General features: G+C 42.5%; 3 protein-coding genes across 3 annotated transcripts; all 3 read right to left on the bottom strand.

Moving 5' to 3' along the window:
• Positions 1 to 8,717: 8,717 nt before the first annotated feature.
• Positions 8,718 to 62,948, bottom strand: zswim8 (zinc finger, SWIM-type containing 8). Its single transcript, XM_028603164.1, is given in 27 exon segments — positions 8,718 to 9,170; positions 9,415 to 9,593; positions 10,195 to 10,314; positions 10,400 to 10,573; positions 11,195 to 11,372; positions 11,832 to 12,329; positions 13,903 to 14,126; positions 14,246 to 14,535; positions 19,737 to 19,959; positions 21,262 to 21,417; positions 23,746 to 24,067; positions 28,156 to 28,280; positions 28,458 to 28,556; positions 29,474 to 29,657; positions 31,234 to 31,413; positions 32,417 to 32,548; positions 33,222 to 34,267; positions 34,270 to 34,556; positions 35,429 to 35,604; positions 36,876 to 37,077; positions 38,669 to 38,789; positions 39,181 to 39,262; positions 39,391 to 39,498; positions 40,783 to 40,955; positions 41,587 to 41,681; positions 46,384 to 46,537; positions 61,146 to 62,948. Coding segments are annotated over 27 exon segments (5,910 nt in total). The 5' UTR covers positions 61,324 to 62,948; the 3' UTR covers positions 8,718 to 8,966.
• Positions 62,949 to 75,408: 12,460 nt separating this feature from the next.
• On the bottom strand, positions 75,409 to 101,829 carry si:ch211-51a6.2 (neurotrypsin). The gene is made up of 14 exons (XM_028603816.1): positions 101,539 to 101,829; positions 92,331 to 92,370; positions 89,426 to 89,668; positions 88,951 to 89,089; positions 87,970 to 88,145; positions 86,192 to 86,339; positions 83,888 to 84,066; positions 82,051 to 82,192; positions 80,652 to 80,866; positions 79,375 to 79,516; positions 78,883 to 79,161; positions 78,281 to 78,403; positions 77,487 to 77,767; positions 75,409 to 75,965 (listed from the first exon to the last, which is right to left on the bottom strand). The coding sequence occupies exons 1-14, from the start codon at positions 101,608 to 101,610 to the stop codon at positions 75,646 to 75,648; spliced, it is 2,499 nt and encodes an 832-aa protein (XP_028459617.1). The 5' UTR covers positions 101,611 to 101,829; the 3' UTR covers positions 75,409 to 75,645.
• A 5,914-nt stretch (positions 101,830 to 107,743) lies between these two features.
• chchd1 (coiled-coil-helix-coiled-coil-helix domain containing 1) lies at positions 107,744 to 114,232 on the bottom strand. Its single transcript, XM_028603740.1, has 3 exons — positions 113,875 to 114,232; positions 111,443 to 111,561; positions 107,744 to 108,410 (listed from the first exon to the last, which is right to left on the bottom strand). The coding sequence occupies exons 1-3, from the start codon at positions 114,011 to 114,013 to the stop codon at positions 108,300 to 108,302; spliced, it is 369 nt and encodes a 122-aa protein (XP_028459541.1). The 5' UTR covers positions 114,014 to 114,232; the 3' UTR covers positions 107,744 to 108,299.
• Positions 114,233 to 130,404: the final 16,172 nt, after the last annotated feature.

The raw sequence follows: 130,404 nt of genomic DNA, 5'->3' as shown, positions 1-130,404 counted from the left end.
AGTCTGAGGACTCTCTTGATGACTTAAGCAATTTACTGTATACTTCTGAGATTGTCCCTTTAATTCAATTCAATTCAATTTTATTCATAGTATCAAATCATAACAGAGTTATCTTGAGACACTTTACAGTTTAGCTTGGGTATTGGGTGTTACCACTTCTTCAATAGCATTTAAAGCAGGGGGTTGGTATGATTGGTTCTTAGAATGAACAAAACTCCGTATTTGAAAATATTTAAACAAATGATTCCTGGGAATCCCAAAATTATCTTTCAGATATTCAAAAGGTGTGACGGTGTTGTCTTTAAAGAGATCTGAAATCCTCTGTAAATCAAGCTGTGCCCAAAGTTTAAAACCTGGGTCTGAATACTTGGTGTAAATCTTGCATTACCCCAGATAGGAGAAACATGTGATATATCCCTTGACTCTCCAACCATCTCTTGTGACTCATACCATGCTGTAATTGTGGTTTTAACAAATGGATTGATTGTATTCTGCTTAAGCATTTTAAGAGTGTTAGAGTATAGGTATCTGTCCAAAGATAGCTTTTGTTCCTCTATCTGGACCCATGGTAGATTTAAAGGATTAGAGAACCAAAAAAGTATGGATCTAACTTGGGCTGCTCTGAAGTACAATAGTAGGTTGGGTAACTGCAAACCTCCCCTATCATAATGTAGATATAATAAGGTTAAGCGGAGTCTTGGTTGTCTTTTATTCCAGATGAAATTTGTGAATGTTTGGTAGAGAAAGGGCTGGCGGGGGTGAAAGAGGAATTGACTGAAACAAATATAGAAATTTTGGGAGAATGTTCATCTTAATGGCATTGATTCTGCCTATTAATTTGAGGGGGAGAGACCTCCATCTATTCAAAGTATCGTTCACATGTGAAACAACGGGGTTATAGTTATGTGGGACGATGTTTTTTATTTGAGGAGTGAGAATAATCCCCAAATATTTAAACCCAATTTTAGATACTGTTAAAGGGTGTTGGACAACTGGATTATTTCTTTCTTTTTCATTGAGGAAGAGTATTGAAGATTTGGATTGGTTGACCTTAAATCCTGAGAATGTTTCAAAATGATTAATCATATTGATCAGAGTAGGCATTGTATTTTTTAGATCTGCCAGGTATAATAATATATCATCTGCAAATAATGAAATATGATGCTCTTGACCTGAAATATCAATTCCCTTTATCCCTGGATGATTAAGTATGGCTATTGCCAGGGGTTCAATAGACATCACGAATAGTAGGGGGGACAGTGGACAGCCCTGCCGCATACCACACAATAGATTAAAGGGTTCTGAAATTAAGTTGTTTATAACAATTTGAGCTAATGGTTCACAATACAGTAATTTTATCCATTGACAAATTTAGCCATATTGGCAGAGTGTATCAAATAAATAAAGGCATTCGACTCTGTCGAATGCCTTTATTTATTTATACTATTTATTTATTTATTTTATCTTTTTGGCATCCAGAGATAGTATGCAGTTGTCTTTTCGTGGATGATATTCAAAGCTCGGTGTATATTATGAAAGGCCTGCCTGTTCTTCACAAATCCATTTTGGTCATTATGAATTACTGTATGTTACAGCACTTTAGTTAATTTAACATACTTCTATTTTTATATTTTATAATTTATTATATAAAAAATAATTTCTACTCTTTAATGATCCCCGATGGGGAAATTACAATTTTACACTCTGTTAGAACACACTAGCCTGGATGCCAGCCGAACTTAGCCCCGCCCACAAAATTCGAGGTCGGGAAGTTTGGTCTGGAGTCGCTCCGTTGAGAAGCAATTATTGCCCGAACAGGATCTGTTCGGACCAATCAGATTGTCGGACAGATGATCAACAGTAACAGAATCAACCACGTCACCAACGCTTGGGTTGAATTTGTTGAGCTGTGTAGATTCCACCATCGCGTCTGTTACAGAAGATATCGACAGGCATTCATTTTAAAATCCTCAGCGGAGGAGCCTCAACAACTGCCCGAAAGCACAGTAGCGTTATATGGTGGAGAGACATAGAGAGAGACTGAAGAGAGAGAGCGTTATATGGTGGAGAGAGATAGAGAAAGACTGAAGAGAGAGAGCGTTATATGGTGGAGAGAGATAGAGAGAGACTGAAGAGAGGGAGCGTTAGATGGTGGAGAGACATAGAGAGAGACTGAAGAGAGGGAGCGTTATATGGTGGAGAGAGATAGAGAGAGACTGAAGAGAGGGAGCGTTATATGGTGGAGAGACAGAGAGAGACTGAAGAGAGAGAGCGTTATATGGTGGAGAGAGATAGAGAGAGACTGAAGAGAGAGAGCGTTATATGGTGGAGAGAGATAGAGAGAGACTGAAGAGAGAGAGCGTTATATGGTGGAGAGAGATAGAGAGAGACTGAAGAGAGAGAGCGTTATATGGTGGAGAGAGATAGAGAGAGACTGAAGAGAGAGAGCGTTATATGGTGGAGAGAGAGAGAGAGAGAGAGAGACTGAAGAGAGAGAGTGTTATATGGTGGAGAGAGATAGAGAGAGACTGAAGAGAGAGAGCGTTATATGGTGGAGAGAGATAGAGAGAGAGCGTTATATGGTGGAGAGACATAGAGAGAGACTGAAGAGAGAGAGCGTTATATGGTGGAGAGAGATAGAGAGAGAGCGTTATATGGTGGAGAGACATAGAGAGAGACTGAAGAGAGAGCGTTATATGGTGGAGAGAGATAGAGAGAGAGCGTTATATGGTGGAGAGAGATAGAGAGAGAGCGTTATATGGTGGAGAGACATAGAGAGAGACTGAAGAGAGAGAGTGTTATATGGTGGAGAGACATAGAGAGAGACTGAAGAGAGAGAGTGTTATATGGTGGAGAGAGATAGAGAGAGAGCGTTATATGGTGGAGAGACATAGAGAGAGACTGAAGAGAGAGAGCGTTATATGGTGGAGAGACATAGAGAGAGACTGAAGAGAGAGAGCGTTATATGGTGGAGAGACATAGAGAGAGACTGAAGAGAGGGAGCGCCCAGCGGCACTAGAACCAAGCCGTGAATCAGAGATATAAAACGTGTTTTCGCCGATCCATCTCTAGAAATGCGACTGTAGCGAGCATGTCACTATCACTAACGTTATCCACATTTATATTTACAAGAAACAAATGATATATCCAGCTTCAAAAAAATCTAAAAGTCGGAAGTTAGAACGAATGTACGCGAATGCATTGTGCAAAGAGTGGTTACTAAGGAGACGATACACAGTGTTGAGTTCCTTTGCTCTGATTGGTTGGAGGTCTATCCAATGAATGCAGAGGCATTTTTTTTCCTGGTTCGGTTGGAACCAAGGGGGTAAGCTTCGCTTCAGAACGCGCACCTCCGATGGCGCCATTTTGTTGCTACAAAGCGATCACCTCTTGTTAGCATTACACTGACCGCCATTTTCTTTTTACGTCACTTGACTGCGAATAATTTTACATCTGAAGCGTTTAAAGACTCTATTTGTCGGTTGTTTATTTCTAAAGAAACACGACAATGTATAAAAGGCTCCATTACCTTGTAGCTCACGTCATAGCTCCTTAGCAGACGCTTTTGTAAAAATAAGCTAACGATTGTGTCATAACCAAGTGACTTACTGTCGCACAGTAGAGGAATTACCGTATAGTACAGGAGAAGCTCACAGGCAGTTTGGACTTACATTAGCTGTTTAGGTTTAATTACTGATGTTAACTAGCATGTGATCAATAATTAGCCTGTGTCTATGTTATCTCCTTACATATACCTACACTCTCCGTCTCTGTAAGATTGGGAATGATTGAGATTTCTCTTGTCACAGCTACCAGAAGACTTCACACTTTCAGACACGTTGCTCACGTCACATTTACGTTGTCTCTGTCAGTTGGAGGCTGCTCAGTAAAGCTAGATATCACCGGAAAAGTGCTTCTAATATCCTTCACTGGTCTCCGTCCAGAGCAACGGGGTCTATTGGTCCATTATCCTCCTGAGAACCGAGGAAAATTTTGTTTTTCCTAATCAGATTTTTTTGTGATTCCATACCTGTTTAAGGTTAAAAAAACATCTTACAATTTAAATTTTTTTATTTTTATTTATTTAAAGAATGTCCACTGTAGTGGACAACAGGATCATTTGAGTACGAAAAAAGACAAATTTGGTAGATGTGGAGTCATTATTTACATGAAGATAGTCCTGATGTCCACTATAATTGACATTCATTAAATGGCAAATTTTTCAAAAGATACATAATGTAGTTTCTATCAGAACTCAATATATGATTCCGAACACCTTAATGAACAAGAAAATATATGATTATCATAGTAACAAAACTATAGACAAATAATATTTGACTCATCTCTTATCTTTCCATAAAATGTGCTTGTTCCTATGCTGTCCATTTTGGATTGAAAGAAAGAGGCGGTTCCCGGCCTCCCAGCCAATCAAATAACACATCACTGAAAAGCCCAGGATGTCCTCTGTACAGTACAGCAGGAATTAAGAGACTTGCACAAACGATTCCAAGGAGAGGAATGAAACTCAAATGTCCACTACAGTGGACATAAGTCAATGGGCTGGGTCTCAGGAGGTTGTCTATGGTTGGAACACGCCCCATAATCACAGCCCAATGGAGCGGTTTCAGACTCACATTCTGACTAGAATCGGAGTAGGACCACGACAAGCTAAGAACACACTACACACAGGCCTGAAATACACACACATGCTCAGGTCCTATACATGCACAAATGGAGAGATGTCAGAAAAGTGATCACTTTGAGGAGGGGTGGGGGTACTTATTACAGCGGGGATTCTGAGCAGGACTGGCCCGAGTGACGAGCTCGCGGCCGGGGCAGGCACCAGCCGGCTGTCGCCTCACTTCATGGAGCTTCCCACCTCCGAAAACTTTGAAGCAAATTGTCAATTTGGCATCAATTTTTGCAAGACTGCCTACATTCGAAATGTTAACAGTTCGTTTCTCACCTAAAACGTTGTCAGAAGTGAATTTAGTGATGAATTAGATGGCGAAAATTGTTAAAATTGTCCCGTTGTTGGTCTGTCTGTACCGGAAACCCAACTCTCGTTGACCTAGGCCCCTACGCTGAAAAGGGAACAGCGAAAAGACCCTGCCCTGAAGTAAAAGCTGAAAGAGGAACTTAAAAATCCCCAAATTGGTCCAGTCGGAACACGAGGAAAAAAAGAGTTCTAGGAAATTCATGTTCTAGGAACTGCAAAAATCCCTCTGGTCGGAAAGCGGCTTTTGTTCCCACTAGGGATAAAAATAATTCAGCAGAGGCAGAGATATATAGACCAGAAAGAGGGAAATCCTACGCATCCCCCCCCCTGACAAATCTCACCCTGGTAGTGGTTATAGTAGCAGCATAGAACAGTTGAAGGTATTTTAAAAGCTAAAAGATTTGGGGCTTTTGAGAAAACATTTAGGGCTGGAGCCCCAGAAGTCCGCTCCGCACCTGTATCAGACATATGTGTTGTACAGTGCTGGGAAAGAAGGGACATTTTGGTCCTGACTGAATGATGATGTGATAAATGATCCCATCGCTCCCTCTTGTGGCCACTGCTGAGATCACGCAGGCAGCTTCAGGACCCGTTGACCTCCCTCTAGTCTACATCTCGACGTTCCACTTCCAGGATTGCCCCGGGCCGCAGAAAATTCTGCCGGATGCATGTCTTTTCGCCGATGTCCGTCCCCTTCCCTTTGTCTTTGTGTTGGCGTTTTAACCTCCGGTGGATTTGTGAGGACTATGGTTAACTGCTCCTCAGATCTCTGCAGGGTAAATCCAGACAGCTAGCTAGACTATCTGTCCAATCAGAGTTTTCTCTCGCACGACTAAAACTACCGTTCTACGTACACCTTCCACCAGAACAAGTTCCTTTCTGAGACTATTTAGCAGAGGCACCGTGGCTCCGTGCGGAGGTTGGCTCCGTGCGGAGCTTAGCCCCGCCCAAGACGATTGTGATTGGTTTAAAGAAATGCCAATAAACCAGAGAATGTGTTTCTCCCATCCCAGAATGCTGTATGGACTAGCCAGACCTTCTTCTGCAGTGCTGTGGAGGAAGGTCCGGCAATGCGAGACTAACCTCCCACAGAATCCCACAAATCAATCACAGCAAATTAGTGTTTTGAATTATCTTTATTAAGTAAACGCTACACTTTTTCATATTGCTTTTATCTTTTTTTTATTATTATTCTTTTCACTCTAAATTAGAACCTTTTGCAATCAGCACATATAGAACTTTTCAATCAAGCTACACTTTTTGAGGAATACAAAAATATCACAGTACATTTTCTACTAAGTCACCTTCACCTGTGAGGTCAAGAGCCAATCAGAGAGGTGGGTTCAGAACCACAGCAGCTGCCTGGACAGAGATGGAACTTCAACATGTCTTAAAGGAACAGCACCATGTCCACGAGCTAACCACACTGAATAAAAGGGGGCCACTCAGACACAGGTCTGACCGAGTGTTTGGACTCACGTGCATCGCACAGCTTCCCAGAGCCAAACCTCAGCTGGGTCTCATTTCAGGGACCACTGCGTTAAAGTCCCGGTCTCTGAAGACAGTCTGGAGAGGGAGTCATTGTGGTGGCATCGCACAATCACAGCTGTAGCCTCACAGAGACAAGTGACCGGCCCAAAAAAAAAAATGTTGGGGCTTAATAAAGACCTCAAGGAATCCTCCAAATTCAAGCAGATGCCATTCCTAGCGGCACTGAATACCCTGACTAGCACATATTCAGTTTTGAAGTGTGAATTTGAAGAAGACGGCCCAAAAAAGGTGTCGTATCCACTGTGAGAGACAGTCCCAGATGCTTCCCATTGAAGACTCACAAACCAACTACTTCGATCTAAACACTTGGTTGGTTTCATTACTGCCCCTTGTGACTGATGGGGACAAAACAACCAATCAGAGTTGGGGGGTGTGGGGGGGAGGCTTTGCTAAACGCATTCATGTTTGGTGCACCAGAATGAGGCAAAGAAGCAAATAATACTAACCTGTACTTGGAAAAGCTAAACAAAGATATGATTTACAGTGTGTTCTATCAGCGTTGGTTTTTGGTTTCACGAGGAGAAGTCGGAAAGCCGAGGAGAAGACTGAGAAGTGGGGGGGCAACTCCACCACGCAGTGCACAGCTGCTTCCCCAAACTGCTCAATGGGATTCATCTTGGACTGTCCACGCATTTAGACCAGTCAGTGATGAGGATGCTGAAATGGGTTGGGGCTGGGTATGAATACTTGGAGTACACACTGATTGGTGTAGTAATAACTGGCGTCACGTAGGGTTGGGCATCGAGAACAGATTCCTACTTGGAATGGTTTCAAAAATTACGATTCCAGTGGAATCATTTCTTTATTGGAATCGCTTGGAGGATTTGGTTTCAAATCAGATCATCGCTTCCCAATTTAACATGCACGAGTTTTAGTTTCCATAGCGACCAGGCCCTTGTGGTGTTGCAGCCACGGAGCACAGTAAGCAGCACTCTGGTGTGGCTTTATTTTATGTTGAAAAAGCCCTGTGAAACTGCAACCCACCTTTGAATCAAAATCAAACGTTCCTCTTATTTGTGAAAATAGGCATGTGACCCGTTTCAACTCCACCCCTTAAAAAAAAAAAGTCAGAATTGATAAGAACCGGAATCAAAAGGAAGAATCAGAATTGGAATCAGAATGATTAAAATCCAAACGATGCCCCACCCTAGTGTCACCGAATGCTGGGCTTCTTGTCATATGAACATCACTTTTCTTAATGTATTTTATTTTAGCTGAAATGTTCACAGTTGTTGTGTTGAGACAGTTTACAGACTGAATGTGACAAATGTGGCTTATTTTGTTAAAGGTCAAGAAATATTTTGGAGAAAAACAGATGTACATTTAAGCACAAAAAAAAGGTATTGTGAAAAAAAACAAAAAAACATTAGTCACGTGGCCTTAAGGAGCGCCGAAAAAACTAACAAAGAAGAACAATGCATTTAAAATGGTACCCAGCCCTGCTGACACATCCAAACTAAAGCCTGATCCAGATGTTGGAACTGCTGGACACTGAGTGAGCCCTCGCTGGCCCGGCCCGGCCCAGCTTGGCCCGGCAGTGGTCAGGTGGCCTCTGGTTTTGGTCGGGAGCTGTTCTCATGTCACTCCTCAGGCAAGCCCCCCCAACAACAACAACTTCAACATTCTCTCATTCTCTTCCCGTTCCTCTCCGCTCACGTCATATTCTATACAAAGTATCAAAAAAGATTAAACAAAATACTGAAAAAATCCTCACCTGTACTCACAATATATTTTTTCTCATATTAAACCTTTTTTTTTGTTTTTTCTTGCAAATTTTCCTTTTTTCTCCCACACTGCAAAGATTCAGATCCATAGTGACACGCTTTCGGTGAAGGAGGCCTCACAGCCCCCACCACTCTGGACAGGAATGTTGCAGCATGAAAAGGAGCCACACGCGCTGGCTTCATTCAAAACAAAAACTAAACTAGAAAATACTGGAGGATGGAGGGTGAGAGATCCCCCGTCAATGTCTTCCGTTTCGGGCGGGGGGAAATGCAAGAGACGAGTAAGATGAAGAAAGGAAGGAGTACACTTTAATTCCACAGATACACAAACATGAACCATGATAAAACAGGAGTGAGGAGTCAGTGGAGGACAGAGGAGGGCAGGACGGGGACCTGGCTCCTCCTCAGAGCTCTGGGGGGGCGACGAACACACATAAAAAAAAAGGAAGTCTCTGTGGGTTAAGGGGAACAGGGGGGGCTGATTGTACTGCCTGTGTGCTGTGTTTGTGTGAGTTCCACGTAGCAGAGAGCAGGGATTCCTGACGGAACCAGACAGCGTCAATGTAGCCTGCTCAGTGCAGTGGCAGTAGCAACGCTGGAGGCTGGGTTGGGGGGGATAGGGGGGCGTGGGGAGCTGGATGGGACTCCTCGGGGCCCCAGGCCCAGCACACTCTCCCCCGTCAGCGTCCTGCTCAGGGGGAGAAGGTGGCCATCTCCAGGGAGATGCGCTGCCACAGCTCCTTGGTCTGCTTGCCTCTCTTCAGGTTCTGCAGCACGTCGTTGAACTGCATCATCCCCACGGGCGTCAGGCAGAAGGCCCCCCGGGCGCTGCGGATGATGTTCACAAAGTCATCGTAGTCGGCAGGCGTCAGGTGGATGAGCCGGTGGTGGATGTACTGCGGAGAGAGAGAAGGACAGGGAGGTGTGACTCTACAGGCAGCCTGGCTGGACAATTCAGAATAGGGCTGCACCATATCAAGAAAATAACTTCTTGCCATTATTTTATTCTATATCGAGGACGCTCCACTACCGGATTGTTCAGGTGCTGGTGGAATTTCCGGCGGCACCTGAACAATCCCGGTAGTAACAATCCTGGAAAAGGGAGGTGGTGGATATATAAACCAGTAGGCTGCAGAGTACCTGCAGGTAGGCCTGTTGGCAGCGCTGGACGAGCTGGTGGAAAGCAGGGGTCCGGAGGTGGGCGTGGATGTGGGCGGGGTTCAGCCTCTGCAGAGCCTCCATGATGATCTCCTGCAGGACAAACGGACTGAGGACACCTTTCGCCGCTCCGACACAGAACTGGTACACATAGTTGACTCCTGAGAGGACGGACGGGCAGAGAGAGGGAAGAGAGAGAAGCAGATTGGACATGTAGATGAGTGTAAAAGACAAAGAATTCACTTGAAGGTACCTACATAAGAGTGACATGACACGGTCATGAACGTGTCATGTCACTTTTATGTAGGTACATTCAAGTAAAGTGTTACTGAATTTTTGACATCCCTACAACACAGTACAGAAAATAAGCTCACAAACATACATTTAGCTAGCTAATCTAATATAGCTTATTTACACATGTTCAGCTGGACTCACTGGCTCGGCCAATCAAGAACCTTCCACCGTGGTCATGGAAGGATTCCCGGTCGCCTCGTCTCTAGGTTTAAGACCACTGTCTTTAAATTGGTATTGGTTTGTATAAAATACCTCATCGTCATGGTTACCTTTTCTAATCCAACGTGATGGAGTAAAAGGACAACCCAATGGAACTCGTTCAGCAGGCACAGACTTTCTAGCTGGGTTACTGGTGTGTGTGCTTCCAGCCATGCTCAGCTATGTACCGGATGCCTTACCATTTTACACCAGTTAACTAACCAATAGCCTCCCTCTTATTGCTGTCCCTTCAAGTATGTGCAGACTCACCTAGCCTGGCAGCCAGTCCCAGCAGCCATTTGACGTCCTCAGTGTACGGTGGGCTCCTGGAGAAGTTGTTGGGGTGGTCATTGTGAGCCCTCCTGCCCAGCATCTCCAATGCCAGCATGCCTTCACACAAGAGCACAGTAGTTAACCCATTGTACCACATTGGTTAGTTAAAGTAAAATAGAATCATAGGACACAAACTCCTCACCAACTCTGTAGGCAGAATGCAGGTAGTGCAGGCCCTGTTGGCTGATTGGCTGGCTGTGCTGCTCGTCCTCTACTGGGAAAGGAGGGCTGACTAATGAGCCGGGCTGGGAGGAGAGCGAGGGCAGAGATGTTGCCTGTATGGCCTGGATGGTGGGGCCCGAGTGGACGCTGCCCACTGTAAAACAGGACAGGCACATCCTACTGTTTAGCATAGACCAACACACAAACCCATCCTATGTACTATTAGGTTTACCAACTTAGGCTACATTTACATTGCTACATTTTGGTTTAAACGTTTCCCCCTCTCATTCCCCCTGCTCTAGAAACACTTCTGACCCGTTTTGGTTTGGAATCCAGACAGCTAGCTAGACTATCTGTCCAATCGGAGTTTTCTGTTGCACGACTAAAACTACTTTTGAACGTACACACGTTCCACCAAAACAAGTTCCTTCCTGAGACTATTTAGCAGAGGCACCGTGGCTCCGTCCAGAGCTTAGCGCCGCCCAAGACGATTGTATCGGTTTACAGAAATGTCAATAAACCAGAACATGTTTTTCTCCCATCCAGGAATTCTGTGTGGACTATCCAGACCCTACTCCACAGCAATGTGGAGGAAGGTCTGGCAACGCAAGATTATTTGGAGCTAAAAACACTTGTGTGTGCACAGAGATCGCTTTTGGCTCCAAAGTGCGCTTAAAAACCAAAACATAGCAATGTAAACAATACAATAAGAAGAACACTGATAATTGCTGGAGTTAAACACAGATGAAACACACACACAGCGTGTAGTCCTGACCTGCTACAGTAGTGCTCAGGGGCAGGCCGGTCTCAGCGTGGTAGGGATGGACGGCAATCTGAGTCATGGACGGTACGGGGACACCAGGGAAGGTCACAGCCGTGGCTGCCATAGGCGGCTGGGGGCCAGTGGCCACTGAGAACGGGTACTGGGCTCCGATGAAGGCTGGGTGCATTCCCTGAGGAGGCAGGCACGCACACACACACACACACACACACACACATTGAGTGAACATACCACTTCCATGAAATAGTAGTCTGTGTGGCACAAAGAATGTTTATTTGACAATCAATCAATTATAATCAAGAAAAATAATCAGAAGATGAACGAAAATCATCATTAGTAGCAGCTCTAAATGTACCTAATGTTTCGCCCAAATGTTGGACTTTATAATTGATTCTTTTAACAGGCGCACAGCTGAGTGAGTCAAACATGTCAGGTTATGTACACCGGCTGCCTGCAGCCATTTACATAGTCCTGAAGAACCAAACTGTAGTTATTTTTACATTCCAGCAGTGGACACATTCTTAGCTTTTTTTGTTGTTGTTGTTGTTGTTGTTATTATTATTATTATTATTATTGTAATAAAAAAAGACAATTCCACAAATACCCCAATGGTTGTGTGAAGAGTCCTGACCTGTGGATATGCAGCCCCAGCTACAGGGAAGACGGTGGGTCGGGGGACGTGCTGCAGAGGGTGTCCCAGGTACTGGGGGGTGCAGACGGTGGGGAGATGGGCCTGAATGGTGGTGTAGGGGTGGAGGCCCTGGCTGTGGGGGTGAGCCATGGCCTGGCCGGGCATGGCGTGGGACTGATAGATGGTGGAGCCCACAGAGATGACGGGGACGACGGCTGCTGCGGTGACCGAGGCTGTGACTGTAGTCACTCCCGCGGACTCCATGTTGGCGCCGGTGTCCAGGACAACACAGGTGGCCTCCGGGGGCCTCCTGCCTGAGCCCCCGTTGGCCCCACAGCGCCCAGAGCGATCCCGCTGCTGGGCCGAGCCCCCGCCCACTGACTGCTCATACAGCCAGTACCACTGGTGAGCCACCTCAAACAGAACCTCCGGGTACACACCTCCACCCTTGGCTGCTTCCTCCACCGCCATGCAGGCCTTCTCCAGCATCGCATTGTCCTGGAGGGACACCGGGACAGACAGGGAGAGAGCCGAGTGAAGAAGAGGAGATCACTGTGGGTTATGCATTTACTTTACTCACTACTAGGGTTTTAATATTTCTTGTTATAATACTGTTACTGCTATAACAGGGAACCTAAATGTAGTTAAAAAAAATACCTCTTGCAGCATAATCTTTGTTAAAACAACCTGATTTTATGCAACTTCAGTTGAATGTCCTCCCTATATTCGTCAATGACATGCACGCACGCAGTAATCCGCATAGGCTACTACAGGTGGGGTAATACATAACCCATTGCTATTATTAACCTATGTGTGTTAATTGTATAGCCCACTAAACATAGTAGATCAAAATTGGAATGTTTCCAAAATTCCCCAGCTAAACTTTCCATGGAAAGAAATATTAAAAATATCTCGTTTAATCCCATTAATTCACGTTAATTTCCATTAATTCCATGAAAGTTTCCAAACTGGAATGTTTCCAAAATTCCCCAGCTAAACTTTCCATGGAAAGTTTCCGGAAATTTACTGGAAATTTCCGCCCCTTTGCAACCCTACTCACTACAATAAATCATGTATTGTCTTCTTCACTGGTATCTATTTTTTTTTCCAACTTTTTTTTATTTAAATTTTCATAACATGTGACATACAGCAGTCCATGGTGAACAAAGCTTAGTGAAAACAGTGTGTCACTTCCCTCCAAGTCCCCTCCCCACCCACAAACCAACCCAGTTCTGGTCCAAAACAAACAGGGACACACACAACACAGACCCATGCACACTGATAAACACACACCAATAAGGGCACACAACATCAAAAGATAAAAGTGAAAAAGTTAGACAAATTAAAAGAGATACATGAAGAGAGGAGGTGAAACAAAGAGGGGGAAAAAAAGGAGGGGGGTGTGGAGGAGAGCAGCTGGCGTCGAGTGGAGCTGTCCAGAAGGAGCTCAATCCTCCAAGTCAGGAGATAAGCTGAGGGAGTCAACTCATTCTAGGAAAGGGTTCCACGTCTCTAGGAATGTCCAGATAGAGCCTTTCAGAGAAGATCTGAGCTTCTCAAGCTTCAAACTGTCCAACACCTCTATAATCCTATGGTCATGTGAAGGGGGGGCGGGAGAGCCTTTAGTTGAGCAAGATCAGTCTCTGGGCTAGCAGAGACGTAAACGCCAGAGCTCGCCTTAGTGCAACAGGGAGGTCAGCGTGTATACCTGGGTACCTGGGTACTTGTTATAATCAAAAGAAGAATGAGTGCAGCAGAAGCAGTTTAGTCGCCGCAAACAATGGAAAACCTCACAGAAAGAATTATACAACCTGCTCCATCCTCATTGAAGGCAAGAGTTTGGGCACATTTCGGCTTTTAGAACCTCGAGGGGAAGATGGAACTTGATAGGAATCATGCTATATGCAGGGTTTGCAAAGATTGTACAAGAAAAGTAGGCTATACAATCCATTTCCTACCTGCTAGTTAACTTGCTGTTAGTCTCGCATTGCCAGACCTTCCTCCGCAGCGCTGTGGAGATAGAGCTGGCAATGCGAGACTATTCTCAATGGTAAGCCCCCTCCCACAATACCTGCTCTTTGCACTGCACCAGGGCTCTCTGGATTTCATTAGGATTGAGGGCGTGAGCGTGAGGCAGGCAGCTCAGGGCCAGCTCGGCTGCTGCCCGAACCATGTTGGGGTCCCTGGCCCGCGATGCTCGGTCAGCAAGGGACGCCACCTCTGGAGGCGTGAGGTGACCGTCCCAACACTCCACCAAAATGTTGAGGGCAGCGCTTCCGATCTCCATGGCCTGGCCTGAGAGAAGGAGGGAAGAATACATCATGTGTGCAGGAAGGAAAGATATTAAGAAAAACCCTTGGTCTTTGTAGTTATGTCTAACTCTTTCTTCTTTCTCCCAACACACTCCTGCTCACCAGTGATCCAGGACACGTGGGAGGAGTAGGTCCTGGACAGCCAGTTTGGTGAGACAAAGTTGTGAAGGCCAAGAGCATACAGGCCAATCTCAAAGGCACACAGGTGCAGGTTTCTGTGGGGCCCTTGGTGGCCCCCGCTGGCTGACGGCTGGGTGAAAATGGAGGTGGAGGAGTTTCCTCCGGCTTTGATCAGCACCGTTTTGGCCAGCTCAAAGTAAAAATGGGCTGCTGCCTCTGATGGCTGGTTGGGCACGTGGGGGGCATGGCACTCTGGACGTCGCCCTTTGTACCTGAACACAGGGAAATATGAGACATGTGAATTAGAATGAATCTAAGTTGTTTAGAATAATGACACAAATAGATCTACTGTAAATGAGATTTAGATTTATTTATTTTTAGGAAAAACCTGCTCAACAAAGCAGACTGATCCTTCCAGGCAGACCTAGTCCTACTCCAACTGAGCTTTAGCTCATCTCTGATCTGCATTGCTACGGTTTGACCGTATCGCGCCGAGAGGCCTCATGCTTATTGTAGGCCTGTTTGGATTTTCTGTCGCCCTCTTATTTGTTACTCTGTCCATCTCCTTTGATTGGTAAAAAAGTAGTATTTTCATAATTTGCCCTCACTTTAAATGTCTTACAAATAACTGGACATTAGGGCTGGGCAATATGGAGAGAAAATCAAATATCACGACATTTTTGGCCAAATACATCGTTATCGATATTGCGGCGATATTGTAGGGTTGACATTTGGTGCTTTCACAAAATATATACACAACGCAACTTTTTATAAATAATCATCAGTAACGTGGCTTTAATGACTAAGGGTAAAGACAAATAATAGAACAACTAGAACAGTCCGGTAAGGTATCTAGTCTCATATCACAATATCAATATAATATCGATATATTGCCCAGCCCTACTGGACATCAAATTCAACAATTTACTGGAAGCATGGGAGCAGCAGACAGCCAATCTGAAGGGTATATAAGACTAGTTCCATCATATGGCCACCATCATATCACTTGTCAGATGACAAGATTACCAACTATACTGTCACTTTCTCTTTAATGTCACTGTGAACTGATGTGATCTGTGCTTTACATCAGAGGTCTGTGTTTGGCTCAAGTCAAAACATCACTTTTATTAAGGTGGATTTAGAGTTGTACATTAAGGGGTTATGTTGTAGCCGCGTAGCTATGCCGTGGCTCACGTGCACCTACTTGTGAAATAAAACACACGGGGGCTACAGCAGCTACAGATATACCACTTGGACACCACAAGAGCTGGGACTGGTCAGCTTGGGCTGCTTGCGTTTTCTCATACAAGTTTCTGATGCTGGAGGACATTGTTCAGAGTGATAAATCATTAAGGAAGTTAAAAAGGGTATCTACCGTTTTTTTCAACCTGGACCCTATGTTCCTATGTTTTTGTGTCTAAGTGACCGATGGGAACAACAATCTTTGACATTGGTCCAGTATTAAGTGAGATCACTGCAGTCGGTAGCGGAGAAACAAGCTACAATGTAAGTTAATAGGACAATTGTCCAGCTTGTATTTACCTTCACAAAAGTGCTTGTTTTGCCACTGACAGGCTCAGATTAATATTTTAAGTGTCTGACAACATTATTGAAAGGATTTCTAAGGAGGTTGACCTTTCTGTTAAAGAGTAAAAACATAAAAACAGCTGCGAAATTGCGCTCGCTAAACCCACCAGACTCCATGTAAACAATCAGTAATTTTACTTACTTTAAGTCAGTAAAAACAAAATAAAACTATGAAAAGACGTTTTGGGTTATCTTTCCACTTTAACAAATATCACAACTCTAGTTTTGGTTGAAATGAACACATAGTTTACAGATTTACATGTGAAAATATGTTGGCTCTGTACACGCTAAAAATATTGTTTTTTTAAATGGAGTCTGGCGGGTTTAGTGCTAGCGACCTCAGAGCTGTTTCTGGTTAAACAGAAAGACCTTAAAGAGGTCTATCTCTGTAGGGATCCTTTCCATAATGTTGTCAGACACTTAGAATAATAATCTGAGCCTTTCAGTGGCAAAATAAAGCACTTTTAGTGGACCACATTGATGCTGAACATTTGTTACATTTGAATTACATGGCTGTGGTCTGTGGCTGCTGGTTACAGCCGTCATGCTAAATACTGGACAAATTTCAAAGATTGTTGTTCCTATCAGCAACTTAGACACAAAAACATAGGAAAATAGGGTCCAGGTTGAAAATAACAGTAGTTACCCTCAGTAATATTTTCTTTTTCACTAACAACACATCTACAATACATTTCCATCGCAAGCCTTCTTCTCAGTGCGAACCCGGCTCTCTATCACAGTGAATGAAAGAAGTAATGAGACAAGGAGAAATTGAAGTTACCTGGATGTGACTCCAGTTCTATAAGTAGGTTCATAGCCCACCATCGCTCTGTATCACAAAGTCAATGAAAGAATGTAAACACAGTTACAGTGGGGAATAGGATTTTATACAGGATATGGCCAGATCATGTACGATACATCTGTCTATTGTTGTAGTGTTGACATCAACAGGTCAAAAAAGATGCTGAACTAGAAATTATAATAATAAAAAAAACCTATGCCATATGCATCTACAGCAGGACTCGTGTTAACCCCTTGGGTCACAGTATAAAACCAGCTTTAGCCTCCTTTATAAAACACCCTGCTGGGGGCCACAGGTTGACAGAGAGTTGACTGTCTGCAAGTCAGCAGATGCCAACTGATGAGAAATCAGTCGCTTGTAGACTTCTGTTCACAGACAGCCTTTGTTTTTAAAGGTCCCATGACATGGTGCTCTTTGAATGCTTTTATATAGGCCTTAGTGGTCCCCTAATACTGTACCGGAAATCTCTTTTATATAGATCTTAGTGGTCCCCTAATACTGTATCTGAAGTCGGTTATATAGGCCTTAGTGGTCCCCTAATACTGTATCTGAAGTCTCTTTTTTATAGACCTTAGTGGTCCCCTAATACTGTATCTGAAGTCTCTTTTATATAGACCTTAGTGGTCCCCTAATACTGTATCTGAAGTCTCTTTTATATAGACCTTAGTGGTCCCCTAATACTGTATCTGAAGTCTCTTTTATATAGACCTTAGTGGTCCCCTAATACTGTTAAGAAGGGAAGCAAGGTGGAGGGTGGGGTGTGGCCTTGACCAACTGCCACTTTTTCTCATTTGAAAGCCATGATGTCTCTCTCTCTCATGGGTGGGCCAAATTCTCTGGGCAGGTAAAGCAGAGAAAGGGGAGGTAACCTTGCTCCATATGACCTCATAAGGAGAAGATTCCAGATCGGACCATCTGAGCTTTCATTTCTCAAAGGCGGAGCAGGATGGTGGCCCAATGGTTAGCACTGTGGCCTCACAGCAAGAAAGTTCTGGTTTCGAATCCAGGTCGTTCTGGGCCTTTCTGTGTGGAGTTTGTATGTTCTCCCCATGTTTGCATGGGTTTCCTCCGGGTGCTCCCGTTCCCCCCACCATCAAAAACATGTACTAGGTTCTCCAGTCAGTGCCCTTGATCAAGGCTCTGGCTCAGATCTGGAGTTGGTCCCCGGGCGCTGTAAATGGCTGCCCACTGTTCCCTTGAGGGATGGGTTAAATGCAAAGAAATTAATTTTGCTACATGTATGTGTATTTGACAATAAAGTACCTTTACCCAGGGCTCGGTTTACACCTATTACAATTTCTAGCCACTTGGGGGACCATAGGCAGGCTGGGGGAACTCATATTAATGTTAAAAAACCTCAGTGAAATTTAGATGCCATGGGACCTTTAATTCAATCTGCTGTGTTGTTGGTAATTCCAGCAACCCAGCTAGTGCTTTTACTTCATATGTCATAAGCCCTAATCGCATGGGATTAGTATTACCTGGTGACCTCTAGTCATTCATAATCATTATCTTAATCCTGTGCGAAAAATCGGCACTGTCTGTAATTTGTAAAGTAAAAATTCCCCCGCAAATGACCTACCATAGTTCGCCGAACACCGAGGTCCTGTGATAACATTAGTGTCGTGCGTATCGACGTGTCTGTGATTTGGCGGGGTCCTATATCAGTTTTTCCAGGTTTTTGTTTCCTGTGTGCCTTGTTATCCACCATACACGGTAGGCCTGCACGATATATTGTTATAAAATCGTGATCTCAATTCACCCTGTTCAGATTTAACTTTTTAAATGACTTCGGCCTTTATTTTGGTAGGACAGCTGTCACAAAGTTCAGGGCTTCCCCCTCAGCCAATAACAAAGTTATTTAGTCAGGCGTTTCACTCGTCGAGCGAGCGCGGTAGTAGAAATAAACCAAATGGATATTGATGAAAACCCAGGTACTAGTGACGAGAATCAGCCAACCACTCAGTCTCAAACATGTTCCAAAAAAAGGCCTGCATTCGGTGGTGTGGAAGTATTTTGGATTCAAGCAAGACGACGAGGGTCAGTACGATGTGATTTGCAAGGCATGCTTTGCCCTCGTTGCAGCACCACAAGGTAACACCACCAATATTCAGCGCAGGGCGTTAAACTTATGTTTTTGGTAACCTATTTGAATGGCCAGTTGAATGTTAATTCTATGAAAGGCAAGCAGTTAAAGAGTGTGCTAAGAAATCATTCTGTTTTTGATACTGTACTTAAATTGGCAACTGACAAACTCCATTTCTCTAGAGACTGAAGCTGTAGCTGCAGCATGTTGATTGACATGTTTTAATTATGTAAAGACATGTTCAAGGAGTCCAGATAGAGCCTGTATCAGGGCCGTATGTGTCATTATTTTTGGTAGCCTACTGTACTTAAAAGGCCAGTATGTACTTTATTTTCTTTATTCATTGAAGCCTCTATGTTTACAGGCTTGTGGTGATGTGCTCTAGGGGTCTATGTTTGGTACTGACAATTTGTTTTGTTTTGTCATGGTTCATGTGTGCATTAAACATTACACTTCGTGAGAAAAATATCGTGGCAGAGAATCGTGATATCAATTCTAAGCAAAAAAAATTGTGATTCATATTTTTCCCTGAATCGTGCAGGCCTAGTACACGGATGTGGGATAGCCGCCATTCATGGCCAATCTAGTCTGGACCAAAGCCTGACCAGAGACCTCCGTCCCAGAGTCAACGTGCTCCCCGCGGCTTCGCCTGAGGGCTGACGGTGATGCTGTGTGGGTGCCGGCGCGGCAGGGATAGGGGATGCACGCCTGGTAACCTCTACCGGGCCTGGCCCAAAAAGAAACGGAACCTCGACCCAAAGTGCGGTGCGGTGGACTCGACCTGGCCATCCTCCGTTTGCCTCTGGGTACACAACTCTCGTTGTACAAATAAGTCAGTAAATCAGGGTTAAATCCCAGGCTCCGCTTATCCCGTGCAGACGCGCCCCACGAAACTCAGGGGTGGGGGGTAATTTCTAAATCAAACGAGGTCCCGAGATGATACTAATCCCGTGCGAATAGGGCTTACGTGACCTGATGAGGAGGAAGGCTGTGCTTACCTGCTGGTGTCGGTGCTCTTGGCCCTGGCCCCGCCCCCTGCCCTGCGAGAGCCGCTGGAGGAGGAGGAGCCCAGCGAATCAGACGATGAACTGCTGATGCTGTCACTGTCTTGGCCCCGCCCCCATGATGTCGCTGCCCAGCCGCCCCGGAGCGGCCGCCGGCTAAGGGTGGGGGAACTGTCGGAGGTCGTCTCCGGAGCGCTGCTGTCGATACTCGCCATGCCTGTCCGAAACAACATGCACATCACATTTTTGGCCGATCCGATTTTATAAAATATTAAATATCTGCTGATACCAAGTCCTGATCCGATACTTGTGTTTGCCTAGATAATAGAGCTGCACTCCACTTTTTTGTATACAAAAATAACTAAGTTAACAACGCAACTAAAATAGGTCTTCAAACAAATTCATTTAACTTAGTGCAGCTAGCATTTTTGTAAAACTTGCATATAAAATCAACTTACGTTCTGCCGCAAATTGTGCTCAGCTGATAATTCAGCAATCAGGTGACTAAATGATCGGAGTGAATGCCGATCCCTGATCAGTTAAAAAAATGCCCATATTGGCTCCAAACGGATCCATCCCTGATCACTAGTGTTTGTGCAGGTTCATTCTGTGGATGTGTAACGGTTCCAGAAATATGACCTAGGCCAAAACATCATGTGGATGTACAGCAAGGATATCTTTGGTATCCCCAAGGGAAAATTTCTAGCACAGCCAGCAGTAACCAGCAGGCAAACAATAAGAAATAAGTACTATATAAAGATCACATTGAGTTATGTAAAAGGGCCAATGGCAGCAGGGACGAATCAGTTCTTAAGTCTATTAGTCTGCAGTCTATTGGCATCTTGGCGGATTGTATCTGTGGATTGACTGGATCAAGTCCCAAAAGTAGGACTCAGTTACAGTACAGGCCAAAAGTTCGGACACACCTTCTCATTCAATGTGTTTCTTTATTTTCATGACTATTTACATTGTAGATTCTCACTGAAGGCATCACAACTATGAATGAACACATATGGAATTATGTACTTAACAAAAAAGTGTGAAATAACTGAAAACATGTCTTATATTTTAGATTCTTCAAAGTAGCCACCCTTTGCTTTTTTTGATAACTCTGCAAACCCTTGGTGTTCTCTCAATGAGCTTCATGAGGTAGTCACCTGAAATGGTTTTCACTTCACAGGTGTGCTTTGTCAGGGTTCATTAGTGGAATTTTGTCCCTTATTAATAAAAAAAGGAAAGGGTGGCTACTTTAAAGAATCTGAAATATAAGACATGTTTTCAGTTATTTCACACTTTTTTGTTAAGTACATAATTCCATATGTGTTCATTCATAGTTTTGATGCCTTCAGTGAGAATCTACAATGTAAATAGTCATGAAAATAAAAAGGAAACACATTGAATGAGAAAGTGTGTCTAAACTTTTGGCCTGTACTGTATATTGATTCTCTGAAAAAAGTGGAGGTAGTGCCAGTGTGAAGTTTGTGCTCTGTGTAAAGAATATAGAGATGACTGAGTTTACCCGTGTGTTTCTTCTTCTGCCGGACAGGTGAGCCCCAGCAGCGCTGGCTGTATCCACAGCGCGCCCCCAGCGCCAGACGACTGGGCACGGTGGCCTCCGGCTTAAATGGAGCCGTTTCATTCTGCTGGTCACTGGATGTAGGAGGCCCATCTGACACTGCAAGGAAAGAACATGTACAGAGCTCTTTTACTATCTAGGACTGGGCAATTTATCAATATTAACATTATTGTGATATGAGACCAGATATCCTCTTAGACTGGGATATCGTAATATGGCAAGACATTTCCTGGTTTTACCCGCTGTGTTAAAGTCAAGTGATGTAATATTGGGAACTTACCAGACTGTTGAAGCTGTTCTATTATTTTACCCAGTTAGATGGACTCAGACAGCCTGCGTAGGCTGTCCGATGGTCCGGCAAAAACGCAGGTCTTTCCATTTATTTTGAGTGGGGGTAGTGTATTTAGGCTGCGGCGGGGGATGACGCAGGAGGGAAACTAAAAAAAACGCAGCGGGCCTGCGGCGAAAAGTTGAGACCGACTCAACTTTTAGAGAAACGCAACGCCACTTCACTCTGCGCGGGCGATCAGACTTGTCGCCGTGTTTTGAGGCGGTGTGAGAGTCCCGTACAGGAAACAGGAAACATCACTGCCTCTAGCGCTGCCGCAGCCAAGTTTTAAAACATTACGAGGGTAAAAAACGAAACAAGCACTTAACTGCCGGGGAGTTTGTATAACAGCTCAATGTTTCCTACAACAACAAAGCATTCACTCCTCTCTTATCTCTCTCTCTCTCTCTCTCTCCTGTGAAATTAAGTTGCCTTCAAGTGCGGTCGTAAACTTGTGCTTTGTGCTTTGACAGGATGTCACACAAATGGGACGTTTTATTGATTGCCGGATCGCTTTTTGGTCTGAATGCACCGTAAGTCATTACGTCCACATACTGATGATTATTTATCAAAAATCTCATTGTGGAAATATTTTGTGAAAGCGCCAATAGTCAACACTACAATAGAGATATTTGGTAAAAAATACTGTGATATTGATTTAATCCATGTCGCCCAGCCCTATCGCTATCAAATAATGCGTTACCATAGCGTGATTACCTGAATTAAAGATTATTTTTTCTAACACAGATCCTAAATATAGTGCTGAACTGCTGCTCCCTAATGAGCCAGAGTATCTAGTAAACATTTCTAAAATATGAGGCTGCTGTGGATGCTCTACAGCAGGAGTGTCAAACTCATTTTCACTCAAGGGCCAGACATGTACAGTTTATCGACATGCTTTTACATACATACTGTACAGTCAAATATCTTCGACTGTATTACTGCATGTCGCTTTTTGTGGTCATTTGTGTTGAAATGACTTTTTGTGGCTTTCTCAGACGTGTTTGTCACTTTTTTTAAACATTTGTCAGTTTTTCCACCGTTTAGTTGTCGTTTAAAAGGGCTTTATGTCGAACTTCGGTCGACATATTAAACTGGGCCTACAATAACGCGCAGGGTGGCCTAAAGCCTTAACACGTACATTTTTATGTTGCATTCAATACTAAGCTTTTAAAATAAAAATTGTTGGCATTTATACATCATGCTTTAATGTGCGCAGTAAATCCTTAGCTCAAAGCTTAACTGTATCTGTGGATGGCTATCACGGCTAACTTAGCTGTATTAAGTCTATGATCAATGTTGTGTAGCCTACATTAAAAACAATAGGCCCTATTTTAACGATCTAAGCACACGGTGTGAAGCGCCTGACGCAGGTGTGTTTAGGGCGTGTCCAAATCCACTTTTGCTAGTTTGAAGGCAGAAAAAAGGGTCTGTGCGCCCGGCGCATGGTTCAAAAGGGTTGTACTTAGTGTCTTCATTAATTCATAGGTGTGTTTTGGGCGTAACATGCAATAAACCAATCAGAGATCATCTCCCATTCCCTTTAAAAGCCAGGTGCGTTTGGACCTTGGAGCATTGCTATTATGATGGAGGATTAGGATTATGATTTTTATCTGTAATCTTCTGCATGTGTGTGTGCTGCTGTGTGTCCCTGTGTGTGTAACAAGCATAGTGTGTGCGCGCTGTGTACGAGCCTAGGAGCATTTTACTACTGCTCTGTTAAAATAACAATGAAATGCTGCGTTATTGACTTTAGACCAGGTTTTTGTTGGTCAATGGCGCCATCACTTTCTGCTGCCTCAAGATAGCAATACGCCCAGAATGCACCTGAACACACCTCCCTGTAAAACCATGGGCGCAGGTGCATTTGCTATTTAAACGCTGCAGGCGCTGGACGGGCATTTACAACTGCGTCGGTCTTAAAATAGCAAAGACACTTGCGTCGGGATTTGCACTGCGCCGGGTGCAAGATAGGGCCCAATATCTTTAATAGTAATATGTTGGATTCATGTTAATGTATACTTTCAGACATATTCATTTCCCCCTGCAGAAGACCTCTGCTCTACAGTATAACACGTGGCACCCAGAGAGGTTCTCACCATGCTCCCTGGTCTGCGTGCTTCTCTCTCCCGCTGTACTGTTCTGCACTGAGTTCAGATCAGCCTGATGAGCCACCTCTTCACTAGCCACCGCCACAGCAGAGGAAGAGCTGGACGAAGAGGCGGCCACGGCGGTGGCAGGCGAAGACGAGGGTGCGTGTTTGGAGACCCCTCCGGTAGCCGCGCTCGCCCCACTGTGGCTGGCCGCAGTGTGTTTGGACGGGCTGCGCTGGCTGCCGGCTGCTGGCTTGCTGGAGTAGAAGGAGCTTAACGTCTGGGGCTTGTGGGTCTGACTCTCCCTGTCCAACAATTTATCCAGAATCTGAGGATGGGAGGAAGAGAGAGAGAGAGAGAGAGAGAGAGAGAGAGAGAGAGAGAGAGAGAGAGAGAGAGAGAGAGAGAGAGAGAGAGAGAGAGAGACAGGAACCCGGGAACACAGGGAGTGAGAGAGGGGGGAGAAGGAGGGGGACGTGTTAATTAAAGAAACCGGAGGAGAAACGTCACTTCCTAAACTCCCAGCTAGCCCCTAGCTGGCTTTGATTCTTGGTGATCTGTTGAAACAGATGTGTGATGTGATATTATCTGATTTTAGAACATCTGGATTTAACAAGTGGAAGGTTGAACAACTGGGTCGGTTTAGGTAAGCAAACACCATGTCCCACCACTACCCCTACCACTAATCTAAAGTGAGATTTCCATGTCTTTCTTGATTACAAAGCAGGTTGAGCTGCTATTGAAATACTGTGAAAGTGTCCAAACGCTCAATCCACAGAGAAATGCACACAGCCACGATTCAGAAACTGTGTCTTTAAACAAGCCATCAGGACTTCTGTACGGTTACAAACTACTCTATAATTTTGAGAAAATTGAGAAAAAGTCCCAAAATGTTTGACATTTTTAGAGCAGAAGGCATTCGCAGCAAACATGCAGATGAATTGAGAGATTAAAAACAATGGAAAAATGATGACTCTAAAAGCCAAGCCGATTGAGATAATTGTAAGAAAAAAAAGAAAAAAAAACGTCAATTTGATCGTTTACAGCCCTACCTTGAGGACAATGAGTGTATTTTGTTTGTGCCTGAGTAGTGGGTGGAATTTGCAACCCACCTGCCAATTTCGGTGACTTTTAGTCTTACGGTTTTTGCTGCACGAACACTTTTAGCGGAGAAAAATAAGAAAGAAAGAAAGAAAGAGAGAAAGAAAGAAAGGAACAAAGAAAGAAAACAAAATCAATAGGGTTCCAACAGCGAGCTGCGCTGCTTGGGTCCCTAATTACAAAGTTGATATGATGAACTTGATAGCAAACAGTTGCATGCTTACTAAAGATGTTCCGATACCAGTATCGGAAAAGCCTCCGACAACGCATAAAACGCTGGTATCAGTAAGTACTGGAGTTTATGCTCCGATTTAGCCCTGAACAAATTCTACTTTCAAGTAGTGCATTTAGGTTCTTTTTCCGTTAGGACTGAAAGTTCTACAGTGTTCATTGTGTCTGGGGATCAAGGGTTAAACCTGAGCCAGGCCATACAACAATGGTAGAAATCATATCACATTAATACAGGGATAGTAGTACACAACTGTTAAAACATAATAATACATATGTGTTTTTTTAACATGCTGGTATCAAATCGGTACTCCGAATCGGCCGATGCGCAAGTTCAGGTATTGGAATCGGTATCGGGAAGGAAGAAATGGTATCGCAACATCTCTTATACAATAGCAGTGGACAGAGAGCCACATTAACATACATTTAGCTCTGGTTTGGCTCCTGTGTCTTTAGCTGCTAAATGGTCCACTAGTCACAGCGAGTCTCTAACAGTGTCTGCTGCTTGGTGCTTGATGCGTTTTCACTCAAAACACTAAGAGTAACCCTTTCCATAATCAAAATAATAGCTCCATCGTTCGTATAAAGTAGGGACAGCCCGACGATCGGCCGTTTTGCAGATTATGTAAGTGCATATATTGGTTCCAAATATCAGTTATCGGTTTCATTAACTACTAATAATTAGTATTGGTATCTGCCTTGAAAATACAGTATGGGTCGATCCCTAGTATAAGGATAATGAGGCTTTAAGATGTTCTTATTCTGGATTTCCCCAGCAGAAGTGATTCAATGTTGTGTAAAAGGCTCTCGATATGGTGTTTTCCATTGTTCCTGGTGGTTTCTGTGTGTGTAGGCTTGCACAGGAACTCACAGTTTGACTCCTACATACATTCTGTCCCCTGTATACATATCTATCTCATGTTATGTTTTTTGTAAGTATTTGCCCACGTGTCAAAAGGGAAGCACTTTTGTGACCCAAAACAGAATCATCTTTCATGTCTAAGTACTAAAAACAGGAAATAACGCATGGTTCTCCAAGCACGGCCCGAAACTCTCATCCTAGTTCTATTTTTGCTCTGCCTGGCTTACTAGAAGAACACATCTCACGGATATCAGTCACACATGAAGAAAGTTCAAAGAAAGCTGTGGTCTTAGGGTCTTAGGTGCCTCAAGGGGCGGTAACCCACGAACACCGTGGTGGACAACGGTGGTTCCGACTGAAGAAGGAGTCTTTCCGGGATATGTTATCCCGGAGGACTCGGAGGCAGTTGCAGGGTACCGAAGGGCCCGAAGGGCTGCAGCCTCTGCCGTGAAAGAGGCAAAGCAGCGGGTGTGGGAGAAGTTTGGAGAAGACATGGAGAAGGACTTTCGGTCGGCACCAAAGTGCTTCTGGAAAACTGTTCGCCACCTCAGGACGGGGAACCATCCAAGCTGTGTACAGTAAGGATGGGACACTGTTGACCTCAACTGAGGAGGTAATAGGGCGGTGGAAGGAGCACTTTGCAGAACTCCTGAATCCGAAATAATACGCCCTCTATGTTAGAGGCAGAGCTGGAGGATAATGGGGGATTGTCGCCGATTTCCCAGGCGGAAGTCACTGATTCAAACAACTACACAGTGGCAAAGCCCCGGGATTGATGAGATGTCCAGAAATGCTCAAGGCTCTGGGTGTGGAGGGGCTGTCCTGGTTGACACGCCTTTTCAACATTGCGTGGAAGTCGGTGCCAAAGGAGTGGCAGACTGGGGTGGTGGTTCCCTTTTTAAAAAGGGGGACCAGATATGCCAATTATAGGGGTATCACACTTCTCAGCCTCCCTGGTAAATGGAAAGGAGCCAATAGTGAACCTCGGGTTGAGGAGGAACAATGCGGATTCCGCCCTGGTCGTGGAACAACGGACCAGCTCTTCACTCGCAAGGATCCTGGAGGGAGCCTGGGAGTATGCCCAACCGGTCTACATGTGTTTTGTGGATTTCGTATGACCGGGTCCCCCGGGAGATACTGTGGGAGGTGCTGCGGGAGTATGGGGTGAGGGGGTCTCTTCTCAGGGCCATCCAATCTCTGTACAACCAAAGCGAGAGCTGTGTCCGGGTTCTCGGTAGTAAGTCGGACTCTTTTCAGGTGAGGGTTGGCCTCCGCCAGGGCTGCGCTTTGTCACCAATCCTGTTTGTAGTATTTATGGACAGGATATCGAGGCGAGTCGGGGTGGGGAGGGGTTGCAGTTTGGTGGGCTGGGGATCTCATCGCTGCTCTTTGCAGATGATGTGGTCCTGATGGCATCATCGGCCTGCGACCTTCAGCACTCACAGTGTGAAGCGGTTGGGATGAGGATCAGCACCTCTAAATCTGAGGCCATGGTTCTCAGCAGGAAACCGATGGAATGCCTTCTCCAGGTAGGGAATGAGTCCTTACCCCAAGTGAAAGGAGTTCAGTATCTTGGGGTTGTGTTGAGTGAGGGACAATGGAGCGGGAGATTGGTCGGAGAATCCTGCGGGTGCGGTATTGCATTCAATCTATCGCAACAGGTTGAAAAGAGAGCTTAGCCAGAAGGCAAAGCTCTCGATCTACCAGTCAGTTTCGTTCCTACCCTCACCTATGGTCATGAAGGCTGGGTCATGACCGAAAGAACGAGATCCAGGGTACAAGCGGCTGAAATGGGTTTCCTCAGGAGGGTGGCTGGCGTCTCCCTTAGAGATAGGGTGAGAAGCTCACTCATCCGTGAGGAGCTCGGAGTAGAGCCGCTGCTCCTTTCGCCGAAAGGAGCCAGTTGAGGTGGTTCGGGCATCAAAAGGATGGGCGCCTCCCTAGGGAGGTGTTCCAGGCACGTCCAGCTGGGAGGAGGCCTGGGGAAGACCCAGGACTAGGTGGAGGGATTATATCTCCAACCTGGCCTGGGAACGCCTCGGGATCCCCCAGTCGGAGCTGGTTAATGTTGCTCGGGAAAGGGAAGTTTGGGGTCCCCTGCTGGAGCTGCTCCCCCCGCGACCCGACACCGGATAAGCGGACGAAGATGGATGGATGGATGGATGAAGAAAGTGCCATTTTCTTATCAAATGTTAGAATGATCACTGTAGTGATGTAGTGGCTACCTTCTTGAGCTTGCTCTGGTCATCCTTATAGGTGATCATGAGAGCCAGAGCCAGGTCGCCTTTCACCCGCCTCGTTCCTTCACACAGCAGAGGATGCTCCGCCTCGCTCACGGTGGTCTTCATACCTGCAGACACACACAGAGGGCGGAGAGCAGAGGAAAGATTACAGCAGGGAAGCGGGTGGGAGACATATGGCACAGATAGGGGATGTGACAAAAGTGGTGAGGAGGAAAAAAAATAAAAAAAGATATTGATGAGCAGAAAGAGAGACAGAACTGAACCCAGACAGAGAATTAATGTACCAAGTGCAGCGACAGCAGCCTCGAAGCCCAGCTCCTCGTCACCGGGCATCTCGTTGTTACGGTTGCGGCTTGGTGGACGGGAACCCGTTGGGGACACAACTGCACAAACAATATGGAAATAAAGTAAAAAGGGAATGTTAATTCTTGAAGTTCTCAATAAGAACATCCTAAGCTTGGTCGGAGAAATAACATAATATCTTTAGTTACTATGCTGCCACTTTATACTAGACTGGTATCTCACACACACACACACACACACACACACACACACACACACACACACACACACACACACACACACACACACACACACACACACCAATATGAGGAAAATATGTAATAATGTTGTTGAATATCGCAATAACGATATTCACGATAACGATATTACTCGCGATACATACAGATATTAAAATGTACTCAAGTTCTGCATTTCTGCTGCGTTCAGTATTCTTCAACAATACAACAAGTTGCTTGTTGAATTTGAAACAACTAAAAAAGGAAATCATTTCCAACATCCTGTTATGGACAAAATGAACATATTGAACAATTTATGTATTGAATATAAAAGGCAGGTTACAGTTACATTTTCAAGGGCAGTTTTCTACCGATATTTTCTTTCAACTAACACAAAAACAATACTTTTGTGTGTATTGTGATGTGTCGCAGCCTTTTGCGATGTGAATATTGCGCCAGTTGATATTACAATAACATAAAAAAACAATATATTGTGCATCCCATATATACGTAACTGGTCTTCTGTCTTCGTAGGATATTTGATCTATTTTTCAGCTTGGAGCTGACGAGAAACAACTGTAAAACAAATGGCATGGCTGTGACTTATATCCCAAATATCTATGAAGAGAAAACTAGATAGCTTTGCTTATTTGAAGTATTAGACCAATCTTAAAAAACTATACAAGTCTACACTGACTTCACTGAAAACTACTTACCCAAGTGGTAGAGTTTAATGTTTTGGATACCTTAACTCCAATGATCAGACAGTAATTGGTGCTTACCTGGGGTACACAGAACATCAAAGATGAAGCTGGCCAACATGAGAGGCAGCACAGGTCTGTAGTCGCAGAAGTTTCCGTCTCGGAGCTGCTCGGCTCTCTCTCGGATGGCCGACATCTCCACCAGGCCCAGAGGAATCTTCTTCAGCAGAGACACCACCTCCGACTCCTGGTAGGCCAGCTTCACCTGGTCAACCCACACACATGCACTCAGTTTGGTACACGTTCATGTCTCCGCATTCCATAGTAGATCTAATCCTAGTTTGGATATACCATATACAATAGGGGTGGGGGGGAAAAAAATGGATTTACGTATGTATCGGGATTTCTTTTTCTGCGGGTTATTCAGAGGCCATTGATTCGATTCTAAACCGATTATCGATGCAACAATTTTTTTATGTACATTTCCATGTGTGTGTGTGTATATATATATATTTTTCCCCCCGATTATTAACTTCACTGCATCGAGCATCGAATCGTTCTAGAGAGAATCGCGATGAGTCTAAGAATCGATTATTTTTCCCATCAAAAATAAATGAGCTTTTACTCCTCATTTGGAGAGTTTGCAGCAACTCTTCTATTGTGAAGAACAGAAGTACGGCCTGGGATGTGTTGACCACAATTTGGGAGACCGGTTAATACGCTAAATGCCCTGAAAAAACGGCAGCGCCCAGTGAGTTTTTACAGAGGGGAGCTAAGGGAGTACAAGTATGGCCAAGGGTAGGGCACGGCTAATTCAGCGGAGTTAGCTTTCTGTTGCAGACACTTGTTAAATCAACGCTAAAGTTAATAGTTAAAATGATATACCTTTAGCTAAGAAGTTATATTTTAGTTTGCCACCATTACATTAATAAACACATTGCAAAATCATTGATATGCGTATTTGAACAGATAACTTGACAGCTTGGACACAGTTCCGTTACATTTATAGCATTTAGGGGACACACCTATTCAGCGGGACATACAGAGAACACTGCAACAAGTCAAGTTTAAAAGCAAAGTGCAGTCCTAATGCAGCCTTCTTTTCATTCCTACCAGTGTCCTTTTTCATACTGACATCCACACTATAACAGACGTAGCTCTTTTTAAATCTAAGTGTGCATGACTACATGAACAGCAAGTCAGAACACATACTGTGCATCAGTCCAAAACAATACTAAGGGCCTAGAATTGTTCACCTTCGGTTTAGAAAAATGGCATTAAATTAGAGCCGAAACATTTCGTCGATTCATCAAAAAAGATAATCAGCAACTATTTTGATAATCCATTTCCTGTTTCTATGCTTTTTCAAGCAAACAGTAAAAAAAACATTCAATCATTGGCAGATTAAAAAGTAATTTGTAGTTGCAGCCTGACATGAAATGGCAATAGATATGTCAACAGCGCTCATTAGGCATCATCAAAGGCTTTTGAGGCCATATAGTTGCATTGTGGGAAAAACCCTCACAACAAATGACTGGACAGCAGCCAGCAGATCCTGCCTTCAAATGCTAATAATGCTAACGGATGGTACAGCCTTGACAATGCTTCGCAGTGATTGCATTTTCTTCAATTACAGCTCTGCATAAACGAGATAGCATTAGATAATAAAAAATGCATTCAATAAAGAGCGTAATGAATCAATGACAGATACAAATAACAATAAATGCTACTCTACAACCATTCAATGCAATTAACTTTTAGGATGTTTTGAGGTAGCTGTGCAGACAGAATATGTGTGTGTGATGTGTGTGTGTGTGTGTGTTTATCTAAGAGTGAGAGACCTCCAGAGCTTTGGTAGACGCCGGTGGTCTCTGGAGTTCCAGGGAGAACATGCCGGTGCAGAAGGCCAGGTTGTGGAGCTCCTGTCGTTCACTGAGAACAGTGAGGAGGAAGGCAGCTTTCGACAGCGTGTTGGTGGCGACCTGCGTCTGGCGGGTGGTCGACACCTTGCTCTTCTTACCCTAAATCCAACAACCGGGGACATGAATAATGAGGTCAGGACATGGGACAACATTTTACATCTGACAAGTACATTCACACTTTGAATTTCTTTTTGAATATTGGGTAACACTTTACTTGAAGGTATCGACATAATCATGACATGACACTGTCATAACTATGACATGACAGTGTCATGAACGTGTCATAAACATTTGTTGACATTGTTTGGGTTGTCTTGATTATGACAACTTGACATTAATCAAAGTGACATTACCAGAAGTTGTCTTGGTCATGACAAGTTGACAATAAATTAGTTTGGGATGTCTTAGTAATGACAACTTGACATTAACCAGGATGAAATTACCAGAAGATGTATTTGTCATGACAACTTGACATTACATTTCTTGGGAGTGTCCTTATTAAGACAACTTGAGATTAACCAGGATGACATTATGTCAAGACAAATACATCCTCTAGTAATGTCATCTTGGTTAAAGTTGTCATTACAAAGACATCCCAAATCCCAAACTAATTTAAGGTCAACTTGGCATGACCAAGACAACTTCTGGTAATGTCACTTTGATTAATGTCAACTTGTCATAATCAAGACAACCCAAACAATGTCAACTTGTCATGACAAAAACCGAATGACACTTAATGATGTTTATGACTTTTTTATAACGTTTATGACACGTTCATGACAGTGTCATGTCATAGTTATGACAGTGTCATGTTATGATTATGTCGATACCTTCAAGTAAAGTGTTACCCAATATTTTTTGTGAATAATTAATATTTGTTGCTCGTTTACAAACTGGCACAGTAACAATGCCAATATAAAGCAGATATTAGAAGAATCTGGTGGCTTTCCTTCATGAAGAAAGGCTCAATATCCCACAACACAGTTCAAGATGCTGACTGATGAGTTTGGAAGATTGAGACTGTACAACAGGAGGAGAGAAAAGAAGTCAGAGGACATAGGAGAACGGGTGGCAGCGCGCTGGGACTTGTGACTGCCTTTACCTTAGTCTGTGGCTGCTCCACTTTCAGGTCTGGAGGGTTGGCTAACAGGTCTCTGGCCAGCTCCACGGCCAGGCGGCACGCCTCATTGCTGTAGCCGTGAGCATGGAGGGCCTCGGCACACGCAAACAGCACCTGCGCACACACGCACGCACGCACGCACACGCACGCACACGCACACACACACACACACACACACACACACACACACACACACACACACACACACACACACACACACGTAATGTAAAAAATGCAGTAGCATGTCTGCCTGAAGCAGATGACCACATATGGAAAACCAACTCTGTATGACATCATGGAGCCAAGAGTAGAAAAAACTGCTGAAACCGGAGCGTTCAGAACAGTGGGAAATCTGAGGTATTAGGTTCACAGGGATTTCTTATAAATAAGTCTACCTCATTATTTGAAGCTTTGGTCACATTAACGTGAACATCCAAAATTGTAACATTATAAATATGACAGTAAATACAGAAAAGCACCAATTAAAATGATGGTAAAAATAATTTTATGTTTAATAGCATGAATTATAATCAAGTGCACAGTTTATGGATGAGGTCCCAATGTATTTGAATCTTGACAGCCACTCCTGTAAAGCCCTGACTGCTAGAAACGCAACCAGCAAAACAAGATTCAAGATTCATTTGTCGTCGTAGTTCCTTGTGTACTTACATACATAAAGAAAATGAAAATACTGTTCTCCACCGGCCACTTGCCATGCAACAGGAAAAGACACCAATCATACAGACGTACGTTGAGAATACATACACGCTTGGTCTTCCCTCCTTACCTCCATGCGCCCCTCCTGCTCCAGCGGTTTCATCCCGGCGAAGATGTCCGGCTCCTCCTCCTGGTGGTTGTCAGCCTGCTGTCTGTCTCCTCCCTCCTCCGAGGCGGCGCTCAGGTAGTACGCCTGATAGTCGTCCTCACCCACAGCTTCTCCACCTGCGGCTCCCGCTGCTGCCTCTGCCCCATGGTTAGCTAGTCCACCTGCAGGTGCTGCCCCGCCCCCTGCTGCTGCTGCTGCTGCTGCGGCAGCAGACGCCGCCTCTCTGCGGCCCCGCGGTGGCTTGGCGGACGTTTGAGTGGCGCCTGATTTCACCGTAGTGGTGGAGGTGGAAGGCTGGGTACTGCCAGCTGAGTCTACATCTTCGTCTTTGTTCTGGACCGGCTCCGCCTCCAGCTCTGCGTCCTTCTCTGCAGCGCTGGACGTGTCCATAACAACCAGCACCGTCTCTTTGGAAGGGAAGCACGGCGGGCCGGCGTCCGCAGCGGGAAGTGCGGCCGAGCCATGACTGACCCGCTTGGTTTCAAACATCTTGCTCCCCGCGCTGCCATTGCCGTACTTGCGCGAGTCTCGGAGCAACGGGCTTGGCGAGGGCAGCATCTCTGGCGGCGGGGGGAGGAACTCAAACGTGTTGCTGGCCTCAGCCCCCAGAGCCAGACTGCAACCGTCGTCCAGGCTGAGCTCAGCCATATCCGGCTCCAGGGAGCTGTCCTCGCTGCTGGTCCGCCGCTTGGCACTGGCGTGCTTACCCCCCCCTATCCCTCCACCTCCCCCAGGACCGCCTACAGATGCCCCTATCCCACCTCCCTGTGTCAGTTTCAGCTTCCCGGAGGAGGAGGAGGAGCCCGGCCCTTTGTACATGCACTTCCCTCCTCCGTCTTCCAGGGACAGAGAGACACCCCCTCCTAGACGGACCAGCATTCCTCCCCCTCCACTCACCGACAGACCCTTCCTCTTGGTCAGTATGGTCTCCTTGGGTCGCACTGCCACCTCCTGTTGGGACGAGTGACCTCTTCCTTTATAATCTCCCCCAGCCCCGCCATCAGCCCTCCCCCTCCCCCAGGTTCCGATGTGTCCCCGCCTGCCCCTGCAGCAGCTTTGACTCCTCTCTGGTGCTGCACTGCCCTGGACCAGCAGAATGTGGCACTCTTCTTATCAGCACTGCAGTAGGTGATGCCTTCTAGTGGGTAGGCCACCTCCCAGTTGAAATAGCAGGACTCCACAGCGGGCTTGAAGCCCTGGAACAGTTTATCCAGGGACTTGCGATGTTGTCCCCGCTTCACTATCTCTATAACTTTCAGGTGCCACTGCTTTAGCTGGCCTGCCAGTTCCAAACGCCTGGAAAAGAGCACACACGATCGTTATTATTACGGCCTACTTTAATTTTATTTTTTTATCATGGACCCTATTTCCCCATGCATTGCTGTCTATGTGACTAATGTGAAGAAACATCTTTGAAATTGTTCCAGTATTGAGCGAGAGCGCTGTAACCGGCAGCAAATGTGTACTGTCGATTAGCGTCCACTAAAAGTGCTGTTGTTGCCACTGACAGGCTCATATTATTATTCTAAGTGGCACTGTTATGGAAAGGATCCCTACAAAAATAGACCCTTTTGTCAAAGAGTAAAATATTTTTGTTTTTTTTGTTTAACCAAAAACAGCTCTGAAATCGCCATCGACAAACTCACCAGACTCACTAATTTTAGCGTGTATATAGCCAGCATATTTTCATATGTAATGCAGTCTAATGGCTTTGACAATAGGTATTTTTTTTTTTTTTTTATTAGCTTCATTTTAAACCAAAAGGACCATTCCCTTTAACAAAAAGATTGACCACTGTGTGGATCGTTTCCATATGTTGTCAGACTAATAATCTAAGCAGGTCAATGGACGAAAATTGGTGTGAAATTGCCCATTAAAACACTGTAGCTTGTTTTGCTGCTGCCGACTGCAGTGGTCTTGCTGAACACTGGACCAATGTCAAAGATGGTTGTCCCCATCAGTCACTTAGACACAAAAAACATGGAAAAATAGGGTCCAGGGTAAAAAAAAGAAAACTGAAGTTACCCTTTAATATTTACTCCCATCTCAAATATGTTGCGTAACGTAATCATTAAGACATAAATGCGCTGATATTACATAAATTTCCCATTCATGACCAAATTATAAAAGTCTCTAAGCAGTGTGTAGCCTGGTGTCTACAGCCTGACCTGCAGGGGCTCATCGTGGGGTCGAGCACTGCCAGCCTCCACAGCACCACCATCTCATCACACATGCTGGCACAGGCGTGAGCCGCCACCTCCGACTGGCCGTTGCTGCGCCCGGTGTGGCCACTGGCGCTGCTGTGGGACGCCGAGGTCCGAACACTGTACCACCAGCTGATGATCTGAACGCACACCGTCAGACAACTCGGTGAGGTGCGGGTCAAACAATGTACAGCATATCACAGGTTAGGGCTGGGCCATGTGGAGAAAAATAAATATCCTGATATTTTTACCAAATGCATCAATGTCGATATTGCGGCGATATTGTAGCGTTGACTATTGGAGCGTTCACAAAATATTTACACAATAAGAGTTTTGATAAATAATCACCAATAATGTGGATACAGTGACTAAGTGGGTAAAGGCAAATAATAGAACAGCTAGTTTCTGAACTAGAAACTAGCTGTTCAGAAAATGACATCACTTTACTGTAATGCAACCTTTAAAACCAGGAAAAGACAACATATGTCACATCACGATATTAGGATATCCAAAATCTAAGACGATATCTAGCCTCATATAGCCACGTCGATATAATATCGATATATTGCCCAGCCCTATAACAGGTACCTTTATATTTAAAGGTCCACGTGTAAATTCTATATAAAAAGGTCAGAGGTTTGGAACATTGCCCGCACAATGCACCGACATGATTAAAAGTCATCAAGATGTCCATAAAGTAACAATAACATTATACATCCTCAGCCCATTGTAGTATATTGTTAACTAAACTAGTGATTTGACTCGGTCCACATCCAGACCTGGCCTGGTAAATAACCTCCGTAAATATATCAATCCTGTATACCAGTGTTTCTCAAATGGGGGTACGTGTCCCCCTAGGGGTACTCTGGAGGACTTCAGGGGGTACGTGACCTTTGTTGCAAAATGTTTTTCATTTACAAGGCTGAAGTTACTTTTACTGTCTTTTTTTTTTTTAAGTTTGTTTTAAGTTTTTGTTGCCGTTTTTGAAGTTTGTCACCTTTTTTTGAAGGTTTTGTCCTCTTGCCTTTCTTCCTTACTTTTTTCTACAGTCTATTTTTTTCAATGTTTTTGTCACTTTTTTCAAAGTTTGTCACTTATTTAAATTTTTTGTTACTTTTGTCGCCCTAGTGTCGCCTTCCTTCCTTCTACTGGGTTTTTTTTATCAAAGTTCTTGGAACTATTTTCAAAAAGGGCAACATTTCCCCACAGCCTTGAGATTTTTAAGCATTACCTCAATTAAAACAATTCAACATGTATGAAAAATCTAAATGTGAGAATTGTTCAAATAGGTGGGTAAATCCTCTCCCATTGTCAACTCCTGAGGAACACCAACATGCTCATGGGTGTAGGGTTTCATCTTTGCAGTGGTTTACTTTCAGCAGCTGGAGCTGTGGTCATGTTAAGGATGTACCTGTTCATAGGTGAGGCACTGCTCAGTGAGAATCTCAAGCAGCGGGGCAGCGTTGCTGTCCCGTCTCTTAAACATCTCCCGGACGATGGACAGAAGGTTCCAGATGCCTTCTGGCTCTCGGCCCCGCAGGGGTCGCAGCAGACACGCCCATTCAGCAGCAGCCGGCGGCTCCGTGGATGACAGGTACATGGAGTTTACATCACTGTGGCGCACACACACACACACACACACACACACACACACACACACACACACACACACACACACACACACACACACACACACACACACACACACACACACACACACACACACACACACACACACACACACACACACACACACACACACACACACACACACACACACACACACACACACACACACACACACACACAATTTAGTCAAGTAACACAATTAAGAAGAAAGAGGGAGGGAAAGTAAAATACAGCAGAAATAATGTACTGACGTTTATGTTTTCAGGTAACGTTACTGTTGACGTTCAAACAGACCTGTGTGTGTATTTTGAGAAATATCTTTATACTGCAAGGCTATATTTATTATATTAAGTTGGATATTGGATGTGAAAAGAAGGAAATGGTTCTAACATTGCACTTTAGATGTGTGTGAATTTCCCACACTAGTAGTCATTTATATAGTTCTATTTTCTAGCGATCGAATATCTATTCAAAAAATGTTCTATGTAAAATGTTCTATTAAAGAAAAGATAATAGAAAGAAAATCAGAATCGGCCTAGAAAGTTGTAATCGGTGCATCTCTAATCCTGAGTTAGCATAAATGGCAGATGGTGGAACAACCGGAGTAACTGTGGAAACTCTACGCGAGGGGGTTTCACGATTTGATGGTCACGATTCAATTCAATCTTTTTCGTTTTTTTCCAACAGGGACAACAATGCCACAGTAAGAGCCACAAGATGGCAGAAGGGTACTTTGCAGTTTGAGTTTCTCAAAATGAATGACGTGAAATTGAATGCACCATTAGTTTAACAAAGTGACATGTACGCTCCATGGATTCCCGTCGAAGCCCACATGCTTTACCCTTGTCGTTTGTTTCCATAACTCACACAGGGGGAACTTCAGGGAAGTGTGTGTGTGTGTGTGTGTGTGTGTGTGTGTGTGTGTGTGTGTGTGTGTGTGTTTGGGGGGGAATTCTCGGTCATCTCCGACTCCGGCAGTGGCCATGATGTCTGGAAAAGTGCCGCTGCAGGCTACCGGTAAGCTGTCCTTAGCTGCATGCTACCAGTGGCTCGGCAGGATCGGTGATATTGATACTGCTATTGATATTTGAAAGCTTATATCGATACATTTTTCATTTAAAATTGAAATTGTGACACCCCTTTATACAGCCCATTTCAGCAACAAGGCGAAAAGGGAGAGCGATAAAAAAAAAAAACATTCTACTAAGCTGGATCGGTAAGTACCAAAACCTGCCTACTTATTCATACTAGCCAGTGTTTTACTCAGCCTTTATTTATCAGAGCACTGATTTGGGTTTCTGGTTTCAACTGGAATTCTTACTGTTGTTTCTTGCTGTGGACAGTGAACAGGCTGCTAGTGGTAACCATGCTGCTAATGATATATGAATAAGGAACTTTCCAGTCAGCTTGACAGACTGGAAAGACTACTACGTGTTTATATAAATCAACAGACAGAAAATATGTTAATACTGTCTCCGTTGTGCGGTTTGTTTAGAAACAAAATGTAGTGTGTTGTTGGTTTCCACCTGGAAACTGGACTTTATGGGACCTTTGTGTGAGACAAGTAGTGTGTACCTGAAGACGACAGGCGAGGGCCCACAGAACTTGTGCAGAGTCTTTTTGATGTTGTCGCTAAGGGTCGACTCATCCAAATACCAGGTGCTCTGGTCAGACGCTGAAGGGCCTGCTGTTGGGTCTGCACACGCACACACGCGCACGCACGCACACACACACACAATATAGAAAAATTCTTTCATCAAATTACAGCAACAATTTGGTAGACAAACAATTGCTCTGTCCAAACCTTCCTGACAACACACCTCTCTCCATGGATACAATACACAACGGACACTCTTCCTTTCTCTCCTCCCCCCCCCCTCCACCCCCCACCCTCCCTAACTTAACTGCCATGTAGCTACTCAGCTCTAGGATCAAACTGTCAAATTCGTATTTTCAGAGAAAAGGCTGAATGAAATGATCAAACGTTCTCCTCTGGTAATAATATCAGGCAGTGCACGTCGGGACAACTCAGGCTTGCTCTCTTGCTGTAGGTGAGGACCAAACTGGTGTCTGAACTGCTGCTGTACCTGGAGCTCCACACACAGTGTTGATGGCAGTAGACTGAGAGGACAGCAGCTCATCCAGCAGCCGCTGAGCTGTCGGTAGGATCTGGAGACACAAACCTCAATGAATACCACACCTTTTCTTTTCCAGATATATGACATATAAAGTACATGATAGAGATAGGACACTTGCATTTATAAAAGTTAACAACTGGATTAGAACATGGTTGTTACCTGCTGAGGCAGCTCACTGATGAGGTACTGGGCGAACTTTTGGAGCTGGTCCCTCTGCAGCCTGGACAACGACTCAGAGACCGGAGCCCTTAGACACACTGCTGATGCCTACACACACACACACACACACACACACACACACAATTTAATTTTCCCGATTCGATTCTTTCACGATACGTGGTCGCCGATTCGATTTGTTTTGCGATTTTCATTCATGGCGATGCTAGCAGTATTGCGATTCGACAGTATTGGATTTTCTTTTCCTCCTTTAACTAAAAACAAAATTTGAATAATCCACTTCTAGACACAAAATATCATGAGACATTTCTAAAAACTGTTTGTTTTATAAGAAGAATGCCCATCACATTTATTTCATTTGTAAAGAATTTAAAGCATTTTCTGCTTTCGCTCAGTTTCGCTGGAAACGGTGATGTAAATGGGTAAGGTAAATGATGTAGTCGTCTTAGGTGGTACTGTATAAACAGAAACTATTTAGGTGAATCGCTGGTGAAAAAGAAATAAATAGAGAACAATAAAATATAGATTCTGGGGGAAAAGAATAGATTTTAAAAATGCGCTATGCTGGTCGCCGTAATGAAGGCGCCGTTGATTACGGGAAGGTGTTTACGTAGGTGGAGCGTTCAATGAAGTAGGCTGTGAGGAAGTGGACATGGAACTTGTGAGCAGAAAATGTTGTTGTTTGGCAGTACTTTCAGTCAAAAGAAGGCCATTCAAGTCCAGCTACATGTTCAATTTGTTCAATGCCGATTAGACTGGTGGTGGCGAGGACCCTAAACTATACACAACATGGCCGCTGTTACAACATCTGGTATGAAACATCCGAAAGAATACGAGTTGTGTATGAAGGAATCTCCAGACAGCAGCCAGAATGCAGCAACTTCAGGTACAGCGAAGGAAGCACAGTCACAGCTAAAAACTGGTGTTAACAAGACGATTTTTATAGTTAAAATAAAATAAAATGAAAAATACAATGCTGTGGACATTGCTTACTTCATTAATGTGTTTACTGTGTTAATGGACTGAGGATGGGAGGAGGAGTCGGTATTCGGTTTTCGGCCAAACCCCAAAAATCTGGATTCGGTGCATCCCTACTCTAAATTAGCATCTCTCTGATGAGGCTGTGCCTTATACAAATACATCCTGTGGTCTATTTATACTTTAGTGTGATCCAGTTTGTTTATTTATTTTTGGCCATTTTTTTCACTTGACAGATGAAGACATGAAAGGGGAGAGAGAGGGGGGAATGACATGCAGCAGAGGCCCGCAGAGGAGTACACCTCTATATATGTGCGCCTGCTCTACCAGCTGAGTTGACCCAGCCACAATGTGATACAGTTTAATAGAATTTGTTTGTGTGGACACACAACTCACATTGTGGATCCTGAAGAGGCAGAGTGCTACCACATGAGCACACCATTTGGCCCCAGCGCCACAGGTGCAGCTGCAGGAAGTGATGCGGCAGCGATCAAACATGACCGCCACGTTGTAGGCCCCTTTAGACTGACCGGACTGACTGGACACCACTGTCGCACTGAGATGGAAGCCTGGTAAAAGACAAACACAGATTTATAGAAGACAACAGGGATGGGTTAGACTTTGTACTTTATTTAACTCACTTAATTTAATGTATTTTCTAAGTATTTTATTACTGAAAGGTGCTACTATAAAAGAAATTTGTAATGTACTAATGTCCAGTTTATAGATACAATGAAAGTGAAGGGCGTGTCTTGAAATCACATGATTTACTCAAGCGGTACATGTCATCTTCATAAGCATAAGTCTAGTTGATTGGTATGTCATACTGAGCAAACCATACTGTAAACACTTATAGTTTATAATAGGAATGAAACCGGGTTTAAAATACCACATGCATATGTGCACGTTAGGGCACGTGAAATTTGAGCTCAACACGTAATTCTCAGCTCAACATACACCGGTGCACATAACTTGGTAAAGAAAACATCGTAAGCTGGGCTGCCAACTCTTGCGCATTGGCCGACACTTCCCACGGCAGACGTCCATTTTCTCACAGTGGAAACCAAATTTATACCTGAGAACGTCTTTAACGTTTGTTTGCGACAGTAGAATCGCTTAGAAAATCGTTTGGTGCGAGTTTGGCATAACTGTGCTGTAAGAAGACTACTACTACTGGGTGAGGGTGACACCTCTACCCACCGATCTGCAGGGGGTCTTTGACAGCTCTGATCCTGTAGAGCTGTTCTCCACGTTGGAATTCATCTGGACTCCCATTAGCCAGGCAGGAATATAACCTGCAGCAGGAGGACAGAGAGACAGGAAGAAAAAAAAGGAAGAAGGAAGATGTGAATGGAAGATAAAAGAGAACCAAATCAGTGAGTGAATCACAAAGCTAAGTATATCTACTCTGGTGAGTCCTGTTTGTCCATCTATCTATGTTCTAAGCCTGTCTTCCTGTTCAGGGTTGGTAGGGTGTTGGAGCCTATCCCAGCTTACGTTGGGTGAGAGGTAGGTGTACAACCAGGATAGGTCAGGAGTCTTATCTGTGTTTATTTGTCAAAGTTGGAAAGAATTCTGGATAACCATTTCTCGAAACGAGCCAAAATGTTAACAGAGATGTTGAGTAGCCTTGTTCTTCTTCCACTTGTTAGTTGAGGCTGTAAGGTGGTGTGTGGTGTCCTGTTCGGTCTACGAAACCACTCAAAATGCAGGAAGCTTGCCAAGTGTCCTTCTGGACAGTCGTACTATCTAAAAATGTCAAAGTCCTACCTCGAGATGCCACGTTTCTTCCTTAAAGACCATATTTTAAACGCATTCCAAAGCTACAGTAGCTGTGGCCCACCTTCTGTGGGGAAGTCTTTAACTGAGTCAGTCTGTCTAGGTTTGTCCGAATGCGTGTGATGAACACAAAATGCTAAATTAGGGTTGGATTCTGAGAGCCGGTTCAAATTTATATTTTGGTTCCTGTATGGCAAAAGGACTTGGATTTGATAAGTAAAAACACAAAAAAAACTCTTTCATCAGAAAAGAGCAATGTACAAACCATTTAGATAATGGTAGCATGCTCCTCATGTTTACCTGGTGGTGGTTATATCAGTTGTCACCAGTTTGGCTGTTGTCAGGTTACAGTATGTGCTCTCTTGACTGTAACAATCTAGCTCATCGCATTGTGTCAGAAGGAGTCAGAATTCCTTAGTTTAAATGGTAACTACAGTTTTTATCAACCTATTTTCCTATGTGTTTGTGTCTAAGTGACCGATGGAAACAACAATCTTTGACATTGGTCCAGTATTAAGCAAGATCACTGCAGTCGGCAGCGGAGAAACAAGCTACAATGTAAGTTAATAGGACTAGACTTGTATTTACCTTCACAAAAGTGCTTGTTTTGCCGCTGACAGGCTCAGATTATTATTCTAAGTGTCTGACAACATTATTGAAAGGATTTCTAAGGAGGTCGACCTTTCTGTTAAAGAGGAAGATCATTTTTTTTAAACATAAAAACATTTGCGAAATTGACCACCAGACTCCATGTAAATAAACATTTTAGCATCGTAAAATACACTTCATTCAAAGTGAACAGAAACAAAATAAAACTATGAAAAGCCGTTTTGAGTCGTTTTTCCACTTTTCCAACCATCACAACTCTAGTTTTGGTTGAAATAAACACATAGTTTACCAATTTACATGTGAAAATACTATACACGCTAAAAGTATTGTTTTTTTAAATGGAGTCTGGTGAGTTTAGTGCTAGCGATCTCAGAGCCGTTTCTGGTTAAGAAGAAAGGTGTTAAATAGGTTTTTAAAAAGCCTATCTCTGTAGGGATCCTTTCCATAATGTTGTCAGACACTTAGAATAATAATCTGTCAGTGGCAAAATAAAGCCATTTTAGTGGACCAAATTGACGATGCACATTTGCCCCGTAGGGTTACATTGCAGCCCTATGGCTGCCGGTTACAGCGTTCACGCTTAATACTGGACCAATTTCAAAGATTGTGGTTCCTATATAAAAACGGTAGTACTTTCACCCATAACATTACAATAACTAAAGCTCATTAACTTAGTATTGAATCAGGACCTCCAGTATTTAGAGTAAATAGCTCACAAAGAATAACAGTAGGGTACAACGGTTTCATTGTGTCTTTCAATCAACCGGCATTCTGGCATAGAATCTATAGAGAAATGTGTTTCTTACAGAATAAAGCATGTTTCAATCTTGAGGTCAGGCAAACCATTGTGTGATGGGCCATCATGTCTGTGATGATGGAGATCATCCGTACTCTCACGCTGCTCATTTCACATTAAAACAAATTGATGCAGTTTACCACTGTGGCCTGCATTTTATTTCAGCACATAAACTATCCTAGTCATCACTGTGTACTATATGAAGGAGTATATAAAGGTGTATCTAAAGAACAGACATTGAAAGCAGCATTTCATCCACCTCCTAGCCTGACACAAGTCCCACACACATTTCACTTTCGGAACACCCTCTTATACATGTAACTTACATTCTCACAATTATCTTTCACAGGATTGTTCTTTGCCACAAGTCGTTTTCTGATCAGGTGCTTCAACAGAATGCTTAAGGGGGTCGCTGGCGTTAGCCTCAACAATTACCGTACATCAGTCAACTGCAAGTGTAACAAGATAAACTTTTCTCTTTTTCAAACCCTTAATTAAAAACCCAGTAAAATGAATACAGAGTGACTAGAGCGCAGTCTGCCTGCTGCTGAATTGAGACCAAACTTAAATCATTTTATTTTTTCAAAATCTGACAGCCGATATATATTACGATAAACAGGACATGTTACATTCATGGCCCTCGGCTGACTATACAGTCATTCATGTATCTAGACTTTTCTAGGACCATTAACATAAACTTCTCTCACGGCGCACAGAGCATTGTCAACAGAGTGAGTAAAGACATGTTTCTTGGAGAGTGCATGGCACCAAATACTGATTAGGTGCAGAATAGCTTGGGCTGATTAACATCACCATTATCATGATATTCAGCATCCTTGTTGCCCAATTACCCAGACAGACTGTGGCTTTCAGCACCTGGGAGAACCCTGTCAGATGTATGAATGGACTGGCTGGCGAAATGAAAATGCAGAGCTACTTGGCAGAGTATTAAACACATACCACGTAGGTGCAAGGCTACTGGAAAACACCATTGTTGGAGAGAGGAACACATGCATACTGACTCCAGACCAAATGATTTCAGTGTGTGGATGTTTTCTTTTCATCTCTTATCACAGGAAACTAACTGGGTTTTAAACAATTTATTAAAACATTTTAAAACCGCTCTCTTCCTGGCATATACTCCATTTTGGGAGTGCCCAGTCATACGACCGTACTGGACCGAGCTTCACAAAACCTTGAAACGCATACTCAACATTGATTTACCCCTGCGGTTCTCCGCATTATTTTTTAGGAAATGCTGATTTCCATGCAAGCCGGTCGGATGAGTATTTGTTTGGCATTTTGACATCCGCTGGTAAAAAAAAGCCCTCCCCAAAGCGTTGAATGCTTCCTAAAGCCCCCACTATACAGGAGTGGATAGAAATAGTAAATAGCATCTATGATATGGAGAGTAGGCCTGCACCATAAATCGTTAAATAAAAATCGCTATCTCGATTCACTCCTGTTCGCGATTTAATTTTGAAATGACTTCAAAGCATTTGACATTGACATGTTTTAATTAAGTAATGACATGTTCAAGGAGTTCAGATAGAGCCTGTATCAGGGCCATATTTAGTTATATGTGTTATATGTCACTATTTTTGCTAGCCTACTGTACTTAAATGGCCACTATGTACTTTATTTTCTTTATTCATTGAAGCCTCTATGTTTACAGGCTTGTGGGGATGCGCAATGTGCTCTAGATGCCCAAAAAAATCTATGTTTGGTACTGTCAATTTGTTTTGTTTTGTCATGGTTCATGTGTGGAATAAACATTACACTTTGTGAGAAAAAAATCGTGGCAGAGAATCGTGATATCAATTCTAAGCTAAAAAAATCTTGATTCATATTTTTCCCCGAATCGTGCAGGCCTAATGGAGAGGATAACCTTCTCTCTTTGTCTTCAGATAAATGGTTTTTTTTTCTGTCAATAATGATTTTTAATAAGATTTTCTATTTAGAAGTTTCTTTTAAGTCCTCCCTGGTCTTACCAACCTTTGTTTTATGTAAATACTCAGCACTGTACACCTTACATCTCCCAAACTGTACTAAGTTCCTGTTATCTTTATGATTAAAATAGAAAAAGGGACAACAGAGAAAATCAAACAGATATTGTTCTGATGTAAGTCTTGTAATCTTCACTGCTGTGCTAAAATAAAAAATAGACAAAAAAAGAGGTGTCTTCTCTTAGTAAATATGGGGAAACACTGAAAAGCTGGCATGGCATCAAGGTCAATAAATGTGACATTATGAAATAAAACTTCATAAGCATTTGTTTTTTAATATCTGTTTATGAAATGAAAATCGAATGAACGAAAAAGTACACGGACCCATCAAAAAAAAAAAGTACTTGGCTCTTTAACTGTGAATAGTTGACAGGATTGTCAATACAATCCATGTATCATTCGTTTTTCAAAATAAAACCAAAAAAGCAAAAGAATGACTTTTCTCAATACTCGTTTCCAAAACCAAAATACGGATAACGACTTGTTTTTCCAATTTCAGATTTTGTGCTCAAATGAAAAATGGAGAAAAAAATTCCAATTTTGAGGTTTTCAACTGACACAAATTGCGTGACACGGAAGTGATCTCTACTAGGACACTACCAGTTCTCTTAATACATCCATGTATTCATTTCAGCACAAAATCGGAAATTGGAAAATTTCCAAAAGTCGTCATCCATTCTGGTTTTGGAAATCCATGTTTTTGTTTTTGGTTTCCTTTTGAAAAACTAATTAACGAATGATACACGGATTCAAGAGGCACATCCCTAATAAGGAGTGAAAAGAAATGCCGGTTATCCGCGTTCTCACCTGATGTCCTCCTCGTTCTCAGGGAAGCTCCAGTAGGCGATGCGGAGCTGGAGCTGCTCTGGGACAGGGGGGTAGACCTTTTCCACCACCTCAAACGGGATGTGGAATGCTACCTGCTTCGCTGACAACTCCACCAGTGGAATCACCTGACCATCTGAGGAAGACCACAGAAAAGAGGAAGATCAGCTCGGTCAGCCCAGTGGGAGACAAAAACAATTCAGGTAGTGTGCGCATGTACGTTCCTTCACTCTAGAATCCCAGTTTGAAAGCTGTGAGTTGAAGGGTACATGAATAATTATGAATTCATTCATGAAAAAGCATGAATTCATTCATGTAGTACCTCATGAACTATCAGTAATGTACAGAGGTGGAACGTAACGAAATACATTTACTCACGTTACTGTATTGAGTAGTTTTGTTGTGTATTTTTCAAGTAGTTTTTACAATCAGTATTTTAAAGGTACTTGATTAAGTTTTGAGTAAAGTATTGTATTTTGCTACATTACAAATCCCATCAGTTACGGAGTAAAAAAAAGAAGAAAAAAACAAAAAACTTTTGACCAACGAAAACCGAAAGGTCGCGCCCGGAATAACTACACCAGACCTGGGCATTCTTCTTTTTCATATCCCACAAAATCGGCAAAAACAGTAAGCCATTTTCTGAAGGGGAGTTTATTAAAGAGTGCTTGGTGGACTCTGCGGCGCTAGTATGCCCAGAGGGAAAAAAGATACGTTTGAGAATGTGTCGCATGACATAAAATTGATATTGAGCAGAAGTGAGTTTAGCCTATTGGTCCGGCCCTCCACAACAGTCCCTGATTCTCATGTGGCCTCTTGGGAAAATTAATTGCCCACCCCTGCCATAGGACAACGTATGTAGGAGACTGGCTAAATTAATTTACATATATCTAATTAGCTCATAGGGCTAGCTGCTCGTCTGGGCTGTGAACAGTAGGGTCTAACCCATTTATGGAGTCAAAACATGTGATCTGGCTTTGATTTGCTTTATAACTGTTGTTAATGTTTGTGAAGAAAAGAAGGATGGCCCTCAGAACTAACAACATACGGTACTTTCACTTTCAATTGATTGAAAGCTATAGTGCATAGTTTCTGTCACCCCCATGATGAATTCTAAGTAATAAGTAAGAAAAAAAAAAATAAATGACTGTTTCTGTAGTGTTCAATGTCGTTATCTGTCTTGTTAGTCTTTAATCCCCATTTAAGTTCCACAAAAATCTTGTGTCCGATGCGTTTTGAGGTGAATTTTCAGGGTAAGACGGAGGGGGGAGAGCGGGGAGAGGGTCAGAGGGGGGGGAGGCCCTTCAACAGTGCGGCGCTGCACTTCAGGTGACACAAGCGCTTGTGCTGGTTGATAATGCTGTCATACCCTAATTTCACTCAAGGGAAAAATGTCAAAAAGACAACAAAGTTTGCTTAACTTGTTCAAATACGCTGGCGAGTCAGATCCCAAACAAGCAAAAAACGTTTCTGCCGAAATATATATATATTTTTACATTTCGCACCGATGTAGTGCACGTTCTGAAATAAATATTGCCCTGACGTACACACAGCATTGTTTAGGTTTTTATAGTCAGACAAGCTACGTAGGCAGTGTCATTTTCTTTGTTTCGTTACTTCCAACCCCCGCTTTGAGTCGTCGGATCCACCCCCCCTCTGTGCTCCGGGACCTCCCGATTTACAAATTAAGCACTGCCGTCATCCAACGGGAGTTTAACCGGCAGATAAACAAGGACATCAGGGTACTTCTGCCATTCATCAGCATGTATGGCAGCACAGAACTCTGCTAACTTTCACTTAAAGTTAGAGTTAACTAGAACACTCATACGATTAATCGCAATAAAACATTTTAATCAATTGACAGCCCTAATGTGTGTGTGTGTGTGTGTGTGTCTGTGTGTGTGTGTGTGTGTGTGTGTAGAATGGGCAGCATAACCACAATGACAAGAGTCTTATTGAGAGCACAGTGGTCTGCCACTGAGAGAAGTAATGGGTCTCAGATTACAGAGCTCATTTCCAAGCCACTTCTTGTGCTGCCGTTGACCTAATATGGAGGTAAAAAAACACCGTTCATATAATGCCTCAGGGTCTCATGGTTACAGGGTATAGGGAATCCATCAAGACAAGCAGACTAGCATCACTCATATGTTGTGTAGGCTTTTCTTCCCACATAAGTTTAAAACCAGGTGTGGGGGGGGACGGGGGACGGTTACTTTATGACTGATATGACTAGTTTAAATCAGGGCTGGGACCATATGCTTTTGTCCCGATTCGATTCTTTCACGATACATGGGTGCCGATACGATTTGTATCGCTTTTTTCATTTATTGCGATTCTAGAAGTACTGCGATTGGATAGTATTGAGTATTGGGGAAAAGTTGAACACTACATTTCTAGAGACAATATATCATGAGACATTTCTAAACTAATAATGCACATCACAGGTCTGTCAGTCTGACAGTTATTTCATTTGTCAAGAAGTACAGAACACATATATTCTGCGTTTTCTGCTTTCACTCGGTTTTGCTGGAAACTGATATTTATGTACCGTATAAACAAAAAATGTTTAGGTGAATCATTAGTAAAAATAAATAAAATAAAAAATATCGATTCTGGAGAAAAGAAATCGATTTAAAAATCGACACAAAAAAAAAAAAAAAAAATCACAATACATACGATTTTTTTCCCACCCCTCTCTTAAATGATGCCTTCAATGTTATAAACTTAGCAAATTGATTTGTTACAAAATATAAATGTAAAGCAGTAATTTGCATTGTAATTATTTTTTTAAACATTATTTTTGTGGACATTTTCGGCCTTTATTTCGATAGGACAGCTGAAGACTTGAAAGGGGAGAGAGAGGGGGAATGACATGCAGCAAAGGGCCGCAGGTCGGAGTCAAACCCGGGCCCGCTGCGTCAAGGAGTAAACCGTATATAGGGGCGCCCGCTCTACCAACTGAGCTATCCGGGCGCCCACATTGTAACAATATTGAAGCATTTGCTGCAAAATAATCTATCCTGTGCGAACTCAAAACTCATTCAGTCGACATGTGAGCGTATCCAAACCAACCTTGTCTTCCTTCCTTTCATTACAGTACTGGGACTGCTCTGAGTACCGGGGGTGGTGATGGCGCAGTGGATATGACACGTGCCTTTGGTGTGTGAGATCCGGGTTCAATTCCCACTGCGATACATCAACCAATGTGTCCCTGAGCAAGACACTTAACCCCTGGTTACTCCAGAGGTGTGCGACCTCTGACATATATAGCAATTGTAAGTTGCTTTGGATGAAAGCGTCAGCTAAATGACATGTAATGTAATGCTCTCATGTTCTGAATTTATCTAGAAACTGATTCAGGCTGACACAACATGAGACTTTGCTCCATGTATCACCAGGGGCTCTACACATGAACTCAGCATTGAGAACTTTGTTTACTAAAAAGGAAAGTTTTGAACAACTCACTGTAGCAGTTGGTTTTTCCGGTCGCCGTCCATCTAGCTAGTCAAAGAGTCGAGGGAGGAGAGTAAAGATGGGAAGCTCCTAAAGCTTAGTTCCATATAAATGCACCGATAATTTGTTGTTTTGTCATTAGTGAAAAACAATATTGACCTGGTAGTTGAAAAAGGAGCCTCATATAAGAATGACATTTCCTCCTATGGAGTCCGTTCATTCACATTCAGAGATCAACTCTTTTTGACTGGCCAGATGGCGGATAGCATACAAACCAACAGCTACATTGAGTTGTTCAAAACCTTTTTTAATAAACTCTGTGAACACAAACGATGTTCTCAATGCTGAGGTCATGTGTAGAGCCCCTGGTGATACTTGGAGCAAAGTCTCATGTTGTGTCGAGCCTTCTTAGTGTTTTAAAAATAGTGATTTTGATGCGATCATAGTAGTGCCCCTACCACTCCCATTCAAAAGGCCATATAACCAAAAACGAGTTACACTTTAAGACCGTTCCGGCGCCCGCGTCATTTAAACAGCAAATGCACCTGCGCCCATCTATGGCCCATGGGCATGCTGGTCTTACAGGGAGGTGTGTTCAGGTGCATTCTGGGCATATTGCTATCTTGATGCAGCGGGAAGTAATTGCACCATTGACCAACAAAAACCTGGTCTAAAGTCAATAACGCAGCATTTCATTGTTATTTTAACAGCAAATTAAAAGGCTTGTGCACAGCGCACACACTATCCTTGTTACACACACAACATGCAAAAGATTACAGCGCCTGGCTTTTACAGGGAATGGGAGATGATCTCTGATTGGTTGATTGCATGTTACGCCCAAAACACACCTCTGATTAATGAAGACACTAAGGACAACCCTTTAGAACCATGCGCCCGGCGTTAAATTAGCAAAAGTGGATTCGTACATGACCTAAACGAACCTGCACCAGGCACTCCACGCCGTGTGCTTAGATCGTTAAAATAGGGCCCATTATATCACTATGAATACCTGTAAACATTCAATCCATTCTATCTCTCCACTCCTTTAAAAATGCTCTTTTTCCCTATCACCGTACCAACTGTACCGGTCCATAATCCTCTACGATACCATGATAACACCTCTTCTGAGATTATGTATATCCAGTTTCATTCTTACTCTGCCTCAAACTTGATTATGACTGACTGATTATGACGTTTGTTTTTTCGGGTCTGTTTTTGTGTCCGTTTTGTTGTGTCTACTTATGATTGTACTGTTTATTTATTTATTGTTAAGGACCCCCTTGAAAACGAGATGCTGCATCTCAAGGGGTTACTCCTAATAAAAGACATTTTCAACATGAATGCCTTCCAGGAGAGACGGTGGGAGAGATACGAATGACGAACGCCGTGCCACCAGTAACCAGTAACGTAGCTCAAGCACGGCATTTGCTGTTCGACTGTCGTGACTGTTTTCCCAAGATGGCGCCCGCCTGTATACGTGAACGGTACGGTCTTTATAAACTATCTTTTTAATAAACTGTCTGTACTCTTACAAAGTTCTCAATGCTTGGGTTTACATGTAGGGACCCTCATTATGCTACCGTGGAAGTGTGGTGCTGTTTTGAGCCATGTTAGTGGTGTAGAAATAGAGATTTCTTTTTACTTTACCCCGACGACTAGCATTATCAGCTAATTAGGTAAATAGGTTAATTTTGCGCTGGATTTGTCCTTTAAAATTGACAGTACTTACTCCAATGAAATGAATTTGAGCAGTTGGGTTTACAGTGTGTAGCTACGGTTGCACTCACTTCACTGAGAGTTTGAGGAGGACAAACTGTCCAGAGCTGTAAGCTCAACAACTGGCTTGTCTTTCACCATAATAGTTTTTATCTTTGACTTTCTGCTGATACTATGAACTTATCAGAACGTTTCTTGCCTTGTGTTGTTAAATTACATAATTCATACCAATAAAAACTATATACACTACCGGTCAAAAGTTTTAGAACACCCCAATTTTGTTTTTATTGAAATTTTAGCAGTTCAAGTCCAATGAATAGCTTGAAATGGTACAAAGGTAAGCGGTGAACTGCCTGAGGTTTAAAAAAAAAAAAAAAGTTAGGTTACCCAAAACTAAAAAAAAATTATGTAGATTTCAGAATTTTACAAAAAGGCCTTTTTCAGGGAACAAGAAATGGGTTAACAACGTAAAGCTGTTCTGCAGCAATGAGGTTGATCAAGCTTTGAAAGTTGGTGCTACCAATTCCCACAGGTGTTCCAACTGGTCTGGATTACTTCCAACCCCCTCTGTTTGTATAAAAGTATTGTTGGAACACACCGTGGTACTGTACCCTCGTGAGCATTATATGAACAGTATTGTACTGCAGAAAGTAGTGTGTTGCCATAAAAATGGCGGGAAAAAGGCAATTAACAATGGAAGAGAGACAGACCATCATAACACTTAAGAATGTTGGTCTTTCCTACAGAGAAATTGCCAAGAAAGTCAAGGTGTCAGTGAGTACAGTATTCTTCACCATCAAAAGGCACTTAGAAACTGGAGGAAACTCTGACAGGAAGAGGTCTGGCAGACCCAAAGCCACAACAGAATCAGAAGACAAGTTTCTGAGAGTCAACAGCTTGTGTGATAGGCGGCTCACAGGACAACAGCTTCAAGCACAGCTTAATAGTGGTCGTAATAAGAAGTCTCAGTTTCAACTGGAAAGAGAAGACTTGGAGCTGCAGGTTTGATAGGTCCAGTTGCAGCAAGAAAGCCATTGCTAAGAAGTAGAATAAGAAAAAAAGGCTTGCCTGGGCCAAGAAACATCTTCAATGGACTACTGAAGACTGGAAGAAGGTGTTATGGACTGATGAATCAAGATTTGAAATCTTCGGTTCATCACGCAGGATTGTTGTACACCGTGGAGTAGGCGAAAGGATGGTTCCTCAGTGTGTGACATCAACTGTCAAACATGGAGGAGGAAGCGTGATGGTCTGGGGCTGTTTTGCTGGATCCAGGGTCGGTGATTTGTACAGAGTGAAAGGCCCCCTGAACCAAAACGGCTACCACAGCATTTTGCAGCGCCATGCAGTACCCTCTGGTATGGGCCTAGTTGGTCAGGGGTTCATCCTACAGCAAGATAATGACCCGAAACATAAGTCCAAGCTATGCCAGAACTACCTTAGCAAAAAAGATCAAGATGGTAAGCTTAAAAACATGGAGTGGCCAGCACAGTCACCAGACTTAAACCCCATTGAGCTGGTTTGGATGAACTGGACAGAAAAGTGAAAGCAAAGCAACCTCCAAGGGCCACACATTTATGGGAACTTCTGCAACAGAGTTGGGAAGAACTTTCTGAAGAATATTTGATTTCCATTGTAGAAAGAATGCCACGAGTGTGTTCAGCTGTTATATCGGCCAAAGGGGGCTACTTTGATGAGTCAAACATTTAGAATACATTTTGGTTTATAAATTGATTCCATGATTTCTTTTTTAACTTAAATTGTTCATTTGTTTTATTCTTTCATTTCAGAGTACAATAAGACATTGAAGTGCATGAATTTCAATAAAAACCTGGAAAAATTGGGGTGTTCTAAAACTACTTAGTGTACATGTGTCAGTTGTGTTTTTGGTGCTTTTATCTTAGAGTTATAGTATTTTTGTTTGTGCTAATAAGGTTTTGGCCTCAACAGATTCAGTGCTACAGCCCTGTATTACTAAGGCAATTACAATGTAACTAATTCATGAAATAAATGTCAGGTACCATTTTAACCTTCATGTAAAATAGATATTTTATATTAAACTGATTTCCGAGCCAACAATTTACCACTCACTATTACTACTTCTGCTGTCACTAATAATGTCAATACTGTTGTATTACTACTTATTTTTTTCTATTAACTACCCTTTTTCACACATGCAATGCTTTCCTTTTGTGCAACAAGTCAAGGATGAACGTAAACTACTAAATGTGAAAAGATTACATTTATGTCATTATTTGTGGTCTTTGAATTTGGGGGGTAGTATTGTAAAACTGCAGCCTGACTGATCTCCATCATCACCTTAATATAATTCCTGCAGGGGAGACCGAGTGTGCTGTCTACATTTGAATGTGTTTTGTACATTACAGTAGGAGCAACTGGGGCCGTCTGACTGTCCAACAGTAAAGAGCTAAACCCTGAAGAGAGAGGGTTGGCTGGGTAGTAACAGAATCCATGTTGCTAGCCTATGATTGGCTGTTGCAGCTTAATGACAGCAAGCTGTCCACCAATCAGCTGCAAGCACAGAGGGAAGCCGCTACGACAGCTGTTCCCGTAGCTGAGGACTCATTCACTCTTTTCACTGGGTCACTAGGGTTGTCTCGCTGCCTTCCTCGTTCCCTCCCTGCTCCCCAGTTCTGCTGACTGTACCCTGCTTTCTTTGTTTCCCTTCTCTAACCAATAAAGGATTCCTCCACCATTTCAAACACACACTCAGGCTGCTCTTCATAGCACCTGTCCAAATCTATGTTTATTTGATGTGTTACGGATCACTCCTTTTTATTGTGTGCTGCAAATCCATTTTTCCTTTCCAGTTTTGTGACATCAAAGGCAATCAGGTGATAACAAAGCTGCAAAGTCGAGTAGGCAGAAAGACGACACGGGCCATGGGTGTGTTACCATGATGTGTAATACCCGAGTGGAGATTAGACAGGCTGCTCATGATAGAGGAGCAAGTTATCTTTATTACGCTGGCTGCAACAAAACTGAGCCAATTCTAAACAAGCCTCGTTTTTCATCCGTCACCGTGACAGCAAGTGGACTTTTAAGCTAAAATAACGAGATTAGCCATGCTGTTTCAATCAGCAAGAGAGGAATAACCGAAAACCTGGTTTATCCAATAATGTTGGTACCAACAGAGGTCATAATTCAATTGGTGCCAAATTTCAGTCCCTTACCACGCCCACAGGTTGGTGAGGACCCACAAATCAAACCTGATCACTTGCAAACAAAGCACAGTTCAGACCAAAGATTATTAAGAGTTGAAACTTGTCTGCAGCATTCTGAAAGCTGCCAGTTTACACCAATGAGACGAGACGCTGTATCATCTCCATAACAACCACTCTTTGTACTTCCGTTCTAACTTCAGACTTTCCAGGCTTTTTGTAGCTAAATTTGTTTTGTCTAAATTAGAGATGCGCCGATAGAGCAGCCGGTGACCAGAATTGGCCGGTTTTCACGTGTTCGGCCATGACCGGCGAGCAGCAGATCAGTCTGACATATGCCGATTTCATGCCGGTCAACGCTACAATTAACTGACAACAGAAGTTATACGAGTTACAGTTCTCAAGGACGCACGCACACACGGACGCCACAGCACAGTCTCTTTTTCCTTTCTCTCAACTTTTCCACCATGTGTGGCGCGTACCCGCTCCTGGTGTGTCCGCGCCATTCTCACACATGTAGGGAACCTCATGAATTAACCTGCAACATGTCAGCTGTTTGGACATTCTTCAGCGTGTGTGCAGAAGAGAACAAGTTTGCAATATGCAACACCTGCAAGGAAAAAGTAGAGTGTGGAGGGACGACACCAAAAACAAATGACTTTTTGCACAGGCTTAACTCAAAGAAAATTGGAATCGGCCTAGAAAGTTGTAATCGGTGCATCTCTAGTCTAAATATGAATGTGGATAACGTTAGTGATAGTGAAATGTAGGGCTGTGCAATTAATTGAAATTGAATTGTGATTATGGCTCCCAATAATCACAAAAACAGAATAATTGAGAAAAACAATTATTTAGGTCATTACGTTTTGCAAGTCAACTCTTATTTTCTCTTGTGTTCTGAATGAAAAAATAAAGTTTAAATAGTAAAAGTATTAAGGCAAAGTTCACAGTTGTATGTGTTTTTTTTGTGTTATAAATAAATGCAACATCTTTCCAGAAGTCAACGAGTAATCGTGTTAAATTATCGTGATTTCAATATTGACTGAAATAATCGTGATTATTTTTTTCCATAATCGAGCAGCCCTAGTGAGATGCTTGCTACAGTTGCATTTCTAGTGATGAAACGGCAAAAACACGTTTTATTTAAATAATTCCTGTGTCTTTTTCTTCGCCGACTTATTGGGACTTTAGCTTATTCACCGTACCCCCCTCAGATAGAAGATGGCTGTGTCTCATGTGACCTTGTTATTTTTACACCCTGTGACTATACAAATCACAACATGTAAATAGGAACATGTTGGTGTCATTTTGTCACTTACTGGGAGCAGTAGGCTAGATGGAGCCGGTTACCTCCAGCATCTGTGCTAAGCTAGTCTAGTGGTGAGTGCGTCAGACAGAGTTACGACACGCACGGAGATGAGATGGGTATGTATGGACTCGTCTAACTACAGGATACGGTGAATAGACCTTTTTCACAGCAGAGATGTTGACATGTCATAGTAGGAAAAGCACAGGTGTATTCAAAACCACTAATGATGGCTGCATTCCACTTAGGAGAGGTCCTGGTATTGGGCATGCTGACTCACTGAAATATAAATATAAATATAAATACTGAATGTTGTACGTACCGCTTTAGTTTCAGTCGTGGAAGTTCGCAGTCAATCATTACTATGCCATGCATTTCACCTGAAGAAACCCCCACAGCATATACCTGCCCATACCATACTTGTTACTGTTCCCCTCCCCCACCTTATTTCTGCAGCTGCTCAGCAGATGGCCAACAGGCTCTGCACACACCTGTCCCTGTTCTTTTGTTGTGCTCCCATCCCTTTATAAGGATTAAAAACATTGCATTTGGTAGGACTGTTCTCTCCTCTCTTTTTTTTTCTTCTCTACTGTTGAGAAGGTGAATCTTCATATGCTGAACAGATTGTAGAGCCCCCTGAGGCAAATTGGGGATTTGTGATATTGGGCTAGATAACTAAAATTGACTTGACAGATTCATCAGTTGGCCTATACAACTATCGATGGCAAAAAACCTTCAATCCAAGCAGTAGGCAGCTTTAGGGCTGTGACGATAACCGCATCACCGCGGTGATGACCTCATCACCACCATCAGCGCATTCTTCTTTTTTTTTTACTTTTTGCTGGCCAAGGGGAGAACAGATGTTGTGTGATATGATATATATAAAAACATTGTCCCCGTTAAAATGGGTTTGCGTTAACTGACAGCACTAATTGATAGGTTTTAGACTGAGTAGCGATACACAATATATATCTCCATATTTTATCCAAAGAAGGATACATGTTCCGTTGTAAGTCAAAGCAACATGTGAGAGGTCACAGGCATATCAAAATAAAATGCAAAGACAGGGTTTTCTTCCCCGTTTGAAAATATACAGCTGCAACACATGTAGATGATTACATAATTACATTGACTATATTGAATAAAAACAGGCCTTTCTCTGAGAATGCTCCTTCAGCTGTTTTCAACAAAAATAACAGACTGATGAGAGAGAGAGAGAGAGAGAGAGAGAGAGAGAGAGAGAGAGAGAGAGAGAGAGAGAGAGAGAGAGAGCGCAATGGACTAAAGTGTGAATGATACAAAAACTTTCTTTGATCATGAAGCCGACTGTTACTGTACACTTCTCTAGTTTATCAGTGAAGTGTCTGAACTCCACTGCAGACTGGATTCTCTACTCACAGAGTGACAGCTGACTCATACAAACGAGTCCAGCATGGGTTGAATGCGCAGGCCATCGCCGTTATGTGTGTGTGTATGAAATTTGTGCTGTCACTGCCGATGTCATCTTCATAAACTATGATAGTCATGGGTCACATCTCTCACCGGCGTCCAGGCGCCGTCTCACTCCTACTCCTAGAACTGAAGTTACATCCATTAACTACTGACCTTCAGCGTTTTTCGCCGTGGCAGCTGCCACAACGGAACTTTACCAACGAAAACACTGGTACAAATACAGGTTTTCCTCTCTTGCTTAACAAAATATACAGCTGCGCAAATAAACAACTAAAACTGTAGCCAAAGCTGTGTCTCCCTCCATTGTGTATGGGAGCTAGTCTGGATAATAGAAGCATAAAGCCTCACCTTCCGCTCTCTTTGTGTTGTCGTTCTCAAAATCCCTTTGCTACGGGAAACAGCAACAAACTTCTGGCTACCTAGCCACATGGTGAAAACTGCAAGTTTTGAAAAAAATTGGGAACATGCAATAAGATAGACCTGTTTCAATGAATGATTGTAAAGATTTACAAAGAATACGTTTACAGCATTTACTCTCTGACTGGGACGTTTTGGGACCGATTGGTAGGATTGCTGTGGTCAAAGTACACACGGCAAACGATGTTTAACCATGTATCCAGCTAATTGAAATGGTTCATGTTACTGAGACTTCACAGTGCTGCGGAGATAGGTCTGGCAATCAGAGTTCACGTGAGAGCGAGTGGGGGTGGGGTTGCCCGGAGAGTGAGAGAGGAGAGAGGCAAACACAGGCACGGCGTTCAACAATCTGATCCATCCAATACACATCAAAACGTTTGAATGTTCCTTCTAAAAACACACAGGTTTGAACTATTGGAATAACAATTTTTGCACATTATGTTCATAAGATGGCAAACGAGATATACATAACTACGTTTAGGCATATTTATGTCTTTTAAAAGATCTCTACATACCTACACATTACAAAATAAACTAACGTTAATAAACTAATATCCTACACCGTGATATTTAATATAAAGACAGTAATAGACCTCTCTCTGAACCCTCTGCACAGCTAAACAATTAGCCCCATAGCAAGCAAGCTAGCTAGCTTACCAGCCAGCCGGGCCGGCCTCTAAATTAGTAAAATGTAAGAACTTAATGTTAAATTCACACGCTCTTGTCAAATCTAAGGAAAGCACATTCCTATCGCTAGATGAGTGACATGTTTGTTTGTCTAATTTTAAAAAGTTAACCAGTGTATGATAAAGGCATGTTGGGTGGAGGAAATAAGCAAGCTAACATTAGCTAACGAGCCAGTAGCGGGCCGTTCGGTGCCTCCAGTTCGCTCCCACTGTAGGGAGACTTCTTCGCCGAAAGAACGGATGAAAGCCTGTACCAGTACCGCTGTCTTCCTGGCTAGAGCAAACGCCGTTTGTTGTGGATATTATAGCAAAGGTATCCGGTATCCCATGTGTTGTTGAATGCTGAATAGATTACCGCCGCCTGCTGGTATGGGGAGTTATTTAATTGCACGCATGTGCAAAACGTACGTGATACTTGGCTCGTTGGCTGTAGTCTGTGCGGTGTGTTCCGGTGCTAATTTTTGGCCCAGACAAAGGCGACGAGGGCCGACGCCACAGGTGGCTGTCGGCGGCGGTAGTCGTCGGCCTGATGTGTCAGGGCCTTAACAAGCGCTAACGTAGCTAATGTTAGGCTCACTGTAAAAAAACAACGGCAGAGAGAAACCGACTGACTTGCGGTCTGGGAGTTGCAAGTGATCTCGTTAAAGCCATTGGGATAGAAATACAGCGTTTCGGAGCATCAGAGAGCAGCGCAGGCATTTAAGTGGCAACGAAATGAGTCACCGAAATCCACGTTACTATTCGGTCCGGTAGATACCAGTCGTTTAGGCACCGGTGCCACATTAGCCCCGGGGTTCGGTACCCACCCTAGTTTTAAGTTGTGTGTAGAGATGTTCCGATACTGCCTAAAACGCTGGTATCGGTAAGTACTGGAGTTTATGCACCGATCCGATACCATATAATAAAGCCCTAAAGAAAATCTACGTTAAAGTAGTTTATTTCTTTTTCCGTTATAACTGACTGTCAAACTGGAGAATAAAAGAAAATTCTGTGGCATTCATTGTTTGTGTTTGTTCATGTTAGGGCTGCTTGATTATGGAAAAAAATACAATCACGATTATTTTGATCAATATTGAAATCACATTAATTTAACACGATTACTTGTTGACTTCTGGAAATATGTGGCAATTATTGAACTTAAGAAATAGTGGAAAAAGTTAAATAAATCAGCTGTTAGAAAAAAAAAAAAAACACATACAACTGTGAAATTTGCCTTAATACTTTTCCTATTTAAACTTTATTTTTTCAGTTTACTTGCAAAACGTAATTCAGCTAAATAATTGTTTCTCGATTATTCTGTTTTTGTGATCATTGGGAGCCAAAATCATAATCACGATTACATTTCGATTAATTGCACAGCCCTAGTTAATGTTTCACAAAGAGTTTAACCTGAGCCAGACTGACAACAAAGATAGAAATCATTACACATCCATACAGGGATAGTAGTACACAGTTGTTAAAACATAATAAAATACATGACACACTACATGGTATCGGATCGGTACTCAGTATTGGCCAATACGCAAGTTCAGGTATCAGAATTGGTATCAGGAAACAAAAAATGGAATCGGACCATCTCTAGTTGTGTGTATACCTTTTTTTATTCATTTAAAGATGGTCTATATCGGAGACGTCTCATTTACGGGATAGTTCCGGATGTCCCTCACCTTCCACTTTCTTTGTGTTGGCATTCTAAATCCCTGTCAATTCAGGAAACATCTGTGGACTAGCCAGCCCTTCCTCCCCAGTGCTGTGGAGGAAGGTCTGGCAATACGACACTAATTTAGAGGTAACTTCTGTTGTGATTTGACGCTATAAATAAAATGTAGTTGAATGTAAAAGCAGTTAGTGTCATTCAATTTCACCGGTTGCTGTTCCCGTGGCACATGGCTTTCTGCCTGTTGATGGGTTAAGTAAACAAGAACATGGAGGAGTATCTGGACAATCACCTCAGAGAGCAACACACACACACACACACACACACACACACACACACACACACACACACACACACAGTATGCTGAGGAAACACATTGTGGGTTCCACATTCCCAGGATACGTCCATAAAACTACAAACCATATAATCACTCAAATACACAGCACAAGTGCTCTTCCAAATGACTTAGAGATTGTGACTGGAGTAGTAGTTTGTGGGTTAATTTGTGAAAAACTGCCACTATGCTTTTGCTTAAGTCCAAAAAAGGTCAGTGACTAATCTCTCAGTCCTGCTTGGAAACATAGACATCAGCAACAGCCAAGTGTTTGGAATAGTACAACCCTAACCAGTATGTTTCTCCACTGTATTACTCCAACTGATCTGTATGTTAGAATAATAAGATATAATATAAAGGTTTGGCAGCAACAGGTAATACTGACCATGACCTTAACCCTGTTGTAATTAAACTCAGTAAAGCCTTTCACACGGAATATTTCAAGGTATTTAAAATGAATGGACGTGTGTGTGTGTGTGTGTGTGTGTGTGTGTGTGTGTGTGTGTGTGTGTGTGTGTGTGTAAATAAATCCTTGTCCAACCTTTAATCTTGACAGTAGGGGAGTTGGGTCCAGCGGACTGCTTCCTCCATCCTCTCCAGTTCTGACAGAGGCTCTCGGCCTCTGAGATGAAAGAGCACAAAGAGTCTTCCTCGAACCGGTCCGAGTCTTCGAAGGAGAACCTCTCCCCATCCTCCCACTCGGCGAACATCAGTTCCATTACATCCACTTTTTAAACTGCTTCGGAGTCCAGAGGACTGCGACTTGAGGCCACGGCCTTTCTTCAATCCCCCCCCAAAAAAAGCAAGGGGAATCCCGGCGGACAGTGTCCAACACTCGGGGAGAATCAAGAGTCTCAAGACTGGGGGAGGGGAGACCACTAGCAACCAAAACACAGCTGAGAGGCTTACCGCTGGGCCCTCAAACACAGCTACATAATACAAAGTGACAATGCGGTGGTCTACTTTAAATACTCCGTAGGAGTATATACACAACAAAACTACAATTAAAAAGTAACTTTTAAAAAGTAACTTTGCCTATGTTTAGAGGTGGGTACTTATATATTCAAATCAAACTACTAGTCATTTCGATGGATTTAACAATTCCCTTCATGCTGCCTGGCTGAGTTGTGGCTCCCTTTACAGCCCATTTCTTTGAATAGCAGGCCCTGTCGTCTATTTGGCTGTAACGTACTATTAACGACTGCTGCCGCTGAGAGGACAAACGAGCCAAACTCACCCCACTCAGCTAAGTGCTGTTAAAGTTACTGTCAAACAGACCGAAGAGTATGGAGTGACAAACTGAAAATGTCCACCCACTAACGTTATGCACATAGAGTTGCAACCACGCTGGCTAGGGATATGATTAAATCTTTAAGAAGTCAATTGTTTTTTCTTTAAGAAGTCCATTGTTTTCCTTCATCCCGGCGTCCTACTCTTTTCAGCCAATCAACACAGGGTATCTAGCTAGCTAGATTATCTAATGTAGCATTTACAGTTAAATTACACCAATCCTTGAAGTGTTTAATCTCTTTCACAGCAAAATATTTTAAACGAGTCAGTGTCAAAAACACATGTCGCGTTAGTATTGCCAAATGTCTTCTTTGTTCTACATTTAGTGTGCTAGTTTAATGTTCTTATGCTGGGCTGCTAATGCAAATCATTTAGCCGACGTTAGCCGAACGGCTAATTATGCCAATAACTGCATACTATGATACCACAAACGACTGTCATCCGCTGCGGACGACTATATTGAGGTTAGATTTAGTTTTAAACCGACGACAGGTTTCTTCAGGTCAGCTTACCTTCGCTCTGCTTCGATACAACAACCTTATATTAGCTAAGCTATATGTATTAGCTAGCACTAGAAAGCTACCATCCAATCGGCTAACTTCAGCTAGCTTGAATAGCTGTTTGTTTACATTTACTGGTGATGCTACACACCTTTCGTACTGTAAGGACTACATGCTTATTTATATCGCAAATCTTCTGGACTTTTGCATTTTCTTAGGTCACATACGGTTCATATTTCGATATTAATCCCCGCTCCTAGCTCAATGTTTTTCTTTCTTTGTATTAGTATAACGAGCCTCCTCTCTGACGTTAAAATCTGGTATATTCCTCAGTCAGCTCTGGTGCAGAAATTCGGATGAGTCCTTCGGATATCCTCCTTCCCGACTGACACTGGTTGTCAGTGGCCTCTTATAATCGTCTTTGACACCGGGATCCCCAGATGATTTCCCGTATCCCTCACGTCCAGGCTCTATCACTCTGCCGGGGGAAGATGGCTCACCTCTCTTGCGGCTCCTCCTCCATCAGCTGATCATAGCTTCCGGCTGCCAGCTCTACACTGTACACAGGCAGTCGCTCAGATGGTGAACAGCTCGGATGGAAAAGAGTGCAATCACGCGAGGTGTCAACAAACCGAATAGGTTACACTCAATCATACCGTCATGTAGATCGACAGTTCAAACCAGACTGTGGACATTTAGATTCTTGACTTTTGATTTATTTAAATGACCTTACTCCACAAATAAGCCCCGACCTAAAAGCTTCTGCCCATATTACTTGAGGAACACTGCATGAATGTACCCTGATGGTATAGTCAAGGTGAGTATGTATGGGCCATAGTTATCTGAGCAGTGCTGGAAGAACTTGTCAGATCCTTAGCTTAAGTGAAAGTAGCAATACCACAAATTCAAATTACAGAAATATGAGGAAGATGTATAAAAATCAAATGAAAATGTGTTAGGCTAATAATGAAATAGAACCTTTCATAATTTGTATGACTATATAGAAGTATATTACATTAGTCGATTCATATTCTGGATGTGATGAAGGACTTGGTCATTTTTGCTATGTTCGCACCGCAAGTCTTAATGCTTAATTCGGATTTTTTTTGCTCAGAACCGATTTTTTATTTGGCTGTTCACATGACCTTTTAAAATGTGGCCTATATCAGATTCCAGTGTGAACTGTTTGCGGTTTCGAACTGACTTGCATGCGCAAAAGAACAATAACAATGGCATCAGGCACAGCATGCTGTTGCACTAAAGTTAGGGAGGTTATGGAGGAAGTAAGCATTTTCACTTTTATTTCAAAATGTTTGTGTGATGGCAGCCGTAACATTAATAAGCATACACTAATTAGGTCTAACACCTCCCTCTCCCTCCATTGACTTGCTCCATCACTGTTCTCCATTGTGTAGGCCTAGTCAAGTTTTTAATGTTACTGTCTGTGTCTAGGGCTAACTCCCACCGGAGCATAATTGTGACAAATGTCGATGTAGATTGACGTAAAAGTCACATGAAATCCGCCTTGGTTGTTCACACTGCAACTGCATTGAAAAAAAATCTGACCTGGGTCTGATTCAGGACCACATATGGAAGTGGTCTAATTCTGATTTGAAAAACTCAGATCTGTGCAAGATTTGAGTGTTCACACTACTTCTGAAGAAGTCTGATCTGGTCACTTGACCCCAAACAAAATCTGATTTGGGCCACTTTGGCCTGCAGTCTGAACGTAGCATTATAGTCGGGGTGGTGAGGTCAGCCAATCAGCGCTCTTGTTTGGGTAGAGAGAAAACACCAGTAAGCCTATACCAGCCGTTATGTTTCATTTTTAGTTAGCGAAGAAAGTGGCTGAGACATATCTTATTGATGTAAATTGCTGTAGTTTCCATCTGTAAGTCATCCATGCACGTGTGTTCAGAAACATGTGAGTAGACTGGTGTAAATAAAGACATGTGTTTCGGTGCCTTAAGTTTATGTTGATGTTCATATTGTAATACATGGGCTCCATAAGAACATATACATACACAAATACTAGAAACACAATTTTGCTAAATGAATATTAACATATTATACAATTATACATTTTACAATTTGCTTGGTAAAATAAAAAGCAATACAGATGTTATGTTGTTATGCTATGTATATGTTGTATGTGCATGCTTTTTATGTGTGTGTGCGAGGTAAAAGTGGAGTATGTGCATGCATTCTTGATATATGGCCTAAACGGCTCTGCATAGTTACGGGTTCCATTTAACACGCTTGCTGCCACTTAAATGCATTACTGTTGTGTTACTGCTGTGACAGTATGGCGAGGGATTAAGTGTGGGCTGCACTTGATAACTTTAGACAGTAGGTGGCAGCGAAATGCTTGTATGCTGTTGACAGCATGGTTGACAGGATTTTAAAGTGCTCATATTATGCTCACTTTCAGGATCATAATTGTATTTAGAGGTTATATCAGAAGAGGTTTACGTGGTTTAATTTTCAAAAAACACCATATTTTTGTTGTACTGGACATTGCTGCAGCTCCTCTTTTCACCCTGTGTGTTGAGCTCTCTGTTTTAGCTACAGAGTGAGACATCTCACTTCTGTTCCATATTTGTTGGGAGTCACACATGCGCAGTAGCTAGGTAAGGACTACTAGCCAGTCAGAAGCAGAGTGTGAGAGTGTGCCCTGACAGTAGCTAGGTAAGGACTACTAGCCAGTCAGAAGCAGAGTATGAGGGCGTGCCATGCTAACAGCTAGGCGAGCGTTATAGTGTGTTTTTGCTAAGTGACCCACGTGTGTCTCTGAAGTAAAGGCTGGACTACAATAGAGCTATTTGGAGCAGTGTGTGAACAGTGTTTTCTCTTGGAGATGGTAAGTCCCTTTGGACTTACCACCAAAAGATATACACTCACCTTAAAGATTATTAGGAACACCTGCAAGATTTCTCATTAATGCAATTGTCTAATCAACCAATCACATGGCAGCTGCTTCAATGCATTTAGGGGTGTGGTCCAGGTCTAGACAATCTCCTGAACTCCAAACTGAATGTCAGAATGGGAAAGAAAGGTGATCTAAGCAACTTTGAGTGTGGCATGGTTGTTGGTGCCAGACGGGCTGGTCTGAGTATTTCCCAATCTGGTCAGTTACTGGGATTCTCACGCACAACCATTTCTAGGGTTTACAAAGAATGTTCTGAAAAAGGAAAAACATCCAGGATGCTGCAGTCCTGGGGGGAGAAAATGCCTTGTTGATGCTAGAGGTCAGAGGAGAATGGGCCGACTGATTCCAGCTGATAGAAGATCAACTTTGACTCAAATAGCCACTCGTTACAACCGAGGTATGCAGCAAAGCATTTGTGAAGCCACAACACGCACAACCTTGAGGGGAATGGGCTACACCAGCAGAAGACCCCACCGGGTACCACTCATCTCCACTAAAAATAGGAAAAAGGGGCTACAATTTGCACAAGCTCACCAAAATTGGACAGTTGAAGACTGGACAAATGTTGCCTTGTCTGAGGAGTTTGATTTCTGTTGAGACATTCAGATGGTAGAGTCAGAATTTGGCGTAAACAGAATGAGAACATGGATCCGTCATGCCTTGTTACCACTGTGGAGGCTGGTGGTGGTGGTGGTGTAATGGTGTGGGGGATGTTTTCTTGGCAAACTTTAGGCCCCTTAGTACCAATTGGGCATTGTTTAAATGCCACAGCCTACCTGAGCCTTGTTTCTGACCATGTCCATCCCTTTATGACCACCATGTACCCATCCTCTGATGGCTACTTCCAGCAGGATAATGCACCATGTCACAAAGCTCGGATCATTTCAAATTGGTTTCTTGAACGTGACAATGAGTTGACTGTACTAAAATGGCCACCACAGTCACCAGATCTCAACCCAATAGAACATCAAGCCTGGGTCTGTCCGAGGTTTCCTCCTAATAGGGAGTTTTTCCTCGCCACTGTTGCTCTGCTTGCTCTTGGGGGAATTATTAGAATTGTTGGGGCTTTGTAAATTATAGAGTGTGGTCTAGACCTACTCTATCTGTAAAGTGTCTCTTGTTATGAATTGATGCTATGAATAAAATTGAATTGAATTGAGTTGAATCTTTGGGATGTGGTGGGACGGGAGCTTCTTGCCCTGGATGTGCATCCCACAAATCTCCATCAACTGCAAGATGCTATCCTCTCAATATGGGCCAACATTTCTAAAGAATGCTCAGAGCACCTTGTTGAATCAGTGCCACGAAGAATTAAGGCAGTTGTGAAGGCGAAAGAGGGTCAAACACGGTCTTAGTAGGGTGTTCCTAATAAGCCTTTAGGTGAGTGTATAACACAGTAAAGGAAAGGGAAAAAGCCAAAAAGCATTATATGAGGACTTTAAGATTTGAGAATAATACACCCTCTGACCATGGAGGAACAAATGGGTTGCAAATGGCAGAGTGGTGCTGTCTGTATTTCCGCTCATTGACTCCACAGGAAGTGAAGCAACTGCAGAACCAACGTTCCAAAGTTTCTGAGTTACGACTCACCGTCGCTCTGCACTTCACGCTGCACTGCACGCTGCACTGCACGCTGCACTGCACGCTGCACGGGCTGGGATTCTGCGGGCTTTGTGATCCACTGGTTAGCAGTATGAGCTCCGTATGAGCACTGATCTTTCACGGACCCAGGTAGTGCGCAGTGCAGAGCTGCAGCAATTAGCTAGGCAGTGGGAGCACTATTGTCAACACCCAGACTGATCTCATGAAGTGGCGTATGTATGACACGCCAATTCGTATGCCATTTGGCGTGTTATCAAGACGCATAATCACTTTTTAGTGTGTTTATCAACGCAATTCGCCCGCCATTGACCTACATTCCGAGTTAATTTTCGCCGTAGCGTGTAGTATAAAGGAACGTAGGGCCATGCAAGAAGGTTGGTTGGGGTGGTGGATGGGTAAAACACAGGATTTTCACCCAGGAGAGCAAGGATTGTGTCCCACGTGTGGCGTTTTTCAGCTGTTTTAAAAAAAAAAAAGCCTTCCCCAATGTTTCTTTCCTAAACCCAACCATTTCTTGTTTTCCTAAGCGTGTTTTTGTTGTTTTTTCCGTGTTTTTGTCGTTTTTTGTGTTACTAAAGCCTTTCCCTGTGTTCTTTTCCTAAACCCAACCTTTTTTTTTTTTCTTTTACATGCGTGTGACATTGTTCTCGCGACGCCTCATGGTGTGTATGTTTACATCTGCTGTATACAGCGTAGACATACACGTGGATAGCTAAAAATGCATACAGATAACACGCCATTTGGCTTTAGGAAAGTGGCGTGTATGTTTAATGTTTATCTCGTGAGCAGGTGTCACCTTGTACGGTAGCCTCAGCCAGTGTATTAATGAATGAGTGTATGAATATGAGTGTGAATGGGGTGAATGCTGCCTATAATGTAAAGCGCTTTGAGTGTTCGCTAAGACTAGCAAAAGCGCTATATAAATGCAATCCATTTATATAAATGCCGTCCATTCTTGTATGTGCTTTCTGTGGTCTTCTTTTATGAACAAAATGTTGACATCGCGTTGTATGCATTGTACTTTATCCTTGTGTTAAACCTGTTGTAGGTTTTATTTTGCATTGGGTTATTAAAGATTGCTATTTCAGATATCCTCTCTGCAGAAGGCCTCTGAGAAGGAAAGATATCCTGAAAAATACATGTTTTCACATGTTCTTTGTGTGTTCTTTTATGAACATGAAACACATTTTCTGGCGCAAAAATACACTCATTAAAAGAGTAAGGGTTAGGGTTAAGACAACTATATCACTTTTGTATATGTTTTTTTTGTCTGTTTCTCCACAACCATGTAGCCCACCCCCGGTAACCCCATTGGGGGTCAGGACCCCCAGGTTGAGAACCACTGCAAGAATATACAATACAATAACACCGTCCAATATAGAAATAAGAAGCAACAGTGTTGAAAATGGTTCACTGTTTCAAAGCATTTGATACAGTCAGATTCTTGGTATCTCATTTGTATGGATGGATTTGAGAAGATCAAACAATTAGTCAGAACATAAGTGGTCCTACTGCTTTTATTATTGACTATATATTTTGTTCACTAAAGCTTATATTATAAACACTGAACACTAATGACCAGTCTACTGCTCTGGGGCATCCCAGTAGCTCACCTGGTAGAGAGCACACACTACGTATCCAGGCCGAGTTCTAACAGCAGTGCCCTGGGTTCGATTTCAGCCTGGAGCCTTTACTGGATGTCATCCCCTCTGTCTGTCTCTCTTTCCATCCATCCATCCATCTTTGTCCACTTATCCGGGGTTAAGTCGCGGGGGCAGCAGCTCCAGCAGGGGACCCCAAACTTCCCTTTCCCGAGCAACATTAACCAGCTCCGACAGGGGGATCCCGAGGCGTTCCCAGGTCAGGTTGGAGATATAATCCCTCCACCTAGTCCTGGGTCTTCCCCGAGGCCTCCTCCCAGCTGGACGTGCCTGGAACACCTCCCTAGGGAGGTGCCCAGGGGGCATCCTTACCAGATGCCCGAAACACCTCAACTGGCTCCTTTCGACGCGAAGGAGCAGCGGCTCTACTCCGAGCTCCTCACGGATGACTGAGCTTCTCACCCTATCTCTAAGGGAGACGCCAGCCACCCTCCTGAGGAAACCCATTTCGGCAGCTTGTACCCTGGATCTCGTTTTGTCGGTCTCTCTCTTTCCTTTCTCTTAAAAAAATGTGTTGCATTCACACAGGGAAGTCCAGGTCACATATTTTACGTTTGAAGCCATAGTGCGTAGTTTCTGTCGCCCCCATGAGGAATTCGAAGTAATGACAACAAAACTGTTGGCGCGTCCACATGATACAAGCCTTCCGTGACTGTGAAGGTAAATACAAGCTGGACAACTGCCCTATTAACTTACATCGTAGCTTGTTTCTCCGCTACCGACTGCAGTGATCTCGCTTAATACTGGACCAATGTCAAAGATTGTTGTTCCCATCGGTCACTTAGACACAAACACATAGGAACATAGGGTCCAGGTTGGTAAAAAACAGTAGTAGTTACCCTTTAAGCAGCGGTGGAAGAAGTAGCCTATTCAGATCTTTTACTTAAAGGTGCAGTAGGTAAGACTTCTAAAACTAACTTTCTGTCATATTTGCTGAAACTGACCCTATGTTCCAGCAGAACTACATGAAGCAGGTCATTTAAAAAATAAATCCGGCTCCTCAGGCACCACCTACAGCCTGGAGTGAGATTTGCAAAAATCCACAGCTCCCTGTTCAGATCAGGGCCAGGGGCATGCGCGGAGTTTGGGGGGGAGCACTGCCTGGTAATTGCATTGTTTAAAAAATGAGTGGAATAATTACTTCTGACATAACCAGATATTTTATAAATACTTTAAAAACACAAAACAACTAAATGGGGGTAGGTAATACATCTGATTTCATATAGGCCTACTGCTTTAGTAAAAATAATATTTTTTTAGGGCTCTGCCTCTCACCTGAGACCATTGTCGACGCATATGCAGGACGCAAAAAACAATAATTTGTTGCACTAGTCGGGACATCTTACCGTGCCAACGTTGCAATAAAGGTTCAGATCCAGAGAAGGTTCTGTGGAGCTGATAGTCTTAATTAGCTTTGTAGCTATTCATTTAGCAATGGCTTAAATGTAACGGACGTTAATTCATATCAAAAAGTTATGAATTAAAGCTTTAAATTAAATTAACTAGTTCAAAATAGTACTTAGTTTTATAGTTTTTCCAGCTTTTTTTTGAGAATTTTACAATTGTATAGCGCATGAATCATACAGTATAAGGGGAATGTGTGAGAGATTGTTGAAAATGTAATAATTTGTTTTGAGACATGTTTTAAATGGTATCCACAAAATGAACAAAAGGCTTTGATTTAGAATAGACTAGCCAGCTAGTCTCTGTCAGGTGTCCTGTGGCTGAGATACATTCTGTTAAATGCCCCAGCAGCATGGTTTCTTACCATTTCGATTATTTTTTTCTAGATTTATAGTGGAATGTAACCATGTTAAAATGGACACTAATAAATACAGCTTAACAAATTCAATATAGATCTTTTTTTCCAAATAAATTAAAATGAAAAATTGCAATGGCCAATGCAGAACAGAACACAAAAAGTATACCTTATATTACACTACAGTTGTAAACATGTATTGTGTACAGTATTTCAGAAATAAATACAAATGAATTTCAGATTATCCACTATCTAGTTTGACAAAACTCCTACTCAAAAAGTGATATTACAAAATTTCATTTCAGACATTTATTTACTATTTTAATCATATATAACCTAAGACTTTGGTAAACTCATTTCAAGCACAGAAACAATTTGAACAATACATCATAAGTTAAATTATCTCTTTACACATTGCTCTAGAAAAAATGTGTGTCACTATACAGAAAGCTGAGTTTGTTCTGAACATTTTGATATGCAACACATGTGGATTAGTTATATGCAAATACCTTAATAAGGTACAGTACATTTATGAAGATATGTGAAAATGCACTTAGACCTCAGAGGGTTAAAGGGTAACTTGGGTTTTTTTCAACCTGGACCCTATGTTCCTATGTGTTTGTGTCTAAGTGACTGATGGGAACAACAATCTTTGACATTGGTCCAGTATTAAGAGAGATCTCTGCAGTCGGTAGCGGAGAAACAAGCTACGATGTAAGTTAATAGGGCAGTTGTCCAGCTTGTATTTACCTTCACAAAAGTGCTTGTTTTGCCGCTGACAGGCTCAGATTAATATTCTAAGTGTCTGACAACATTATGGAAAGGATTTCTAAGGAGGTCGACCTTTCTGTTAAAGAGTAAGAAAAAAATTTCTCTTTTTTTAAATATAAAAACATCTGCGAAATTGCGTTCACTAAACCCACCAGACTCCATGTAAATAAACAGTAATTTTAGCATCATAAAATACATTTAATTCAAAGCTGACAGAAACAAAATAAAGCTATAAAAAGCTGTTTTGGGTCGTCTTTCCACTTCGCCAACCATCACAACTCTAGTTTTAGTTGAAATAAACACATAGTTAAAAGTATTGCTTTTTTAAATGGAGTCTGGTGAGTTTAGCACTAGCGACTACAGAGCTGTTTCTGGTTAAACAGAAAGGAGTTAAAGAGGTTTTAAAGGTCTGTCTCTGAAGGGATCCTTTCCATAATGTTGTCAGACACTTTGAATAATAATCTGAGTCGGTCAGTGGCAAAACGAGCACTTTTGTGAAGGTAAATACAAGCTTCTCAATTTCCCTATTAACTTACATCGTAGCTTGTTTCTCTGACTGCCGACTGCAGAGATCTCGCTTAATACTGGACCAATGTCAAAGATTGTTGTTCCCATTAGTCACTTTGACACAAAAACGTAGGAAAATAGGGTCCAGGTTGAAAAAAATGGTAGTTACCCTTTAATAATATACATATTCCCAAACACAGTAAATCAAATCACCCAAAAACCACTTGCCAAACAGTGAAGCTGAAGCTTTTACAGGCTCCAGGGCAGTTGCCTGTTTTGCTGATTGCTAATGGTCAACCTTGGTTATAAGCTTCTCTAAGCCATGTGTACGTAGACAGCCTATCAATAGTCTTGCACATTTTACACTTTGTACTGAAGGGTCGTAGACAGTAAATGTTATCATAAGGACCTGTAATTAGTTACATTTTAGCAATACATTTTGATGTCATTAATGGTTAGCATAATAACAAGGTATGGTTTGACCAGTGATTTTGGTTCAGAGATGCACACTTGGAATGTTAATAAAAGAAATAAAATGTCAGTATGTACACATTCGGTATCATATACTGTATGTATGTATCATTCTTAAAGGTTTTAGTTTTTTTCCCATTACTGTCATTCTTTCACTGGCTCCGGCCTTCTCATTAACAGACGACCATGTGATTGTAAGGCATGCAATTTTAGTTCAATGTCATTCACCTTTTCACCTGAGTGGCTTAGTATAGCACTATCTAACTGTGTCATACGTACTCAGTAGATGTCTTCATGGGTTAACTTGGTTACTAGTAGCCGGATCCAAATTAGATTGCCACAGCTATCGGGCCTGTGTGTCAATATATATTTCTCTACTCCCTATTTCCCGTTTGGATGGGTACTATTCTCTATCCGGAATGGTACCCATAGATAAATCAAAAATGTATTCATGCATGTTGGGTTCAGGCAGGTTTGTCCACTGGTCCACTCTAAATCAGGTCCAGAATTCTGGACCCATAAAGATCTGTATTGTCCAGCCATATTGCAGTTTGGGAAAATGTCAAATCGACAACATATCATTAAACTAAGCAACCTTTTACCACTTTCCTGTACGCTCATCACTGGCTCTCACAGGTTGCATGAAAAGTGGACATTAGTTCACACTGCAAGAATATAATACAAAGGCATATATGGATCAGTGTAGGAGTCCAGGAAGCACAACACAGAAATAATGGCCGATACACACTTCCTGCCACAAGCCCTGAATTAACTAAATAACACTGGTTATTCAGTGTTTTTACTTTGTTTTAGTCTTTACACCTGGTAACACGCATTTCTCAATATGCCTGAGGTTTCACATTTGTGCCTTTTTCTGAACTCTTTCAACAGTCAGCACAAAAGAAGTCAGTGTGCACTGCCACTTTTGCACTACCACCATTGCACACACTCTACCATAGCACCTTATCCTGGTCATTGCATCACATGGTCAGTCCATACCAGACCTTTGTAATCACTTCACAAATTGTTAACTCTATAAATTTCTGTGAGTGATTTTTATGTATGTGAGATATATGTGTGTTTGTTGTGTTATGGTTGTCTAAGCTACTAGATGCCTAAAATTTCCCTCAGGATAAATAAAGTATCTATCTATCTATCTATCTATCTATCTATCTATCTATCTGAACTATGGATCACGTTTCATCCTTGCATTCAATGACCACACTTTTTCAAAACTCATGAACTGTTTTCTCACTCAAACTTAACCACCAAACCTCTGTGTATTTACACTCCATTTTGCACAGTAACATACTATTGTAAAAACTGTTAAATGTACGTTCAAACCCTACCTTTCAAGCTTGCTCAGCCACATCTATATCTACAAATAAATAAATTAATTAATTAAAATGTATTAACTCCTAATTGGGGCATTCTGTACAGCACATCTTTGATGAGCTCTATGACAGACTTGTGAAAGGTGAGGAAAGGGGCCATTCTGTAATTGTATGGAACAATGGCGTTTCACCATCTCTCCCAGTCACAGACAGGTTTACTGCCCATCCAAGGATGGAGACACTTTTTCTTCCAACTTTCTACCCAGTACTTAACTCCACAGTGGAACTATTTTCCTCGTGGAGGTCAAAGTTTAGGAGCCCTGTCCACATAATCATTTGTCCCTTTCTGGATGTCTGGACACATTTGCAGAAGATTGCCAGGGATGGATCAGGCATGCAGGTGTGGTGGGTGAGAACTCAACTAGCACTGTTGTTACTATATCTGTAGCTGTCCTTTACAAGTATGTATAGTGAGTATAGTTTTGGACTGTAATACTGGAATTACTTTGGTTCCATTCTGTGCACTTGGAATTAAATGATACTATACTTACGACTTAAGCATATAGGTTTAGAAGATGATGTTATCTGTTCTGACATACAGTGTGAAAGCATTTGTACATTTGGTAGTAAAGATCCATCGCTGTGGTCTCAGTTGAGGTTGTGTGTAACAGAAGTTCAAGCATTTTAAATTTCTGTTGCATTTTGTGTCAAAGAAACAAGAAATGTGTTAATTGTATAGCCTACACAGACAGTTGTTGTGCTAACTGAGTTTAGGAAAGTTGTTAAAAGTATTGAACAAATTGTTGTAGCAATGGCTAAAAAAAATGGCAAAAGATATAGCCTTTGGAAGCATATTGGAGCATTTCTGATTCATTGTTGTGAGTTATGCTGAGCTAGCACAAAACCATGCGATACAGAAGAGTCCTTTTTGTTGTAGTGGAATCTTGGTTTATGCTAATTAAATAAAGGAAAGACAATAGTTATTGTATAGTGTAATACTGCCGGTTGTTAGTGTTCCTGTAGGTCATCGTGTAATAATAAGTGACAGTAGCCTCTTTCCGACCAAGTAGTTACAGGAATGTAGTTCTAGGAACAGTCCACTTCTAAACAGATCTACTAACTACTCTCCCCCCAAACCGGTTTTGCCATTTGCATTCACACTGACCAAGTGGTCATAGGAACTGGTAGGAGGGGTAAGGGAGAGACGCAAGCACGGCAATTTTATAGCGTCGTCACTTGACTTTAGCGCCACATACAACACAACAATTTGTCTTATGAGTTATCATAGGTAGGCGAATTGCAACAGATAGTGGAGAATATGTACTGTTTGTGTTTCAGACGTTGCTAGGTCACTAAAACCTGAGACACACCAACCCAATAATCGGCCGTCGGACAGTCTGGCGAGATCGGTGACTCGAGTCTGTTCGGTGTGTTCCGTGCCGTCGTCCATCCGAGGGGCCGTCGGCCTTCATTTTGGCTGATTTGACATGTATAATCGGAAGGTAGGCGCTGCCGGCAGTCAGACTCAAATGACCCATCTGATTGGTGGAGTGCTAACCCGGAAACGAGGAGCTGACTGACAGGATGAGCATGACTAGAGTCTCTCAACATCGGACCAAAATCTTTTAAACTGACCTTTGTTGATCTGAAATGAAGACAGATTCAACCAGACCCACATGACGCGTTCATTTTTGGGCGACAATACAGATTAGCGCCACCTGCTGTTATGGAAACGTATTACGTCTTGTCGCTTTGGTGTGTTCCGAGGCACTTTTTTGACCAACTCAGGGAGACTGATCAGTCCGACTGGCTTTTCTGCCGACGGTCGGCTGTCTGGTTGGTGTGTCTCGACCATAAGGGTTCCTATGCGGAAAAGGTAACAGTAAAAAGACTGTGCCCTGAAGTAGGAGCTGAAAGAGTTACAGGAACTGCGGTCAGAGGAACTTAATAATCCCCAAATTGGTCCAGTTGGAACAGGAGAAAAAAAGGGTTCTAGGAACATTATGTTCTAGGAACTGCAAAAATCCCTCCGGTCAGAAAGGGACTAGTGTTTCTGTTGGGAGACAAATGACAAAAGAGTGGATTCGGAGATGTGCAGTAAGTGTTTTGGTTGCATCGGTGAGTTTTGGATGTGAGGTGAAAGGGCTGTGCTGAGCTGAATGTCAGTAAAGAGAAATGTCAATGCCAATGGTAAAGAACTCTGAGTGTTCTCCGTTATTAGGTCTTGTAGGGTTTGTTGATGACCTTGTCAATCCATCGCAGGAACCTGCTAACACGCGTGTACACCCCGGGGAATGAGGGGTTACCACAGCCATGACCCCAGGAGATGACTCCCGTCAGCACCCAACGGCCCCCCTCCCCCTGGCAAACCAGTGGACCCCCACTGTCACCCTGGCAACTGTCCACACGGTGGCGCTCCGACAGGCTCCCGGCACACAGCATGCGGCTGGTGAAGCGATCACTGTATCGCTTCTTACACTTCCAGGCTGGAAGCAGGGGGACCCAGGCCTGGAGCAGAGTCCGGGAGTACTCCGAGTCTGACAGAAAAAAAAAAGTCTCATTTCAACAAGAGTATAGTAATGTGAAATTACTGAGTGGAAGATATCTAACAGAAATACAAATAATGGCTTTACAATAAGGTACACAAAAATGTAGGCAGTTACTGAGTAACGAATGAGGAACGAATGATGAGCGATTGGTTAGTTAATGAGTAGTTACTGGCTGGTAGTTACTGTATTAATGAACGAGGACTGAATGGTTAGTAGTAGTTACTGATTAACTGTGATTCAGCCCTAATGATTAGTTACTGTATGCTATGCCAATGCTTCACAAATGGTCAATCCTTAACTAATCATTCTTTAAAGGACAAATCCGGCGCAAAATGAACCTAGGGGTAAATAACACACAGGTACCGTAATTGAATGTGACCAGTTTTAGCGCAAACTGCTAATTATCTTATATAGATAGACGTAGGGGCACGCAAAAGTAAAATATAATTGCTATTTCTACACCGCTAACAAGGCTCAAAATAGCACCATACTTCCACGGTAGCATAATGAGGGTCCCTATATGTAAACTGAGAACTTGAGAACTTTGTAAGTGTACAGACAGTTTATTAAAAAGATAGTTTAATGAACAGCACTGTCTTTATAAACTATCTTTTTAATAAACTGTCTGTTCTCAATGCTTGGGTTTACATGTAGGGACCCTCATTATGCTACCGTGGAAGTATGGTGCTAGTTTGAGCCTTGTTAGTGGTGTAGAAATAGAGATATCTTTTTACTTCATCCATACCCCGACGACTAGCGCTATAAGCTAATTAGAGGGTGGTGCGAGTCACTAGAGTCACTTGAGTCAATATTGATAGGCGAGCTCGACCTAATTGCATTTTAATATACTACATGTATACACCCAACCTTTATTTATTCGATAGGACAGCTTAGACATGAAAGGGGAGAAAGAGGGGGAATGGCATGCAGCAAAGGGCTGCAGGTCGGAACCAAACCTGTGGCCTCCGTGGCTAGGACTGAGCCTCTGTGCATGGGCGCATGCGCTACCAGGTGAGCTACCCAGGCGCCCGTAGTAGTTAATTAATATATAAATAAAAATGGCTAGGTGAAAGGGTTGCGAAGACCTGCTGTATCTCTGTGTAGGACGTACAGAAATGAAGCTGTTATCTCTTCATCAGACTCTGGGCTTGACAACAAACTGGCATATTTACCAAAATGATGTAATGCTCCTTTAAGCTGTTGCCTGGTTGTCATCAACGAGCCATCATGTTTGATTTAGATACTAATGGTAAAATATTTCTTACACGTTAAGATTAAATCCTAATGTAATGTGATTTCATTTAAACAGGGACGATGCATGATTAAACATGAACCTTGTTAAAGAACAAGGAGAGATGCTTTGCACAATTGCTATTTTTTCCGCTCCCTGGGAAGGTAGGTAAAACAATCAATATTGAATGCAAGTCAAGTACAACCATCAGAATATACACACACACACCGATGGAGAATTACGTAGAGGCCATGCGATGGTCCAGGCAGTGGCGTTACCTGTGATGCCCCAGCCGGTGATCACGCAGGCGGCAGGCCTCTTCTCCCACTTGCTGCCTGCCTCTGGCAGACACACGGCACCAGTGTGGGGGTTGAATGCCACACAGTTGCCCTCTGTGCCTTTGAGCCGCAGCAGGGCGATGTCGTACTCCCAGCCCTGGCTGCGGTACTTCCTGTGGATAATGATGCATTCCGGTGACAAGGTGCGTTCAAAGTCATCCTGCTCCTCGGTATGGTAGTCACCCAGGCGCAAAACGTAGCGGGTCGGGTCTCTGCCAAATCTGGAGGCGCAAAGCAAATTTGGAAATGATAGTTTTGATAAATGCCCATTTATTTAGTATGTAACCCATTACATTAGATGGCATGCATAACCTACAAAGTAATGTTACAACAACTCAGGAGGGATTTCATGTTGACAAATAGACACCCGTGGTGAAGTCTATTTAATCTAAACGAAAAAAATGTAATATGATAACAAAATCTAAACACTGAAGTGAGTGGATTGGATTCCTAATTACTTTTACATGTAAGTGACTCAAATTACTTTTCAATTTTGGTTAAAAAATAACATGTACAGGGTAAGCAATGCAACTAAATAAGTTTGACAGTTTACAGAGTGACCAGATTCACAAATCCTGCCAAAATGTGTGTCCATCTGGGTGACATGATTACATTAACAATCAATCAAAAACATAAATGTTGGATACAAAATGTAAACATTTACAGATTATGTGAGCCTATCAACGAGAGGGACACACGGTAACCGGTGGCCGTTAGAGGGAGCTGTCTCCTACCTCTTGAAGCAGTGGGCAGCCGTCACAACCCAGCAGGGGCTGATGAGTGATGCTCCACACAGAGGATGGTTTCCTTTAGACTGAGACCTGAGCCACAGAGACACCTGCCAGGGCCACTCGCCTCTGAAATCACACACACACACACACACACAAAATATAGCTACTACAACGTCACTGCTGCTTAGTGTAACTAGGGTTACTTAGATCCTTTTTTGTGACCTTCACTGATAACTGAGAAAAGCTAAGACATGAAAGGGGCGAGAGAGGGGGAATGACATGCAGCAAAGGGCCGCAGGTCAGAATTGAACGTGCAGCCGCTGCGACAAGGACTGAGCCTCTGTACATGGGGCGCACGCTCTACTAGGTGAGCTACCCAGGCGCCCTATCTTTAAAGTTTTTTCACCTCCCGTGCACAATCCTTTACCTTGTATCAAGCCTTATTGTTGTTAATTTTTTAATAATGTGTGAATAAACTAAACTAATTACACCTGTGTTGGTGTTCCATTGATGTACGAGCTTAAAGAGACATTGAATTTGTACATTTGTAAGTGTGTTTAAACCTAAATACCTTCCAGTGGAGAGTGTTGCATGCGTATACTAACCTCAGTGACTTATCCCCTCCTATAATCCTGCGTCGACGACGCTGGTTATTGAGTCTTTGGCCGCAGGTCTGCATTGCCACGGCAGCATCCCCCAAAGGATCCAGGGTGTAGTCACAGATGACGCCTGCATCCTCACTGTGGCGACAGTCATGGCTATCCTGACCCACAGCTGGACACTGGCCTAAGGACATCTCAGTGCCCGAGCATCGAACGTTGTCCAGATGGATGGGACCTTGCCCCTCACCAAAGTACGCCATGGACCGAGCTTTAGCCACACCGCTGGGCGGTCAACACACAAAGACACACAGCATCATTGTTAATTGCTGTATGCTGCTAGCATGCCTAAAAATATCCAAATCACACGACAGATTTCCATGAAACTTTGTAAGCACGTTCATGCTCCCAAGATGATGAACCCGTTCATTTTGGACACTGCATGAGCTTTTGTCTAGCTTCCTTAGCCAAGTTCATCAAAGGTGTAATCATACTAACGTGAATCCCAGCTGTCTGCAAACTACAGCCGCATTGACATCATTCCAGCCATCATCACACACGCTTCCCCACTGGCCGTTAATGAAGACCTCCACTCTACCCTCCTTCCTGCTCTCTCCAGAAACCAAACGCACCAGAGGGCCTGCAAAGAAACATTACAGGGAAAATGTGCCTTGATTAAAGTTATTCATGCCCTGAGGTTTTCAGATTTACCCTTTACGTCTTTACAAGGGTAATACACACAAATCTCATAAGCAGAAAAGACAACTGCATTCCGTTAATAGTAGGGTTGGGTATTTCTGATACCGACAACATTGAAGAACTGCTTATAAATGATTTATTAAAAATGTAATAACAATAACTTATTTTACTAGTGTGTTGCTGGTAAACAACAAAAACAACCACTAGATGGGAAAAGGGTATTTTACAATAACTTGAATGCACCACGAGGCTGGCAAGGCGAGTTTCAAGTGAATGCACTGTCTGTGATGTTTTTCCGACAACGGTTGCTGCAGACTGTTGTACGTCCCGGTGTTGTGAGTCCTCTCCAGTGAAATACAGTCAGACTTTACACCGTTTAGCTGTCAGCATTTTAACCGTGTTTAATCCAGCTGCTAGCTAATGGTAGGCTAACGTTACTTGTGTAACATCTAGTGTAGTGTTAACTAGCGTCACGTGCAGCGATGTTTCTGTTGCCTGTAACGTGCATTTGGAGCATCAGAGAGCAGCACAGACATTGAAGTGGCACCAACATGAAGCATCAAAATCTGCGTTGCTATTCGGCCCCGTAGATACCAACACCGGTGCCGTATTAGCACCGGGTCTCGGTACCCAACCCTACTCAATAGCCACTAAGGTTGGGCATTGGATTTTAATGATTCTGATTCCAATTGCGATTCTTCCTTTCGATTCCGATTCTTGTTCTTCTTTGAGGGGTGGAGTTGAAACACGTCACATGCTTATTTCACAAATAAAACGAAAGTTTTATTTTGATTCAATGGTGGGTTGCAGTTTTACCAGGCTTTTTCAATGTAAAATAAAGCCACACTAGAGCGTCGCTTATTGTGCTCCATGGCTGCAACACATGGCTACGTAAACCAAAACTTGCGCATGTTAAATTTGGAACCCATGATCAGATTGGAAACCAAATCCTCCAAACTATTCCAAACGATTCCAATAAAGAAACGATTCCACTGGAATCACAATTTTTGAAACGATTCCAAGTAGGAATCGGTTCTCGATGAACAACTCTAATAGCCACCAATGTGTGTACTTACCAATAGAAGGGAAAAGGCTGAGTATCTCGTTGGTATCACCTCCCCTCTCACAGCGGACACCTACATCCTCACTGTGGGAGCAGTCATGTTGGCCCCACTCAGAGTGGGTGCAGGCCAGTAAGCTGGCCTCTGTTCCTCGACACTGCACCTCGTCCAGTAGGATCAGCCCGCGACCTTCTTCGTAGACCCCGTCAGGAGCCACCGTCGCTCGGCCTCTGCAGACAAAGCACAAAAGAACATCTATCTGTCTATGGACACTCATTGTAATGGTGTGAAGAACAACATGATCAAAACTTTGGTTAATGTGAGAAACAAATAACTATGTATGCCAAATCTTTATTTAGGTTGCAGAAATGACCGGTGTGTGAAAACAGAAATAATATAATTTCCTATTGATTACAGATTAAGTGTGATTCAATTAGTACTGATTTTCTCCAGAATTTGAAGGATTTGAAGGCCTCGGGCCTACTGGTGATTTGTGTTTTAGTTGAACTGATCTAATAAGGTAGTTTTGTTCATTTTTATTCTGTAACCCCTTGTGCTTGCTTGAGGGTTTAAACAGTATCCCAAGGAATGCCTTGAGATCTCACAGAATAAGTAGGAGGGGGGCACCTGGACTACCTTATTGACCTCTTTCACACCAATGACCAGGGTCAGCCCGGAGTTATCTGACTCTTCTTTTGTCAATTCAAACCAAACCCAGTCAACACGGGTTGATCCATGGTCATGACAAATAATATATATATGACCTGGATCACAACCGTGAGCGATTCGTTTTAATTACCCCACGTTGCTGGAAACGGGCGAGGCAGTTTGGCAGGTTGACCCTTTTAAGCACAAAATCAGCCCTCGTTGCAAAAACATTTTCCCCACTATGGCCACGCCAAGAACCGCCCTTCAATAGCTGCTCGATTGGTTGGGGTTAGGCATTGACCTTGAGTGGTTAAAGTTAGGATAGCCAATTAGTCAGGGGATAGGACCTGAACAAATCAGGTTACGTTACCTTGCGTAAGCATGGACGCCTGGCCAACAGTAGCTATTGAAGGGTGGGTCTTGGCGTGGCCATAGTGGGGGAAAAAATATCCCTGGTTGAGCCCTTAGTGCGAAAGGGTTTAAGCCTTCTGCTACCACCTCCGGAACCCAGATATGAGGCAGAAAAATAGATGGATAGATTGATAAGGCTTAGTACAAATATCTTGTTCAATGTTTGTGGGGTTAAAAAAAAGACTTTCATTTTGCTTTGTCAGGTAAAAGAAGCCCTTAGTTCTTGGTAAGAATGGTCACCTGCAGACATGCTTGTTAATCCCTACTTTAGATTGATTTAAAAACATAGGGAAGTACACAATCTCCTAAGACAGAGAGGTGTTTCGTAGTGACACAGATGTAGTGATGCACTGACCTGAAGCCCAGCTGCCTACACACTACCTGGGCGTTGAGCTCAGTCCAGTTGTCATCACACACAGTGCCCCATTCTCCCTGGTGGTAAATCTCCACGCGTCCCTCCCAGTGACTGTCTGCACCCACCAGACGAACGGCACCGTCTGCTGCCACACAGGAAAACACTAATGCTTTATTAGATCACATACTCAGGGCAGTGCATGGCCAATCTCATATGTTTTAGTGTTGGCGTTAGTGGTCTCTTTTAGCTTGGTTAAGATGACAACATGTCTGGGAGAATTCTCAGTCTTTAAAGTCATTGGATATCTAGAAGTCGTCAGTCAAATGCAAATTGCCACTCCCAGGCAATTAACCACTGTAGGGTTGTTAACATGCAGCAAGGAATGCACAGGCCCTTACACTAGAGCCACAAAACACCCACTGAACATGGCCCAACATGGGAGGTCCAACTCCTTGGGTCAAGACGCAGCAGTCTACCTACATGTAAAGGACATCTTTGATGAAAACAATGTACACATTTTGGACAGAGAAGACAACAGACAAGACAACAAGCCCAACAAGACTTAGGCTTTACAGCCATGCTAGTGGCTCTGTGAGGCTGTACTTAGGCCCTTACGCAGTTCTTTGAGCTAAATGCTAATGCTAGCATGGCAACAAAATTGGGGATGTATGGCAGGTATAATATTTACCCTGTTCAACTTAGTTTAACATGTTAGTATGCTCACATTTGTAGCAATAAACACATTACAGCTAAGGCTGATCGGAATGCCATTAGTTTTGCAAATATTTGGTTCTAGTATTGGACAAAATTTGACCTAATGATGGCATCAGAGGAAATGTTAAGGGTTCACCAAAGTTATTACAATTCATTCTGCGGGGAACATAAAAGTCTGTAGCAAATTTCATTTAATCCATTGAAGAATTGTCACTCAAAATCAAAAATGTAAACCTTGTGGTTGTGCTAGAGGAAAGTCAAGTGATGTCCCAAGTCTGCAGGATACATTCACTGGGGTCCATAAATGTCATTCCAAAAAGTCATGGCAATCTAATAGTTGAGATATTTCTGTCTCAGATATTTCAAACTGGTAGACCAACCAAACAAGTGACCGACTGACAGACATTTGAATGGAACCTCTAAATAACGTCCTGGGGCCGCTCAGAAATCAAGACTCAAAAGTCAATCAGCAGTGCAACCTGGAGAAGTTGAGAAAGGTTCAACCATTGACTGTAAAGATAATGGAAGAAGCTTTCGGGTATGAAAAGTGAACGCAAAAGTGACTTAAACCTGCCTTAAATTGTGCTTGTTTTGGTTTCTTTGTTCTTTTTTGTTAAAGAACTTGAAACAGATTGGAGGAAAACCTGATCATCACTTTTCCGATTCTCTACACTATCTTTGGTCACATCCTACGCACCTGCCTGACAAAAGAGGGGTGCAAAAAGCTTTCCTACGTTGCACCGATTCTCTACACTAAAACGTTAACAAACTACCGGGACTTAAATGAGAAAATTGTGAAAAGAAACATAAAATAAACTAATTAACTACTTTCATGTGCTCCCATATAGTGGCAACGGGAGAAAAAACAATTGCAGCTGAGTATGTAAAACGTGCTTGAGAGTCATGACATCTCCTCCCAGGCGGTTTTAACTCCCTTTCACACCTTTATTAATGTGACTCTGACCTGACAGCCATGTCACCTAACGACCCACATGTGACCTCAGTGACTCTCACAGCCATTTTCCACCAGGCAGTCCAAATGGCTTTGACTTCCCACAGGACTGATTACAGTGTTGTGTAATATGAATATGTGAGTTAGTGTGTTTCCTTCCTTGGCTCTGACCTGTGTATGGGTTGCAGGACACCCCTGCATCTTTCATTTGGTCACAGTTGTGTTGGTCCCAGATGTCATGAGGACACTCCTCCAGGGAGAGTTCATTGCCTGAACACTCAACCCCATCCAGGAAGATGGGACCCGCACTCTGGCCAGAGTGGGCCCATGTCCACGCCTTGGCCACGCCCCTGTTAGTCAGGACAAAAAAAACCACCACCTTTATGTTTATTGTAGCACAGTGGTTCACAACCCTCAGAATAATGAAGTTGGTGTTTGCGACCCCCCCACCCCCCTCAACAACGAGAGAGAGCTGCAAACCGCTGTAAACAGCTGTTTCTACACACCTCCCCCTGCGGATTTCAACGGATTTTTGTGAATGCTCTGATTAATACATGTAAAAAAAAATGCTTTGCTTTAATGACAGTTTAGTTTTAGTTGTAGCTGCTAGCACCTAGCCTTGTCCAATGTGCTCCCCTGACCCACCTTCAGACCCCTTTCTGTGTTCCAGGACCTCCTGATTTACAAATGAAGCACTGAATATACCACATGAAATATACCAAACTCACAAAGTAATGTAAAAACCATTATTCCCCAGTCTAGAATATGATATTTAATTTTTTTTTCTCCCCAACTATCTGGCGACCCCCAGAAATTTTCTTTTAAGAAATTTGAGAACCACTGCTGTAACATATAGTCAATTACAACATAAATAATGTCATATATTAATACTATGAGGATGAATGCTATCATGTGGGGCTATGCGCACTTCATATGCAGCCTACAATACTATATTTAACACTGTATGTTGTTGCACCTGGTGTTTCGACTCAGTCAGCATTGTGGGTATATCACAAAAACACCATAAAACACCAAGTGGGATAAGTACCCAGCATGCAATTGTGCAACACAAAATACATCCAAGTGTGTCTTAATGCAAATTTACAGTAATGTTAGGATGCCAAATATAGTTGTTCGAATAAATTAATGAACAATTTAAAGACAGCAGGAGAATACTTCCAGAGTTGCGTTATTGTGTGTGCTGGTGCATAAGAAACTGGAGAATTAATCAGGGCACGGACAAAGGCCTATGGATGTTATAGAAGCTAAAATATTTCAGAGACAGAATACAGTACGCCTAGCAAAACAGCTTAATGAAAAAATTAAAATGAGGCTTTTTTAAACTATTTTAACTACTGATGGAAAACAGAAAAATACACGGACCAATATGATGTTGTGTTTCTCTGAAACACCATATTAAAGGGTAGCCACCGTTTTTATGAACCTGGACCCTATTGTCCTATGTTTTTGTGTCTAAGTGACTGATGGGAACAACAATCTTTGACATTGGTCCAGTATTAAGCGAGATCTCTGCAGTCGGCGGTTTGATAAAGGACTTATTGGACTTTAACTTATCATTGCACTTACAATAATGAGCGTAGCTGTCCTCAATTTAGGTCATCCTCTACGTCCTATCTCCGGTTTTTCCTGCTAAGCGCCGGGCAGAGCCCCAGTGTCTCCGCAAAATAGTCTCAGGAAGGAACAGATTGGACAGATAGTCTAGCTAGCTGTCTGGATTTATCCTGCAGAGATCTGAGGAGCAGTTAACCATAGTCCGGCCAAAAAGAGTGAAATCTGGCTAAAATTTCGGCGGCAACGGAACAATCCCGGAAGTGGAACGTCGTGGATATAGACTAGGATATTCCTAAATTCATTCCTCACTCGTTCCTTAATAACAACATTTTTGTGTACCGCTTGTTGTAAAGTGTTACCATTTATTCTATTCATCTTTTGTACACTGCTCTCACAGTAGTTTTGCCACAATATATTGATATTGATACATGAAGTTAATGATTGGCACTTGTGACGGAAGGTAGGTAGACTGTCTACACTTTTAAAGAATAAAGGGCGTAGTTTCTGTCGCCCCCATGAGGAATTCTAAGTAATGACAACAAAACTGTCGGTGCGTCCACATGATACAAGCTGCTAGTAGCCAAGGAGGACACGGAGGATTAAAAAACATGATGGACTCTTCAGAAGAGGTCATTATCTTCACTCGAGTTTCTGCGCGGGAAATTCGCCGGATGCCACAATCTTCTGAGTCATACTGAGAAATCCAGAGAGAGTTGTGTGGAGCTGATAGTCTTAATTAGATTAATTAATTTGTAGCAACTCATTTGGCAATGGCTTGAATGTAACGGACATTCATTATTATAAAAAAGTTATGCGCTAAAGCTTTTAACTGAAAGGAATTTCGCTCAGAAGACATGCTCCTGACATTATTGGTGTAGCAGTAGCACAGCAGTTGTGTCTTACCCCAGGCCCAACTGTCGGCACACCACCTCAGCATCAGTGTCATCCCACCGGTCATTGCAAATTGTTCCCCATTTGCCATCACGGTACAACTCGACGCGCCCCTCAAAGTCCTCCAGGCCTCCCACCAGCCTCAAAGGGATGCCAGTGCCTGAGAAACAAGAGGTAAAACTTAAACCAATAATACACATATTGTTTTTGGATAGGTTGAATTTCCTAAAAATGGTTATTTGAATTGGGACAAATGTGAAATCAGTTTATTTCTGTTGTCCTGTTCAGCCGTAACTACGTTTGAAGATATATAGTTGAACAGGAGCGGAGGGCCGACCTATCTGACATCTCTCCTGTGCTTATTTTCTGTCCTGGGTTGTTTGCTAGTGTCTTTGATAAACCAAATCTAGCGTTAGGAAGAGCAATATCTCTCTGCCGGTTGGACTGACTGCTAGTTTGGGTGGTGTCATTTTCTTGAGTCTTTGGCCCAACAGGTAAATTAGCTCTCCAAGCTAAGGTTAGTCAAAGTGTTGACACAGGAAAGCATCAAACATGTGTTTTAGATAAAGGAGATGAAAGTAGGCTATATCCAGTTGTTCCTCTTCCCAGTTTGCTTAGCATTGTTAAATTGCATGCATGGGACGCAGGAGCAGGGGTGTAGTGCAACTGGTGTTGTGCCAAAAAGTGATCGACTGCCATTGACCGATTGCTGTCTATGGGAGCGCGTGCAGCATGTTCAGGCTGTATTGCCCAGTTTCTATATGTCTACAGCTGCATTTCCCTGGATCAAACAACCATAACATGCAACTACACTTTCTGTCCGTGGTAATAGCAAAGATATGGGTTTGTGAAACTTTAACCTTTCGTGTGACAGAATAATTACTTCTTACTTACTACACTATTATGACCAAATAAGTGTTTGCTGTTTACAGCATAACCAGGGACGACAATAATGTGATTAGGCAATAATAAAAGGAATTTGTGTTTGGTAGGCCTATGTCTAATATCCTTGTTTATATTTGGAAAACGGACTATATACTAGCCTAGCCTGTAATTAACACGGTTTACTGGCGGATTATATCAAATAAAGTAGCCTATCCTTCTTGCAATTATGCTTATGACTACATTATTTTACTTGCTTTGTGCCAAGCAGTCCAGTCATTTGTACCAGTTGGAATATGTATTAAGCCGCCTACAAAGGATCCGCAGCAAAACCACGAGGTAGGGCGCAGAGCAAAGAGGCAAAGCGCAGCGCAGGAACGTTCTGGAATTGGTTGCGCCCATGGTTGCGCCTTGAAAAGTTAGCGACAACTAGGTCAAAGTTGAAATAATTTCAAGTTAAAGCACAAAGCAGCAATTCTTTGTGCCAGGGGTCGCGCAGCGACTAGTTCTCTCTCCATAGGAAATCAAGGGAATGGCCCGCGCAGAGCGGTTTTACTGCCTATCATGTGTAGGCGGATTTAGCCTAAAGTAGTATATATATACTATATAGTATAGTAGTAATATAGTAGATATAGAATAAATTTTTTACTTGCCAAAAAGTGATTGCAGCCTTTAGGCCTACTTATTGACTGAAAGGTTTTTTCTGGCTCAAAATAATTTTGATTTCATTCATGAGGGTTATATTAACATTTTGTCAAAATAATTCAGCAGAGGCAGGGATATGTAGACCAGAAACAGGGAAATCCCACACACTGCCCGCCCCCCCACTCACCCGTATCCACAATACATTTGTTAATATTTATCAGTGATGTATTGCTTTATATAATCTGAGGTGACACAGTTCTCACCTTCAGGCTCAGCACAAACCACCCCTGCTTCATTGCCATGGTTACAGTCGCTGGTGACAAACTTCCTGCTCCGGCATTCCAGCAGGGAATTCTCATTACCACGGCAACCCAGACGCTCATAGTGGAAGACGGAACCTGGGCCAAAGTAGGATTGCCGCAGGGCTGTACCGATCTCACTGCATGGACAGCAGATACACAGAGAGACTCTTCTTTTAAACACACATGAATGCTCCTACCCTCACAGCAAACACCCAATGGAAAAGTCAGGTTAAAAATACTTTTAAGCATTTAAAAGAATGGCAGCTACTGTGTCTACTCATACTAAGCCCAATGCCATTGCAGAACAATGCAAACATGTTGACGTGATTTGATTTTCCCAAAAAAGCAGGAAAAAAACATGTTAATGAAAAGCAGAACATAACCAAGCTCTTCTTCAACATGCCTCATGTTGTCTTCACTCTTCATCATGAGTAGAGGCCTGTAGCAGAAAACCCAAGCAGCCCAAGTTGACAAATCCCTGTACCTTGTAGTGGTATCACCGTAGCTCTTAGCTCCGAAATGTAGTTTTAATCTACCCTAATCTACAGCATAGCTAGAATTGCTAAATGTGTTGGTTTCTTAGCAATGCCATGACCTCTCACTAATGTCACGGAGCAGTCATAACAAGGATTTTTAGTTCCATTCTGAATTTGATATAGAGAGTGTATACAGATATCAAAACAGGCAAATATGGGACAGTTCGGTTAATCTGTGTAAAAGGTACAAGATTGCCCTCTGAAATGTAGTGAAGCAAAAAAACTAACTAAACTGCTAACCAAGTTTGAAATGTATAGGCAGTGATTCAAATTAAATCTGCAACTAAATTGAAAAAAGTCTGACTGGTTGTAGCTTTGTCAGCAGCGACTTCATTGGTTTCGTCTAGTCGTCTCCATGTGTGTATTGTCATAAGAAACATGTTTGGCTCTGTGAGACTGCCCTCACCCCAGTCCGAGCTGTCTGCATATGACGCTGGCATCACGGTTGGTCCAGTGTGTATCACATACTGCCCCCCACTGGCCATTCAGATACACCTCCAGGCGCCCGCTATTGCTGGATGACGCCCCCACCAATCTGGCTGCACCTGCAAATGACACACAAGTAAACCTGTTACAATACGTTATTAGTTTGGTACCCTTAATAATGAGTGCATTGGCCATTGGTCTGTCAACCATCCATCCAAAAATCCATCCATCCACAAATCCACAAATCCATTCATACATCCATCTATCCATCTATCCATCCATCCATTCACAAATCCATCCATAAATCAATCAATCAATCAATCCATCCATCCATCCATCCATCCATCTACAAATCCATTCATCTATCCATCATCCATCCATCCATCCACAAATCAATCAATCCATCCATCCATCCATCCATCCATCCATTACCTAGGTTCCCCCCTTCAGCTCACCCTGATGGCAGTCGCAGTAGGCCCAGCCGATGGCACCTGAGCTCTGCCTGAAAAAGCACCAGGGGTTGGCCTCTCGGTCTGGGTTTCGGCAGAAGCTGTGGTCCCCCAGACCTCGGCCTGGGTACTGCTGCATGTAATCTGGGAAGTCTGTCCACTTCAGGCAGGGGGAGCCTGAGTCCGTGTGGGAAACTGAGCCATTATAGTAGCCCAGATCTGTAAAGCCTTCTGAACAGGAGAGCGGAGCTGCAGACACAGACCAGGTCATACACATTACATGAAGAGCAACAAAACAATGAGCTCAGAGAAGATAGAATTATTAAAAACACAAGCGAGATCAAATCTAGTAGGATGCGTAAGTAACTCTTTACAAACAAATTTTCTCTCATTGAAGAATTTTACCACACAAACAGTGGGACCCAACGTTGGTGATTTTTTCGTTTTGTCGAACATCTTGGTTCAGAGCAAGATTTGGATTTGTAGAGGCAATGTGTCATGTGTTTCAATGTGTTTTATTTGGGGTTTAGTCGGAGTAGTTAGGTTCTCCTTTTCCTGACATGTTTCTTTTCTCATTTTAGATTTCTGCTGTGCATAGTTAGTTTAGTTTTTTGATTTGGCACCAATGGTGTGTCCTTTGCCCCTTCTAGTGTTTAAGTTGGCCTATCATAAGAACTCACTACAGTAAATGTTGTACACAGTGTTGGCGAGTAACGGAATACATGTACCAGCGTTACGTATTCAGAATACAAATTATGATTGATATGATGATTATGAATTATTATTCCATTACAGTTACAATTTAAATAGTTGGTATTTAAAATACAGTTACATTGTTGAAATCAGTGAATTACATGACAATACTTCTCTATTTCACAAGTTTATTCACTCTCTGAATAAATTAAGGCAACTCCATGCATTTCCCAGAAGCCCCAATATGAAAACAAAAACATTAGTTATTTGCGTGATCAGTCACAATGGAGTCTGAACCGGCACAACAGAGCCAGGGCAGGAATGCGTTTCTATCTTGGAAATTCAAACAGCATTTCACATTAAAGAAAGAGAAGGGAGAACGAAATATAACTGTGCCGTGCAGCCTCTGCTTGCCAGCAACCAACCTCCTTTCAGCGTCCAAATTACTCCACCCCCAACCTGAAGAACCATCTTAAAGTAAGTTAGTTTTTTTAATTAGCCAAGGGTAGTCATCTGCTGTAGTTTTACTGGTCACCTTGCTATTTTATAGTTGACGTGCGACTTTACATTCTCCTATGTGCTGATTTACTAGCTCCAGAGCCGTTGAAAGACTGACTAGCCCCGTTTGACATGCTAGCTAACGTTAGCTAAAATTATCTTGTGGTAGCTTAGACTGCGGTTAGATTTTTGTAGCATGCACTTCGGGACTACAAATACAACAATCTATCTGCTTGTTTTGGTACACATTCAGCCAGTTGGAACTTATACCAGTATAAAAAGACTCTGAAACTGCAGTGTAGGCCTGGGCCAATTGGCGATCAGATAGATGCGGTAGATGCTAGATGATCCTTGTTGGACATGTGGACGTCAACACCGGCATACAGCGCAGGCGTCAACACATTGACTTCAACGTGATTGAACAGACTGACTGTAATGGAGTAGCGAGCACATTCTATCGTGAAAAATTGCCAACAAAAACTACACAGCCGGCTGCTGGAACATGTAATCCGAAATTGGAGAGAAATTACAACAGACTTTAGACAGTGTTTACTTGACATACTTTTCGTACACTTCACTGTAACTTTTATTCCTGTATTTTATACCGGTCTTATTCTATTTTAGCTTTTTTAATTTTTTATCCCCTCTAATGAATGTGGATAAACTAAATGCTCAGCTGCTCAAATGATCACTGCTTTTTAACTCGGAGCATTTCTCCATTAGGTTCTTTATTTTTTTCTACATTAGGATCCTGAGTTTTCACATTTCATGAGTGGGATGAGAAGCAGCTTTAGAACTCCTCAGGTAATGGGAACCTGGAGTGATTGTTAAAAACAAGTTCTATGATGCTGGAGTACATGTTCAACATGACACATGCATCTGGTGGGCAGATGGTGGTTTAACAAGAAAATTCTGAAATGCAGGTGGAGAGACCTAATGGCAACCAGAAGCACTGCCAACTGTAAAACTGATCTATAAAGCTGCTTCCTGTGCAGACATTATGAGACTAGTTCACACACAGACAAGAGCAGGAACAACCCTGATTTACTCAAAACAGTCTCCTACAGTCAATCACTCAACATTTGCACATGTAGATTCTTGCAGATTCCAACACAGCTGCCAAGCATAAAATACTAAACAGTCAACTCATCCATATTTCAATGGGAGCATCTGACGGGCATGAAGTCATTGAGCTTTTGTTTCCATTAGTGGTGGAGCCTCATTGCCATAAATCATGAAGCATGAAAATCAGGTAATCTACAGGGACTTTACTGCTTTAACTGTGACTGTGATGGATACACAGGCTGCTGCTGCCGGTGGTGGCGGTAAAACGGTAAACCATACTGGTTTATTGTATACAGACATGCTGTGACTGGAGGACATGATGGCTGGTGGGACAGGGAGGGCTGGAAAGAACCACGGACAGGAGCATGAAGGCTACAGTATACTGACGGCTGCAAGCTAGATTAGACTGTCTACGAAGGTAAAGATTATTAGTAATTATGGTATAACTTGCAGGATAGGAACAAAAATAGTTTGATCTAAACAGAGGTTGAGAATAATAAATAATAAATACATATTAATAATTAAACAATCACAAATCAAGTGTGTATGTGCATTGATTTGTATGTGCTTTTGTTTCTTCTGTAAACTATTCTTTTTAAAAGGTGCTATACAAATTGAGACCACAAATTAATCAAGACTTAAACATAACCCTTACCTGCACTCTGCACAATATTCAAGTGCCCAACCTCAGTGACCTGTGGAAGAAATAGTACGTCATGGAACAAATAAGAGTTTGAAATCATGATTCACAAGCAGAATGCAGAGGAGTTACCATTTTCAATTATTAGATTATTCAAATATGGAGCAAAGAAGGAGAAGGCTTTTTCCCACCCAGCTCAGTGCAAACCATTCAAACCTGATAAGGAAGCCACCTGTTGTACACAAACATATACACATGAAGTTGTCTACATAGACTTAGAGACAGCCATTCTAGCAAATCATAAAGCGTACAATAATGACTATGGGAACCGGAGTTATAAATTGTACAGCAATGTGGTACACCGACTCTCACAAGTGGAGTGGTCAAGAGGCAGCGTGCATGTACAACAACATTACCCAAGACACTTAAAAGGTAGTTTGTTTCCTGTCTAACATGTTAAAACAAGCCTTATTTTAAAAATAAAAACCTATCCTTATTTCAGCTTCTTCACAAGATTTTGTTATAAAGACAAAGAACATATGGAGTTGGAGTTTATATTTATCTATATTTCGGCCAAAAATATGTTTGGCACATAGTAAGCATACAGATGGTCAGCGCATAAGGTGCTATATTGTGCTGCATGAGTTGTTTAACATGTATCTATACATGTAGTAATATGCTTTGACACGTCTTGCTGAGAAACTGGGTCTCCAGTGTAATCCATTATAACTGTGTTCATACCAGTCTGACTCCAGCTGACATTTTCAATACGTGCAAGCGAGCTGCAAACTTTTCAGAGCCGCCGTTCAAGCCTGCAGGTGTTGAGGGTTTTATGTTTTTGGAGGAGTATTCCTTTAATGTTAGTTGCTGTAGTGTAAGATTTTAGCCGAGGCTCATTGATGTTACTCAGAGCCATAGAGATATGATGTCTTTCTCTATCACCCTGGTGTTACTGCTCCATATTCTTTTTTGTTTTGGTTGCTGCTCTCATTTTGTTGTAATATTGTGACGAGCTGCGTAGAACACACACACACACACACACACACACACACACACACACACACACACACACACACACACACACACACACACAGGTCTTGGTCATGGTAACCACATTGTAAATTAACAACACTAATGCACACTAACCCTACCACACAGACACTAAAACCCACATAAAAAATAATTCCACACCCTTTAAAACCATTAAAACACCCATACATTAGAACAGGAACAGTCCATAGAGACAGTGTGCATTTAGGTTCCATCCACACCGGAGGGGAAAAAAATTCATCGCTCTCCATTGACTTTATTATTGCCTAAAGGTGCCTCCTTGTCAATTCCGTCTGCTAGCAAACACCAGAAAAATGCCTAAAAGCTGCCGTGTGGTGGGATGCACTTCCAACAGGCTTACAGTAAGAGCCCATAACAAAGTTTTTATAAGCTGCCAAACTGAAAAACTGAGCTTTTAGGAAGACAAAAGTAGACACAGGCAGTAAGTGACAGGAAGAATGGGAAAACTGTGGGATCCTGAAACTCAGTACGCCTAACATTACGTGTGCACTGACATCTGTCTTCACATATATCAGTTTTAGGCTAACCGCTGTATATTTATTACTAAGTCTAAGTAAGCTAAAACATTTTGACAGTATGCAATAGTGGAATGTGGAAAAATGATAACGTTATGCAGGATTATGTTTGCAAGTGCCTTGGCTGGCTAACACATAGCTAACATTAGCTTACTAACAGCTAACTTGTCCTCTCTGGTAGACATCGGTTGCTAAAATAATCCTTTGATTTGCTTAAATAATAAAGTGATGGTTCGGAGTAATTTCACCCTAGGGTCCTTTGCACCAAGACCTCGAGCCAAACACCCCCCCAGAAGCTTTTTTCACCTGGGTCGAACATTGGGAGAGTTAGCGTAGAGTAGCGTTATCAGCTGAATAGCTTATTAGCGCAGAGGCTAATGGACCCACGTTTGTATCTCGTAAATGACCCCACTAATAATGCCCGAAATGATACCAAACTTCTACACTAGTACATATAGGTTATGCACTCATAAAACGATGGATTGGAAAGTTTGTAAGTACACCAGAAGTTTATGAACACTTGCCTGCTCTCTTCTGCTCTCTGTTGTTGCTGCTGCTGCTGCTGCTACCTGCAGTTAGACGAGTGCTTAGGGCCGTCTAAAAATTACTACACCGAAAAGAGATACAAAAATATTTATTAATTTAATGATTAAATAAGGTAATGTCTCCAAACTTACCTCAGTTATTGCTTGTCTCCTGCTAGTTATACTACAGCACTTAGTTAAAAAAAAAGTTAAATTAAAAATTATTTTTGTTGCATCTCTTTTTGGTGTTGTAATTTGTAGACAGCCCTAAGCACTCGTCTCACAGCAGCAACAACAACAGCAGAGAGCAGAAGAGAGCAGGCAAGTGTTATTTACATAAACTTCTGGTGTACTTACAAACTTTCCAATCCATCGTTTTATGAGTGCATAACCTATATGTACTACAGTAGACATTTGGTATCATTTCGGGCATTATTAGTGGGGTCATTTACCAGATACAAACGTGGGTCCATTAGCCCCTGCGCTAAGCTATTCAGCTGATAACGCTGCTCTACGCTAACTCTCCCAATGTTAGACCCAATTGAAAAAAGCTTCTGGGGGGGTGTTTGGCTCGAGGTCATGGTGCAAAGGACCCTAGGGTGAAACTACTCCGAACCATCTCTTTAACTCGCAATTAATCGCACATTTTTATCTATTCTAAATGTCCCTTGATTTCTTTTTGTCCAATTATTTTTTCTCATTTTAATGCAATTATCAACATGGAAAAGTGGATCGGCTTGTTTTGTGCTTTTGTCGCCTGGCTTTGACGAGGGGGGGGGAGGAATGGCATCAGCTGTGTACTTGGCCATCAGGTGGTATTTCAGACTGGACGTGCTGCGATGATAGCTCAGTTCACAACGACAAAACACACAGATCGCTTTGGTCTTGTCAATGGAACCATTTGGCAACTTTTTAAAAGTAAACTTTACATTCAGAGTCTTATTGGCGTCCATTTCGGCGTCTCGCGCTCGCCATCCACTCAAAACGTAATGTTAGCCTACTACTCTCTGGCCGGCTCGCAAGCCCAAACAAGTGTGTGCGGCGTGCCTGTTGTTTAGTTTCCGGTCTAGCTAGATCCGGTGTGGTGTTGTAGTTTTTCTAACGTTACTAGTTGTTGCAACAGCATGTGAAAAAAACTACAATGTTTGCTAGGCCAAAAATAATGTTAATCTTGCGATAACATTTTTTTTAGTTTCAGCCCTTGTGGTCGGTGGGAGTGATTTGCTCGCAGCACCTGAGAAGCCCCGTGGTGAGGAGCAGAGAGTTCGCCTAGAGTTCGCTCAGAGTTGGAGTAATATCACTCTGCCCAAGTAGCAGCATTAGCAGTGCTTCGCCTTCTGAGAATATAGTTCCCAGTATGTATACGGTTAGAAGTTAGTACGTTATTTTGTCACTTATTGGGAGCAGTAGGCTAGATGGAGCTGGTTAGCTCCAGCATCTGTGCTAAGCTAGTCTAGATGGAGCCAGTTACCTCCAGGATCTGTTCTAAGCTAGGCTAGCTGTGGGTGTGTCAGACAGAGTTACAACACACACGGAGATGAGAAGGGTATGTATGGACTTATCTAACTTATACGGTGAATAAGACAAAGTCCCCATAAGTCCGCGTGTTCCTTTAAGGAAAAGATTGTGGTTTGAGTTAAAATAAGTATGTTTGTTACTAGAGATGGTAACCCTATACCAGTATCGGTATCGGCTCCGATACTGCCTAAAACGCTAGTATCGGTATCGGGAAGTACTGGAGTTTATGCACCGATCCAATACCACGTAACAAAGCTAAAGAAAATCTACGTTAAAGTAGTTTATTTACAGTGAGGAAAATAAGTATTTGAACACCCTGCTATTTTGCAAGTTCTCCCACTTAGAAATCATGGAGGGGTCTGAAATTGTCATCGTAGGTGCATGTCCACTGTGAGAGACATAAAAAAATCCAGAAATCACATTGTATGATTTTTTAACTATTTAACTGTATGATACAGCTGCAAATAAGTATTTGAACACCTGAGAAAATCAATGTTAATATTTGGTACAGTAGCCTTTGTTTGCAAGTACAGACGTCAAAGGTTTCCTGTAGTTTTTCACCAGGTTTGCACACACTGCAGGAGGGATTTTGGCCAACTCCTCCACACAGATCTTCTCTAGATCAGTCAGGTTTCTGGGCTGTCGCTGAGAAACACGGAGTTTGAGCTCCCTCCAAAGATTCTCTTTTGGGTTTAGGTCTGGAGACTGGCTAGGCCACGCCAGAACCTTGATATGCTTCTTACAGAGCCACTCCTTGGTTATCCTGGCTGTGTGCTTCGGCTCATTGTCATGTTGGAAGACCCAGCCTCGACCCATCTTCAATGCTCTAACTGAGGGAAGGAGGTTGTTCCCCAAAATCTCGTGATACATGGCCCCGGTCATCCTCTCCTTAATACAGTGCAGTCGCCCTGTCCCATGTGCAGAAAAACACCCAAAAAGCATGATGCTACCACCCCCATGCTTCACAGTAGGGATGGTGTTCTTGGGATGGTACTCATCATTCTTCTTCCTCCAAACACGGTTAGTGGAATTATGACCAAAAAGTTCTATTTTGGTCTCATCTGACCACATGACTTTCTCCCATGACTCCTCTGGATCATCCAAATGGTCATTGGCAAACTTAAGACGGGCCTTGACATGTGCTGGTTTAAGCAGGGGAACCTTCCGTGCCATGCATGATTTCAAACCATGACGTCTTAGTGTATTACCAACAGTAACCTTGGAAACGGTGGTCCCAGCTCTTTTCAGGTCATTGACCAGCTCCTCCCGTGTAGTTCTGGGCTGATTTCTCACCTTTCTTAGGATCATTGAGACCCCACGAGGTGAGATCTTGCATGGAGCCCCAGTCCGAGGGAGATTGACAGTCATGTTTAGCTTCTTCCATTTTCTAATGATTGCTCCAACAGTGGACCTTTTTTCACCAAGCTTCTTGGCAATTTCCCCGTAGCCCTTTCCAGCCTTGTGGAGGTGTACAATTTTGTCTCTCGTGTCTTTGGACAGCTCTTTGGTCTTGGCCATGTTAGTAGTTGGATTCTTACTGATTGTATGGGGTGGACAGGTGTCTCTATTCAGCTAACAACCTCAAACAGGTGCATCTAATTTAGGATAATAAATGGAGTGGAGGTGGACATTTTAAAGGCAGACTAACAGGTCTTTGAGGGTCAGAATTCGAGCTGATAGACAGGTGTTCAAATACTTATTTGCAGCTGTATCTTACAAATAAATAGTTAAAAAATCATACATTGTGATTTCTGGATTTGTTTTTTTAGATTATGTCTCTCACAGTGGACATGCACCTACGATGACAATTTCAGACCCCTCCATGATTTCTAAGTGGGAGAACTTGCAAAATAGCAGGGTGTTTAAATACTTATTTTCCTCACTGTATGTTCTTTTTACGTTATAACTGACTGTCCAACTGGAAAATAAAAGAAAGTTCTGTGGCATTTGTGTTTGTGTTTGTTCATGTTTAACAAAGAGTTTAACTTGAGCCAGACAGACAACAAAGATAAAAATCATATCACATCCATACAGGGATAGTAGTATACAGCTGTTAAAACATAATAAAATATATATATACACTCGGTATCGGCCGATACGCAAGTTCAGGTATCGGAATCGGTTTCGGGAAGCAAAAAATGGTATCGGACCATCTCTATTTGTTACCTAACTTAAGTTTCACATTCACAGGGGACACAAAACATTTCTCAAACTGTGGTTCACTTTAACACTTATCTGCAATGATGTGTTATGAATAAAAATGAGTGCACACTTTGACCTGCTGATAATATGAAGCAAACAGAGCAGCCACCAATGAAATCAGGACCAGACAGACTGTCAGAGTTTTGTTATGTTTCGTAATACTCCGGCACGTTGAATCTGAACTGAAACCATGACCTAAAGTGCTGACTCTCAGCTTGAATTGGTTCAATTTGAAGCTGTTTGATACAGTATATACTGGGTGAAAAATGCAGGAATTACAGCCCTGTCACCATGTTCCAACAATGTGGGACTATGTATAAAAATGGGTACATGTCCTACACTGTTCACCCACTATACATGTGAACACCCTCAAACACTTTAAGGCTGACAGTCAACCCCTTATAATACTTACCGACTGCATTGTACACACACACAGACCTGTAGTTTCTGGAAAACACAATTTGAAATGTATGCAACAATGTTGTGTCCTTACTAGAGCTGCAAAGATAAATTGATTTGTTGTCAACTATTAAATTATTCGCCAACAATTTTGATGATCGGTTAGTCAATTTGAATGACTTTTAAAGGAAATCTTACTTTATTACTTATTTGATTCCAGCTTCTTAAATGTGAATATTGTTTGGTTTCTTCTCTCCTCTGTGACAGGAAACTGAATATCTTTGAGTTGTAGACAAAACAAGACATTTGAGGTCATCATCTTGGGCTTTTTGGGAAACACTGATTGACATTTTGCACCATGCAGTTGTTTTACAGAGCAAACAACTAATCTACTATCATCTACTCTTCTGTTTAACATCGACCTGCTTCCACTTGCTCAGATTATGGAAAACAACAAAATAAGTTACCATAGTTATGCGGACGACACACAAATTTACATAAAGTTATCACCAGCTGACTATAGTCCAATACAAAAACTGACTAAGTACATTGAACAAATTAACAACTGGATGCGCCAGAACTTTCTTAAATTAAATGAATACATAATACATTTCTGATCTGCTACTACACTATGACCCACCCAGACCTCTCAGGTGGTCTGGGACAGGTCTACTTGTTGTCCCCAGAGTCAGAACTAAACAGGGGGAAGCAGAGTTCAGTTTTTATGCTCCACATATCTGGAACAAACTCCCAGAAAACTGCAGGTCGGCCGCAACTCTCAATTCTTTTAAATCAAGGCTGAAGACCTTTCTTTTTCATGTTGCCTTTCTTTAAGTAATTGTTAATTTCTTATACTGAAGTTGCATTGTTGAAACAGTATGACAATATAACCATATAAAGAGAATTAAAAAGTAAGATTGGTGGGAACGGCAAGGATTGAAGGTGGATTACGTATGTATAGAGCAACGACTTATACGTTGTCCCATACTAGCAGCCTAAAATCTCTTATTTTATCTGTTTTTATATTGTTAACTGTTTTTAACTGCTATTTAATGTTTAATTTCTTATATTGCACTGTAACTTCTTTTCTCATATTTTATCTGTTTTTAATTTTTTATTCGTTTTTAACTGCTCTTTAATGTTTTATGTAAAGCACTTTGAATTGCCCTGTTCCTGAAATGTGCTATACAAATAAAGCTGCCTTGCCTTGCCTTACTGCACTTGTTGCATGTGCATGTCTATAGTCTACTGTTCTTAAGGCGGGGAGGTGTGTGTAGCACAGACTCGTTTCGAAACTTAAATTAGGAAAAAACTAGAAGTCAGGTCATCAGCAACAATGACAACCCAGTCAAATATCTGGTTCTGAAATGCTTTAATTTACACACGTTTGGCAGTCCAGTCTGTATGACATAGTCAATAGAAGCTGTAAAGTGAAACAGATCACATCAACAAGCAAATACTCTTCAATGTGTTGTTATCTGAGTCTGGCTTAGACTATAAAGATATGGAGAGAAGGGTAAGGGTTAGGTGGTAAAAGTGTTACAAGGGTTCCCACTGTGCCCTCCCCAGCGCATGGCTTTCAACCATATACACTGTATATAGTGAGACAAAACATTCACCACGGATCCAGTGGTGTTACACGCTGAGCACGCTGTTACATTTTAAATACATAAAAATGACATATGAGACAGGCTACATGTAGACATTATAGATTATACATAAACCTATAAAATTATACTTAAAGTAGAGCATTTAAGAGAGAGAAGGGACAGGACAGACAACAGATAACAAAAGATAGGGCATAAGTAGACTTAACAGAGCACTGATTGTTATAAGTTAGGTTCACCATCAGGTGCAGGTAGAATATATAGAATTTAGCAGCAGAAAAATAGTGCAGGAGTGCATATCATTATTATTAGGACCCACCTCTGGTTTCCACAAGGGATTTATCAACTTTACACTTACTTAGTTCGATTTACAGTATATTCCATCTCTTCATCTGATGCTGAGTGAGAGTGAGGATCTGACGTGGCTCTATCTGTTTAACTTGTTTTAAGTTAGGAACAATGTGTGTAGGGTGTTTTCTGTATTATTTGACAGGTCTTATGGTTTCCAGTCCCAGGAAATAACTCATACTGAATGTCACTGTAAATTATTCTAAAGGTTCCTGGAAAGTAAATTGGATGCCCTCACGTATGATGCACAGTGAGTCAAACTGTAATGTGATTTAAAACAGGGACAATGTACAATTAAACATAAAGCTTGTGTAAGAACAAGGAGAGATGCATTGCACCAGGTTGTAGAACAATTGCTATTTACATTAGTAAAAGGTACAACATTAGTATACATGCACAGACTATTGAAAATGCACGTCGTATTGATCCTTTTTATTTGTTTTATGCAATGTTCAATAACTGTCAAGAACTCGGGTGGACTGTTGGCTTGTTGATGTTATTTCAACAGACAGACCCAGTCCAGGGTGTCTCGGATTATTGTCTCTATTTCCCTAATTAGAATAGGGTTGCAAGTCACCGATTAATGGGTTGATTATTTTCTCGAATAATGGATTAGTTATTTGCTCTATACAATGTCAGAAAATTGTGACAAATGTGGATCAGATGACGTCCTCAAATGTCTCATTTTGTCCACAACTCAAAGATATTCACTTTCCTGTCACAGAGGAGAGAAGAAACTAGAAGGATATTCACATTTAACAAGCTGACACATCAGAGAAATGACTCCAATTGATCGATTATCAAAATGGCGATTCATTTAATAGTTGACAACTAATAAACTCATCTTTAAAGCTCTAAATTAGAAATTATTTTCAGGAAACTTTCTATACAATGACTAAGAATTGACGGGGCCATAGAATAAAGTCAGTCAGTCAGTCCTGTTCACTAGAGCCTATACGAGGCTAAAACAGTCCTCCGTGACAAAGGCCGGTCCAGGCTACATGACACACCGTAAACATCATCTTTATATTTGGCTTACCTCTGCAGACACACACAGGGCCAGCAAGAGACAGCAGGGGACGAACCCGGGCACGGCTTTCTTCCGGTCCATCCCGCAGAAGGAACCATCTCCTCCCACACCTTCACCGGCTCACCCCCGCCTTCTGATGCCTGCTAATATGTCCTCTCCGGCCCGGTATTAGATGAGAAATTGACGGGTAAACACATTCAGAGACCCCGGCGGTGGTCCGCTCTTAACTCAGCTCCAGACATTCAACACGCTCTGGAGCTAAAAATGACGCGCTGTTGGCGAGGAAACAAGACTCTCCCTCTCTCTCTCTCTCCCTCTCTCTCTCTCTCTCTCTCTCTCTCTCTCTCTCTCTCTCTCTCTCTCTCTCTCTCTCTCTCTGTCTCTCCCTAAAGCGGTTTCCCTTTTTTTTTATTAATCAGGGGTGTGAAGCCCTCAGACTTAGCCTTTATACCAAGGACTGACATTAGAGCCTCTGTAAATAATGGATCTTTGCGCGTTACAAGTCTTATGACAGTGAGTGTGTAATAATCTGGTTTAAGGTGCCAGATATATGAGCAGCCGGCGCGCCAGAGTACAGGAAAGCCCTGAGGTCCTTGAAGACCACATGAGGAGCAGCAGAACTGTCAACAGCAAGAGGAAAAGGAATCAAATTATTAGCACTGAGAAAACCAATGAGACTGAGACCTGTTGAGCAAGGGCGGAGCCAGAAGGTTGTAAACATCCGGGCCTTAGCCCACACCTGTGGAAGTTTTTTGGCTTCTTGATTCAAATGACCATGTACAATTGCATATTCAATTAAAAAATGTTGTCATGCAATTTGCATATTTATTTTGCAATTGACAATTTAAAGGTCCAATATGTACTATATTTACTGAAATAAATCAAAAAAATTACCCCAATGCGTCATCAGATATTAAGGAAACATAATAAGTTGAAATACTATCTTTTCTGACAACAATGCTAATGCCAGTATTTTCTCCTTTTGAAATTTCTGTTCCGTGGCATAATGTCTGTTTGTGTTTTGACCTGTGTGTTGGTATCAACCGCCCAGTTTGACAGCCGGGCCGGGTTGCCAGATACACCTGTAAACGTAACGTAACGTAAACCCAGCACGCTACAGCTGGAATGTTAGTACAGCCATGGAAGCAGCAAACAAACAAACAGGATCAACAGAGATAGATTCTACCCAACCTAAAAAAAAAAAATGTCCAAAACTGCCATTTCAACCAGTTGACAGATTGCAATTCATAGATATAAAACTATAAACTATACAGGCTGTTAAAACAGGTGCCTTGTATTCTAAAAGCTCCAATGGAGGGTTGCTGGTTCAAGTCCCCATAGCTGGAGAGGTGCCAGTTCACCTGCTTGGCACTGCTGTGGTGCCCTTGAGCAAAGCACCGAACCCCCAATTGCTCGAGGCGCCTTTAATGGGCAGCCCCCTCACTCTGACATCTGTCCATTAGTGAAAGTAAAAGGTCCTGTTTGTGCATGTGTGTATTTTGGGCCTGTGTGTAATGTGTAACACCAACAGAGTGTAAAACTGTAATTTCCCCTTGTAGGATTAATAAAGTATGACAAGAAAAAGATGGAGAGAGAGATGAGAAGAGAAGAGAGGAGCTCAGTGTCATAGGAAGTCCCCCGGCAGACTAAACCTATGACAGCATAACTAGCCGTCAAGTAATTTAAGGTCCCATGGCATGAACATTTCACTTTATGAGTTTTTTTTAAATTAATATGCGTTCCCCCAGCCTGCCTATGGTCCCCCAGTAGCTAGAAATGGTGATAGGTGTAAACTGAGCCCTGGGTATCCTGCTCTGCCTTTGAGAAAATGAAAGCTCAGATGGGCCGATCTGGAATCTTCTCCTTATGAGGTCATAAGGAGCAAGGTTACCTCCCCTTTCTCTGCTTTCCCCGCCCAGAGAATTTGGCCCACCCATGAGAGAGAGAGAGAGACATCATGGCTTTCAAACGAGAAAAGTGGCAGTTGGTCAAGATTCAGATACAGTATTAGGGGACCACTAAGGTCTATAGAAAAGAGACTTCAGATACAGTATTAGGGGACCACTAAGGTCTATATAAAAGCATCCAAAAAGCAGCATGGTAGGCAGGTTTATGAGATAGGTAATGAAACTGGATGGCGATAAAGGCTGGAAAACCTGCTAAAGTCGTTGGCAGGTGTAGAGAGCCACGATCTTAGCTGGTAAAGATGGACAATGGACCATTGATGCAACGCAACAGGAGACATCTGCAGGCCGTCCCAGAGCTTGCTGATCCAGTAGCAGCTGCAGACGGAGGGACCTCCAGTGCAGCTGCCCAGCAGTCCCCTGTCCCGTGGTTAGTCCCAGCCACAGAGACAATGCCTCTGACCAGAGAAAAACAGACCCAGCTGTGGGCTGTTATCCACAGCATTTCATTCCACGCAGGGCTATGCAGGTGACATCCAGGGGGCGGGAGATACAGATATGGTGACACCTAACCACACTTAGTGTTTTTTTTGTTTCATAAATTTTGTGTGAGGTAGAGATAATTAGGAGACATTTGAGTGTTTGACACATAGGATGTAAAAATAATGGACAAAGCTTCCAGGACTGAAAAGGGAAGTCAATGTGGAACTGCCTTAAACCTAGCCTCGTGAGACCATCCTGATCTCGTGAGGTCCAGTTTTCCACTCGCAGATCAGTCTGGCATCTTGAGGCAGAGAAAATTCTGAGCCGTTCGCCAAACAACCGACCAATCAGCGTTGGTTTTGAGGTGGTTTAGGTGGTGATAGACAGATGGTTTATCCAATCAGCTAACCAGGATTTTCAGACAGCGGTAGACCTAATTCTGTTAGCCGCTCGCTAATGCTTTTTTTCTCTTGGATCCTTCTTTTGGAATATGGTCCAGGAACCTGAAATGGTGTCTTTTATTCCTAAATTCTCGTTACACAAACGGCAAATCTCCTTTACCGACACGTTGCTTGCATGCTGAGCTTACGAGCTATGCTTTGCCTGCAGCAGCATGGGCGGGCTTGTGGTTGTATTTTCATACGCTTCGTGGATCTGATTGGTTGATTTGGCCCATCTATCACCAACATAAGTGATAGACAGATGGTTCATCCAATCAGCTAACCAGTATTTTTGCCCTTCCCAAAAGTTCTACAACGGAAAGTTCCCAGATGGATATGCCGAGCAAATGCGAAGCGATCCATCTGGCGGAGTCAGGTTACCGTAAACCTGCATTCTAGATAATTTCCATAAGGGGGGGGGGACTCCACTGGCTTCAACAAGAAGTCTGTTTCTATAGAAGTCTGTGAGAAAATGAGCCTAATTCTCACTTTTATTACCTCAGTTAACATTTTCATATTGAGCGTATGGTCGACTAGTTTTAAGTCGTGCGGCGGCCCGGGTTCGAATCCGACCTGCGACCCTTTGCTGCGCGTCATCCCCCCCCTCCCCCTCACACACACTTTCCTGTCTATCCACTGTCAATATCTAATAAAGGGAAAAAGCCCCCAAAAATAATGTTTAAAAACACTGATAGGTATCTTATCAAGTAGGGTGTGGTCCTAATGTGATGAACTAATATTTGGTCTGGGCAGGTTACAGTTACTGATAGTGACAATCTGACACCTGGGGAACAATGGAGGCTCTGAAAACAACAGCAGTGGAAGTCAACACCCTGTCACTGAAACACTGACCGAAGCACTCAGACGACCAGACTGAGATAAGCAGGGCGAGGCCACGATCTTTCTACAAATAAAAAACGCCTGGTAGGCTGGATTTCAATGGCCGACTTTGATCGCCACTGATTGTTTTTCCTGGCGACCTCTCACAAACACAGATGATTATAAAGCGTGACCTTGATTTTATCATAAAATCTCTTCAGCGTGCCTCTCGAGGCAGAGGCCTCAGATGCTTCCAGACTCAGGAGATGGATGTCACCGAGAGTAACATTTCCTCTGAACATCAGTTCACCGCTCATAAAAGGTAACTACCTTAGACTTCAGATAATAATAATGAGAAATCAAAACGTATTCAATTTGACGAGAGGAGAAGTGTATGTAACCGTGAGGCTGTGGAGGAGTTTCCTCTGCTGCCTCGATGTTTGGGAGGAAGTGATAAGTGATAAGCAGGGTGGGGAAAGGTTCTATATAATGACGGGCAGATAAATGAGGAAACGGCAAACATACCACATTCTCACAATGCTGGGTGCAAGTATAGCACAAACTCTTTCCTGTCCCTTAGACAAAACATGAAACGTCATTAACGAAACGTCAATGTCTGCCAGAAATAAACAGGAAAATATTGGGGAGTCATTAAAAAGGCATAAAGCATCAAAAGAAGAGTCCAACTTTAAATGTGACTGCTTATCGAGTCAGATGAGAGGAGTGATATGAATTTCATGTATGCTATTTGCATCCAGTAAATATAGTTTAGTCTAGTGCAAAGACAGGAAGCAGGAGGAAATGCTAGGCTAACAAAAAGAAAAAAAAAACTCCAAAGTTGTGTGATTTACATCCAGTTGGATGTCCTGTTTTGTCATATGAGGACGCATTTGAACATGAATTGAAATATGTGATCAGCCGCTGATCATTTATTTGAATATTTAATTAACAATTTAATTCAAAAGAAAAATGCAAGTAGATGTGAAGTTAAACAGTCTTTACATAGCTCTTGTTTTGAAATATATACACACATATACATTATATATATATATTTGTGAATAACAAGACTGATCATATATGGGCACAGACCAACTCTATTCAGCTGACAGACAGCTAGCTAGACTATCTGTCCAATCTGAGTTTTCTGTTGCACGACTAAAACAACCTTTGAACGTTCACGTTCCACCAAAACAAGTTCCTTCCTGAGACTATTTTGCAGCGCCACCGTCATTGTGGCGGCGCTGAGCTTGTGATGGTTTTAAAAAAATAAACCAGAGCATGTTTTTCTCCCATCTCCGAATGCTGTGTGGACTAGCCAGCCCTTCCTCCGCAGCGCTGTGGAGGAAGGTCATGCCCTTCAGATGAGGCTTCGGATTTCCGAGGTAAATGGAACGCAGCCTTAGCGATGCTAACCATGGCACTGTGTACATTAAAACAGCACTGAACTTTTTGTTTTAGGGGGTCGTCTGTGTTTTACTCCTGATTGGAACAAATCTTTGAGCTTTGTTGCAAAAACCAAGATGGCGACGCCCCTACCCCCAATCTCAAAACTAGAAACCAAGGGGGTATGCTTTGCTTCAGAACTCCAACCTCCTATGGCGCCATTTTGATGCTACTAAACGATCACCCGCCGTTAGCATCCCATTGACTCCCATTCATTTTGACGTCACTTTGACAGCGAATAACTTTACATCTGAAGCGTTTAAAGACTCTATTTGTCCGTTGTTTATTTCTAAAGAAACACGCCAATGTATAAAAGGCTCCATTACCTTGTATCTCACGTTATGGATCCGTAGCAGACGCTTTTATAAAAATAGGCTAACGATTGGGTCATAACCAAGCGACTTACTGTCGCATAGTAGAGGAATTACCGTATAGTACAGGAGAAGCTAGCAGGCAGTTTGGCCTTATATTAGCTGTTTAAGTTTAATTACTAATGTTAACTAGCATGTTATTGATCAATAATTAGCCTGTGTCTATGTTATCTCCTTACATACACCTACAGTCTCCGTATCTGTAAGATTGGGAATGATTGAGATTTCTCTCGGCACAGCTACCAGAAGACTTCACACTTTCAGACAGGTTGCTCACGTCACATCTACGTCTTCAAGCTCAGTTGGAGGCTGCTCAGTAACACTCAGCCAGCACCGGGAAAGAGACTTCTGATATCCTCCACTGGTCTCCGTCCAGAGACACGGGGTCTGCTGGTCCATTCTTATATACTGTCTATGTTTGAACCGGCAATCCACATACCAATAAGTGACATCACGGATGCTACATCCACTATTATATACAGTCTATGGGGAAAACATTAATTTGGCCTCCTCCATTTCCTTTGTAGATCACATTGTGGGAGAAGGGTGTACATGAACAGCAGTGCACATTCAACAAAATGCAGTTTTTTAGTAATCATACTGTCACTTAATACTGTGAACACACTACAGACTCAAAACCTGCTTTGAATTAGTGTGTAGTATGGAAATAAATGGGGCACAGTCCAAGAAAAAACATGTAAATTCAGTTTTAAATCCATTTAGGAATATCCATATAAACCACACTGAGCTCTGCTTACTGATAATCTTTAGGCTGATTTTATTTCAACAACTCTTAACCCCCAACCTCAGCTTCCGCAGGAATGACGAGGCATTTACAAAGTTTAGTGATAACAGTAAGCTGCGAGCCAGGAGCCATGAAACCCAAGAAGATGAATTACATCCACTAATAACATCTCTGCACTGAAGGAGACCACTCTGCTAAATTGGATTAGGAATAAATGCCATCACGTTCATCAGAGCCAATTGAGGACACAAGGGGAAAGTCACATTATATTTCAGACCATAAAAGGCAGTGTGTTGTGAATACAAAGGCTGTCCCATTACAGAGTATTACTCAGCGATGTGAAATGATTGACTAATCTTACATATTAAAAGGAGTGGTGCAGTGTGTTTGTGTTGAAATCCCCCTTTTCTGTGTTCTGCTCCTTCCTTTTTAATTTAACACATGTATATGATATTCTGTTAAATCATACAGCAGCTTACAACTCCTTAAAATGACGAAATCCAGTTCTAAGACTTCACCTGCACATTTCCAGTCTGTACAAGTTATGCATTAAAAAGTTTGTTTCCTAGATCTCAGTGCGCAGGTTGGGATATCTCCTGAGCAGGGCTGTGGCTTGTTTTGGGTGCAGACGTCCTCCCTGGAGGCTGCTCTGTTCAGATTTATTCTTCATAGCGGCCTGAGAAAGAGAAGGGTGATTAGTTACCAGTGCCTTTTAATGAGCAATGTGTTTAATAAGTACAACTAGGACACTTTTGCACATTGGCAGCCCAGAATGGGAAGCTTCACCACTCTGCAAGATGAGGTCAGAAAACATTGGTATCTAAATGGCTCATGTGAATGATGAGGTGGGGAGGTCTCTGTACGCAGCACAAACTTAACATTTCCTCTGTGGAGAGACTTCCCAAGGTCTGGGACCATTTCCACAAAGAGATTGTAGACTGCTCTGTAGTGTTAGGACAGTCTTCATTTTGCTCCTAGATTAGTTAAATGCAAGTTACAGTATACCTCTTTCACACCGACTACCAGGGTTGGGCTGGGGTTGTCTGATCAGGGTTCAACCCTCCTTTTGGAAATTCAAACCAAGCCAGTCTACATGGGTACATCCCTGGCCACGACAATTCAGAGATCACCCGGGAGCAATGCTTAACAATTAATTTAAGTGCTAGAAATGGGCGGGGCTTTACGTCATATTCAGTGAACAGCTAACGTCACATACACCCGTCCAGCTGTACGCCAGCAGAACTAGTGTTTTGTAGCTACTTGAATCTTTCATTGTACAGAGAGATAAATAAAGCTTACTTTATGATTGTTTGGCAGTGATTATGTTCTAAAGCACAAATAAATAACCATCAAACACTTCGCAGATGATTTTGTGCAGGGATTTCTCCTCCACATATTTATTGCAGCAGCTGGACAAGGAAGTAGGTTACTCTAGTATACATTTTTGACTATTTTAAGACAAGGGGAGAACACTTCTCTTTGTTTGATTTCATTAGAAGTAAAGTTGGGCTTTACTGTCAGCTTCACGACTCATTTTGGAAAAAAGAGATTTGCGCTACCCAGGCATGGTTTTATTTCAGTTAGCTTAATAGCTGGTTTGATTTGCATTGAGAGATGGTCTTATGGAAAGTACCCCATGCCAATCTCTAGGTATGGTGAAGGGTATGTGATGATGTGCGGGGGTTATTTTAATTCCAAAGGTCAAGAGGACTTTATCAGGATGCATAGTATCCTGGATCCATGAAATAATAATTTATAAAAATAATAAAAATCTGCCAGCCTCTATGGGAATTTAACATAGGGGTGTACTTACTTATGCCCCCTGTATTTTAAGGAAGAACATTTATTTATTTACGATACATTACTCAATCACAAAGAAAATTGGTGTCCTTAAAGGTTGGATTTTCCCTCATTTTTTAAATTAAGGCATTAAGATCAATTTCAAAAAGATGATCTTTTTATTCCTCTTTTTAGTCAACTTTAGCATGGGTGTATTCACTTATGATGAGCACTGTACAATAGGTCAGCACTGACTACTGGGGGCTAACCGGAATGAAAAGACTACATTTAGCCTATTACATGTTAAATTATCTCTAAAAGGAGGCAGAGGAATAGCTAAACATTTGACTATCAACCGAGGGCTATGATGCAATGACAAAACCATTATTGATGCATCACTTTTTTTTCTACACAGTTTTTTTTGTTTTTTTCTTGCGACTACTTGCTACTTTTGCTCCGTCATAAGACTCGGACCTGTTGATCATTTCTGATCTGCAGCTTGTTTATGTAAAGCCTGGTTCAGACGGCAGGATAATTTGGCCGATTTCAGCCTCGATTCACCCCTCCCGACAATCCTAAAGATGCTCCGATTATGGTAAAATAATTTGATCAGATATTCCTGCCGTGTCAGGAATATATAAAATCTCAAATCAGGGATATCCAACATGTTGGATTTTTTTGGCCCAAATTCTCATCGTGTGTGGTGTCCCCCCGGGGACAAACGAGCACGCAGCCTGTGTAAAATAAATAAAGTTGATGGGCATAACTACATCCACAACTGCATCCACCAGAGTACATGGAAACAAATATATGAACGTTTATTTCAACGGTAATTAATCTGTGTAATACGTAACGACATTTCTATGAGAAAAAACTAGTCACCTCCATATCATGATGTAGCAATATAGTCCATGCTAGCGTTGTCTTCTTTGACCATCGCCTTTTCTTTTGATAACGTTTTTTTTCGGTTAAAAACAAACTACAAACTATCGCCACTGCATCCTCTTCGTCCGCAATGATTGTTTACTCCGAAGTCACGTTTGATCTTGAGGGATTTTGCGAGATTTCCCGTCTGACCCGGGAATGCTCGGGAGTCAAATCGGTTTGTGTGTGATGTGTTGATGTTGCCGTGTGCTGCGCACCACACACTGCACCACCAAAACTGTTAGACCCGTGATGTTTCATCACCGTGTGTGGGGTCTCTCAGGATTGGAAAATCGGCCGACAATTTTAAAATCGTCCCGTGTGAAGCAGGCTTAAGGCAGACACAACGGACTGATTACATTTCTGATTATTGACTTTCCTGCATCGAGCCATAACCTTTAGAGAGAACTAAGAATCGACTCCCCCTCCAACAAATATTGTGACATTATTTAATCCATATCATAAAGCCCTAGTGTGTACAACAACTATTTGTGTACTTCATAAAATAATAATTCCAGCGAATTAGGGCTGGGCAACATATCGATATTGTATCGATATCGATATATGAGACTAGATATCGTCTTAGATTTTGGATATCCTATTATGACACAAGTGTTGCCTTTTCCTGGTTTTAAAGGCTGCATTACAGTAGAGTGTAATTTTCTGAACACACCAGACTGTTGTAACTGTTCTATTATTTGCCTTTACCCACATAGTTATTATATCAACATAACTGATGATTATTTATCAAAAATCTCATTGTGTGCATATTTTGTGAAAGCACCAATTGTCAACCCTACAATATCGCCACAATATTGATATCGAGGTATTTGGTCAAAAAAAGAAAAAGAAATCGGGATATTTGATTTTCTCCATATCGCCCAGCTCTACAGTGAATGTGTCATTTCCCTATAGAATGGTGCATTCCTATTGGAACACGCGTATCACCTGACCGTACAAATCATTGTTTTTTTGTCAGTTGTGTTGTTCTGTATGTACACATACCTGAGCCTTGTTAACACAAGTGTAGAAGGCGTTCATCTCACTAGAGCACAGACCGTCCACAAAGTTGTTCTGCTTCCAACAGGCCATCATGACAGACATCTCTGTGATACAGGTGGCCTCTGTGGAGAACAAGCTTCATGGTTACCCTTTCAGAATTATTTGATTCATGTCTTGCATAATCAACCGCGGCTTAACAATGTGAAGGACTCGAAAGATCGGAAGTGGCGGTGACTGTTGATTTCACCGTATAGAATGACAACTGTCGCTTTCATTCAGCTGTAGTTCGTTTGTTAAGTTCTTGTCTGGTTGGTCTCGCATTGCCAGACCTTCCTCCACAGCGCTGTGGAGGAGGGTCTGGCTAGTCCACACAGCATTCTGGGATAGGAGAAAAACCTGTTCTGGGTTATTGGCATTTCTTTAAACCAATCACAATCCTATTGGGCGGTGCTAAGCACCGGACGGAGCCACGGTACCTCTGCTAAATAGTCTCAGGAAGGAACTTGTTTTGGTGGAACGTGTGTACGTTCAAAAGTAGTTTTAATCGTGCAACAGAAAACTCAGATTGGACAGATAGTCTAGCTAGCTGTCTGGATTTACCCTGCAGAGATCTGAGGAGCAGTTAACCATAGTCCTCACAAATCCACCAGAGGTTAGAAGTAGGGCTGTTCCCTCTTAGTCGATTAGTCGACTAATCAGTCGTTTTGGTCTTAGTCAACTTTGATTTCTTTAGTCGATTAGTCATGTTTTATGCTTTTTTCACGCTGAATGACTTATTTCCAAGAAACGTACGAGCTCATCTCTGGTAAACACAAGAATTTAAGTGGTGCTTTTGCATGACTCTTTGCGGAGATACTCAGATTTGCAGATCTGTCGATTAAATCAACTAATCGATTAGTCGGTACTATTGAATGAGTGTTAGTCGACTAAGAATTTCTTTAATCGAGCATAGCCCTAGTTAGAACACCAACACAAAGAAAGAGGAAGGTGACAGACATCCGGCAAAAAATAGGGACATCCGGCGGAATTTCCGGCAGCAACAAAGAACTCCCGAAAGTAGAACATTGTGGAAATAGACTACAAAAGATATGACCAGTCAGTCTGTTTAGGCAGTAGCGCGTGTGTCATGTATGGTGATGTGAGTATCAGAACTGTGTAGAGGGGTTCAGAGCGTGCAGACATTAAGAAGAGGCTGTACAAAGTATATTTTGTAACTTAATCACCCATCTTAAATGTCTTTGTTTATAAGGGCATGGAAAATTTATTTAAGAATGAATTTCATTTTTTTTTAGGATTCTTTTTTGGTCTTTGCCGCCTTTAATTTGGCAGGGCAGCTAGGTGAGAAAGGGGGGGGGGGAAGACATGCAGGAAATTGTCACAGGTCAGACTCGAACCCTGTACCTCTGCGTTGAGGCATAAACCTCTATGTGCATGATGAACCCAAATAAAACCCCTGTCACAACCGTCCCCTTCCTGTCAGCTGGCTACTGGGTCAACACAACAGGAAATGGAAAGCTGTTGTTATACAGCAGGGCAGCTGGAAGCAGAAAATAGGCAGATCCTGTTTAGAACTGGCCAGCTCATACAGGCTCTCAATTGGCCGTCGGGCCAGGCTCGGACCAGTCACAGACTGATGGCAACATTAACGTAGACCCCAATAGTTTCTGTGATAACAGAATCGCAAAATTGAGAATTTAAAAAGGTGTCCTGCCACACAAAACCGTTTTTACTTGCATTTTTTGAAATATGTTAGGTCCATATGTGTTTGTGTTATGTTGTGAATGTGAAAATGAACTGCTACCTCCTCTGTCAGCTCTAGCCACTGAACAGAAATAAGAGGAGAAATCAGGCCAATTACAAAAGCTGGTCAGTCTGACATCATGTTGCCTGAGCTCATTACTATTCATGAGCTAACCCAGTTGCGCTGGGTAAAGGATGCTGACAGCCAGGCTCTCATTGGATAGCTGTTAGCCAATCAGAGTCAAGCAGCTTAGCTTGTTTAATGAGAACTGGCACAAATCGAGCTGAGTCTTCCTGTAGGCTTTCTATACAACGCTAGAATGGCTTGAAACAAGGTAACCAAGGCATTTTTTTCCACAAAAAAATTTTACAGAGTCCACAGTAGAACTTCAGACATTACCACAAAGTAATGAAATACGTGTGGCAGGGCACCTTTAAAAAACTTCAAATACAGATTCCATACGGGCCATATTTGCGTAAAGTCAATGCTAAAAGCTTACAGGACATTTGAAAATATGACAACGTCTAGCTACGTTTCCAACGGAGCCGCCGCACTGTAACTGGAGTTAAAACGGTCTTAAAAAATAGATTCAGACTAATCCACAGCGGTTTAGGACCGGTAAAGGGGAACGTAGGCCCGGTGGACCACCAGGTTTGGTACACTGGGGGGTGGGGGTGAACCGTGGTCTTCATACCTCCTTTCTTGAGTTTACGGTTAGCCACAGCGTCTCTGAGGAACAGAGGCCGGTTGGGTTTCAGCGCCGGTTTCCCGTCTTGTCTGCTGAGCAGTCTGCTGACCTTCTCCTGGAACACGACGCCTCCCTGCGCCGCCATCTCGCTGCCAAGCCCCCCCGCTGCTCCTCACTGAGCCGCCTGAGCCCGGCGCTGCGCTGCTGTCTACGGAGCTCTGTCAGAGGACAGAGAAGGAAAAAGGCGAACAGGCTAGACTTTACTACGACTCGTTCATTCCACCAATCTCATCAGTGTAGCGCCATGTTTTGCCGTCAGATGTATTTCATTGTCGTAAAAGCCACGTGTTTACGGCAGCCAGCCACTGCGACATCTGGGTGCTGTCGTAACTCTCACTAATGTTTTTATTTTTATTTTTTTTATTTAGTAAAGAACATAGGTACATCGCCAGTGTGTACATATACAAATAGTCAATACCAGAGGTGCATATACAGAAAAAAGTAGAAAAGAAAACTCTCATTATGTTAGTAATGTGCAATCCAACTGTATAAGACATGAAAAAACACCACTACTAGTAATATTATAATAATAATAATAATAATAATAATAATAATAATAACAACAACAACAACAACAACAACAATAATAATAATAATAATAATAAAAATAATAATTTTTAAAAAAAGAGTAAGGGGTTAGAAAAAGTTAAATTCAGACATAAGTGTTTTTGTCGAGCATAGAAAGTTCGTTTTGTAGTGCATTCCACAATGGGGGAGTTTTTGCAAACCAAAATTTGTTTTTAACCTTTATTTATTTGTAGTTTATTTAAATTTTTAGTTTATTTATCCATATATTTATCCAGGGAAGTCGATTGAGAACAACTTCTCATTTGCAACGACGACCTGATCCGATTCACACAGCTCCACATTCCTACCTGGAAGCTGCCCGGTACAACCACAGTCTGATCTGCTGGCCACTGAGCAGCTCCACTGGAGCGGTTGGAGGTTAAGTGCCTTGCTCAAGGGCACTGCAGTGGTGGTAATCAGGGGAAGGCTCTTTCACTTTCCCCACCCAGATTTTATCCTGCCGGTCTGGGGATTGAACCGGTCACCTCCCGGTCGCTTCTTAACCTCTAGGCCACCACTGCCCACATGTATGTATGTAGTATTTAGTTATTATTATTATTATTATAACATTATTAACCAAGAATTCAAATTTTCTTGTGCTTTAAAATTATTTCTAACTGGATAGTTTTGAAATAAAAATATTCTATAGTTATGGATTTGGATCTTAGCCAGCCATGCAATGATTTCCATAAGCTTTGGATCATATCACACGTATAGAACAAGTGCTCTGTAGTTTCTCCATTTGTAACGTGGAGTAATATCTGGCTACACCACATCGGACACTACACTGAAAACATCGTTGCGTCAGTAGGTTAGATTAGCTGTGCATTGTGGGTATTTTATAGTGGACTATATAGTGAATGAAATTAACCGCGGAGAATTTCGAACACCACTACAAAAGGACGAACACTCTATATGTTGCACTGTTTCCGTGATAGAGAACACTTTTGAACACAGTTCCTGTTTCTCCTGTGTCATGTCTTATCAGACTTCCTGCCTTGTGTTTTCCCGCCTTTTGGGATTGTCTGCCCTGCGCTGATGTGTTTCACCTGTTAATCAGTCTTCATGTCACCTGTCCCTCGTTACTACCCTCGTTACCTCGTGTATATAGTCTCTGTGCTTTCTTTGTCCAATCTTCGTTTTTTCCGGGGTCTTCCTTGTGTGCTGTAGTCTATCCTGTAAGTTCTCTTTGTTGTGATATAATCATAACATACTACGGCCTGTTGTGAGCTATTGCTTAAGCAGGCCTATAAAAACCTGATCTGAATTAAATGTAAAATGGCTTGTTAGAATTGTGCTATCCCAGTTTCAGGTTGATGAAGTGGCGAGATGTACCAGCCTTTGATGATACCTGAAGTGTCATCAACTTTAAATCCTAATCTTCCATAATTCCTCCTCTTTAATTATTACACATGAAATGTGAGCTGTGCTTTATCATTATAGCTAATACATTTTAAAATAAAATAAATAAATGGAAATGTTTGCTTTATAGAAGAATTTGATAGCGTAAGACCCGACCAGTATATTTGGCCATGCATATTTATGGCTGTTCATGTTATGTGTTCATGTTAAATCGGCCTATATGTTGTGATGTTTAGGTATATCAGTATCACAGCCCTCAGTCGTAATTAATTACTGACTTTAGTTAGCATCACAGTGCACAGTCCTCTCGAAAAAGTGCATTCTTTCCTTCTTATCTTTGCACTTCACTTTTTTTACACTGGCCGAGAGATCCTTGCACTTCAACAGACATTCATCAATTTGACAACCCATGCAATGTTTCAAGGCTACACAATTGTGTCGAAGAAATTCTGTTAGAAAGAAGAGAACATGGTTTTTGCCACTAAATATATGTGAAAAACATACCAAGAAGTGTACGTAGTGTAGCAGTATAATACAGTCTATGTAACTAGATTTGCCAAAATATGACATGAAGTACCCAGGGAAGAAGGAAGTTGTCTTTAACAACTGATACTGAGACTGGTAATTGAAGACCAATGCCTTAAATACAATCTATATAATGCCATGATGGCACTCATATTTCCGATTACTCCCATTGTGACATGGCATTGGTCTGTGCTATCAGCTCACTGACAGTGATAAAGAACGGTCGTGTACAGTTTCCAGTGGGAAAAAGTCCTCTGCACTGCATTCTTGTGGCGCATGGCCTATGGCTACATGACATTCATGGAGAAGGCAGGGCGAGTCTTAACATCAGCCTGTTGGAGGGCCCATGCAGCGTGGATGCAGTGTCAGCATGTACTAAGAGTTGGTACCATGTCAAATGAGATCAGGTTCAGCTTTCTTTTTTTTTTCCTACCACCAACCCCCCCTCTTTGGAGGACAACTTTATTTTTATTATAGAGCAATATTTTTTATATACACAGTATGTTACATTCAGATTTAGAATTACAGTGCATTAATGGCTGCCCCACTGTGACCATTCACCCTGTTTTAGTGAGACCCTGGATCCATATAAGGGCGGGGGGGGGGGGATTAAAGCACCACGTACCGAGTGTAACACATAATACATAGAACGTGACAAGGTGACGAACAGAACAACAGGGGGAAGTGAGACGGGACAATAACAGAACTGACAAGACGGGACTGGACAGGACAGTTGACAAACACCAGGACGTATTATTAGTAATTGGGTAGAATGATCTACGATTCATATCAGGTGATCACGGTTTTCGTGTTTGAAGGGAGTTGGAAAAACATGTTATGCTTAAGTGTGGATGGTGTTGATAGTGTGTGTACGTGTGTATGAGTAAAGTGATAATTGCAAGGGAGAAATAAAAAAAAAAAGCTTTCTAACAACACACCCACGCACTGACACAGTGCTACTCACATTTCAAACTTTTCCAGTTCAGACAGATAAGTAACAAAACACGTGGACTGATTCAACATAAAGGTCACAGTCAGCTTAGCTCTATTTGGATTGCCTGTTCACAAATCAGTTTAAAAAGGCCTTCTGTTAGCTCAGTGGTTCCCAGCTTGTGATCACTTAAAACAGCTTCTAGATGAGTTGTAGTTTAATTGATAGACTAAAAATCAAATAGCCTATTGATACTTCCCAGTTTCACCACTTTTTCACAGTTTAACTTCATGGTGTCCAGTGGTGTGCACTGGCTCTCTAATACCTCTTTGAGCAATGTGTAACTAGTCTCGCTTTGCCAGACCATTGGCGAGTCCACACAGCATTCCAGGATGGAAGAACAACGTGCTCTGGTTTATTGGCATTTCTTTAAACCAATCACAATCGTCATGGGCGGCGCTAAGCTCTGCACGGACCAAACTACGCTTTGCGTAGTGTAGTTTATTTGCTCTAAACCAGTTGATGGATCTAATTAGCGTTTTTCTTTTTTGCAACATTTTAAAAGTTTGCTTAAAATTCCCTTGACAATGGTCACCCCCCCCCTCCCCCTCTCACACTCTCTCTGATTTAAATAAAATCTCTATGTTAGAAACAGTTTGTGTATGCTTTCTGTCCTCGAGTTACCACACCGGCACATTCCTGTCTGCCTGGAAGCTGTGTGCTATTCTCTGTGTCTGTGCACGTTCTTCACCTGGAGGAACACAGCTCTCACTGCACTAGGAGAAATATGGGTTTGGATTCTGTGCCAGGATCAGTTCATCCACAGTGTCCCGATGGAAGACTGGAGAGGAGGCTTTTAAAGTGCTGTTTATTAACAAAACAACACAAGAAACATAGTCAAACAAAATACAAGCAAGCTGCCCATTCCTCCCCCCCTCTCCTCAAGCCCTTTTAACCCAGCCTCACCCAATTGGCACCCACCACCTGTACCGGTGGGTAGAGGGTGAGCCAAACTGAAGAAAAACAAGACACTTGAATGTGGAAAATACCGTTCCATGTAGATAAATGTGATTGCTGACATTCCTAGTTATATATATATAAGTATAAGTATAAGTATAAGGTTGTGTAAGCACATATGTGTGTATATATATACACACATATGTGCTTACACAACCACAAGCACCAACATAATATAAAAATGTCAATTGCTGCAAAAACTGTTACCTATTGCTTTACACTTTAGGATTGCCCAGCCCCTCCCTACAGAAAGGACCTAATGAGGCAGACCTCATTTCCTCAATTAAGCTAGTGAGCAGCTGATCTACCCCCACAGAGTATTTTGTGAGGATTCATGTGGACTGATAAATCACCCTGACAGAGTTAGACCATTCTTTCATGTGCTGATGAAGCAGTTTACCCTTTCCTGTTGGTCATGGGATAATCCGTAATCTGTTATTTGTTTCAAAACCAAAAATGGAGAGAAAAAAAAGTTTCTGCTGTCAAAGTCAAAAAATTAAAAAGCAATGAAAAATGGTCTGTTGTTGTGATTGGCTGACAATGGACAGGTCTGCTTCAGGGCTCTATAACGATGAGAAGACAGGGCAGTGGGCAACTTTGGAGGCGGGCTTTAGGCTGCCCACCCAATCACAAGTTAGTAATTGTAGTGATATTTTCTGTGCAATTGTTTTCATAGCCATATTGAGAAATCCAGAGAGAGTGTTAATTAGCTTTGTAGCAACTCATTTATCAATGGCTTGAATAGAACGGACGTTCGTTAATATCAAAAACTTACGCACTAAAACTTTAACATTTAATTTCTTGGCAATGATGTGATCTTATCGGCTTCCTGTCCAAAATCGTATTTGCTTACTTACAGACGAGTGACAAATTGAAGGCATAGCCATAAATGAGTCACCAATTGTTTCTTGTGCTCCTGTGGGTCAGGACCTGTTTGGTGCTGGGAGATGAGGAATGCCTTTCAGCATTTAATCTTCGCCTTGTTTGTGTTTCTGCCTCTCCAGCTGTAACATGACCTTTAACCCCTCCATCAGAGAAACTTCAGAGTTTGCCTTGGCAGAGTCTGACTCAGCCCTGAAAGCCCCCCAGCAGATCTGCATATTTAGCATAGCAGTCTGTGGGAGGCCAGGCTGGCTCACTGTTGCTTTGTTAGCTCGGACTTCTTGTACAGAGGCCAGACAAGCCTCAGCTGCAGACAAAGGATCTGTCTGCTCCTAGAACTAGAACAGAAAACATTGCGTCATTTTGATCCTTCTTGTGTAACAGTTACAGCACATTTTCACTGCAGGAACAAACAGGTTTCACTTTTGTTTCCACTGTTCTCTGTCCACATTGAGGTAAAGTTCCTGAAACTAAGTCTGGGCAGTGCTCAGTAGGTGATACTAAATCCATTTTCCAGATACTTTCAGGCATTGGGGCAGTGCTGTAGATTGTGATTGATCAAATAGATGTAACATCACATCATAAAAAGGACGAGTACATCAAACACAAAAACAGTAATTACCATTACTACTGCAGCATATATGGAGCAGGAAAACCCATTCTTTAAAAAAGAACAACATCGGAGAACGCTGTAAAAACCAACATGTCCATGCCCTCATTAGTGTTTGTGGGGAGGATAAGATAAGACACACCTTTATCGATCCCAGCAGGAAAATTCGGTTGTTGCAGCAGTGCAAGTTAAGAATAGAAAGTAACAAGAGGTATAAGAACTAAAATAGAAACAAAAAAATAGAAACTATACAGAGTATTTGGGGACAGATAACATGATAAAGTGTCAGTGGTGTGATTCATAGCAGCAGAGTCTTACTGTAATATAATTAATTTTAAAGGGTCAATTTAACATTTTAAATGGTGTATAATATGTGCATTGTGAAAAAGTGAGGGAAATGAGACATAGTATAAGGTAAGGGTTAAGTGCCTTGAAGTTGACGGTCGCAGCGCTGCCTGGAAGGAGACATTGGGGGCTTAAAACACCCTTGAGCCAGATATACATTGGTGGGATCACGACTAAAACTACCTTTCAACGTACACGTTCCACCAAAACAAGTTCCTTCCCGAGGCAATTTTCTGCTGGGCGCTTAGCACCGCCCAAGATGATTGTGATTGGTTTAAAGAAATGCCAATAAACCAGAGTGTGTTTTTCTCCCATCCTGGATTGCTATGTGGACAAGCCAGACCCTCCTCCGCAGCGCTGTGGAGGAAGGTCTAGGTTCTCAGTGATGTGGACTCCCAGGTACCAAAGGTGCTCCCCATTTCCACAAGTGTCCCTTTGATTCTCAGGGTAGTGTAGTTCCTCTGCTGCTCCATCACGAAGTGCAAAACCAGCTCCTTTGTTTCGCTGACATTCAGTGTGTGAAAGCCCTCCGGCAGGAATGACTGACTGATTTTTGGTTTTCGGTGACATTCACGCTTTCTGTAGCACTTACTGTAACATTGGGAAACAAGCCAAAAATAATAATGTTTCATTGATTATGAGTGGGCCTGATACCTGGGGCTGAGCATAACTAGTTAGGCCCATGTGGGCTGACTGTATGAGTCAGCTACGCTACATAAAGAGAGAGCCCCTGCTGTGTGTGTGTGTGTGTGTGTGTGTGTCTGTGTCTGTGTCTGTGTCTGTGTGTGTGTGTGTGTGTATGGTTGCCTGTCATTTAGCACTGAATAATAAATGGGGGTACAGGGTCTAGGGAAAGCAACAGCTGGTATAATGCGGGAACATAGTATGGTATAGAAAGGGAAAGGATGGAGTTTTTGTGTGTGTGTGTGTGTGTGTGTGTGTGTGTGTGTGTGTGTGTGTGTGTGTGTGTGTGTGTGTGTCTGTCTGTGTTGGGGTTTGAAGGGGATTCACCTCACCCTGCCCCCTTGTTAAGTGCTTGTCCACAGCCACAGCTGTTAGTAACAGAGAGAACGGATGGAGTAGTGTGTAAAGTGTGTGTTAAAGCGATGATGATGAACTGTGATTAGCAATCTGAGCCGGTGACAAGTCAGTGCTGAGAGTTCAGCCCAACACAGTAGAATATAATATTACCACTAATATAATAAAATCAAACAGGCTACGTCTAAGAAAACTGAAAGTATTGAAATCAAAATGCAAATGTAATATTTTAATACTGAGTACACAGTTATCATAAGTGATGAAAATTATAGTAAAAGCTATCAAAATAATACACAATTGTAATAAACTTGAATGATCCTTTAATAAATGAAGTCCTAATGCATAAATTGAATTGAATTGAATTGAATTAATGTGGAGAGTAAACTGATGTTGTCACTCATTGTGTGTGTGTGTGTGTGTGTGTGTGTGTGTGTGTGTGTGTGTCTATTAACAGGTCATACTATGGACAGCAATGGTGCTGAAATGAGGTCTGATGCACTTCTTGCATTAAAGATTTATGATGGATACATGATGGATATGATTGATATGATGATGACGATACAAGTTACAAAATGAATTTAATCAGGATTCATTACAGAACAGTAACACATCTAGTCAGTGTCATCTGTGAGGTTTCTGGTGAAACCGAACGAAGGAGCTGTCTGCCGGAAAGGGCCTCAGGACGCTGTGGTAGACGATGACCGGATGTGGAAGGGGAGGAGGAGGAGGGTTGCACATTTGCCTGAAAAGCCAGCAGATAGCAAGGAGAGAAGACATGCAAAGCAGGATGTCATGCTGTGATTGGATCATGAATTTCGTGGCCAATTTTGGTTGGTTTACTGAAAAGTGAATGCCTCTTAACAGCTAAATGGTTTTAGGAAGATTATAGTGGTGATTGAAGTTATTTAGAAGTCTTCCTGCTCGTCTCATCTCTCTGCAGGCTAAATTAAGCGGGATGTATGCTTCTGCGGAGGCTCTACGCAGAGCTTTCACCGTAGCCTACGTAAGTTTTATACTTGTGCGCTGGTGTCTGCGTCGTTCTAGCGTATCTCTTGAAGAGAGTAGCAGGGCAAGCATGTGTGAGGAGTGGGGAGTGTGTGGTAGAGCATGTGAGAGAGTGACGGGGATCAGCTCCTGACCAAGTACCGACTCTGGACACAAAGTGTCTTTCCTGTTCTTTCTCACCACGGTGGGAAAGCTGTAGCAGGAAAAGTTAACCCTCTCCTTGATTTGATGTTGTTTACAGAGAAGGAGAACCCAGAAATTAGTAGGTGGAAATGCAACGCTACCAAGCCACGGCCGAGTGGACCAATCACAGTTGTGGTCTGCGTCGCCGCGGCGTGTTGTTACATTTTTTGAGAGGTGCCCGTCAGGCTACGGCGTAGGGTCCGGCGTAGGGAAAGCGTGTCCAAACTTCTGACTGGTACTCCATCTACGGCGTCAATTTAACGCAGGACCATAAATAATAAATTGGGCTTGAGGTGCTACTAGCAACTCTGACCAAACTGTCAGCGGTCAAGATGCATTGTGGATAATGTATGCACCAGGTTTAACATGTGGAATAAAAAAAGACAATATGCCTGGTTTTGTTGACTTGATTTTTAACTGTCCATGATGAGTCCAACAGTGTTACAGGAGTTCAATGCCAAATGTGTTCAAATAATGTCTTAAAGCTATAGTGCGTAGTTTCTGTCTCCCGCATGAGGAATTCTAAGTAATGATAACAAAACCGTTTCAGCCACATGATACAAGCCTTCTGTGATCGCGCACCCCGCCCCTCCACGCAGTTGCTAGTCGCCAAGGAGGACACGGAGGATTAAAAAAACATGACGGACTCTTCAGAAGAGGTCATTATCTTCACTTGAAAGTCACCGGACGCCACAATCTCCTGAACATAGTGCTACTGAGAAAGCCAGAGAGAGTTGTGTGGAGCTAATACTCTTAATTAGCTTTGTAGCAACTCATTTGGCAATGGCTTGAATGTAACGGACATTCATTAATATCAAAAAGTTACACACTAAAGCTTTAAAAGGGATCTTTTTCTTTTTTTTACCTATAAGTTTGGTCTTGAAAACTAATTTTACTTCTGATGAAGGTGATTTTGAGAATCATTGCTCCGTCAGAGAAACGTGTTAGCTTGAGTGTTTGCTTCATTTGTCATTATCAGTTACGGTAAAACGACGAGCAGGACGAGAAGCACAAAGCTCCTAAAGCTTTCCAAATAAACCTTGATTTAACATAAATCATTTCAAATGCTTCTTTCATCTGCAAGTAAACACCTAAAGTAGTTCACTGAATTAGCAATTGTGTATATGGATATGCCTTTTTTCTGAGGCATATTAATGGCTAACCGAAATAGTACCACTTGCTCAAGATCAAGATCAAGATTGTGTGATGTGGTTAAAAGCTCCAGAAAAAGCCATTACGTAGATCTGGAGTGTGACGTTTTGCCAATCTACGACTTTCAAGGTTAAAAATGAACTTTCACACTCAGTGGAAATGCATTTTGCTTTTACTGCAGCATCAGTGAACTGAACTGAATTTTCAATGCAATTGAGCTCAATTGAATTTGAATTCAGAGCAGGAACAGATAAACAGAGCAAAAGAAAGAAACCAAGAAACAGAAAGAAAGAATAGGAGCCAGTGGATTCGGGGAAGTGAGTTGGAGCTAAAGAGAGGTGAAGGGCAGCATTAGACTGTCTGTGGCTGTCTGGCAGACTGAATTGATTATCCCGACCATTAGCTAATGAAGCGCGTGTCTGTCTGGAGAATACCGGTGATTTCCTCTGAGAAAAGACCATCCTCCCTCCTCACACACCAACATGCTGAATCACTGATGCTTTTTCCAGGAGCAATATCTTCATTCAAGCACATTTATGTGCAGATATAAGCAGCCATTGAGCAACATCTTTACTTCTTAGACAAATGAGTGATCTTGTATACCAAATCAAAGAATTTCCCTCTAATGTCCGCCTTAATGTTCAGTTAATGGCCTTGTCAGCTATTCCAATGCATTGTGCCCACCTAAACTTTAAAGTGGACCTATTATATAGCATTTTCAAGTTCATACTTGTATTTTGTGATTCTACTGGGACATGTTTACATGCTTTAATGTAAAAAAAAAAATCCTCCCAAAAAGCCCAGTCTGCTCTGATTGGTCAGCGCATGCCCGGGAGTCTCTGAACCTCCGCTGCGTTGTTCACCTCCGGAGCCTGATGACCGACACTGCCCGCCAAGATTACAGCTATCTGGCGTTAGCACAAAGCTACTGCAGTGGACACTAATAGAATGTAGCAGCACTGTCTACTGTCAAAACTCGCAGCTAAAAGCTTCTAAAATAAATACTACATAATTGGAAATGTTTCAGGAGTAATGTAACCCAGAATTGGGGAGAATTTAAAGTGCTCATATTATGCTTTTTGGCTTTTCCCCTTTCCTTTATTGTATTATATATCTTTTTTGGGCATGTTATAGGTTTACAAAAAATCCCAAAGTCCACCCCAAAGGGTCTTCCCAACTCCAACAGAAAACACTGTTCACAAACTGCTCCAAACAGCTCTGTTGTAGTCCAGCGTTCACTTCAGAGACAAAAACACGTTATAATGCTCACCTAGCTGCTAGCATGGCACTCCCTCATACTCTGCTTCTGACTGGCTAGCAGTCCTTACCTAGCTACTGTCAGGGCACGCCCTCATACTCTGCTTCTGACTGGCTAACAAAGACTCTCTGACATCCACAAACTCAAAGAACTTTCTGTTGCCCTGCTCTTTCTGTGGCTGCTCTACAAAAGTATAATTTAACCCATCCTCCTCTATTGTTCCCCCTGTTTTTTCACCATGATAACTGTCTCCCACAGGAACAAACTCATACGCATCGTAAACCAACGCGTCCAAAATGAGTGGCCTACCTATCCCCAACCTCTTGGACTTCAACAGCAAAGCCATCACATGTGCACATGACCCCAGGAACACTCCAACGCATTCTTCACACTGCTTTAAAAGAAATGAAACAAAAGATCCACTTCAAATAAAACACCACACTAATAAAATGTGCCGATATCAACTTCAGAAGTGAGTGGACTCCCAGCACACCGACCACACCCGAAACTGGAGGCTATACCACCAGCTGCAGCACTGGAAACAAAGACTGACAGAAGTTCAACCCTATGCTATGTCAAATCAAACCTAAAGAAACGCTAACAATAATGAAATAAATAAGACCTTAAATGACCTTCACTAAGCCAGCGTACTGCCCTGCACCAGCTGACAATTTCAGGACGGTTTAAAATTATTTTCATTCCAGACATCAGACTTACAAAACCTAGTGCCTACATTACTCACAATGCAATACGACCATGTTAATGGTCATTCAGTTGGAGATTCAGGTGCTAGCAGCGGTTAATGTAGCCTGGAGCCTTCAGCCTACAGAGGTCTTATAAACTCACTTCTTTCTAACTCCACACCTCCAGTGTTTTTTAAACTTGCAGTCTTCACACCCAACAGATGCTGACTCAAGTGAAATCATTTGAGGACATGTATCAGACTTCACACAGCTCCCTCTAGAGACACTAAAGGCTTCAGACTTAGTTTTTAGACATATGCAGTAGGACTTTCCAACACCTGGAAACAGACTCCCCTTTAAGAATGTCTTTCTCATTGCATTACACAAACGTATTTGCCCATGGGCTTATTCCCACTAAATGGATCCTCACTGACTAAGATTACTCAACCTAGAATGGAAAGTGTGTGTACAAAGTGATGTGTGAAGGGATCTCGTCAGCCCATAGACTTATGGAACCTGAGACAATTAGATTGTCTGCTGCAGTAATTTAGTTAGCCAGAGGGGAGCACACTCCCTTTTCAGTATAGAAAAACTGTCTCAACTGCATTGCATTAGGTTATCAGACTGTTCAAACTGTCAACTAAATGTTTGATATTTATCCATCTCTATACAAAGTCACCGACCGAGTCCACTTTTTACAAGCCCACTGCACTGCTAGTGCCGTTCGTCCTTGCCTATTTAAGCTGATTTATTTAACCACAAACACTGCCAACGAAGACTCTCTGACATCCACAAACTCAAAGAACTTTCTGTTGCCCTGCACTTTTTGTTGCTGCTCTACAAAAGTATAATTAAACCCTTCCTCCTCTATTGTTCCCCCTGTTTTTACACCATGATAACTGTCTCCCACAGGAACAAACTCATACGCATCACAAACAACGCATCCAAAATGATTGGCCTACCTATTCCCAACTTCTTGGACTTCAACAGCAAAGCCATCACATGTGCACATGACCCCAGGAAGACTCCAACGCATTCGTCCCACTGCTTCCATCTGGCTTTAGATACCGATCCCTGGCCTGGAAATGGGCACGCTATTGCAGGAGTTCTTTTCCCCTCAGCCATAGCAGTTTAGAATGTTGATAGGTGGCAACTGCTGATGTGACAGGCTACAGTCTTGTGCGCAGCAGGCTACACAGTGGTGGAAGAAGTATTCTGATCCTTTACTTAAGTAAAAAATACCAACCCAACAGTGTAACAGCTAATTGGGCCTGATCATGACCATAAGACCTATAAATGACCTTATGAACTAACGTCATAGTCCATTAAATGAATTGCCATAATTAGATTTCCTCACATTTTCACTGCTCTCAGTCAAACATTCTATAGCATTTAAAGCCACAACATAAGACGTGAGAATAATGATAGACATTCTTAAAGGGCATTACGTCACTTTTTGGCTTCTCATTGGTTACACCTTTAGATAAGACACAAATCAAATAAAATGAGATCAAATTCTGTTTATCTTACACAATAGTGTAATTTTGTGCAATTCTTGAAGTGGCATTACAGAATTTCCAGCTAACAGCGATTATTTATAATTACTTCACCTGCCATCCTCTTGATGCATTACCTCACCCAAAGTTTTCTCTGGGCATTTCAAAGGAGCTACAGGGTTACATAATGCCTTGATATCATACTCTCCAGATAATGAAACTGGATGTAAGCCGGGTGCTGGGGTGGGGTGGGGGGTTGTGGTGGTGACCACTGCATGGAGAACCGGTCCTGTTAACTGCTCTCCATGAGCAGATAAAGGTACAAGCACTCCCCCTGCTGCATATAGAAAACAGCAGAAATCCACTGACTTCCCTCTCTTTTTATCCTTTGCAGCTGAGGGTCTTGCCTCCTCTGGCAGAGAGCAGTGCTTAAGAACTTCATTACTGCCTTTGTGAATTAATTAGAGCCCGAGCACGACCGGGCCCCTGGCACTGAAAGTGCGAGGAACCTTTTGTCCTTGCAAAAACAATCACATTTTTGAGGGGTTTGGAATTCTTGAAAACTAATGAAAATTAACATACTGTACATGTCTACAGTCCTGCAGTGATTGGGCTCGGGCGTGGCCAATGGGCTCCATGGCTTCACCTAAAGAACACCATGGTTTGGATAAAGTTCCTTTGATGTTCATGAAATTTGGTAGGAGCATTGCTCTCATCTTTGGGAACATATTAAAACATTTTCAAGGCAAGGCAGCTTTATTTGTATAGCACATTTCAGCAACAGGGCAATTCAAAGTGCTTTACATAAAACATTAAAGACCAGTTAAAACGATAAAAAAATTAAGACATTAAAGAGCAGTTAAAAACAATGAAAAAAATTAAAAACAGATAAAAGTAACGTGCACTGTAAATTTTATTTTACAGTGCTAAATTAACCGAGTCCAAACCTGGCCTCCCAGAGGACTTAACCAGTTCCAAACTGGGCCTTCCAAAGGACTTAACAAGTTAACCGAGTCCAACTCGGGCCTCCCAGAAGACTTGTACTTTAACTATTTTTTCTGTTGCAACACAGGTTCCAAACCTGGCCTCCCAGAGGACTTATAAATTAACAATTATTTAAAGAAAGACAACATCAAAAATAAAAGTCTTCAGCCTTAATTTAAAAGAACTGAGATTTGCGGCAGACCTGCAGGTTTCTGGGAGCTTGTGTTGATATGTGGAGCATAAAAACTGAACGCTGCTTCCCCCTGTTTAGTTCGGACTCTGGGGACAGCAAGCAGACCTGTCCCAGACTACCTGAGAGGTCTGGGGGGGTTCCTAGTGTAGTAGCAGATCAGAAATGTATTTTGGCCCTAAACCGTTTAGTGATTTATAAACCAGCAAAAGTATTTTGAAATCAATTCTTTGAAGTACTGGAAGCCAGTGTAGAGACTTAAGAACTGGAGTGATGTGATCCACTTTCTTGGTCTCGATTGAGGACTCGAGCAGCAGCACAAGTATCAGTCCTAATGACCTTGTTTTTTTGTTTTTCTTTCCTCGAGACCACAGAGGGTTGGGGGTGGGAGAGGGTTGTTGTTCTTGTTCAATTGTGTTTGTCTGTTCTGTATGTTCGAAAATATAAAAATGAATAAAAAAATTGAGTCTTTCCAAATCCTGCTGAGACATAAGTCCTTTAACCCTTGATATATTCGTAAGGTGATAATAGGTGATATAGACTTTGTAATTGTCTTAATGTGGCTGTCGAAATTCAGGTCTGAGTCCATGATTACACCAAGATTTCTGGCTTTGTCTGTTGTTTTTAACATTGTCGTTTGAAGCTGAGCGCTGACTTTTAATCGTTCCTCTTTTGCTCCAAAAAAAAACAACCACCTCAGTTCTGGCACATCCAGTCGTTAATTTGTTCAATGCACTTAGTCAGTTTTTGTATTGGACTATAGTCCCCTGGCAATAAGGTTATGTAAATTTGTGTGTCATCCGCATAACTATGGTAACTTATTTTGTTGTTTTCCATAATCTGAGCCAGTGGAAGCATGTAGATGTTAAACAGAAGAGTCCACAAAACACATGTAGACCGGTTGGGCATACTCCCAGGCTCCCTCCAGGATCCTTGCGAGAGTGAAGAGCTGGTCCGTTGTTCCACGACCAGGACGGAATCCGCATTGTTCCTCCTCAACCCGAGGTTCAACTATCGGCCGAACCCTCCTTTCCAGCACCTTGGAGTAGACTCTACCAGGGAGGCTGAGAAGTGTGATACCCCTGTAATTGGCACACACCCTCTGGTCCCCCTTTTTAAAAAGGGGAACCACCACCCCAGTCTGACACTCCTTTGGCACCGTCCCAGACTTCCACGCAATGTTGAAGAGGCATGTCAACCAGGACAGCCCCTCCACACCCAGAGCCTTGAGCATTTCTGGACGGATCTCATCAATCCCCGGGCTTTGCCACTGTGGAGTTGTTGGACTACATCAGTGACTTCCGCCTGGGAAATCGACGACAATCCCCCATCATCCTCCAGCTCTGCCTCTAACATAGAGGGCGTATTAGTCGGATTCAGGAGTTCCTCAAAGTGCTCCTTCCACCGCCCTATTACCTCCTCAGTTGAGGTCAACAGTGTCCCATCCTTACTGTACACAGCTTGGATGGTTCCCCGCTTCCCCCTCCTGAGGTGGCGAACAGTTTTCCAGAAGCACTTTGGTGCCGACCGAAAATCCTTCTCCATGTCTTCTCCAAACTCGGACAGCTTCCCTGACCACCGGTGTCCACCACGGTGTTCGTGGGTTACCACCCCTTGAGGCACCTAAGACCCTAAGACCACAGCTCCTCGCCGCAGCTTCAGCAATGGAAACTTTGAACATTGTCCACTCGGGTTCAATGCCCCCAGCCTCCACAGGGATGCACGAAAAGCTCCGCCGGAGGTGTGAGTTGAAAGTCTGTCGGACAGGGGCCTCCTCCAGACGTTTCCAATTTACCCGTACTACACGTTTGGGCTTACCAGGTCTGTCCAGAGTCTTCCCCCACCCCCTGACCCAACTCACCACCAGATGGTGATCGGTTGACAGCTCTGCCCCTCTCTTCACCCGATTGTCCAAAACATACGGCCTCAGATCAGATGAAACGATTATGAAATCGATCATTGACCTTCGGTCTAGGGTGCTCTGGTACCAGGTACACTTATGAGCATCCCTATGTTCGAACATGGTGTTCGTTATAGACAATCCATGACTAGCACAGAAGTCCAACAACAAACAACCACTCTGGTTTAGATCAGGGAGGCCGTTCCTCCCAATTACGCCTCTCCAGGTGTCTCCATCATTGCCCACGTGTGCGTTGAAGTCCCCCAGTAGAACAATGGAGTCCCCCACTGGCGGCCCATGCAGGACTCCACTCAAGGTCTCCAAGAAGGCCGAATACTCCGAACTCCT

The sequence above is a fragment of the Perca flavescens genome, chromosome 17 (assembly GCF_004354835.1).
Source record: "Perca flavescens isolate YP-PL-M2 chromosome 17, PFLA_1.0, whole genome shotgun sequence".
In the NCBI taxonomy this organism is placed as follows: domain Eukaryota; kingdom Metazoa; phylum Chordata; class Actinopteri; order Perciformes; family Percidae; genus Perca; species Perca flavescens.
Note: the sequence above shows the minus strand (reverse complement) of the source record. Positions and strands in the feature narration are given on the sequence as shown.

Excerpts from the sequence above, each read along its gene's own strand:
- chchd1 (XM_028603740.1), bottom strand. The coding sequence starts at position 114,013 with ATGGCGGCGCAGGGAGGCGTCGTGTTCCAGGAGAAGGTCAGCAGACTG. Across the intron at positions 111,562-113,874 it reads CCGTAAACTCAAGAAAGGAG|AGGCCACCTGTATCACAGAG; the intron begins GTATGAAGACCA and ends TGTTCTCCACAG. Across the intron at positions 108,411-111,442 it reads CTTGTGTTAACAAGGCTCAG|GCCGCTATGAAGAATAAATC; the intron begins GTATGTGTACAT and ends TCTCTTTCTCAG.
- si:ch211-51a6.2 (XM_028603816.1), bottom strand. The coding sequence starts at position 101,610 with ATGGACCGGAAGAAAGCCGTGCCCGGGTTCGTCCCCTGCTGTCTCTTG. Across the intron at positions 79,162-79,374 it reads TGCAGACAGCTGGGATTCAC|CGGTGTGGCTAAAGCTCGGT; the intron begins GTTAGTATGATT and ends TTGACCGCCCAG. Across the intron at positions 75,966-77,486 it reads CACCGGCTGGGGCATCACAG|ACTCGGAGTACTCCCGGACT; the intron begins GTAACGCCACTG and ends TTTTTCTGTCAG.